Source organism: Bos indicus x Bos taurus, chromosome 18 (genome assembly GCF_003369695.1).
Source record: "Bos indicus x Bos taurus breed Angus x Brahman F1 hybrid chromosome 18, Bos_hybrid_MaternalHap_v2.0, whole genome shotgun sequence".
NCBI lineage: Eukaryota > Metazoa > Chordata > Mammalia > Artiodactyla > Bovidae > Bos > Bos indicus x Bos taurus.
The window spans coordinates 35,589,810-35,733,988 of record NC_040093.1 but is presented as its reverse complement, the minus strand read 5'-3'; positions in this window follow the sequence as shown (position 1 = coordinate 35,733,988).

The window sequence follows — 144,179 nt, the reverse complement described above, 5'->3', positions numbered from 1 at the left end:
GGGACTATTATTTAAGTCCCCAAACAGATGCCTCCCTTAAAATATGAGACTCTTAATCTAGATATGTATTCCTGAAGAGGGCAGAACCAGTGAATAAAGATAGGGATAAGTACCCCACATATCTTCATGTGTGTATATATGTGCATGTGTGCTCAGTAGCTAAGTCGTGACTGATTCTTTTGCTACCCATGTTAGGTAACCCACCAGGCTCCTCTGTCCATAGGATTTCCCATGCAAGAATAGTGGAGTGGGTAGTCATTCCCTTCTTCAGGGGATCTTCCTGACCCAGGGATTGAACTCACGTCTCCTGCATTGGCAGGTGGATTCTTTACCACTGAGTCACCTGGGAAGCCCTGTGTGTGTTGAAAAGTATAAAATGTACATATAGAGCACACAAAAATTCATACACATCAGTGCACACAGCCTGGATAATAAGCTTTTCTGGGAGATTTAATTTTACTTTATTATAACTTCATAAATATGCATGTCAAAAACATCCAAGAATGAACATGAACTACTTTATTACTCATTTCCCATTTTATAAACACGTGCTGAGTGCAAAGTGCTAAAGGACAGAGTCTACTTCTACCAGGAACAAAATGAGATTACAGAGTTGAAATCTATACTTGAGTCAAAAATATGTTCAAAAGTTCTCCCCCAGCATCCGTGCAAGTCTTAGCATAAATGCTGACTGCATCTCCAAGTGCTGTCGATTTTTACCTTAAAAATAGATTTGAATTCATTTACCACAGGGCACAGAGGAAAGGAGAATGAATCAAGAGGATCTCAAACTGAAGATGCTTAGACACAAGAGACAGGAGACATGCAGGAGGTGAAATGCAATTTTGAAGGAAAAAATCATAAGATAAGATTGGATTTTTTGGTATAATTTTTCTGAAAATGCAATTTGTAACAAGTTATATTGTCTGTAAAAGAATCCCTACTGCACTTCTAATGTGCTTTTTTAGTATCTGAAACATAAAAGCGCATCAGAATACATCATGTGCAAACCATGGCATTAAACAGATTAGAAAAACTAAATGTCATACAGGAACATGGTCGGTTCTTGTGCAGTTAATTTAGTAGAAAGGCAGAGACACGCTGCAGGGAGCACTTTCTCTAGTTATGCACCCTGCAGCTAAAATACCTTGTATACCTTTTTTTGAAGGAACAATAACTTTGCTGAAGTGATAAATTTAAAGCTTATGTGGTTTTAGGATGGCACCTCAGCTAAATTATTCCTGAATTGGATTGTGCATTGAGAGACACAGATGTTAGACTGGTTAAGCAAGGTCCCCATCCACCTCTGTCTTCCCAAGTCCTCCAGCCCTAAGACCATCTTTGTTACGCTCACTGTGTGTTATCTATTCAAGAAATGAATATCTTGAATATAACTCCCTTTTTGTCATTGACTTACCGCTCTGCTTAGTGTATCTTTTTACGGTTCTTCGTTTTTACACAGCTTTATGGTTAATGCAACACACACAAATACACACAAAGGGATATTTTTCTACCCTTACTTAAAAAAAAAATGCATTGAGACTTGACATTATCTGGCTACTAGGTCAGGGAATTTAAATTGACCATCATGTGTTCTCCAGTGGTCTCAAAGCAAAGTCCATCACTCCTGTTAATTAGAGCTTTTCAGGTGGGTTCTGACTGAAATCGCTGTGGTTGCTTTCTCCAGCTCTCACCTGATTCTAATTAGTCCCCTTGGACTATTAACCCAGCTCCCTCCTCCCATCACTATCTCCACTTCATGATTCATTTCATTAGAAAAACTGATAAGTGGGCTCCTAATATCTGCAAGGTAAGATGTACAATTGTGAGCTCACCACTAAGCAGTCTGCTAATGATAAAGGATGGCCTTCCTTATGGCAGGCATTACAGAGTATCATTGCCTAATGCCCTTTCTACTGGGTAATTAAGCACATCAATGGTAGAGATCATTTTTTCACAGTGGGGGTTAAGAGGAAACTGGAACAAAAAATATACCTTGCCCAGGCATAGTGGACATCTCTATAAAGCACTTAAACAGACTTAATGAAGCTGCTTTACCCATGGGTGACCAAGCGCTAAGTACTCCCCTTGTTTCCTGAGTTCAGAACAAAATTCACTTCCAAACATTTTTAAACTTGAGCAATAATAGTTGGGGTATCAGAATAATGGCTCCCTTCCAAAGATGCCCACTCTCTAATCTCTGGAACACGTGAATGTTATTACTTTAAGTGGCCAAAGTGATTTTGCAGATATGATTAAGGTTTTTGATCTTGAGATTGGGGAGATTATCTCTGCATGAGCCAAACAAGATCTGTAAAGGAGATGTGATAATAAAAGGATGGTCAGAAAGATGAAAAGTTGCTGGCTTTGGAGATGGAGAAAAGAGAACATGAGGTGAGAAATGAAGGGATCTCTAGAGAAGGTGGAAAAGACAAAGAATCAGAACCTCTCCTAGAACCTTCAGAAGAAATGTAGCCTGGTTAACTCTTAATTCTAGCTCAGTGAGACCCCATGCTGGGCTTCTGATATCCAGAACTATACTATTAAAAAATCTGTGTGGTTTTAAGCCATCATGTTTGTGACAATTTGTTGCAGCACCAATAGAAAACTAATACAGAGAGGGATTGAGGAGAAAAATTCCCTCAGTAGAAGAACCATGAGAAGCTTGTTCAAGGTTGTACTCATGGAACCTATCAGTGTCTGGTGCAAAATAAAAGCTAAACAATGATTTTTGAATCAATAAACATGTATTTATATCTACTAGGTATTAGTTAATTTATGTATCTACTATGGTAAGAGCATTGCTTTTTGGTAAGAAAACCAAAGCTCATTTAGATAGATGACTAGTTTAGGCCACAAAGCTACATGAAAGAAACTTAAAATTCAAATCAGAGCTTGTTTGACATGCTGAGGTCTCTGGCCATGCAACATTCCTAATTTCTGTAACTATCACTTAGCCCCCTAAATAAATCTTTCAAAACCTTTGTTCTAGTTACTTGTGCATCCTCAAAATTCTTGAAAGTGGTAGGTGAACCTCTTTTCTCTCTTAGAAGTAGGAAAGAAAATCAGCAATGGTATAAAAGGGATACCTGGAGTTCTTTAAAGGGTATGCTAGATAAAAAGAAGAGGTTGGGTAGAATAATGAGAGCTAACATCTACTCAACACTTCCTATTTGCTAGCTGTGGTTAAAACGGCTTCACTGCTTTAACACATTCATTCTTCAAATAACCCTGAGAATACTACTGGTCACCTCACCAGGATAAGGAGTGTGAGGTTTTGTTTAAAAAAAAAAAAAAAGACAGGGAGGTGGTCCTAAGATGGCAGAGGAATAGGACGGGGAGACCACTTTCTCCCCCACAAATTCATCAAAAGATCATTTGAATGCTGAGCAACTTCCACAAAATAATTTATGAATGATAGCAGAAGACACCAGGCACCCAGAAAGGCAGCCCATTCTCTTAGATAGGAGGTAGGACAAAATATAAAAGACAAAAAGAGAGACAAAAGAGTTAGGGATGGAGACCGGACCTGGGGAGGGAGTCATGAAGGAGGAGAAGTTTCCAAACAGTAGGAAACCCTCTCACAACTGGGTCTGTGGGGAGTTTGGGGATCTCAGAGGCAACATAACTGGCAGGAAAAGCAAAACAAAACAAAACACAGAATAGGTGCCTAACTGCAACTGCCATTGGAGAAGTAACCCAGATGCTCGCATCCGCCACCAGCGAGAGGGGGCTGGACTGGGAGGCACAGGTGGCATCATAGGTCCTTAGGGTAAGGACTGGGTCTGAATGCCCTGAGGACAATCTGAGGGAGCTAAAATGAGATAGCAACCCAAACTGTGGGATTGCCAGAGAGGGGGAAAAAAAGAGAGAGGGAGAACTTTCCTGTGAAAGGCTCTAACTCATAGCCTGGCATGCTCACAGAACAAAGGATTGAGTGAAAACCAAAAGAGAGCTAGCCGGCTGTGTACAGGCTCCTCCCCCTGCCAGAGGCAGAGAGGCAGGTACGTGCCAGCCAGAGCCGGAAGGCAAGGGGCAATCTCCGCCCCAGAGACTGGCATCCTCCACCACACTGTGAGCAGGCTCCCAGTTGCTAACAATGTCTTCCTGGGATCCTGGACGGTTGATATCTGCCAGGTGGGTCACAACCTGAGATCAGCTCCCCAGAGGAGACACACGGCACACCTGAGACAGTGCTCTTGTGGCGCACCAGTAAACTGAACAGCCAGGACCAGCAGACGCACAGCCAATCTGGGACTGTGCAGTTGCCAAGCACCTGGTCACCTGACCTGCTCGGACCTGGGAAAGGCATAAAACATGACCAACCAAGTCTGTGCCCTTGCAGAGTACCTAAGAACCTGAACCTGAGTGGCTTAGACCTGGGAAGTTCACAAAATCCAGGGCCCACTTTGGACAGTGCCCCTGTAGAGCTTCCTGGAGCCTAAGCAGCATAGACCCAGAAAGCACATACTGCTGTGAGTGGGGGCAAAACCAGTGTGGTCCATACACTGCGAGTACTCCCTACACACTCCAGCGATATTTGTCTGCAGTGTTCTCTCCCCACAGTACAACTGAACAAGTAAGCCTAAATAAGTGACCACCTTCACCCTCTTGTGTCAGGGCGGAAAGTAGACACCAAAGAGACTTGCAAATAGAGGAAGCCAAAATAAACAAAGAAGAGGGAACTGCTCTGGAAGTGACAGGAGCAATAGATAAAAACCCTGTCGTTAACATTGACTAAGCACTGGAGGGGGCCTATTAGACCTTGAGAACAAATACAAGTTGGAACAAGGAACTATCTGAAACTGAACTGACCCCACACTGCCTACAACAGCTCCAGAGACATTCGCAGATATATTTCTACTATTATCACTTTTTAATCTTTTCTTAAGTTCTTTAATACTCCTTTAATTTTCATTTTTATAACCTACTATTACCTTGCAAAAAAAAATAGAAAAGGACCCTATTTTTAAAGCAAATTTCATATATATATTTTATAATTTTTGTGATTGATTTTGTATTGTATTTTTAAATATTGTATTTTTGAGAGTCTAACCTCTACTCTAGATTTTTGATCTTTGCTTTTTGGTATTTATTATCAATTCTGTACCTTTAAGAATCTAATCTTCAGTATACATTTCACTTAGGGGTGTGATTACTGGCTTGATTGCTCTCTCCCCTTTTGACTCTCCCTTTTCTCCCCCATGTCACCTCTATCTCCTTCCCTCTTCTCTTCTCTACTTAACTCTGTGAATCTCTCTGGGTGTTCTGGGCTGTGGAGAACACTTAGAGAACTGATTACTGGCTAGATTGGTCTCTCCCCTTTTGACTCCCCCTCTTTTCCTCCTGGTCACCTCTATCTCCCTCCTCCCTCTTCTCTTCTCTATGTAACTCCGTGAACCTCTCTGGGAGTTCCAGGCTGTGGAGAGCTCATACAGAATTGATTACTGGCTAGATTGCTCTTTTTCCTTTTGACTCTCCCTTTTCTCCTCCTGGTAACCTCCATTTCCCTCCTCCCTCTTTTCTTCTCCATGTAACTCTGTGAACCCCTCAGGGTGTCCCTTGCTATGGAGCATTGTTTCACCATTAACCTAGATGTTTTATCATCTGTGCTGTATGGATGGAAAAGTCTTGAGGCTACTGTAAGAAGAAGACTGAAAGCCAGAGGCAGGAGGCTTAACTCCAAAACTTGAGGACATTGAAGAACTCCTGATTCCAAGGAACATTAACAGACAAGAGCTCATCCAAAAGCCTCCATATCTACACTGAAACCAAGCTCCACCCAAGAGCCAACAAGTTCCAGAGCAAGACATGCCATGCTAATTGTCCAGCAAAGCAGGAACACAGCCCTAAGCATTAAAAGACAGGCTGTTTAAAGCCACACCAAACCCATAGACACGCCAAAACTCACTAATGGACACTTCATTGTACTCCAGAGAGAAGAAATCCAGCTCCACCCACCAGAACACAGATCAAGCTTCCCTAACCAGGAAACCTTGACAAGTGACTAATCCAACCCCACCCACAGGAAGCAGGCTCCACAACTAAAGAGGAGCCACAAACTTCCAGCTTACAGAAAGGGCACCCAAAACACAGCAATCTAGACAAAATAAAAAGGCAGAGAAATATTCAGCAGGTAATGGAACACAATAAATTCCCACCAAACCAAACAAAAGGGGAGGAGATAGGGAGTCTATATGAAAAATAATTCAGAATAATGATAGTAAAGATGATCCAAAATCTTGGAAATGAAATGGAGTTACAGATAAATAGATTAGAGGCAAGGATTGAGAAGATGCAAGAAATGTTTAACAAGGACCTAGAAGAAAAAACTCTTGCCTGGAAAATCCCATGGGCGAAGGAGCCTGGTAGCCTGCAGTCCATGGGGTCGCTGAGGGTCGGACACGACTGAGCGACTTCACTTTCACTTTTCACTTTCATGCATTGGAGAAGGAAATGGCAACCCACTCCAGTGTTCTTGCCTGGAGAATCTCAGGGACGGGGCAGCCTGGTGGGCTGCCGTCTATGGGGTCACACAGAGTCGGACATGACTGAAGCCACTTAGCAGCAGCAGCAGAAGAAGAAAAAAAGAAGAGTCAATCAATAATGAATAATGCAATAACTGAGATCAAAATCACTCTGCAGGGAACCAACAGTAGAATAACTGAGGCAGAAGATAGGATAAATGAGGTGGAAGATAGAATGGTGGAAATAAATGAAGCAGAGAGGAAAAGAGAAAAAAAGAATTAAAAGAAATGAGGACAACCTCAGAGACCTCTGGGACAATGTCAAATGTCCCAACATTCGAATCATAGGAGTCCCAGAAGATGAAGACAAAAAGAAAGGCTATGAGAAAATACTTGAGAAGATAATAGTTGAAAACTTCCCTAAAATGGGGAAGGAAGTAGCCACCCAAGTCCAAGAAACCCCAAGAGTCCCAAACAGGACAAACCCAAGGTAAAACATCCCAAGATACATATTAAACTAACAAAGATCAAACACAAAGAGCAAATATTAAAACCAGCAAGGGAGAAGCAATAAACAACACACAAAGGGATCCCCATAAGGATAATGGCTGATCTTTCAATAGAAACTCTTCAAGCAAGAAGGGAATGGCAGGACATACTTAAAGTGATGAAAGAGAACAACCTACAACTCAGCTTACTATACCCAGCAAGGATCTCATTCAAATATCAAGGAGAAATCAAAAGCTTTACAGACAAGAAAAGCTGAGAGAGAATTCAGTACCACCAAACCATCAACAAATGCTAAAGGATCTTCTCTAGACAGGAAACACAGAAAAGATTTATAAACTCAAACCCTAAACAACAAAGTAAATAGCAACAGGATCATACTTATCAATAATTACCTTAAATGTAAATGGGTTGAATGCTCCAACCAAAAGATAAAGACTGGCTGAATGGATATAAAAACAAGATCCCTATATATGCTGTCTACAAGAGACCCACCTCAAAACAAGGGACACATACAGACTGAAACTGAAGGGCTGGAAAAATACATGCAAATGGACACCAAAAGGAAGCAGGAGTAGAAATACTCATATCAGATAAAATAGACGTTGAAATAAAGGCCATGAAAAGAGACAAAGGACAGTACATAATGATCAAAGGATCAATCCAAGAAGATATAACAATTATAAATATATATGCACCCAACATAGGAGCACTGCAATATGTAAGGCAAATGCTAACAAGTATGAAAGGTGAAAGTAACAGTAACACAATAATAGTGGGAGACTTTAATACCCCACTCACACCTATGGATAGATCAACCAAACAGAAAATTAGCAAGGAAACACTAACTTTAAATGATAAATGGATCAGTTAGACCTAATTGATATCTACAGGACATTTCACCCCAAAACAATGAATTTCACCTTTTTCTCAAGTGCACAGGGAACATTCTCCAGGATAGATCACGTCCTGGGCCATAAATTTAGCCTTAGTAAGTTGAAAAAAACTGAAATCACTTCAAGCCTCTTTTCTGATCACAATGTGGTAAAATTAGATGTCAACTACAGGTAAAAAAAACTTTTAAAAATACAAACATATGGAGGCTGAATAACCAACAAAGCATGAAATAAATAAAAAAGGAAATCAAAATATGCACAGAAACAAATGAAAATGAAAACATGACAAACCGAAACCTATGGGATGCAGTAAAAGCAGGGATAAGGGGAAGATTCATAGCATTACAAGCTTACCTCAAGAAACAAGAAAAAAATCAAATAAATAACCTAACTTTACACCTAAAGCAACTAGAAAATAGAACATAGAAAAAGAAGAAAGGAAGAACCTCAGGGTTAGTAGAAGGAAAGAAATCATAAAAATTAGGGCAGAAATAAAAAGTAACAAAGGAGACTATAGCAAAAATCAACAAAACTAAAAGTTGGTTCTTTGAGAAGATAAATAAAATAGACAAATCATTAGCCAGACTCATCAAGAAAAAAAGGGAGAAGATTCAAATAAACAAAATTAGAAATGAAAATGGAGAAATCACAACAGACAACACAGAAATACAAAGGGTCATAAGAGACTACTATCAGCATCTATATGCCAATAAAATGGACAACTTGGAAGAAATGGATGAATTCTTAGAAAAGTATAACCATCCAAAACTGAACCAGGAAGAAATAGAAAATCTTAACAGACCATCACAAGCACAGAAATAGAAACTGTAACCAAAATCTTCCAAAAAACAAAAGCCCAGGACCAGATGGCTTCACAGGTGAATTCTTCCAAAAATCTAGAAAATATCTAACACCTATCCTACTCAAACTCTTCCAGAAAATTGCAGAGGAAGGTAAATTCCCAAATGCATTCTATGAGGCCACCATCACCCTAATACCAAAACCAAAGATGCCACACAAAAAGAAAACTACAGGCTAATATCACTGATGAACATAGATGCAAAACTATTTAACAAAATTCTAGCAAACAGAATCCAACAACATATTCAAAAGATCGTACATCATGAACCAGAGGGCTTTATCACAGGGATGCACGGATTCTTCAATATTCACAAATCAATCAATGTGATACACCACATTAACAAATTGAAGGATAAAAACCACATGATTATCTCAACAGATGCAGAGGAAGCCTTTGACAAAATTCAACACCCATTTATGATTAAAAAAACCCTCCAGAAAGCAAGCATAGAAGAACATACCTCAACATAATAAAAGCCGTATATGATAAACTACAGCAAACATCCTCAATGGTGAAAAATTGAAAGCATTTCCTCTATAGCCTGGAACAAAACATGGGTGCCCACTCTCATCACTACTATTCAACATAGTTTTGGAAGCTTTAGCCACAGCAATCAGAGAAGAAGAAGAAATAAAAGGAATCCATATTGGAAAAGAAGTAAAACTCTCACTGTTTGCAGATGACATGATGCTCTACATAGAAAACCCTAAAGACACCACCAGAAAATTAATAGAGCTAACAAATGAATATCAGGATATAAAATTAATACACAGAAATCCCTTTCATTCCTATACACTAACAATGAGAAAACAGAAAGAGAAATTAAGGAAACAATCCCATTCACCATTGCAACGAAAAGAATAAAATACTTAGAAATAAATCTACCTAAAGAAACAAAAGACCTACATATAGAAAACTATAGGACACTGATGAAAGAAATCAAAGATGACACAAATAGATGGAGAAATATGCCATGTTCATGGATCAGAAGAATCAATATAGTGAAAATGAGTATACTTCCCAAAGCAATCTATAGATTCAGTGCAATTCCTATCAAACTACCAGTGGCATTTTTCACAGAAATAGACCAAATAATTTCAAAATTTGTAAGGAAATACAAAAAAACCATAGCCAAAGCAATAGCCAAAGCAGTCTTGAGAAAGAAGAATGGAACTGGAGGAATCAACCTGCTTGATTTCAGACTATACTACAAAGGTACACTCATCAAGACAGTTTGGTACTGGCACAAAGACAGAAATATAGATCAATGAAACAAAATAAAAAGCCCAGAGATAAATCCATGCACCTATGGACATTTTATCTTTGACAAAGGAGGCAAAAATATATAATGGAGAAAAGAGAATCTCTTTAACAAGTGGTTCTGGGAAAACTGGTCAACTACCTGTAAAAGAATGAAACTAGAACACTTTGTAACATGATACACAAAAATAAACTCAAAATGGTTAAAGCTCTAGATCTAAGACCAAAAACTATAAAACTCCTAGAAGAACACATAGGCAAAACACTCTCTGACATAAATCACAGCAGGATCCTCTATGACCCACCTCCCAGAGTAACGGAAATAAAAGCAAAAATAAAGAAATGGAATCTAATTAAACTTAAAAGCTTTTGCATAACAAAGGAAACTATAAGCAAGGTGAAAAGACAGCTTTCAAGGTGGGAGAAAATAATACCAAATGAAGCAACTGACAAAGAATTAATCTCACAAATAAACAAGCAGCTCATGCAGCTCAATACCAGAAAAATAAACAACCAAATAAAAAAAGGGCCAAAGAACTAAACAGACGTTTCTCCGAAGGCAAACAGATGGCTGACAAACACATGAAAACATGCTCAACATCACTCATTATCAGAGAAATGCAAATCAAAACCACAATGAGGTAGCATCTCATGCAGGTCAAAAACTGCTATCAAAAAGTCTACAAAAAATAAAAGCTGGAGAAGGTGTGGAGAAAAAGGGAACCCTCTTATACTGTTGGTGGGAATGCAAACTAGTACAGCCATTATGGAGAACAGTGTGGAGATTCCTTAAAACACTGGAAATAGAACTGCCATACAACCCAGAAATCCCACTGCTGGGCATAACACACCAAGGAAATCAGAATTGAAAGAGACACGTGTACCCCAATGTTCATCGCAGCACTGTTTACAATAGCTAGGACATGCAAGCAACCTAGATGTCCATCAGATGAATGGATAAGAAAGCTATGGTACATAAACCAATGGAATATTACTCAGCTATTAAAAAGAACACATTTGAATCAGTTCTAAAGAGTGGAAGAAACTGGAACCCATTAAACAGAGTGAAGTAAGTGAAAGAAAAACACCAATACAGTATAATAACGCATATGTACAGAATTTAGAAAGACAGTAACAATGACATATATCCTCTTGCCAGTATCCTGAGGTTTCTTTGTAAAATATCTCTTTGTGAATATGATAAAAGGTATGGATTAACTTCTGAAACATATGCAGTGTACATTTTTATAGAGTGTATTTTAGGAATCAAAGACGTAAGATTAGGTGTGACCACACTGGAAGCATACATGGTAGAAAATAAATTGGGAATCTTAAATGCAGAATCATAATCAAATTTACTTTCCTTGAATTTTTATTTGATATAGAGAGATGGATGACTTATCATATAGTCAGTTAAATGTCTTATCTTCTTCTTTCATTCATTTCTTTACCTTTGGTATAAAGTTACAAATGGTTTTCCTCTCCATTTAAATCTCAAACATTAAAGAGATTCTGTGTGTCTCAAAATGTTATTGGCAAAGCAACACCAATGAAAGGTCATAAAATGCATACTACTCTGAGAACATTTGTAGGTGGGGTTCAATTCAGGAGTATATACTAGAAAGGGCTGATTATGCTATTGTCATGTTAAAGAATTTTGAAACATTATGAGTTTCTGAGAAAAAGTGATTCATCAGACAGGGTCTGCACATATTTGGATAAAATGACACGGTATTACAAAGCCATAGGTTTAAGCAGCATTACACCTACATTATAATAATGTATTTGAATACTGATTTCATAATACAGTTGCTGGCAGGGGTCTTATCATTCTTGTACATTGTTTATCCAACAACTAACTATACAAGCCTTATTTGCTTCTATGAGTGGATGAGTACTTTGTTTCCAGATGGATCCTAGGTTATAAAAAATGAAAATACAGATTTGCATGGCAAGTGATTTCAAATATAACATTGTACATGAAACGATGAACTGATCATTTATCTGTGTCTGCTTCTCCCTTTCCATATGCCCTCTCACTTCACTTACATAATAATACAGTATATAAATGTAACTCTTTAACTCTGGTTTCTAATATTGATGAAAGAGAAATCTTAGCAAAGAGTGCTACTCCTCTGAAGAAAGAAATCACTAATTCACAAGCATCAACAGCAGAGAAAGCATTAATTGCCTATCTTAATAAGGAACTGAAAAAAGAGATAACCACAGATATGTACTAGCAGAGGTATTTATAAATCTAAAAAGAAAGAAAATGTGTGATTTCAGTTTAGTTCAGTTACTCAGTCGTGTCCAACTCTTTGCGACCCCATGAACTGCAGCCTGCCAGGCCTCCCTGTCCATCACCAACTCCTGGAGTCCACCCAAACCCATGTCCATTGAGTCGGTGATGCCATTCAACCATCTCACTCTCTGTTGTCCCCTTCTCCTCCTACCCTCACTCTTTCCCAGCATTAGGGTCTTTTCAAATGAGTCAGCTCTTTGCATCAGGTGGCCAAAGTATTGGAGTTTCAGCTTCAGCATCAGTCCTTCCAATGAACACCCAGGACTGATCTCCTTTAGGATGGACTGGTTGGATCTCCTTGCAGTCCAAGGGACTCTCAAGAGTCTTCTCCAATACCACACTTCAAAAGCATCAATTCCTCGGCACTCAGCTTTCTTTATAGTCCAACTCTCACATCCATACATAACCACTGGAAAAACCATAGCCTTGACTAGACGGACCTTTGTTGACAAAGTAATGTCTCTGCTTTTTAATATGCTAAGGAGATCAGCCCTGGGATTTCTTTGGAAGGAATGATGCTAAAGCTGAAACTCCAGTACTTTGGCCACCTTATGTGAAGAGTTGACTCACTGGAAAAGGCTCTGATGCTGGGAGGGATTGGGGGCAGGAGGAGAAGGGGACGACAGAGGATGAGATGGCTGGATGGCATCACTGACTCGATGGACGTGAGTCTGAGTGAACTCCAGGAGTTGGTGATGTTCAGGGAGGTCTGGCGTGCTGCGATTCATGGGGTCACAAAGAGTCGGACATGACTAAGCGACTGAACTGACTGAACTGAACTGAGGTTGGTCATAACTTTCCTTCCAAGGAGTAAGCGTCTTTTAATTTCATGGCTGCAGTCACCATCTGCAGTGATTCTGGAGCCCAGAAAAATAAAGTCAGCCACTGTTTCCCCATCTATTTCCCATGAAGTGATGGGACCAGATGCCATAATCTTAGTTTTCTGAATGTTGAGCTTTAAGCCAACTTTTTCACTCCCCTCTTTCACTTTCATCAAGAGGTTCTTTAGTTCCTCTTCACTTTCTGCCATAAGGGTGGTGTCATCTGCATATCTGTGGTTATCGATATTTCTCCCAGCAATCTTGATTCCAGCTTGTGCTTCCTCCAGCCCAGAGTTTCTCATGATGCACTCTGCATAAAAGTTAAATAAGCAGGGTGACAATATACATCCTTGACGTACTCCTTTTCCTATTTGAAACCAGTCTGTTGTTCCATATCCAGTTCTAACTGTTGCTTCCTGACCTGCATACGGGTTTCTCAAGAGGCAGGTCAGGTGGTCTGGTATTCCCATCTCTTTCAGAATTTTCCATAGTTTATTGTGATCCACACAGCTTTGGCATAGTGAATAATACGTGTGGTTTAAGAATGCTAAATAAATGCATTTAAAATTCCTAAAGAGAGTTTTTGTCTATCAATATATGAACAAACTGTGTTCACAGTGAGCGCTCAGCTATCAGTGTTTATCCATGGTCACTGCAGGCTGCACTCAGGAGTGAAGTAAAAAACATATTTTTGGTCAGGATATTTATTATTGAAGAAATTGCATTAGCACAAAGGCTAGGTTACTGACTATGAATATTCTACTTGTTATTTAAAAAAGAAAAAAAATAGAAACTCTTCATAATTCTTCATAGGACATCATAGCAGGAACTGCACTTATCCAAGAAACTGTATCATAAACACACAAATCGAGAATTCCGTTATGAGAACAATTTTACTACAAAGTCCAAAAATACAATGAAAAAAAAATTAGGTGTATTATCCACAAGGGAAACTACGAGGAGTTTCTGGAGGCCGTGGCAAACTCACCATTTCTCAGTGCCCCTCTTTGTTTATTTATGAATGGGCATAGTTTAGACATCCAGAAGGGAAATCTGGTTTTACTGTGCTCTTAGGATTTGTGGAGAAAAACTATATAGAAGCAGATTTTTTTTCTCATGCAGGGAGTTGACATATATCCCTGGCTTTGGCTTAAAATAATTTTCTTTTCTGAAAAACCCATATGCAACAGTCATAGACATTTTGAGGGGTCCAGGATGGAGATGGGCATGGGGCAGGTAACTCTCTACATAGATTTCAAATACGTGCATAAGTGAGAGAGGGAAAGTCAACTGGAGAGAGCTGATCACTGGTATTCACGGCTGTGAGCACTGAACAAGAGCTGTCATGCTCCTGACCTAATCTGCAAAATAAAATACAAAGGTATACACACACACACACGTATACAGATGAGGAAGAGATGAGAATGGAGTTGAATGTAGGACCAGCTTCATCTCTTCCTTTTTGCTTTTTAACAAATTAACTTTGGCCAGCTTACTTGTTGCTTGTGCTGTTACGTGTTTTCCTGCCCTTAGAATGGTATACTGAGTTTGGGGGAGATTCTTGCATCCCCCATCTCCCTTGGGGGATGATGTGCTTAGACATCTGTTTATGGGGCTGTCTGATAGGGCCTTTGAGAGTTCTTGTTGAAATACACTGGGAGGAAGTAAAAGCTAATCTAAGTTTATCCTGGGAGACTATAAGAAATTCAGAAGCACAAAGTTCCTTCTAGCTCAAATGTAACTGATCATCTTTATGCAAGTAAGGACTTGATTTTATATTGCATGTGTACATACAGAAGCATGGTAGCTGATGGCAAAAACTTTGTGAGTAGTCAGCTGAGTTTAATTAAACTGAAGAGGAGAGTGTCTTGGAAGTGGATAGCCTGATGCTTTCTTTATAATATGGTAATATGCCTTTGAATCATTTAAATCCAGCTTCCCATCATGTTTAGGACAAAACAAGGCTTTGTTTCAGAAGGATGGCTAGGATCCACCTCCTAGAGAATGACTTTGCTTTTAAGTTCCATATTCTCATGCCCTAATTCTTAAGAATTCTAAGTCTATAACTGGACTTCTAAATTTTATTCTTACATTCTACCCTATCTTGACACTCCTCATTTCAGCCAAACAAGCCTTATTCCACTGTTTGGCCCACTAAGAACAGCTTCCCCCTGGGTTTTCAAACCATGCAGGCTCTATTATTGTCTGGGTACCACTTCCATCATAGAGGAAAACCTTACCAACTTCTAGATACAACACAGAGTAAAGAAAAGGAGTTGGAACATTTCCTCCACAATGGATAAAAGTTGATCATGTTAGAATGATGAATGGATGGCAATTATATGTGGGAGTGGGGCAATCTAATCTCTATTACATAAGAATGATGATTTTTCATAGTAGTGTTGCCTATAGTCAAGACTGTGGGGATTTGACTCATTACCTGTGTGGCTTTTAAAAAAGCACTAATTTTCTGTGGCCTTCTTTTTCTTTAATCTGTGTAATGAAGATAATAGTATCTAACTCATATCACTATTATAAGAATTAAATCAGATGATTCATATAAATGTTTTAGCCCTGTGCACAATAAATTCTATTTATTATTTTGGTTGTCTATTGCTCATAATAAGTAATCTAATATTTAGTGGCTTTGTACAACAATTTTTTACTTCTAACAGTCCTGAGAAATGCTTTCTCAACTGGGAATGCTTTTGGAATCTCTCTTGGAAGTTCAGTTACATGGCAGCTCTGGATAGAACCATCTCAAGGCTTGACTGGGCTGAGCATCCAAGAGACTTTTTCCCTTGGGTGCTAGGTAGCTTATGATGACAGTACGCTGGGAAGTCAGCTCATATTGTCAACCAAAGTGCCCCTGCCTAGTCTCTCAATGTGGCTTAGATTTCTCCCTGCATGACAGCTAGTTTCTAAGAGGCAATATGCAAAATTTGAAACAGGCAAAAGGCACACATTATTTTAAAGACCTAGCCTCAGAATTTCCAAAACAACATGTCTGTAGTATTTTATTTGATAAGTAAGCTATTAAAGCCAGTCCGTATTCAAAGAGAGGAAAATTAGACTCTGTATCTTAAAATGAAAAGCAAATATACATCTGGGGAAGGAAGGTATTGACAGCCACCATTTTGTTGGATAGTATCTATAAAATCAATAATATGTTAATAATAATAAAAAATTGTTCCTGTTAATAAAAATACTGGTAATAGTTATTAACTTCGGAACCTCAATTTTTTAATTTGTAAAATGAAATTTTCATGAGATCATATATGTAAAGTTCTTGGGACATTTCCAAGAGTTTAATATAAAAGTGTTCCATAAACGATATTTGTTACTTTAAGAAGTATTCTTACTTGGATATTAATAATCACAAGTATCTAAGAAATGAGGATTTTAGGAATTTTTTTCTGTTTTTAATGGAACTTATTTCCTTGTAGCATATTTATTACTGGACTTAGAAAATAAATTGATTTAATACATCAATCTTAACTTGTTGAATGTGACAAACCACAACAAGATAAATTTTAGATATTAAAACAAGCTGACTTCTATATTTCATCAGAAAAATGCTTTCTAAAAATTTTTAAAGTAATATTTCACATAATTAAATATTTTTAAATCTCATTTTTAAATACAGTGATAATATACCACATTCCAGTATAGAATTAAAAAAATAAACACAAAATATGGAAAATATCAGAGAAGGCAATGGCACCCCACTCCAGTACTCTTGCCTGGAAAATCCCATGGATGGAGGAGCCTGGTAGGCTGCGGTCCATGGGGTCGCTAAGAGAGCGACTTCACTTTCAGTTTTCATTTTCAAGCATTGGAGAAGGAAATGGCAACCCACTCCAGTGTTCTTGCCTGGAGAATCTCAGGGGTGGGGGAGTCTGGTGGGCTGATGTCTATGGGATCACACAGAGTCAGACACGACTGAAGCGACTTAGCAGCAGCAGCAGCACCATGGAAAATATGCATTATGATGTTTTACAATAATTTGCCTAGTCATTACATTAGACATTTTCAAGAATCAATATTTTATTTCTTTGTATTTTAAAATACTGTTTAAAATGAGCCATGAGTTTTCCAGGCACAGTATTTTTGAATTTTGAGGATGCAATTATTATTTTGTTCATCTCTTAGGTTTTGTTTGATCAAAAACCCTTCCCTTCAACTATCCTCTTACATAGAATCTTGTTATTACTACATATAGATGTAATGTCACTGTGAACACCCACTACTACCCCAAGGAAGGGAATGGAAAAGATGTTGCCTAAGCTGACAGAGGTTTCCTAGACCCTCTTTGAGGAACTGCCTGGAGGACATCAATAAACAGAAGAAGAGGCAGCCCTATTACCTCTGGCCATTCAGTGCAGAGTCAACCTTTAACCAGACTAGCAGGCTTTTAGTTGATTAATATTTTAATTCTGCAGCACAGAAATTACAAATTGAAAATATCTGTTAGGTCATCTGGCTTGGCACTTCCGTAATTACAATATGCATTATGACATGTAATTATCATCAGTGAGAGGAGAGGTAAAATATCTGACCTCTGCCACCTACCATGACATGTTCTAATTTTCCTTGGTCGGTAAAACCATCACTGTATGTGTATACATATATACATATATGTGTGTGTGTGTGTGTGTGTATGTATGTGTGTATGTGTGTGTGTATATATATATATATATATATCTTACTTCTCTTTTCCCCTTATCCTATATTATTTCCCCACAATTCTTGGCTCATAAATTTAAGTAGGGAATAGGTCTCAAAATGTAAGAAACATTCATCTGAGATTGTCAGCCTTTTGTAACTCGGGTCCACCCACACATTAAGCAATCTAATTATGACTCCTTTCCATATCCTGGGTTTTACTTAGCCAGTTTTCCTGCTAAGATGGTTTACTTCTGTTAACCCAAACAATTTGTTCTAGTCCAGGTCCATATCCCACGTAAGAACGACTGCAATAGCACCTAACTGATCTTCCTTTTTAGTGATATCAGTTTAATTGAATCTAAAGGTGTCTAAAATATAAACACAAAAGCAGGTATGCTAAAGAATCACAATGAGTGTTATCTGTGACTCATTTTCCATTTCCTTTTGCACATATTCAGCTCCAAGCTCTCTAACTTCATTTGTCCTTTTTCGGGGAAGCATTTTGCTTTTGTGGCTGGCCCCTTGCCATCATTCTGATGTCCATAGCATCATTAAAATGCCACTTCCTTAAAGTGGACTTCCTTGGCCTTCCCTGGTTGACTCAGATGGTAAAGAATCTGCCTGCCAACGCAGGAGATCTGGGTTCGATCGCTGGGTTGGGAAGATCACCTGGAGAATGGCTATCCTCTCCAGTATTCTTGCCTGGAAAATCCCATGGACTGACGAGCCTGGTGAGCTACAGTCCATCGGGTTGCAAAGAGCTGAACAGGACCAAGTGACTAACTTTGTCACACTGTCCTTGGCCTATAGCAGTGTCCTTTACCTATAGCAATGTTCAGTCATTTTTATGACATGTAACTTATTCTTCATTATATCATTGAATCATTATATTTATTCATTTGATTACTGTTGACTCTCCAAATAGAATGTAGTATACTCCAAAGTGTTGGTACCTTTTCTTAGCTTTTTTTTTTTTTTTTTAACCACCAGTTCCTAGGTCTCTACCAGACATAATTCAATGTGTGTATAATGAACATATGAATCGATGGACAAAATAACATAGTTTGAGATTACACCTACAAGAGTTTCAAGATTCACCCACTTAGATAAAGTAGATACTGTGGTTCTCACATGGGCTATGGACCCTGAGGCCATGATAAGTAACCACATGCTGTGGATTTCTTGAGCCTCAGCAAATTTTACAGTGAGATATGCAGTCCATTGCCAAATAAAAGAGTAAAAACGTGCTTCCCAGATAAGTTTTTAAATGGCTAATAAAACTAAAAACGATTTTCTTATTAACTTGAATCAATAAAATAGAACCTTGAAATGGAAAAATGCATACTATATCATGGTGTTCTAAAGACACCACCATGCTGGAGCAGGGATAGGCTACCCACTCCAATATTCTTGGGCTTCCCTGGTGGTTCAGATGGTAAAGAACCCGGGGGACCTGGGTTTGATCCCTGGATTGGGGAGATCCCTGGAGGAGGGCATGGCAACCCACTCCAGTACTCTTGCCTGGAGAATCCCCAAGGATAGAGGAGCCTGGCAGGCTACAGCCCACAGGGTCGCAAAGAGTCGGACATGGCTGAGCAACTAAGCACAGCATAGCACATGCTGGGGAGAGTATGAGAAAAGGCCAAGAAGAGGATCAAGTTAGTGTTTGGATCCCAGTTTTTCCCTTTAAAGTGACTGACGTTGGGTTACTACTATCTATAGTTTACTATAGATATCTATCTATACTACTATCTATAGTTACTACTGTCTATACTTTCCCCACGTACATTCTCAAAGGATTTTTTGGTAAGGATTGTATGAAACAGGTTAAGCTGGTTCCAAGAAGGGACTAAAGTATCAATTCCTTTCTTTGTACCTTCCATACTCAGTGTTATGGGCTGAATTATGTCCCCCAAAGATGTGTTGATGCTGTCAGCCTCAGTACCTAAGAATGAGACCTTCTTTGGAACCAGAGTCATTGCAGATGTAATTAGCTATGATTAGGTCATGCGTCCATGCTCAGTGGCTCAGTTGGGTCTGACTCCTTGCAACCCTATGGACTGTAGATTCCAGGCTCCTCTGTCCGTGGTATTTCCTAGGCAAGAATACTGGAGTGGGTTGCCATTTCCTCCTTCAGGGTATCTTCCCGACCCAAGGATCAAAACTGCGTCTCTTGCACTTCCTGCATTGGCAGGTGGATTCTTTACCACTATACTACCTGGGAAGCAAAGGATGAGATCATGCTGGGCAACAGTAAGCCTTTTATCAATATGCCCAGTGTCCTTATAAAATGATATGAGGACACACACACACAGAATGCCATGTCAAGATAGATGCAAAGGTTGGCATTATGTAGCTGCAAGCTAAGAAATGCCAAATATTGCTGGTAACAAGAGAAGGTAAGTAAAAGACATGGATAGATTCTAGTCTAGAGTCTTTCCCTAGAGAATGTGGCCCTGCTGACACCTTGATTTTGGATTTCTAGATTCTATAAATGTGATAAAATAAATTTTGTTCTTTTAAGCTGCTCAGTTTGGTGTACTTGGTTATCACAGTCCTAGGAAAAAATACAACCAGGAAGACAGTTGCTGGACTATGTTTCCAGGTAGAAACATCTCTAATCTCTCAGTTTCATCTCATGACTCTTCATCACAACCTTTTTATCATCTCAAACATTTATTTCATTTTATAGTATTTATAACCCTCAGACATTAGACAGTTATGAGTCTTGGTTTTTTTCATAGCACATATTTAATTGCTGTAATATCACACCATAAATCAATCTCTCAAGTCCCTGAAACATTTCTAATGCCAATTGTGCAAAGTTTCTGTATGGCAGGGAAGTAGTAATGAATTGCCTCCAACAGAAAAATGTCACCAAGCTCTAGTCTCTGATATATTTAAACAGATAAGACTGCCTCCTTGCCATACATCATAAAGCATACCTGAAAAAGATATGTCACGTGTCTTCTTTTCTTTTTTTTTTTCTTACCAGTTTGAGGCTTTAGACATGTTTCTCATGGACTGGAATCCAGCTTATAGACAATGTGATTTGCAATGTATTTATCTTTATGGGGACACACGTTTTGCTTCCAATAGTACTACACATTGATTTGTTATTTTTAGTTCTCGAAGGCTGTTTGGAAAAGTAGTTGAGGATCATTTTTTAAAATAGTTTCTGGATAGTCTTTCACTTGATTTTATTTTGCTACCATTTGGTGTCAGAAATTTCCATAAGATGATGCTTTATTGCTCTTTCACTGAAAAAGTCAGACAGATTCATATTTTAGACTGATTTATCCTGGACTTCAAACCAGCAATGCCTGAAAGAGAATTATTCTTCCCTTCTGACAATGTGGCATGCCCACCAAATGGTTTCTAGGAACAGTCATCAGCAATAAATGATTCAAGTGCCAGGCACTGTGCTAGGAGCCAGCATCCTATCAGAAAACAAGCAGGAACCTTCCTTGACAGAGCTTCACTGTCTAACCAGAAACAGAGACAGGAAGTACCTAATCACTAGTGTGTGAAACTTCGAAGCAGGAATAATGATAGAGAAAATATAAATGTATTCACAAAATAGAAAACACTGGTCAAAGATTTGTTTGAATAAATGATGTTTAAGCTAAGGTTTCAAGGTAAATAAGTATTAATTGGGTAATAGATTTTCATAACTTATGTACTGGTGATTTTTACCATTATTTTCAAGTGAGAAAAAACATGTCATATAAATTTTCTAAGATAGTGGCAAAATTAGGGCTCCTAGGAGACCTTCACAGCACAAAATCTTGACCACTCCATCACCCTCATATGCTGTCTACTACTGGAAAGATTTTCTTAATTTTTACTAAAGGCTCATCTCAAGAGACACAGTTAGAAAAGCCTTCCAGATCATGACTGAACTCCCTTCTGCAAATCTCTTAGCTCTTTTTCATGGGTTGTATCCTTCATATGTATGTGTGTGTGCTCAGTAACTACATTGTGTCCTACTCTTTGTGACCTCATGGACTATAGATTACCAAGCTCCTCTGTCCATGGAATTCTCCAGGCAAGAATACTGGAGTGGGTTGCCATTTCCTCCTCCAGGGGATCTTCCTGACCCAGGGATGGAACCTGCATCTCCTGCATTGCAGGTGGATTCTTTACCACTGAGCCACCGGGAAGCCCATAAATATATATATATACACACACATATATACATATATCATATCATACATGTATATCACTCATATATATATATATATATATATATATATATATATATATATACGTATACACATACATACAGTAGAGGCAGTACTAGCACTGCATCATGTCTGAGAAGAGATTGAACTGAGATCCAGGATTATTCCAGGGTACACAGCCAAGACTGAGACCTGTCGATCTCTTCTGGAGGCAGGGGTGGGTATGTCTCCTGTAGTATCCTGGTCAGACTAGCATGCTGACTGTGGCTAGAGGGGTTGAAAACACCTGTAGGTTGTTCCAGGATTTTCTGAGATGGGCAGGGGAATCTCCTACTAGATCCCTGGTCCTACAGTACCCCTGTGGACTGTGCCTGGGAGGAGCTGGAATCAAGTGTGGGGCCCTTTCGAGGATCTCTGTGAGTGCAGATGGACTGTCTCTTGCAAAAATTCTCACTTACATTTTTTGGCTAGAATGTGCTCATTACTGAAAACAAAACACAACTTGTTTCTCTAAACTTAGTAACTTTTTTCAGTGAAATTTCACATAATCTTCATCTTGATTACTCTTCAATGCTATTAATTTGAGCTACAAAGATATCACCTTAAGAATTTTTCATTTCAAAGAGAGAAAGGAACCTGTTCAAAAAGTTAGTGCATACAGATGAGAAAAGAAAAAACAACAACAACAACAAACAGATATCTAGGGGCAGCAATAACTGGCTCTGTAAGGACAAAGTTAAAAAAAAAAAAGATAAGACAATGTTCCCCCAACCCAATAACACAACACTTGCTGGTAGCATCACTTTACTCTCGCATTTAATGAAAAATGTGCATTTACCATAGCAGCCCCTGCAAGACATGTTACATTTTGCACTTCAGAGACATGAAGAGATAAATGCAGACGAGGCCTCTTACAACAAACAATTTATTTTTATGAAGCATTTTCCCATATGGAAGACTAAAATTTGACATCTCTCAAGAGTACCTTTCCCAGCAATGTTGACACCATGTAGAAAAGGAACAAATGATTCCCTGGGGTGACTTTGCCAATATAAATGCTTTTCTGTTTTTATAAAGTGTTTTACTTTATAGTGTTGCATAAAGAAATTTGGCCAGAATATATCTTAGAACCACAAAGAACTACATCATCTATTTCCTTCTATCTCTTGGACCTTGTTGGGTGCTACCTTTCCTGCTGGTGTCCCCCCTTCCACATCTAGAAGAATATCAAACCTTGACCTTGTCATTTCCTTTGGGCTGGAAAACTCTTGGTCTGGCATGTGGCTCTTTATATTCTCTATTGTCAACCCTCTTTGTTTCATTCATAGCATTATACATATCTGAACTTTATTTGTTCCTTTAACAACAGCATCTTTCTACAAGGACAGGGTAATACCTTGCTTTTGTGCCATTATTTGGCACAATACTGAACACATTTTAAGCATTCATTATGTAGAGTATTTATTAAATTAAGACAATTCCTTAATTCATTTTTCTGTTGAATTATCAAATACATAACTCCCTAATACCTTTTCTGATCACTCTTTCTCTCTCTGTAGAATCATCTTTCAAAAATCACCAATTCCCACCTTATGTTCCAGGTGGACAATGCATCATTGCTACCAACATGACAAGTTCTCTTTTTCTTTCTACATTTCTACAAAAGCTGTTCCATCTCCTGGGAAGTCTCTTGACATTTCTTGAACAAGCTAACTGGTACTCATCCATCACGTGTTAACTCAATTGTTACTTTTTCTTCCTCACTGTTCCTTTAACTTCTCTGAGTTATGAGCCACATAACCATTTTCCCCTAGGAAAATCCAAGTCTATTTTGATAAGGTGTGGGTGGGTACATGCTAAGTCGTTTCAGTCTTGTCTAACTCTTTGTGATGGTATGGGCAGTAGCCTGCAAGGTACCTCTGTCCATGGGATTCTCCAGGCAAGAATACTGGAGTGGTTTGCCATTTCTTCCTCCAGAGTATCTTTCTTACCCTGGGATCAAATCCAGATATCCTGTATTACAGATGGATTCTTTACCATCTGAGCCATTAGGGAAGACTCCCTTTAATCAAACCTTTATAATAAATCTTCAGAGAGTGAGTGTAGGCATGCACAGTGATGGGAACATGCACGCCAGCCACGCAGAGGATGTTGGACTCCAGCTACTGTGGTGGGCCACAGATCCATGCTTGGGCTCCCTGCCTTAGAAGTTTGGAGTTGAATTCCAGGCAGTGGGAGCTGCAGGCTCACTCCATGTGGCCTATGCCCTGTTTTGGGTACAAGATGGTGGAGTAGAAGGATGTGTACTCACCTTCTCCTGTGAGAACTCCAAAACTGCAACCAACCACTGAACAACCATCGACAGGAGAATGTTGGATCCCACCAAAAAATGATACTGCACACCCAAGAGCAAAGGAGAAGCCCCAACAAGACAGTAGGAGGGACAAAATCCCATTTAGAACCAAACCCCACACCCAACAGAGACACTCAGAGGGCTCAAACAAACCTTATGCGTATCAGGACCCAGGGACCCCCACAAACGACTGAGCCAGAACTGCCTTTGACTGTTTGAATGTCTCCTGTGGAGGCACGGGTCAGCAGTGGCCTGCCATGGAGACAGGGGCTCTGGCTATAGCAGACCTGGGAGGGACAGCGTGTGAGCCCCACCATAGAGCCACCAAGCAGACAACCCACAAACTGGCAAACAATTATACCAAAGAAGTTCTCACACTCTTGCCAAAGTTTTAGGGTCGAGAACAGATTTCCCAACCTGGGAAGTGCTACACTCAATATGCCAGCAAATTTGGAAAACTCACCAATGACCACAGGACTGGAAAAGGTCAGTGTTCATTCCAATTCCAAAGAAAGGCAATGCCAATGAATGTTCAAACTACCACACAGTTGCCCTCACCTCACATGTTAGCAGAGTAATGCTCAAAATTCTCCAAGTAAGGCTTCAAGAGTACGAGAACCCAGAACTTAAAGATGTTCAAGCTGGATTTAGAAAAGGTAGAGGAACCAGAGATCAAATTGCCAATATCTGTTGAATCAGAGAAAAAGCAAGAGAATTCCAGAAAAACATCTGTTTCTGCTTCATTGACTATGTATGCTAAAGCCTTTGACCGTGTGGATGACAACAAACTGGGGAAAATTCTTCAAGAGATGAGAATACCAGACCACCAGATCTGCCTCCTGAGAAATCTATATGCAGCTCAAGAAGCAACCGTTAGTACTGGACACGGAACAACAGACTGGTTCCAAATTGGGAAAGGAGTACGTCAAGGCTGATTATTGTTACCCTGCTTATTTAACGTATATACAGAGTACATGATGCAAAATGCTGGGCTGTATAAAGCACAAGCTGGAATCAAGGTTGCAGACAGAAATATCAATAACCTCAGATATGCAGATGACACCACCCTTACGGCTGAAAGTGAAGAAGAACTAAAGAGCCTCTTGATGAAAGTCAAAGAGGAGACTGAAAAAAAAAAAAAAAAGGGCTTAAAACTCAACATTCAAACAATGAAGATTATGGCATTCAGTCCCATCACTTCATGGCAAATAGATGGGGAAACAATGGAAACAGTGATAAATTTATTTTCATGGGCTCCAAAATTACTGCAGATTGTGACTGCAGTCATGAAATTAAAAGACACTTGCTCCTTGGAATAAAAGCTATGACCAACCTAGACAGAATATTAAAAAGCAGAGACATTATTTTAGTGACAAATTTCCATACAGTCAAAACACTAGTTTTTTTAGTAGTCATGTGTGGATGTGAGAGTTGGACCATAAATCTGACCACTGAAGAACTGATGCTTTTGACCTGTGTTGTTGGAGACAACTGTTGAGAGTCCCTTGGACTGCGAGGAGATCAAACCAGTCAATCCTAAAGGAAATCAGTCCTAAATATTCATTGGAAGGACTGATGCTGAAGCTGAAACTCCAGTACTTTGGCTACCTGATGTGAAGAATTGACATTAAAAAAGACCCTAATCCTGAGAAAGATTGAAGGCAGGAGAAGGGGACAACAGAAAATGAGATGGTTGGATGACATCACCGACTCAATGGACATGAGTCTGAGCAAGATCTGGGAGATGGTGATGGACAGGGAAGCCTGGCATGCTGCAGTCCATGGGGTTGCAAAGAGTTGGACATGACTGAGGGACTGAATTGAATTGAAAAATAAAACTTCATTCCTTTAAAACATGCTTGCTGCTGCTGCTGCTGCTAAGTCACTTCAGTCGTGTCCGACTCTGTGCGACCCCATAGACCGAAGGCCACCAGGCTCCGCCATCCCTGGGATTCTCCAGGCAAGAACACTGGAGTGGGTTGCCATTTCCTTCTCCAATGCATGAAAGTGAAAAGTGAAAGTGAAGTCGCTCAATAGTGTCTGACTCTTAGTGACCCCATGGACTGTAGCCCACCAGGCTTCATCTATGGGATTTTCCAGGCAAGAGTACTGGAGTGGAGTGCATTGCCTTCTCCATAAAACATGTTTGCTGCTGCTGCTGCTAAGTCACTTCAGTCATGTCCGACTCTGTGTGACCCCATAGACAGCAGCCCATCAGGCTCCTCCATCCCTGAGATTCTCCAGGCAAGAGCACTGGAGTGGGTTGCCATTTCCTTCTCCAATGCATGAAAGTGAAAAGTGAAAGTGAAGTCGCTCAGTCATGTCCGACTCTTAGCGACCCCATGGACTGCAGCCTACCAGGTTCCTCCGTCCATGGGATTTTCCAGGCAAGAGTCCTGGAGTGGGGTGCCAATGCCTTCTCCAAAACATGCTTACACCTTGTCATATCACACTGCCTGCATTAAGATAATTGAACTACACATTCTGTGTCTGTCTTTTCCCTTTTCATATTTTTAAAACTTTGATCCTTAAAAACAACATAGAGGACTTATATAAGTACTCAGATTTCTAGATTCTAATGTGATAGAATAAATTATAGAATCTATTTTGATAATAAGAAAGATTTATCCTCAAAATTAACGAGTTGTATAAGATAATGATATTTAAAAGTTCTTCTGTGTATTATAGTATTACTTTATTTTCCTAAGAACCAAACTGTCATCTCCATCTTGCCATAGCAGCACAATACCATGTATTTAAGAATGGAGGTCTTAAGCATATGGCCTTCCCATGTGGCCCTAGTGGTAAAGAACCTGCCTGCCAACGCAGGAGATGTAAGAGACAGGGTTTAATCCCTGGGTTGGGAAGATCCCCTAGAGAAGGATGTGGCAACTGAATCCAGTATTCTTACCTGGAGAATCCCGTGGACAGAGGAACCTGGCGGGCTATGGTCTATAGGGTGGCAAGGAGTTGGACATGACTGAAGCTACTTAGCATGCACGTATGCACGTCTTCAGCTTATACTTAAAACTGGTAACAGGAATGATTTTTTTTTTTTTTTTACAACAGTTGAAAGAAATAGTCATTTTCTTAACCACTGAGCTAACGAGGTCATTAGCTAATCTGAATGAGTTAGCCAGGTCACACGTGGCTCCCTTTCCTCCTTCCCTGCTGCTGCTGCTGCTGCTAAGTCGCTTCAGTCGTGTCTGACTCTGTGCGACCCCATAGACGGCAGCCCACCAGGCTCTGCCATCCCTGGGATTCTCCAGGCAAGAACACTGGAGTGGATTGCCATTTCCTTCTCCAATGCATGAAAGTGAAAAGTGAAAGTGAAGTCGCTCAATCGTGTCCGACTCCTAGCGACGCCATGGACTGCAGCCTACCAGGCTCCTCTGTCCATGGGATTTTCCAGGCAAGAGTGCTGGAGTGGGGTGCCATTGCCTTCTCCGTCCTCCCTCCCTAACTCATCGTAAAAGAGGACTTGTGGCTTCTCTTTCTTACTCCTGTTACTACTACCACTGCCACTCACCAGAACCACTTTTTTCTTCTTTATCACTGGAGGTATAATTTATTTATTAAATCTTGTGCTTCCAAAATATCACATCTAGTTCCCATAGGAAAAGTTTTATTATTATTATCAGGAAATTTTTATTATCTAAAAAATGGTGCTTTGAAGTGAAATGTACTCAATTCATGTTATTTACAATAGTTACGTTTGAACCCTGAATTAGCAAACTAAACCACTGCTCCTAGGAGAATTACAGAATTAGCTTCCTCTGAGCCCCTGGCAACAATAATTCTGTACACCAATTAGTAAATAACCTTGTTTATGTGTATATGTTTAAAGACACCGTATTTAATATATATATTGCTCAGTCATGTCCAACTGTTTGTGACCCCAAGGACTATAGCCCTCCAGGCTCCTCTGTCTATGGAATTTTCCAGGCAAGAATACAGGAGTACGTTGCTGTTCCCTATTCCAGGGGTCTTCTCCACCCAGAAATCAAACCTGTGTCTCCTGCATTGGCAGGTGATGTACCATTTGAACATCTTTTCATGGTATATGTTGTAAGTGTATGAGCTATCATAGATGGTCATGTAGAAAAGAACGATTATAAATACATCTTAAAATGGTAATACTGTACATATTATTTTGTTTTTTGAAATTTTACTTGCAATGTGTCCTGATATTCCACATCAGCAACAGGAAACAGCTATATATATTATATATAAACACACACTCTTATTTTGATGCCTATATTTTATTCCACTTTACAAATGCATTTGATTAATTTTGTCCAGTCCCTATTTTTGAACTTTCAAAGATTTTCCTATTTATCCTATTAGAATGCACACTTTTACTAATTGATTAAAAAAAAATTTATACCTGATTTTTCCTTCAGTGGATCTGCTGGGTCCAAATATCTATACCATTTAGAATTATGACGTGCATTCTTGTACTGTCCCATTTAAGTACTTTAATAAATATATGCTCTTTATAGAATTATGAAAACATATATTTTACAGAACATGAAACAGATTCTACAGTAAGCTATATCAGATATACCATTTCAAGTTTTAGGCTTATCCAGTTACTACTGAAGGTGAACATTTTTTCATTTGACCATTTAATTATTCTTTTGCGAAATGCTTGTTTATGCCCTTTGACATGTGGCATGCTCTTTTTATCTAATATGCCAGATAATTTTAATTTTTTAACTGTTTTAAGTCAAGTTATTTACATAAGGACTGTCCTGGTTGCTCAGTGATAAAGAATCCACCTGTAATTCAGAAGATGCATGCAGGAGATGTGGGCTCAATTTCCAGTTTGGGAAGATCCCCTGGAGAAGGAAATGGCAACCCACTCCAGTATTCTTGTCTGGAGAATCCCATGGATGGAGGAGCCTGGTGGGCTGTAGACCACAGGGCCAGAAAGAGTCAGACATGACTGGGTGACTAAACAACAACAATTTGAATTATAATTTATACTCAGTAAAATTCACTCTATTTAAAGTTGTATGAGTTTTGACAGACTTATATAGTTCTATAAACATTACCACAGTCAAGGTATAGAACAGTCCATCATTTTGAAAAACCCCTTCTGCTAAGTCGCTTCAGTCGTGTCTGACTCTGTGTGACCCCATAGATGGCAGCCCACTAGGCTCCTCTGTCCCTGGGATTCTCCAGGCAAGAATACTAGAGTGGGTTGCCATTTCCTTCTCCAATGCATGAAAGTGAAAAGTGAAAGTGAAGTTGCTCAGTCATGTCTGATCTTAGCGACCCCATGGGCTGCAGCCCACCGGGCTCCTCTGACCATGGGATTTTCCAGGCAAGAGTACTGGAGTGGGTTGCCATTGCCTTCTCTGGAAAAATCCCTTATGTCCAGTTTTAATCAACCTCTCCTCCCATCGCTAACGTCTGCAAACAGGAATTTGTTATCCATATAGTTTTGTCCTAACAAGAAGGTCATATGAAGAGAGTCACAGAATCCGTTTTTAGAATCCACCTTCTTTTCCTTAACATAATTCATCTGAAATTCATCCACGTTATTCTGTACATCAGTAATTCTGTCCTTATTGATTGACTGATCACTTAGTGGTTTTCCACTGAATGCTATTCTATGGATTTCATTTTTATACTTTTATCAGTTGGAAGACACTTGAGTTTTATCCAGTTTCTGATAATTATGATAAAGCTCTAGAAACATTTACATGCAGGTTTCTATGTGAACATATGTTTTCATTTCACTTGGTTAAATAATTAGGAATGGAATTGCTCAGTAATATGTGTGTGCATCACTTAATATTTTGCTGCTATCAATTTTTAAGTAAAATATAGTTGACATCAATTCTACGTTAGTTTCAGGTATACTACATAGTAATTTTTTAATGCATTTCTACTTTACTGAAAATCAAGATTTGGGGTTTTGCAAAATCTGCAGCTTGAAGATAACAATTTTCCTTTTTTAAAAAATTAAAGCATAGTCGATTTACAATAATGTGTTAGCTTCTGGTGTACAGCAAAGTGGTTCGGTTTTACATATATATATATGCATAGTCTTTTTTCATATTCTTTTTCATTATAGTTTATTACAGTATAATGAATACAGTTCCATGTGCTATACAGTAGGACCTTGTTGTTTATTTTATATCTAGTAGTTTGTCTCTGCTAATCCCAAACTCTTAATTTTATCCTTCCAATTCCCTTTCCCCTTCAGTAACCATACGTTTGTTTTCTATATCTGTAAGTCTGCACTTCTGAAATATTAGAGAGAGGAGGTAACCTGTATTTAGTGTTTTGACAGGGATAAATGTGCTTAATAGTTCCCTACTTGTGGCTCAGATGGTATAGAATCTGCCTGAAAAGTGGGAGACCTGGGTTTAATTTCTGAGATAGGAAGATTCCCTTGAGTAGGAAATGGCAACCCATCCCAGTATTCTTGCCTGGAGAATCCCATGTGCAGAGGAGCCTGGCAGGCTACAGTCCATGGGATCACAAAGAGTCGGAAACAACTGCAAGACTAAGCACAAATGTGTTTTATGTTTACTTAATGCTTACCTAATAATTTTAAATAAAATTCTATTTAAATTTATGTAAAACAAAATTTTGTTTATCACTACCTGTTCTGGGCTGAGTTGTATTCCCTACAAAAATTCGGAGGTTGAAATCCTAAGCCCTAGGATGTCACAATGGGACCTATTGGGATGATTAAGATGGGTCCTAATTGAATGATTCTTGTACCTCATGCGAAGAGTTGACTCATTGGAAAAGACTCTGATGCTGGGAGGGATTGGGGGCGGGAGGAGAAGGGGACAACAGAGGATGAGATGGCTGGATGGCATCACCGACTTGATGGACATGAGTTTGGGTAAATTCTGGGAGTTGGTGATAGACAGGGAGGCCTGGAGTGCTGCGATTCATGGGGTCGCAAAGAGTCGGACACGACTGAGCAACTGAACTGAACTGGACTGTCCTTATAAGAAATGGAAATTTGGATGCAGACCTGTACAGAGGGAAGCAATGTGAAGACAAAGGGAGAGGCTATCTATAAGCCAAGGAGAAACAGAACATTCCCTCGTGACCCTCATTAGGAACCAATCCTGCTGACACCTTGATCCTGGATTCCAGCCTCCAGAACTGTGAGAATATAAATCTTCCCTGCTGTTTAAGCCACCACATCTATTGCGCTTTGTCACAATAGCCTTCACAAACAAAACCTCTACTCTAATTGCAAAAGCATTTTCACTTGCCATATAGAAAACAATTACTAAAAATAAATATAAACCTACTAAAATGTTGAGTAGTACCTTGAAGGAGTTAAAAAAAAAAAAATCCTTGTCTCTCAGACTTTGACAATTCACACTGGGTAAAAGGACTTTGGAACATCCTCTAAGAAAATAAGTGTTTACACCTAGTTGGAACACACACACCAGGGCACAATGCCTTTTCCCAAGCAGCTGCTTCTTCCTTTGACACTGCATTCATTCAACTCAGTACACTTGGAACTGTGTCAGGCTCTGCATTCATTGTGCGAGGGACTGAAATGCCAAGGCCTAGACAGCATTTACAACTGGCACAGAACGACTCTCTCCAAGGACCTTTCTGTCAGCCCCAAGGGCTGCTTCCATCCAAGCAGCACTGAGCTGAAGTAGGTTTGGAGTCCCTGCCCACGCCCCTCACTCTTGACTGCCTCCAGCTTGGGCCCCTGCCTAGACACTCCCAAGTGAGCTATTGGGCCCCTGGATCCAATTTGGGAAATTGGCTTGAAGCATTAAGTGTGGGACAGAAAGAAGAGACTATATGGTGGAAAATGATACGTAGAGGAACAAGGACAGCATGTGGTAACATGGGAGGCATTAAGAGCAGAGAAAACGGAATAGGTAAAGGACAGAGGATGAATAGAAAGGGGGTTGTGAAAATGGAATTTGAATGAGAATAGCCAGAGAAAAAACAGAAGCATATTCCTCACCTTTTAAATTTATTTTTCCCCCCTCTGATTCACATGCTGATCTTTCTTGCCCTCTGCATCTTTTAAAGTCCAAGGATGCTATTTCAGCCTTTGCTAACCAGGCACAACACATTCTTATCTTTTTACTTGCTCACCCCTTGCTTACTGTTCTCTCTGGTGTTACAATAAAAAGAAAAAAAAAAAAGGAGTGGATTCTGATGGCCTTATTTCAAATGCCATGAAGAATAACTACCATTTATGATACTCTCAATGGCTAAATATTTTAAAAGCATTGATTGGCTAAGGCCCATGTAGGGTTTCCACATGTGTAAACAATTGTGTAAAAAAGTGCTTCATTCAGAAAGAAGGTGGGTGAAGTTGACTTAATTTCATATAATGATGAGAGTGTATGCAGTGTCAACATCTTAATGCCTTTTGGTACTCTTTATTAAAATGTCCCATCATCTAACACTCAGTACTGTTTGCTATCTTTTCCTTCCAGTAATGGTTAACCTTCATGAAATACATCCCATCAAAGAATCTTAGTCTTATCAGTAAAAAAGTGTCATCATTTTAAGGAAGCAATGAAAACTTTTTTTATAAAACAAAGGTTTCTTATGTTGCCATCTTGACTACAAAACAATAAACCATTTCTTAAAATGAGCATGATCCACACTCAGAAAAGCTATTACAAACATATTCTCAATATGATTTAATTATCCAACATCTCCCCACTAAAGTACACTAAAAAGTTATTTGCATGTAAATTCTGTTGATAATGTATTATTCTTACTATAGAGAGTGCAAAAGGAAGGATACTTCTAATCACTTGCAGAAACATAAATAATATTTTTAAATGCATTTACTTAAGTATTGGTAGGAGATATATTTCTATAGCAATCATGGTAGATTCACTCTGTGCTGTGCTTAGTCTCTCAGTCATGTCTGACTTTTTGTGACCCCATGCACTGTAGCCCGCCAGGCTCCTCTGTCCGTGGGGATTCTCCAGGCAAGAATACTGGAGCGAGTTGCCATGCCCTCCTCCAGGGGATATTCCCAACCCAGGGATCAAATCCAGGTTTCCTACTTTGCAGGTGGATTCTTTACCAGCTGAGCTACCAGGGAAGTCATAGATTCATTCTATCCACAGTTATATATTTGTAAGCATGCAGTGGCACATCACAGGGGGTTAGCTTGGTTTTTCTTTTTTCATTTATTTCTTTCTAAAGAAATTGTCTCTGTCATAACTATATTTACTAATTAGTTAACATCAACTCTGGGTCAGTCAGTAAGGCATTCTCATACATTGTTTATCTGCATAATGAACCTGTGAGTGGGTATTATGTTGAAGAGTTATAAAATGTGGAGAATGAGGCAGAGAGGTGATGAAGTTGGTGCTAATGGTAAAAAGGAGATCTGGGATTCAAACTCATGTCTGTTAGCCTCAAATTATGCTTTCTCAGCAACAAACAAGCCTGTCTCTTCCTCTTCCTCTCTCATCCTCATTCCTTTTCAACATTTTTGTCATTGAGATAAAAAAGCACACACAATATAAAATTCACTATTTTAAAGGATACAATGCATTGTTTTTAGTGTATTCATTATGCTATACAATCTTCCCTATTGTCTAATTCCAGAATATTTCCATCAACCCAAAAAGAACCACAGTACCTATGAGCCATGAGTCCTGATTTCCTCCCCTCAACCGCGGCCTCACGTAATCTATTAAAAACCACTAATCTACTTCCCTGGGTCTTTCCAGGTGGCTCAGTGGTAAAGAATCCACCTGTCAATGCAGGAGACACAAGAGATGCAGGTTTGATCCCTGGGTTGCAAAGATCCCCTGGCAGAAATGGCAACCCACTCCAGTATTCTTGCCTGGGAAATTCCATGAACAAAGGAGCCTGCTGGGCTACAGTCCACAGGGTTGCAAAGAGTTGGACACAACTGAGCACACTAATCTACTTTCTGGCTCTATGGATTCCCTTATTCTGGGCATTTCATATAAATAGAATCATAAAAAATGTGTCTGTTTTCTTTTAATAACAAAGTTTTCAAGGTTCATTCATGTTATAGCATATAGCATTGCTTCATTATCTTATGGCTGAATAATATTTATTACCTGGGTACATCACATTTATTTAACTATTCACCAGTTGATGGATATTTAGGCTGTTTTCTCTAACTTACTTTTAAGAACATAATCATAATTATATTGAGGTGTCCCAAGACTAGTAAAAGGTCTGGAGATTTCATTTACTTATCAGCTAACAATTTTACCTATCGTACATTTATGGATGCTGGCAGAAGACATGAGACCCTTGGATCACAGACACAGGACTTCATTCCTTATGGTACAGCAATCAGCATGAATGACAAGTTTGCAGTTTTCCTTTCCCTCCAAGTCTCATGAAGGCAAAACAGAGGGTTCCAGGTGGAGCTATGCATGGAGTAGATTTGAATCATAGCTGAAGACTCTCAAGCTTAGGGAATGCAAATCTTTTATAATGAACTCCAAATAAGCCTACCCAAACTTTGCTCTGAAAGGGAAATGTTACCTTTGTTATAATGCATAGTAAACAAACCTGCCCTTTGCTTTGGAGGCAGACATTATCTATATCTCCAAAGACTATTTACTGTACAAAGTCCTTGAATGGATAGCCTAAAACAAAAGGGTAATTAATGACAATACACAAGAGATGTTGAAAAACACAGGAGACACATGGAAAACTGTCTCCCAATGTGTTCCATGTGCTTTTCTAATTTAATGGATAAAATATCTACCAACACATGGTCTTTGATACTTCACTGGATATGGCATTTTGCCTTTTCTATCAAGAAATATTTTCTTTGATAACTATAATACCATACAGTTGACTTTTGAGAAAAAACAGTGTTAAAAATATTATTGGTACATTGTGGTGAGAAATTATACTGAATCATTCAAATACATTGTTTTGTTTAACTCTTAGAATAACAAATGCAATTATTTGTACTTTTTTAATATCACAAATGAGAAAATTGTAGGTAGAGGTTAGGTGACTTGCAGAAGGAAATGGCAACCCACTCCAGTATTCTGGCCTGGAGAATCCCAGTGATGGAGGAGCCTGGTGGGCTGCCATCTATGGGGTCGCAGAGTTGGATACGACTGAAGTGACTTAGCAGCATCAACATAGCTAGCTATTCATAGCTAGTAAAGTGTGGAATCATGAGTCAACATCGGGACTAAGCTAATTCCAAAGAATTTTTCTTTCTCTAATATTCTAAAATCCAAGGCAGATTGTGGGTACACCAAAACAAAGCCTTATAAAAAAATCTACAGTAGTCAGACTTATTGAGGCAGAGAGTAGAAAGATGGTTACCTGGGGCAAGATGGAAGGGAGTGGAGCAATGTTGGTGAAAGGACAAAAAGTTTCAGTTATATAAAAGGAATAAGTCCTGAAGATGTAATGTACATTATGGTGATAATGATTGATAGTACTGTGCTATGTACTTGAAATATGCTCAGAGTGTAGATCTTAAGCATTATCACCACAGAACAAAAGAAGGAAAATTTACAATGAAAAGTGGTGTATACATTAACTAAATTGACTGTGATGCTCATTTCACAACAGATACACACACACACACACATGCACACACAAACACACACACACCAGGTGATACACCTTCAATAGATATCATTTCAGTCTGTTAATTAATAGTCAATAAAGGTTGGGGGGAAAGTTCATGTTGTCCTATCAAAAGATGTAGTTTCCTCTAGAGAAACAAAAACTTTCCGCTCAAAAGATTATAGCAACTGCTCAAAAAGTGTGTTGCTAGTCCAATAGATATTCAATGTGGGAAATATAATGGATAGCTTACAGGATGATGCTAAACAATCATAAATGACCATGATGAACCTAAGAGTAAATTCATTTTGTTCTCAAAATTTTTATAATAAGAAATTTTGTCAAAACATTGAACTTTACTACATAAAGCAAATTATTGCTCAAAACTACAGAGGTGACCAAAATCCCAAATTGCAAAGCCACTCTACTCTTACTTCACATTGGATCCTGAAGTAGTTTCCAGGAATGCTAAATCTCTGTACATTGAGGTTAGAAAGCCAATCTATACTTAGTCTCCAGGCTTCCCTGTCCATCACAAACTTCCAGAGCTTACTCAATAAAGGACAGAAATTGTATAGACCTAACAAAATCAGAAGATATTAATAAGAGGTGGGAAGAATACACAGAAGAGCTATACAAAAAAGATCTTCATGACCCAGATAACCACAGTGACATGATCACTCATCTAGAGCCAGACATCCTGGAATGCAAAGTCAAGTGGGCTTTAGGAAGTATCACTATGATCAAAGCTAGTGGAGGTGACAGAATTTCAGTTGAGCTATTTCAAATCCTGAAAGATGATGCTGTGAAAATGCTGCACTCAGTATTCCAGCAAAGTTGGAAAACTCAGCAGTGGCCATAGGACTGGAAAAGGTCCGTTTTCATTCTAATCCCAAAGAAAGGCAATGCCAAAGAATGCTCAAACTACTGCACAATTGCACTCATCTCACACACTAGTAAAGTAATGCTCAAAATTCTCCAAGCTAGGCTTCAACAGTACATGAACCATGAACTTCCAGATGTTCAAGCTGGATTTAGAAAAGGCAGAGGAACCAGAGATCAAATTGCCAACATCTGTTGGATCAGAGAGAAAGCAAGAGAATTCCAGAAAAACATCTACTTCTGCTTTATTGACTACACCAAAGCCTTTAGCTGTATAGATCACAACAGCCTGTGGAAAATCCTTCAAGAGATGGGAATACCAGACCACTTTACTTTCCTCCTGAGAAATCTGTATGCAGGTCAAGAAGCAGTATTTACAACTTGACATGGAACAACAGACTGGTTCCAAATTGGGAGAGAAGTATATCAAGGCTGTATATTGTCACCTTGCTTACTTAACTTTTATGCAGAGTAAATCATGCAAAATGCCAGGCTGGATGAAGCACAAGCTGGAGTCAAGATTGCTGGGAGAAATATCAGTAACCTCAGATATGCTGATGATACCACCCTTATGGCTGAAAGTGAAGAACTAAAGAGCCTCTTGATGAAAGTGAAAGAGGAAAATGAAAAAGATGGCTTAAAACTCAGCATTCAGAAAACTAAGATCATGGCATCTGGTCCCCTCACTTCATGGCAAATAGATGGGAAAACAATGGAAAGAGTGATGGACTTTATTTTTGGGGGCTCCAAAATCACTGCAGATGGTGACTGCAGCCATGAAGTTAAAAGACACTTACTCCTTGGAAGGTAAACTATGATCAACTTAGACAGCATATTAAAAAGCAGAGACATTACTTTGCCAACAAAGGCCTGTCTAATCAAAGCTATGGTTTTTCCAGTAGCCATATATGGATGTGAGAGTTGGACTATAAAGAAAGCTTGAACACCTAAGATTTGATGCTTTTGAACTATGGTGTTGGAGAAGACTCTTGAGAATCCCTTGAATAGCAAGAAGATCCAACCAGTTCATCCTAAAGGAAATCAGTCCTGAATATTCATTGGAAGGACTGATGCTGAAGCTGAAACTCCAATACTTTGGCTACTTGATGCAAAGAACTGACTCATTAGAAAAGACCCTGATGCTGGGAAAGATTGAAGGCAGGAGAAGGGGATGACAGAGGATGAGATAGTTGGATGGCATCACTGACTTGATGGACATGGAATTGGTCGTGGACAGGGAGGCCTGGTATACTGCAGTCCATCAGGTCACAAAGAGTCAGACATGACTGAGTAACTGAACTGAACTTAGTTGCTCAGTCTTGTCTGATTCTTTGTGACTGTAACCCACCAGGTTCCTCTGTCTATGGGGATTCTCCAAACAAGAATACAGGAGAAGGTTGCCATGTCCTCTTCCTGGTGATCTTCCCATTCCAGGGATCAAAGCCAGTTCTTCTGCATTGCAGGCAGATTATTTACCATCTGAGCCACAAGGGAAGCCCAAGAATACTGGAGTATTCCTTTTCCTTTTCCAGGGAATCTTCCCAAACCAGGAATCGAACTGGGGTCTCCTGCACTACAGGTGGATTCTTTACCAGCTGAGCTACCAGAGAAGTCCAGAAAGCTACTCACTTAACCCAAAAACCTATTTTGCTTGTGAAACAACTGAGGCTTGGAGAGCTGAAGCATTTTGCCAGCAAGTTGATGATAGAAATGGGAGTTACTCATATATGTTTGCTTACTACTCCAGAAAAATGGAGAATTGAGGAAATTTGGGGGTGAATAGTTTTAAATAAATGTCTATTAAAGACATTACTTTGCCAAGAAGAAAAAATAATGTAATATTTTATTTATACATGTCTATTTGTTTATTTCTTAGTTATATCCATGTGTGTAGGTGTTAGAACTGGAGATTTTTACTTTCTATTTTAATTTTAATTATTTTATTAGAATAGAATTATTAGATTATATTAATTAGAATTAAAATAGAACTTTTCATATTCTACTATAATTGATATAAATAATTTTATTAAATTAATAATATATAATTTTATTATGATTTAATAAATCAATGATAATTTTAACAGAATTTTAAATTATATTTTAATATAATTTTTAATTCTATTTTAATAACAATTTTAATTTTATTAATTAAAATAGAGCTATTTTAATTTTCTATTTTTTTCCCAGAGAATATCTGAGACACTCAATAAATGTTTTACATAAGTGAATGTATTTTGAAGTGAAAAAAATGCCCTGCTTCATATCCCACTGCTATCACTTGAATAATTTACTTAATCATTTTGATTATATTCACTTAGTCATTTACTTACTTTTCTTTCTGTAAAGTGAAGATGATAATAATAATACTTGGCTCATTGTAATTATCCAATGATGTAACACATGGAGGGTGTCTATACCCTAGAATGTTAATCGGGAGATGTAGGTTCAAGTTATCCATTTGCCACTTACTGACTTTGCTACCTCTGACAAGCCACTAAACTGCTCTAGCCTAGCTGGCAAACCCAGAAGAGTCTGAGTCTCTGTTTCTTCCAGGGCACTATCAGCACATACAATTCTACGGCATTTTATGAACTTCTACCAAATAAGAACTGGCATCCAGTGTACGTTTAAAGATGTCCTCTGTACAAGTGTTTCAACAGAAACCATTCTTTTGATGATTAAAAATTTGGAGGAAATCCTTTTCACTCATAAAATCTATGAGACTTAAGATTATTAGCATATATTTTACATCTACCAACCACATTAGTAGCTTTACTATTTAGTACAAAAATACACTAAGCAGTCAAATCTATATTTATAAAGATATATAATGCAAAATCTGAAAGAGACTTTTGCTGACATCTTGTTGCCCCATTTCTGGATGGCAAAAATGAAGAATTTAATGAAGACAATTGGGGAAATTTGAGCTGAACACAAACCTATTTGAAGTGAACTCATTCAGTGCATGGCAACTGTTTCCTTTGGCTGAATCCGGTGACGGCGGGTAGAGGAAGAAGCAGGAGTGTCCTAGTCAGGTTTTGCAATTGATCACACCAGTCTTAGTGTCAAGGCCCTCCTCATTTATAGCAACAGTATCTGTAGATGCACAACTGGTACTCTGCCAGCACACACATGTTACTTTAAGCCAAAGCCAAAAAAGGTTACAGGCCAAAAACAAAAATCATAAGGAGATAATAGAAGTAATGATGATTGAATTAAAATCAGTCTATCAGTATTAACAGGGGCTTCCCTGGTGGCTCAGTAATAAAGAATCCAAGGAAGGAGGTACAGATGTGATCCCTTGGTCAGGAAGATCCCCCAGAGAAAGAAATGGTAACCCACTCCAGTATTCTTGCCTGGGAAATCCCATGGACAGAGGAGCCTGGTGGGCTATGGTCCAGGGGGTTGCAGAGTCAGACACAACTTAGCAACTAAATAGCAGCAGTATCAGTACTAACATACATGGACTTTGCTCCAATCATTTATTTGTTACCCCATCCTGTTTTTTTCTCTAACATTGCTTTTTGCTTATGAGGCCTTAAAAATCTTCAATGTAGGTATCATATAACTGATTCATATCTACCAAAAAATAATTCAAGCTTTGTGGCTTCATATTTTACATTCTTCCTCTGAAAGACTTCACATTTACATTGAGAAGTATGCAGAAACTCAGAAAAGCCTTTGGAGTAAGTACCAGCAGTATGAAATCTGCAATAAATTCATCTTCCACGGATGCCATCTTGTGTTGCTAAAGATCATCTGGGACTATTCTCCGCAGGAAGGCTAAACACTGCCAAAGACAGTTCTTAAAAAAGGACAGTAGTGCTCATGTCCATCACTAGTGTATGCTGGCACATGTCTTTATTGACTTAAAATCTATAAAGTGAGAATCTATTCAATTTACGTCAGAGTATATTGAAAATTAATAATTGAAATAATGCATACAAAGGCAACAAAAAACAAAAATAAAAAAGTGGGACTATGTCAAACTAACAAAAAATCTGTACAGCAAAGAAAACCATCAACAAATTGAAAATGAAACTTTCGGAATGAGAGAAAATAATCACAAATCATAATTCTGATAAGAGGTGAATAATATCCAAAATATGTAAAGAATTCATACAACTCAGCAAAAAAGAAGTCTAATTAAAAAATGGTAGAGGCTCTGAATTGACATTTGTCCAGAGATATACAGATGGCCAAAACACACAGGCAAAGACGTTCTAATTGTTAGGGAAATGCAAATCATGATGAGATAGAACATCTCTTAGAAAGGTTGAAAAGACAAGAAACAGGTATTGGTGATGTTATGGAGAAAAAGAAACCCTCTGGACTGTTGGTGGGTAAACTGGGGTGGCCACTAAGGAAAACTATATGGAGATTCCTCAAAAAACTCAAAATAAAATTACCATATGATCCAGCAATTCCATTTTGGGGCATTTATTGGAAGAAAATAAAAACACTAACTTGCAGTGATATATGTACCCCTGTGTTCATCTCAGCATGATTTACAATAGCCAAGATATGGAAAAAACCTGAGTCCATCAACTGATGACTGGATAAATGTAGTGCACAGGTATACCGTGGAATACTATTCAGCAATAAAAAAGAAGAAATTATTGCCTTTCCAACTACATGGATGGAGTTTTAAGGCATTATGTTAAGTGAAATAAGTCAGAAAGTGAAAGACATATACTGTATGATTTCCCTTACAGGTAGATAATCTAAAAAAAATAAATAACAAGTTCATAGACTCGTGGCTGCCAGACGTAGGGGGTTGACAGTGGGCCAAATGAGTAAGGCAACTCACAAGGTACAAAATTCCAATTATGTGATAGTAAGTCATGGGGATGTAACGTACAGCATCGTAACTGTAATTAACATTATACTGCATATTTGAAAGTTGCTAAGAAAGTAGATCCTGGAAGTTCCCATCACAAGGAAAGTAACTCTGTAACTATGTATGGTGATATTAGATATTAATTAGACTTACTTCACAATATATACAAATATAGAATCATTATGTTGTATACCTGAAATGAATGTTGTTATGTCAGTTACCCCTCAGTAAAAAATACAGGACAGGGAAGCCTAGTGTGCTGCAGTCCATGGGGTTGCAGAGTCAGATGTGACTAAGCAACTGAACAACAGAAAAAGACATTTGTTCATATACACATATTTTTGATTGAGAACAAATATATGGATACTAAGGAGGAAGGTGGAGGTGGGAGGAACCGAGATTTGGGGATTGACACCTATACAGTACTGATGCCAATGTAAAAAAGAGAAAACTAATGAGAACATACTATATAGCTCAGGGAACTCTACCAAAGGCACAGTAGTGGTCTGAATGGGAAGAAAATCCAAGAGGGAGGGGATATATGTATATCTACGGCTGATTCATTTTGCTGTACAGTAGAAACTAATACAACATTGTTAAGCAGCTATATTCTAATAAAATTAATTTAAAAAACAAAAAATACAAACAAAATATTATAAAAAGGGAAATACATGGATTTACAAAATAGCTTTGTCATAATAACTATTATTTTTCAAATTTACCATATTTAATATTACACCTTCTTTAACAATAGCATCTAGAGGTGATCATCTGCTGCCTTATGCTGATAAGCATTTCTGAAAAGCCACTAATACACTTTCTCTTAGCTGGAATTCCACTGTTACTTCTCCAGAAATGACTGTCTCTGCTTAGTACTCTGGGTACCAAAGGCTTGCCCCTAGATTTATATTTTTGCTCAAATACCACTGTTATATCCTGAAATTCATGAGTGGACATCTTTGTTTCTTTAAATTCCCAAGCTTCTACTTCCTATCTTAGCTAATCTTTTAGACTAAGTTTTACTGTTGTTGTTGCTTGGTTTTAACAAAGAAGCAAACCCAAACACAGAGAGACATTTATAAACATCAGAGAATGTTCATAAACTATGCCTGGGCTTATTTACTCCCTGACAGCTCACTGATTGCCTTGCCAATGGATAATAATAATAATCTTTATCTTCAAAATAAATTTTTCTCTTTGGCCATCAGATACCCACAGGTTCTGTTTTGTACAAGTTAATTCTCTGGCTTGTCCTCCATGCCCCCATCACCTGACTTTCCCTGTTCTGATTTCTGTCTTATGGTGGATTGGTTGTCTTTCCTCCTGGGAATAATTCTGCTGCCAGCTCTTAACACATTTGGCTTGTAGCACCCAAAAGCAGCTTTATTTGTGGTTAACTGGCTTTGCTCCAAAGAAAGCTGACTGGAACTAAAATCCATTCCTCCTATTCCATTTCACCCTGCCATACAACCAACTTTGAAGCCCCTGCATAAAACTTCCCCTAAGTCTTTCAACAATCACCATCAGTGTCCAAACCTATCCATCATTTTCTCCTTCATCTTAATCATACAATTAGAAGCAGAGGTTTGAAGCCACCCACAATAAGTGGCACACCTGGTTTGGATTTGGGGGTAAACTAATTTCAATCCCCATGCCTTTGATTCTGAAGAAAAGTGGTCATATAGCCTAATTAATGATGTATGTAAATATATGTAAATCAGCAGCATCGAACAACCTTCAACAAATGGTAACTGGCTATCATCATCATCATTCTCATTTTTTCATCCTTTCCAAACTTATATTTCTTACTCAACTTGAATACCACATAATTCCAATTCAGGACCAGATCTGTAAGATTCCACTTGGCTGCAGTTAGAAAGAAGAGTGTGTAAGGCCCAAAGCTGTAGAGCAGTACTTCCCAAGGACTGCTTCCCATTTGAATCATCTGCGGACATTTTAAAAGTTCTTTAGCCCAGATGAGACAAATTAAATCAACCCCTGGCAGTGGAGCCCAAACACCACTATTAAAGTTCCCAAGGTGATTCCTCTCGGCAGCCAAGGTTGAGGACCACTGTTCTCAAAGAGCCAGTGAGACTTCTAGGTCTAACTAGAAGCAAGTTGAGAGCTCTCTTAGACAAGCTAAAAACAGTGATTTGCTTCACGGCAGCAGTTTTCCTCAGTAGACCATCTGAGAGAACGAAGCAGCTGGTAGACTGCCTGGGACAGAAGGTTGATTAGGTATATAGAGAGTGCCTGAGTTTGACTCTTCACTGAGGAATTTAATAATTTCTATGTACCTTTGGCCAAGTTAATGTCTATAAGCTTTCTGGCTCAGATGGCAAAGAATCCGCCTGCAGTGCAAGAGACCGGGTTTATCCCCGGGTTGGGAAGAGCCCCTGGAGAAGGGACGGGCTACCCACTCCAGTATTCTTGCCTGGAGAATCCTATGGACAGAAGAGGCTGGTGGGCTACAGTCCATGGGGCCACAAAGAGTCAGACATGACTGAGAAATTAAGCAGACAGACACATACACACAGGTTTTTGTAAAGTGAGGATAAAAACAGCAATGATGTCACGGATATTGTGAGGATTAAATGAAATACCACAGATATCAGTTAACACGGGCCACATACTATGTACTCCATAAAATGTAGAATTGCCATTATTCTTGTTATTAAGAAAATGGGGGACTAGTCTTACTTCTGAGTTCTCATGAAAACTATGCAAAACTGTAAAGTAGCATTTTTAACTTAACTTGATTCGAATCACAAGCCAGCAAGTTGGAAAAAAGTAAATTGAAATCATGACTCAGGAATGAAGGAATATACTCTTTCAGAAGTATATTATCCCAGGGCCCATGCAACAATCAAGTTTCTGTCAAAATGTCTTCCTATCATGCTTCTCAAGTCATATCCCTTTAGAAATAGAAGATGTTTATAAAACATTCATTGCTTTTCAGGGGGGAACATCTTTCATCAGATTAGGGGGTCTATGTGCCTGCAGCTACGTGTCTGGCATTGTACTAGTTTTCCCAGATTTCCAGAGCATGTAATTCTCATCTTTCATGAGCTGAGAGATATTAAATAATATGGTCAAGGATGGACTCTAGTCAGGAACAGATAATGGCACCTGAGCCCAGGCGGGGAGGATCCAATGTCATGATCTTTCCAACAGAATGCAAAGACAGGGTCTGGAAAAAGGTCAGTTGGGCTACAGAAATGGAGAGAAGGTGAGGGGTGGCAGTACCATCCTCCCCCTGGCAGCTTTATACTTTTCTTATCGTGTCTCTTGCACCAAAGTGCCCTCCTGCTCTCTGTCCCAGCTATTCCTCTGGTATTGGCAGTGCCATTCAATCTCCCTGTCAATGTCTCTTTCTCTCTTCTGTAAGGGAAAAAGATAAGCACATTTTCAAAAAGAAGCACAAAGGGAGCTTATATATGTTAGTTGAATAATTATTAGAACTCCTAGGCTGTATTTAAAGATTTGGATAAGAGCCCTACACATGGGACTGAAGATAGAAGAGTGGCTTGAAACCCTGTCTTCTGCAATGCCACTATTTGCATAACCAACAGGACACTGTGTCAGTTTTGGATGAAAGATTTTTCACAGAGAAGGTTAAGATGAGAACAAGGGATTATGGTATATTCTAATGAAGTGCTGGACCCAGTAATTCTGCATCAATGTAGTTGAATAATTGCCTGCTTGTGGGGGTTTAGATGATTTGCTCAATTATATATGCTTTGGAAAAAACTAGAGAGTGTATCAGTGGCGACTGCTATAAAGCAGTGAGTGAGAAATCATTCATTAAAGCTGCACATTTTGATAGCTTCTGGCTCTCTGAAGTTTTCTGATTTGAAGCTCTAATCACTCCTGCTTATTCTCAACCATGAGTAAATTACTTGAGAAGCTTCAGACATGTTTTACTCATCATGAAAATGCTCATTTTCCTCCCAAATAAAAGGAAAATAAAATATTACTTTCAACTGGTGATAAAAAGCTTTAAAATAAAACAACTTGTGCCTGAAACTAGTTTGGAGCTCTGTACTAAATAGGAGAAACTTGACAAAATAAAAGGAAACAAAAACTATCGAAGTCTTATGTTTGTACTAGCTTATAAATAATTAAAATATAGACACCACATGTAGCCCACATCCAGGGATTCTAATGTTAATATTTTGTTGCTGTCATATAAACAGAGTCTGAATCAGCCAAGGTTAAATATCATGAATTAGAAAGTGTGTGTGTGATCATAAAGCATCGTCACGACCACTATAATTATCAATACAGTTTAGTGAGTTTCACTTATTCTTGTATCACCAGCGTTTCAGGTGCTGGTGGTACAAGAATAAATAAGAGAGTGCACAACTCTAAAGAATTCACTTTCTGATCCATTTGGGAATACTTTCAGAATTGTGTACTATTTTGGAGAACAGGTGCTCCAATATGATTCAGAAGTTAAGGTTTGGTTTAGAAAAAGATATCTCAACATTCATGGTTGAAGTGTGTAATATTTATAATTCTTTACACAATTAAAACAATTATAGCCTTAAAGAACTTTCAAATAATGGAAATAAAAATAATTTTATGAGTAAAATTTCATTTGAACTTGAAAACATTTCAGAAATCAGATCAGCTATTTTGTTGTTGTTTGCCTTTTACAAAACTGAAGGCCAAACATTTCAAGTGATTTTACAAACTTGAGCATCATCTGTTTATAAACCTGTTTATTCTATTTCTAAATGTTCATTCAAAAATTATTTATTTTGTGACTTCTAGATGCTCATCATCACCTATATTGAGGAAAGCAATAAAAAAAAAAAAAAAACTCCATCCCCTCTTGGGGTATGCATTGCAATTGCAACAAAGTGATATTAATATTAGTGAGCAGCCCTAAAGATGTGATATTAATAGGTTTATTTTCTGGAATTATATTTCCTATCATTTATGAATTTGATCCTCACATTCTGCACGTTTTGCGCTATGTCATGTGGCTATACTTGGATAAAGAATCAGTAATCCTGGGTTCTTGTTTTGAGAGGTTTGGAGCCTCTCGCTTTTACTGCGAACACCAGGATCCCTACAAATAACACATGAACAACGCCACTAGTCAGGAGCTATCTCAAATTCCTGTCGCGAGGATCCAGGGAACAGAGATTTCTCGAAGCACTTTTTGACCAGTAAAGCATTGCATTTATTTGCTGTGCATCCTCCTACTTCCTATGTTCTTAGCTCTTTAATCATAAGCTTCCTTTTTTTTTGACCCTCTCTTTTTTTTTCCTGCTTTTTCTTTCTTATCTAACCTAGTGTCAGACAAGAACACAGAGATGCAATGGAGACTGATTACATCTCTCCCATGTTAGATTTGGCTTTATGGACATATATCAAATATCTGAAGTGTTGTGGGAATCACCGTTTTGGTTCCACATACTCCAGATTGATAATCTAGCCATTTAGATTTGGTAACCATTATGCATTATGCATCAGAACACAACACATCCCATTTTAGCATCGCTTTATGACAGAAAAATGAAGGAGGTAGGGTGGAGAGGCATATCTATAGGAGGAAGGTGTGTTTTGAGAAAAAGCTTATATATATATATATATATATAGTTGTTGTTGTTAACTTCATATTACCTAGGTTATCCAACCAAAGGTGAAAAATTTTCACTAACCAGTGTTTGTTGGTTTTGATTCTTAGGATCAGGAGTATTTGGATATATAACTTCTCTAAAGGCTCTGTGATTCTTAGTTGTTCTTCTACTGTGTCTCATTGGCAAAGGTTCATAAATCCTATCTTTTTTTTACATTTGATATGTTATCAGTTTTTATCAGCATGTCGTAAGTTATGCTGGGGTTTTTGGAATTTCCATTTGGTAAAATATTTCAGGGGTAAAGCTCTTAACAGCCTGCAATTTGATCTAAATGGAGACTAATGGATCAGGCAGAATAAATTCTCCCTAGAGATGGAATAGGCAAGACATCCCACTGGTTCGGTTTACAGGAGTCTTCCTGTGTCTCCAATATCTGCCAGAATGACAGGGCAGAGTAATCTATTTGACTTTGCATAGCTCTTCTTACTAACACATTTACTTAAAGACAAACATCTAACTGATCTAAGCCTCAGTCTCTTTAGGAACATACATGAGAGAAGGGAACTATTTAATTCCCTGGCTGGAACCAATCAAAACGAGAAGGATAAATTGAATTAATACCCACAGTCTCCTGGACAGCATGAAGGCTTGACTGGCACTGTCCAAACTTAGCTCTTTTCACACAGTCTGGCTGCATAGTGCAGTTTCGCTCCTAGAGGAGAGACGGTCCTCTCCAAGCAGGGATCCTTCCACAGTACCTTCCCATGCTGATCAACCAGAACCCAAGGCATTCTCAGGGGCTGGATCATTTAAGGAGAACAAAGTATCAATTTGTACACAAAAGCAAGCCACTGAGATGAGGGCTGGCACTGGGGACTATTTCTGCAGCAAGAAGGCAGTTGACAGGGCTGTCTTCTCAGCAGGGAAACTGGAAAAGTGGCCACTAATTGCTCTGTTCGAATAGTATCCCACAGTTCTGCATCCTGAATCTCCTTGCCAAGGTTTTTCTTGATGTCCCTCAGTAATTTTCCAGAGACTTTATTTCCAACTGGGAGATGCTGATTTGAACATGTCCCCACATTCTAGATGACACTGGAGAAAATTAAATATCTTTACTTCTCATTTTTATTTTGAATAACCAGAATAGTACTACATTTTAAGACAAAAGTTTAATCTGCCCATGTTGGATTTTTTTTTTATTCTGAAGATTTTACGTATAACATTATATGGAGCTCGTGCTGAGAAATGGTCAAACTATCTGGGGAGAAACAGCAATGTGTTTCATTTCCTTCTACATCTTTTGAAAAATAAACTGATAAGAATGAGAGTTTTTCAGTTATTAGTCCTCCCAAAGTTTCTTTCCCTAACACTTTGTAAAATGCTGATAGAAAACAACTGTGTCCTTACACTATCCCCAGCAGCTACTGTTTTTAAAGTAAATTTTAAATAGAATGCTTCATAAGTTTGAATAGACCTCTTAAGAAAACAGTGAAAGGCACTGTCTCCACTTAACCAGTATATAGACTGAATTCTCAGGAAAGAATCCTTACCCGGGTCTGCTTGAGCCATGACAACAATTAGCAGTAAATCTAGAGAGTTCTAAGTTCAGTGCTAGGTGCAAGGGATAATGAGATGATAAAAGTGTGTCTCTGGCTCTTACGAAGCCAGAGCACAAGTGCAACAAGACAGGGTAAGGCATGATTAAGAGGTAGGCCAGGATGGACAGATGTCATCAGGAACAGTCATCTTTGTTCCTCATTCATCAAACATCTAAGTGATGTAGTCAAACAATTTAGGTTTGAGTACTAGCTAGGCAACTTACTTCTCCTTGCCCCTGGAAAAAGTACCTAATCTATGTATACTGCAATTTTCCACCTTTTAAACAGGGATAGCAATAATAGCTACTTCATTTGGTCTTTGTTAGAATTAAATTAATTAATACATATACATTACTTAGAAGAGTGGTTAGTACACAGTAAGTGTTGAGCAAGTGTCTGGCATACACAAATGTCACTACAACTGTGGATAGGTTTATAGTAAAAGGTACAACCTAGTTACTAGTAATACCTAGACACCTATATACAGTAGTAGTAGTGGCATAGAGCTTTTGCACTGCAGTGTTAAACTGTATGATCCGCTTGTGGGTGAAAATGGCAAGCAAAGTACATGTGTAGACCCTCTGATCCAACACTTAGCAATGATGGGTGACATGTCCAATGAGGAAGCCAATATAATGGAACTTCACTAAATGTAAGTAAAGTATGTTTTTACCAGACACTAAACAAACCAACAAAAACTGTAGTCTTTCTGATCGCTGTATCTGCAACCATGCAGGCCTGGAGAGTTTGGGTCCTACAGGGGAAAGGAGAAAGGAAATTGTTCAATTTGCTTCAAGTCATGGTCAGAGATGGGAGTTTTCTGACTTCAGAGATAAGGCTAAAATAAAGAAACCAATATGTTCATAGCATTTATCAACTCAGCTTCAGCATCAGGAGCTAGACCCATGAGAGAGTGCAAAATAAAGATATTTTCAGCCATTTACAAACAAAGTTTTTCTACCCATAGAAGTTCAAAAGGAGGGAAAAAAACCCATGAAGGATATATTTTAATATGAATAAAAGTAAACTCAATGGAAAGCATAAGAGCTGGAAATGGTGAGGAAAACTTAATTGACTTTTAATTATAATACATATGTAATTGTTTGTGATAAAAACAAACAAACAAAAAAAAAGCCCAGATGTCTTTAATGGAGAATTACATCAAACATTTAAGTAAAAAATAATATCAAGCCATAAAATTCTTGCAGAATATAGAAGTAGGAATACTTCCAGGCTCATTTTATGATAACTACATTACACTCACAAAACCAGGACAAGTCTTTAAAAGGAAAACAAATTATAAACTAACCATCCTCATGAGCATAGTTCCAAATTATTTTGATGAAAATTGTAAAATAAATCCAGCAATGTATAAAAGTTTAACACATCATGATCAAGTAGAATTTTTGCAGAAATGCAGGTTAGTTTAATGTTTTAAAAAACCAACTAAGGTAATTCACAATGTTATTTGAGTATTTGAAAGAAACGTATCATTTCAACATATGAAGGAAATGCATTTGGCAAACTAGGAATAGAATGAAATCTGAAATTCTCTTATTATAAAGGGCATCTACAATCAACATACCTCACTCAATGGCAAAAGAATAAGTATTTTCTTTTTAAGATTGAGACTATGCAAGAATATAGAGTCACACAAATTTTATCCATCATGTATTGGAGAGCTTATACAGTGCATGGATACTAGGAAATAGAAGTCACTGGGGCCTGTTTTAGTAACTGCCTACCACTGCAGCTAAAAGGCAAATACAATCACTTCAATGCATGTGTTCAGAAGTCTTCAGAACACTCTACTCACTTATGATTTACAAAGAACAAATGTTCTTACAGTCTGAAAATATAATGTGGGAGAGAAATGTCTTAAATCATCAAGGCATATATTAACCCAACTGCTACTAATGGCGAAAATTTAAAAGCACTCTCAATAATTCAAAAATATAGGAAGTTTGACTTTCCTTATTATTTCTGTTTAACATTTGCTAAACGGACAATAGAATAAGTAAAAGAAATCACAGCTATATAAGTTAGGGGAAAAAATTAAAAGCCCTTTCCGTTTTTAGAATGTATGATTATCTACATATGTTCAGACATTTACTTCATAATGAAAATGTAACATGGAGACAAAAACTTAGTGTGTGTAGATATCAGTATGAAGAAATTAGAAAATATATTCATAATATAACAGCATATAAGAATATATGTAAAACTTCTAAGAGAGAAGAAGAACTATTCATGAAGTAAAGAATTGACTGAATGGGCTGATACACCATGCTCTTGGATGGGAACACTGATGTTAAGATAACAGTTCTTTCTAAATTATTCTATTAATTGAATATGGTTTGAATCCAAACCACATTTAAATACAACTGAATCAATGTAGCACTAAATTTAAACAGAAGAGCAAAGGGTCACAAATAGCAAGACTATTGAAAAAGAACAATTGAAATCACTTGTTCTACCAGATATTATGTCTAATTTAAAACTAAAATAATTGAGAGAAATTAGTTCGGGTGAGAGAAAATAGAAGTTACAACACAGACTAACTGCACTAAATACAGAAACAATAAATTAAAGTAAAATATATTAAAAAATAGATTTGGCACATAAATAATACTATAAATCAGTGATTAAAAAACAGACTTTAATATATAGTGTTTTAATAGTTCATTATTTATATGCAGAAAAGTAAAATTGACTCTTTACTTCACATATAACTCTAGGTATACCGAAGATATAATGTCAAAAGTAAAATTCTAAAATGTTAGGAAAAAATCTGTAAATTAATGTTATTACCAGAGTATACAGAAAGGATTCTTAGATTAAGTACCAAAAAAAAAGCACAAAACATACAAGATTAAAAATTTGATGTTGTGAAAGATGAAATTTGTACAAAATAAAGAAAAGGGTAAAAGCAAGCCAGCATAGACTTCCATGAAATACTTGTAATGTATGAATGATAAATGGATTTTTATGATTTTTAATGCTGAAAATTCATAAAAACTCAAGTATCTATATGAAAGAATAAGCATTCTCTTATAAAAAAGGATAAAAAGGAGTAAATTTAAAGGACTAACAGGTATAAAAAAGCAATCAATCATCCTTTTGATCAAAAAATACAATATAAAACAAATACTAGTTACTATTTTTATCCCTTCCCTTTGACCAAAAATTATTATTTTAAAAAAGTGGGACAATACTAATGTTTTGGGGTATGTGAAACTATCCGCTCTTATTAGGATAATCAACTGTGCCAGTCTGCCAAGATGCCTCTGCTAACACTGAGGAAGTTCCAGGCAAATCAGAGCCAGATAGTCACGGCAATGGGGCAATATTGCATTACTTAGCATTTCGTGTGGTATTTTACTTGCAAAAGCAAAATCTAATAATAACATAAAACATTCATCCAAGAGAGAATAAATAAACTGTGGTGTATTTATGCAATGAAACACAATAGAATGCAAATAAAACAAACTAGAATACTGGTTCTCATACTTTGGCATGTATCAGAATCATCTCTTGGGCACCTATGATAAACAATTCAGAGACTCAGGCTTGTTGCAACAGAAACAGACTTAGACTTTTTGATTTTGATACGCATTAAAGTATGAGAACAACTGAATGAGAGATATATCTATTAGCAAAGATAAAGTTCCACACCTAATAGGCAGGAGAAGCAAGTTGCAGAGTGCCACATAAAGTACAATTTAATTTAAACTTTTCTCCAACACAAGACTATATTATGTTTAGGAATATGTAAATATATATTACATATTAAAATATGCATGAGAATGATAAACAGTAAATTCATGTTTAGGATTACCTTGGTAGAGGGTAATAGAATCAGAAGGTTTTTTTCTCCCAGGGGGCTTTAACTGTGTCTCAGTTATCACATATTTTCTAAAACAATGAAACTGTAGTAAACATAGCATAATGTTAAGATTCAATTTAGTGAGAAAGTGAATACTTGTATATTTCAGATATTTCACAAAATAATTTTAAGATTATAAGACTATGTATATGTTATGACTCTTATTTTGTGAAAACATATTCAATAATTTATATGGTTACAGAAGGAATGGCATGGCCATAGATTTTAATTATCTACAGCTACATTTATGTATATTAATTACTGAAAAATCTCCTTGGGCTGTGATTAGTCAGGGTGATATAATTAGAGGTGATTTTTATTACTTTCTGTTTTATACACACACACATGCACACATATATAAATATATATATATATATATATTAATCAGGGATACCATTAACACAATAAGTTAATAGCATATGATTAGCTAGAATTTGCAGGTACACTTTTCAAATTGGTTTAAGTGACTATGAATGACTTATTTGGCTATTTCTTGCTTTGTTGTATATAGTATGATAAATACTGATCATAGAATATACTAATTTTTGTATTTATGCTTCATAACTAGACCATCATTAAATGCACGCTATAAACGCACATTATCTTCACACATGAAAGATTGTGAAAATTCTGACTTTTAAATTATCATTTGTCTTTGATTAGTATTCTTCTAACCTGTAGGAAGGGGCAAATTGACCCATATATACTGACTTTCATCATCTGTTATACAGCACATTGGACAGTGTTCAACCAATGGGCTTATTTGTAAATTAAGTGAAACAGATTATGTCCGAAAACTACTTCATCTATTCTGGCTTTAGAAGAGTTTCCTAACAAATGTCACCACTTAGAGAAAAGCTGACAGAAATAGTTGCAAATTAGGCTTTGCACAGTCCATTGGAGTAATATGGCTACAGTGTGGTGTGCACACCTTAGAAAGTTGCAACAAAGACAAAAAGCCCTCATAAATTATTCAGAAAGGTCATTTTAGATGAATTTTTGTAGGGTGATATAAAAGAATGCTTTCTTTCAACTGTCAGTTTGATATGAATTGAAGTTTCAATAATAGGGAGCTGTATAATTTGCTGCAATTTACACTGTTTTTAATCCTTTAAAACTGTCAATAAGCATAAAAATTATATTATAGCAATTTGATGGTCAAAGCAGAAAAATTGTTAACAATATCAGAGAGAGAGAGGAAGTCTATGTCTGATTCATTTTTGGTTTAACTTGAGTTTGGGATGGTTTGCTTGATTGTTTTGCAGACATCAAGGTTTACCTATATAGGAATATTTATGACATCTCACCTAGCTTAGGTCCTGGGCTTTTGTAAAAGAGAAATTTTAGCCTAGTTACAAAGAAGCAGGGGTGGAAGAGCAAAACAAAATTTGGAAAAATGAAGAAATAAAAGCCCTTAGAAATAGTTTTGTGATCAAAATTTCTTATTTCACCTCTCACCCACTTTAATTCTTGAAGAGGACAGAGAGCAGAGAGGATTTCCAATTCATTCATAGAACAATGTTTCTAAGCAAATAACCTGAAAGGAATTCTGAAAGAAATTCGTAGGTAATGGTGCTACATAATGAAGAAGAGAGCAAAATTAGGTCTTTTAGAATTTACTAATGAATTGCTTAAGGTCTTGGATGAACTCCATGAAAAGGAACATTATGTTAAAGATACAGAAATACATGCTTGAATAATAATGCTTCTAAGATATCAGCACCAAAACTTTATCTAAGCTTTCATTTAATCTTAAAATTAAACAGAAAAATAAGACTACTTATTAAATTCAATGCAACACTGCCAATAGTTAATGCGATACTTTTTCCAAAGAACTTCCCAGAAAAGTAGGGTTACTGGATCCAAAGGATGGAATCTGAAGTTATGAAGTCTGCTTGTAGTTGGGAAAGTTATACGTAGGAAAAGAATTGGAATTTAAAAACCAGAGTGTCCTGGAGGCCACATGTGGATTCAGAATAGTCTGGAATTGAAGGGAGGTGTCCTGCTTGATTTTTGCAAACAATCTATTTATATTCATGTATAGTCCATTATTTGGGTAAATGTTTCCCGAATCTCTTCTACGTGCCAGATTATTCCAGCACTTCAGATATTTCTAGTAACATGGGGCATGCATGCTTACTCAATTGTATCTGACTCTTGCAAGCCCATGGGCCTATAGCCCACCAGGTTCCTCTGTCCATTGGATTTTTCAGGCAAGAATACTGAAATGTGATGCCACTTCCTTCTCCAGGGAATGTTCCTGATCTAAGGATTGAATCCACATCTCCTGTATCTCCTGCTTGGCAGGCAAGTTCCTTACCACTGAATTACCTGGGAAGCCCAAATTAAAGATAAGTCCAAGTTAATACCTATATTGCCTTCTTTAGTTTGGCAGAAGTGTCAGCTGGAAGGAATCACAAAAACCTCATAGGAAATCTGGATTTGGTAAGAGTATCAGGGCTGGAGTTATACTCAAATACCACATGGAAATCTTCTCAATGGCAACAAAGAAAGTGCACTTCTTCCTATACTCTCTGTCTTAACTGTGTAGTCTAATAAACCTACATGTGTGTCAAGAGTTAAAATTGCCTGTCATTTCCCTAGACTTATCTAGAAATAAATGTAAGTTGTTTCAGTTCAACAATTTAGGCTGAATTGCTTCACCTTTTAATGGGCTTGACTCACAGTTTCTTTTACTAGTGGTATTAGATTTACAGTCCTTTTCAAATGCATGTATATTTAAATGTTTTGACCTTAATTAGTAACACAAGGATGGAGATCTGAACTGAATGAAGAAGACTCTGATGTTAAATGGTTTTTCACTGGTGTTTAAACTATACCTAAGTTAAAATTAACTCCTTAGGGAGATGAGCTGCCCTAATAGATTCTTCAGTTCAGTTCAGTTCAGTCGCTCAGTCGTGTCCGACTCTTCGCGACCCCATGAATCGCAGCACGCCAGGCCTCCCTGTCCATCACCAACTCCCAGAGTTTACTCAGACTCACGTCCATCGAGTCAGTGATGCCATCCAGCCATCTCATCCTCTGTCGGCCCCTTCTCCTCCTGCCCCCAATCCCTCCCAGTATCAGACTCTTTTCCATTGAATCAAGTCTTCGCATGAAGTGGCCAAAGTACTGGAGTTTCAGCTTCAGCATCATTCCTTCCAAAGAAATCCCAGGGCTGATCTCCTTCAGGATGGACTGGTTGGATCTCCTTGCAGTCCAAGGGACTCTCAAGAGTCTTCTCCAACACCACAGTTCAAAAGCATCAATTCTTTGGCACTCAGCCCTCTTCACAGTCCAACTCTCACATCCATGCATGACCACAGGAAAAACCATAGCCTTAACTAGACAGACCTCTGTTGGCAAAGTAATGTCTCTGCTTTTGAATATGCTATCTAGGTTGGTCATAACTTTCCTTCCAAGTAGTAAGCATCTTTAATTTCATGGCTGCAGTCACCATCTGCAGTGGTTTTGGAGCCCAAAAAAATAAAGTCTGACACTGTTTCCCCATCTATTTCCCATGAAGTGATGGGACCAGATGCCATGATCTTCATTTTCTGAATGTTGAGCTTTAAGCCAACTTTTTCACTCTCCTCTTTCACTTTCATCAAGAGGCTTTTTAGTTCCTCTTCGCTTTCTGCCATAAGGGTGGTGTCATCTGCATGTCTGAGGTTATTGATATTTCTCCCAGCAATCTTGATTCCAGCTTGTGTTTCTTCAGTCCAGAGTTTCTCTTGATGTACTCTGCATATAAGTTAAATAAACAGGGTGATAAAATACAGCCTTGACATACTCCTTTTCCTATTAGGAACCAGTCTGTTGTTCCATGTCCAGTTCTAACTGTTGCTTCCTGATCTGTATATAGGTTTCTCAAGAGGCAGATCAGGTCGTCTGGTATTTCCATCTCTTTCAGAATTTTCCACAGTTTATTGTGATCCACACAGTCAAAGGCTTTGGCATAGTCAATAAAGCAGAAATAGATGTTTTTCTGGAACTCTCTTGCTTTTTCCATGATCCAGCAGATGTTGGCTCTTAGAGCTAATAGACTCTTAGAGCTAATCAATTAATCTGTAAGTAGCATGAGAACAATGGTTTTCAACAATGGCTGCACATTACAGTCACCATGCAAGTATTTTAACTTCTGACTTTGAGCTCCACTACAGAGCATTTAAATCAGGATGTCCGTAAGTGGACCCTATGCATCAGTGCATCTACAGGGATTCTGACACCCCACCCATATTAAGAATCACTGTTAAGGAACAGTATTTTTAAATATGTGTTCTTCATATCTTCTACATCAATATCATCTGGGATGCTGGTGCCAACTGAATATCTGAACCAAATTTGGGTGCTCAGGAATGATGTCACTAAGATGATGAAAATAAGAAGCCCTGGTTAGAGATTCCCTTATGGAAAAGAGACTTTTTTAAGGTGGACCAAAGTACCTTAGTGAGAACCCCCAAAACCAGTTAAGAAATTGTAGCATCCAAAGCAATACAAAATCAAGAATAACTACATCAAAGTGGGTAAGAAAGTTCATTGCTTGTATAGACCTTCCCCTAGCCGTTACTGTGGCATAATCATAAGAAAGTTCCCAAAACATGGCTACTCTCTTAGGAATAAAAGACAAGAGTGGAATGTTCATACACTATTTTGGCATTTTGAGGGACTGCCCAAGGATCTGTTTTCTATCTTGCTTGATTTGGAAAACTAAAGGAAACTTAGTTTGAAATGCTGAGCTGGATGAAGCACAAGCTGGAATCAAGATTGCAGGGTATCAATACCTCAGATACGAAGATGACACTACCCTTATGACAGAAAGTGAACAGAAATTAAAGAGCCTCTTAATGAACGTGAAAGAGGAGAGTGAAAAAGTTGGCTTAAAGCTCAGCATTCAGAAAATGAAGATCATGGCATCCAGTCCCATCACTTCATGGGAAATAGATGGGGAAACAATGGAAACAGTGACAGACTTTATTTTCTTGGGCTCCAAAATCACTGCAGATGGTGACTGCAGCCATGAAATTAAAAGACACTTGCCCCTTGGAAGAAAAGCTATGACAAACCTAGAAAACATTTTAGAAAGCAGCGACATTACTTTGCTGGCACAGGTCCATATAGTCAAAGCTGTGGTTTTTCCAGTATGGATGTGAGAGTTGGACTATAAAGAAGGCTGAATGCCCAATAATTGATGCTTTTGAACTGTGGTCCTGGAGAAGACTCTTGAGAGTCTCTTGGACTGAAAGGAGATCAAACCAGTCAATTCTAAAGGAAATCAATCCTGAATATTCATTGGAAGGACTGATGCTAAAGCAGAAGCTCCAATACTTTGGCCACCTGATGCAAAGATCTTACTCTTTTCACTCACTGGAAAAGACCCTGATGCTGGGAAAGATTGAAGGCAAGAGGACAAGGGGATTACAGAGGACATGATGGCTGGATGGCATCACTGATGAATGGACAAGAGTTTGAGCAAACTCCGGGACACGGTGAAGGACAGGGAAGCCTGATGTGCTGCAGTCCATGGGGCAGCAAACAGTCAGATACAATGAGCAACTGAACAACAACAACAAAGGAAACCTGCATAGTTTGAGTGCCCAGGGGGCTACTGAGAACAAAATTGAGCACAGTGGATTAATGAGGCAACAGAAGAGACTGTATAAGTGCAGAAAGATGCTGGGGAGAACAAAAGATCATGAACTCCTGAAAAATAAATGACAGAACAATTTAGCTGGGGAATTATACACATGAGCTCAGAGAAGACATATTCCTAAAAAAGGTTTAAAAGGCCCCCAGGATTTCTAGGTGGGATGATTGGTAAAAAGTCTCTCCTGGTACTAAATCAGTAAAGAATGGCTGCTGCTGCTGCTGCTAAGTCGCTTCAGTCATGTCTGACTCTGTGTGACCCCATAGACGGCAGCCCACCAGGCTCCCCGGTCCCTGGGATTCTCCAGGCAAGAACACTGGAGTGGGTTGCCATTTCCTTTTCCAATGCATGAAAGTGAAAAGTGAACGTGAAGTTGCTCAGTCGTGTCCGACTCTTCTCGACCCCATGGACTGCAGCCTACCAGGCTCCTTCATCCATGGGATTTTCAGGCAAGAGTACTGGAGTGGGGTGCCATCGCCTTCTCCGAAAGAATGGCAGAGGTATCTATTTTTCAACTATCCAACTTTCAACAAATGATAGCAAGGCATACAGAGAAACAGGAAAATATGGCCCAAACAAAGGAAGAAAATAAATCTCCAGAAACTAACACTGAAGATTCATATATCTATACATCTCCTAATACAGAATTCAACGTTACATTTTTATTTATTTTATTTTTAAACTTTACAATATTGTATTAGTTTTGCCAAATATCTAAATGAATCCGCCACAGACATTTTTAAAAGTTGCTCGGTGAACTAAGACAACACAAACAGACAACAAAATTAAAATAGGAAAACTATACAAGAATAAAATGAGAATATCAAAAAGAATATAGAAACTATATATATATATATATATATATATAATAACAAACCAAAGTTTAGAGCTAAAGAATATGATAACTGAATTGAAAAATCTGCTAAAAGTTCAAATCAGACTTGATCAAAGAAAAGAAAGAAGTAGCAAACTTGAAGAGACATTATTTAAAATTACTGAGGTAGATGAAAAAAAGAATTAAGAATGAAGAGAAGTGAACAGAGCCACAAGGGATTTATAAGATACCAAGAAGTAACCAATATACAGGAGTCTCAGGAAGAGAGAGAAAGAGAAAAGTGCAGAATGCCTATTTAAAGAAATAATTGCCAAAAATGACCCAAATTTGAGGAAGAATGTATGTATAAAATTTCAAATATCTCAATAAGTTCCAACTAGGAAAAACCTAAAGAAGCCCACACTGGGACATGTTATGATCAAATCATTATAATAAGAAGCCAAAGTCACAAAGAGAGACTCTTGAAAACAGCAGAAAAAAGTGATTAGTCACACGTAAGAGATAAGGATGAGATTATCAGTGCATTTCTCAACATAAACCTTGCAGGCTGCAAGGAAGAGAAATGATATATTCAAAGAAATAAAAAAGTAAAAATAAAATTGCCAACCAAAAATATTATATCTGGCAAAGCTGTCCTTCCAAAATAATGACAAACTTAAGAGTTCTTCACATAAACAAAAGCTGAGAGTTCATCACCAACATGAGTCCTGTAAGAAATGAAAAAGGGAGTCCTTCAAGTTGCAACAGTATTATGCTAAACACCAACAGAAAAAGAATAAGAAAATACGGACTCTGGTAAAGAAAATATAGAGACAAATATATAGAGAGGAAACTCAACTAAAATCAGAAATTAAGGAGACATTATAACTGCTACCACAGAAATAAAAATTATAAGCATACTTATGAACAATTATACAACAATAAATTGGATAAAAAATTTTAAATACTAGAAACATAAAATTTACTGAGACAGAATCATGAAAAAATTAGAAACCTATAAACAAATAAACCTATAAACAAATCTATAGCCTATATGGAGACTGAATTGGTAATCAAAAAACATTCCAGTAAAGAAAAGCCCAGGACCAATTCACTTTACTAGATAACTGTAACACACACTGAAAAAATTAACACAGTTTATTCTTATATTATTGCAAAAACCAGAAAAGGAGAAAACACCTTCAAACTTATTTTATGAGACCAGCATAACTCTGATACCAAAGATAGACAAAAGAAAAGTAGGGACCGATATCCCTGATGAACATGGATTCAAAAATCCTCAATAATACACTAGCAAGACAAATTTCACAGCACACTGAAGAATACACCCTGCCCAAATGGGGTTTATTCCTGGATTGCAAGGATGGTTAAACACACAAAATTCAATGTAATACACCACAGTAATACATCACGAAATGAAGAACAAACTACATGACCATCTCAAGTGTTGCAGGAAAAGCAACTGAAAAGATGCAACATGCTTTTTAACATAAAAACAAAAGTGAAGCCAAGACATAAAACAAAAGCAATAACAGTAACCCCTGAAAACTGTTAAGGCTACTCTTCAGTTTATAATGCATAAAGAAGAGATATCATTTACAGCCTGCCCACACACACACCATCCAAAAGTAGAGTATTCCTATGAAATCTTTCCTAAGTGTAAATTGAAGCAATTACTTTGGAGCACATTTTGCTAATAATGCACAAAATAAGTGAAGATAAAATACAGATGCTTACAGACACAGTTCAGAGATATAGCAGCTTGATGCTGAGATGCTGGGTTGGTAGTCTCTAAGCCTGGGGTGCCTGCTGCCACTATAATGGTTCACTACAAAACGAATGTCAAAACCTAACCTGTTTTAATTTTTTTCCCCTTTTTTCGCACAAAAAATTTTTTTCTTCAAATTTCTTTCAGTTAGCAAAAAGAGATACTACTGTATGTCCCTCAAAAAAGTCAAATTTTTGAAAAGTGAGAGTATCTATATGCCCCCAAGTTTCCATGTATCAAATGTGGGGAAGGATATCTGTCCTCTTTTGGATATCACCTTAAGACTGAGCATTGCATACAGGTAGATAAATTATCTTGATTTGCTCATGAAACATGATGGGTTAAAGAATCCACCTGCCAATGCAGAAGACACAAGAGTCCGGGTTTGATCCCTGGGTCTGGAAGATCCCCTGGAGGAGTATATGGCAACCCATTTCCTCATTCTTGTATATAAAGTATTCTTGCTTGGGAAATCTCATGGACAGAGAAGCCTGGCCTAAGGCTATAGTCCATGGGGTCCCAAAAGAGTCGGACACGACTGAACATGCATGATGGATTGAACTCTATTGCTGAAAGGGGAACATATTGCTATCTCCACTACAACCACCTTTAATGGAAAAGATGCTTCTACCAAAGCAATTTTATGGGTAAAGAAATATAACATGTCGTTCACTCCTGGCCTCTTTTGCTTTTGATGCTGGGATCTAGTCCGTTCTCCCATTACAAAGATCTACACAATGTGTGTTTATACTGAAGGAGTAAAGAAAGCACAGAAATAAAAGAGACTCTACCCATCACAAAGCAGAAGCAGTGAAAGATCATTTGAAAAACTAAGCTAGGGATAATATATCAAACCTGTGATTTGTCGAGCTTTGCCACTGTGGTTCAAACCACAATATGCTTGGCATGTGTAAAAATCACTCTCCGGTTACTCAGACATTTCTCTTCCTTTCCCTTGCCCCCAGTGACATGGGCCTGAAAAATCTTTATTTTTACTTTCTAATTGATCAGCTGTATTTTATTTTCTGAAGACCCCCATGTCAACATTCAAGAGAATGAAATGCCAGTGCCACTGCAAATGGAGGAATAAATGCATAACTTGGACATTTTTATAATGATCACATTAGACAAAAACCACATTCCAGGGAGTTTTTAATGGGTCTAATAGAGGCCCAGAGACTCCGGGGAACAGAAGGCTATAGGCCAAAGAATTTCAACCACCCAAGAAGAAAACTAATGGCCCATTAAAGCACACCCTGGAGTGCTTTATCATTGTCATTAGAATTAGAATATACATCTTTGTTTTAAAATAGAATGCTGCTTTGATGACATTTTAACATGTTGCCTGTCTTTTCCTCCATTGACTATCAGTACCTTAAAAAGTCAAGCATAAACTAAGACACAACAGAAGCAAATTAAACCTTTGATTTCACAAACTAGAGGCATTATAAAATTATTTTACAGGGCTATGAAATTATGCAATAATACAATTATTTAACAAAAGAATTTGGAGAGTCGGTGTTTGGGTTGTGGATGAGAGTTCAGTGATAATTCAATCCTAAAAATACTATGCCTGGAATAACTTTCTGTTGATTGACTTCAGATGTTTAAATTTATATATATTCCAGTATCTCTGAATTCCTTTTTATTAGGAATGCTTTAGAATTTAAAATGATCCACAGAACTTGTGTGTTGGTAACATATATGTGAAAATCACAAACTGGTAACAGGTTTTGAAGAAACTTTTCCTTGGAAACTTATTTTTAAAGAAAATTTTTGTTCAGTTTTCATGAACTTTTGTTGATGAAAAATCAGTCTTTGCCTTGAATGAATAACCTTTGAAAAACAATGGTCCATCCCATGCATCCTAACCATAGGATCCCTCTAAATCAAATAAGTTTCAATACTGCTGCTTCTGCTTATTAGTATAGACACAGATTTCATGAAAGTCTAGAGACAAGATCTCGTCATCAACTCATAGTTAATCATATTTCATTTTGATAAAAAGCTCAGAAGACCATAAAAAAAAAATGACTCCTGAAAAAGATACTTCAAAAATGAGGCTAAAGTAATACTGAAAACTGATAATCTTGGATGGTGGGTTCAAATGTCATTATATGATTTTATATTTAACTATAATGAAGTGATGAAAGTAAAAGAAGAGAGTGAAAAAGTTGGCTTAAAGCTCAACATTCAGAAAACGAAGATCATGGCATCTGGTCCCATCACTTCATGGGAAATAGATGGGGAAACAGTGGAAACAGTGTCAGACTTTATTTTTCTGGGCTCCAAAATCACTGCAGAGGGTGATTGCAGCCATGAAATTAAAAGACACTTACTCCTTGGAAGGAAAGTTATGACCAACCTAGATAGCATATTCAAAAGCAGAGACATTACTTTGCCAACAAAGGTCCGTCTAGTCAAGGCTATGGTTTTTCCTGTGGTCATGTATGAATACGAGAGTTGGACTGTGAAGAAAGCCTAGTGCCGAAGAATTGATGCTTTTGAACTGTGGTGTTGGAGAAGACTCTTGAGAGTCCCTTGGACTGAAAGGAGATCCAACCAGTCCATCCTAAAGGAGATCAGTTCTGGGTATTCATTGGAAGGACTGATGCTAAAGCTGAAACTCCAGTACTTTGGCCACCTCATGCGAAGAGTTGACTCACTGGAAAAGACTCTGATGCTGGGAGAGTTTGGGGGCAGGAGGAGAAGGGGATGACAGAGGATGAGATGGCTGGATGGCATCACCAACTCGATGGACATGAGTTTGAGTGAACTCCGGGAGTTGGTGATGGACAGGGAGGCCTGGTGTGTTACGATTCATGGGGTCACAAAGAATCGGATACAACTGAGAGACTGAACTGATCTGAACTGATAATGAAGTAAAAGTAAAAGTTGCTCAGTCGTGTCTGACTCTTTGCGACCCTATGGACTATACAGTCCATGAAATTCTCCAGGCTGGAATACAGGAGTGGGTAGCCTTTCCCTTCTTCAGGGGATCTTCCCAACCCAGGGATCAAACCCAGGTCTCCTGCATTGCAGGCAGATTCTTCACCAGCTGAGCCACAAGGGAAGCCTAAGAATACTGGAGTGGGTAGCCTATCCCTTCTCCAGGGGATCTTCTGGACTCAGGAATCGAACCAGGGTCTCCTGCATTGCAGACGGAGTCTTTACCAACTGAGCTATCAGGAAAGCCATTATATAATCTGTGACCAATTGCTAGACATATCATCCAGAAGAAATGCCTCAAAATGCAACAATAGAAAATGAGTGTGACTAAAAATTAAATTCTTAATAATGTGTATATTAATTAGCCAATCTTAATAGAAAGAATACTGACAATTAAATAGGTAACCTTGTGTATAATATAGGATAAACCTTACATTTGAGTATCAATGTTGAAACAGAGCAGGATCATATGTCCTTTGCCCCCCATATTCTCAGCCTGCCTTTTGTCTGCAGGAAAGCTTTGTTTTAGCCAAAGAATAAGTTTAATCAGAAAAGTTAGAAAATGCAGAAACAAAGAAAGACAGTCAGAGGAGACCAAATAATACTTGCTTAGTCATTAAGCAAAATCAAGGACCTTTAGTTCCTACTCAAGGGCTATAGATAATATTCTGAGCCATATCCTGTGAGCTGTCTTATATTTGATAGATACTGAAACTTCTACCAGGTGGAAGAAGTTAACTACACGCAGACCAAACTGTAGCCATGACTTAAGCTGCCACAATTTGGAGAACTGGCCTCAAAGAAATGAAAAGAAACTGAACTTGGAAGTGACTATTAGCTGTACTTAAAATAATCAAAATGATGCTGGTCAGACTACAGATGACCAATTTCAAGATGACTGTCTGAGCTGACTGTGCTGTTTCTGCATGTAGGCCCCTCCCTCAGCCTATAAAACCTCTTTTCCACAGGTTATTAGGTTGAGGAGGATGGTCAGGTCTTGGAGAGAGAGTTGCTCTCCCCCATTCCAGTTGTCAACATCCAAAATAAAGCCAACTTTCCTTTCCATCAACCTTGTCTCTTTATTGGCTTTTGAGTGGCAAGCAGCCAAACCTCACTTTCAGTTTCAGTGTATTTTCACTCTATTCATGGCCTCCACTGGTTCTTACTGGGCAATATATGTATATGTATGCATGAATGTATGTATGTGTGTGTTTAAATCATTAAAAACAAAATATATATATATCTCTGACCAATGGGAGGTCACCCTCACACACTTGCACATAGACCTGATAGCCAGAATCCGCATGCTTTAAGCTCAAACATACACACTCCTCAGGAAAATGTTGCTGTGAGCTATGTGTATGGATTGGTTATATATCCTCCGGGTATCAATCTTTCCAGCATATACATATCAAATGCATTTTCTCTTTCATACAATACTCAACAACTAGAACTCTCTAGCCATAAATATATACTTGGAAAAGGAAGAAAAATAAAGAAAGATCACCCAACTGCTTAGTAGAAACAGTTCAACATTCTCCTGCTATGTTCTTTTCAAAGCAACATGTCCTAAGTCAGACTGTGCTTCCACTTTACATATTTCCTGGAATATTTTGTTAAATCAAATTCTTAGTTTATTCATATATGGGTCCTCTGGATGACAAAGTAATTTCAGTTTGTGTTATAAATCCCAGATATGGATAGGGTAGCTTTGAAGAATATGAAAAGGTGAAATTGACAGAATAAGAAAGAAAAAAGAAACTTTGCAACGATAGCTAATATAAAAACATGGGTGATTGACAGCTCCAAGTAACCTTTCCTGATCTTTGAACAGCACCAAATACTGAGATTTTCCTTAGGCAAAAGTTGGTCCTCTTAAAACAATTGCACTTTTAAGTATAGATATAATACACACATTTAAATTATAAAAAAGTGATCCAATAGTCAAATAAAGATGAATGGCCATTAAAAATGAGAATTTTGGAGAAGTAGTGCATAATAACACTTTCAACCTATAAATTAATCTTATTCAGATTTCTAATTAGACATTGTTAACTGTGCCAAGAGCTATTTTTACTGAACAAAATTAGCTCTTGTTCAGTAAATTTGAGTTTTACTTTACCTCAACTCAGGAGAAGAAATGGAGGAAAAAAGACCTTTTTATTCATATTTTTTTAGATATTTGTATGTTTGATTAGTTTTTCTTTGGCAATAATCTGAAGTTTATGCAAATAAATTAGTAAGGAAAGGAAAAATTGGTAAGCTTATAATACAGATATATTACTAAAATAAATATGCTTCATGTAGCTCTCAGTTGATAATTAAACTTTTAGTAGGTATAAGTAATGGAATTTTTTTGGTATACAACTTGTAACTAAACCCATTTGTTATTTTTGTTTATGTCAAATGACTTATAAGAATGCAATTAAATGTGGGCTCTCAAATGCATTCCCTTATAATTGGTGATTTGACATTATTAATTGTCCTCATGCATAAGAAGAGACTGCTCTTTAACATCAATTTCATAAATTTTTAGAATATAAAGAAAAGCCTAACAAAATATTTCCCTGCTTAATAAATTTTGAAAATGTCCTTCTACTCTTCATGATATATGTGTGCAGAAAACAGACAATGGGGGAATAGCACAGTGATTAGAAGAATCTGTGCAAGCCTAAACTGATATTTCAAAGTCAATGGCACCCCACTCCGGTAATTTTGCCTAGAAAATCCCATGGACGGGGGAGCCTGGTGGGCTGCAGTCCATGGGGTCGCTGGAGTCGGACACGACTGAGTGACTTTACTTTCATTTTTCACTTTCATGCAATGGAGAAAGAAATGGCAACCCACTCCAGTGTTCTTGCCTGGAGAATCCCAGGGACGGGGGACCCTGGTGGGCTGCCGTCTATGGGGTCGCACAGAGTTGGACACGACTGAAGTGACGCAGCAACAATGTCATGGTCATCAGTGTAAGGAGTGAGAGTGGAACGAGCCCTAAGATCAGTTGCCATTAGGTATCTGGTGATTGGTGTCCACTTGGAAAATGACTAAAGAATTTTCAAGACTGATGAAATGCCAACAGTATTAAATTTGGAATGCAAGGACACTAATGCTATTTTCAAATCTATCATCCATACACCACATTATCTAAACTCTTCTCTGTGACATGGCAAGTTTGACTCTCCTCTCTGCAGTATTTTCTAAGTGTTCAGCATATAATAAGTTGCCTTTAGAGAGGGAGGGGATGTATGAATAATTATGGCTGATTTGTTCTGTTGTATGGCAGAAACCAACACAACATTGCAAAAATATTTTTTAGTATTTAAATAAAAATTATATTTAAATATATGGATTTGCATATCTCCAGAAAGTTGCTCTCAAATATAAGTCTAGATCTTCAAAAAGAGCATATGGGACTTTCCCTGGTGGTGCCGTGGATAAGAATCCACCAGCCAATGCACGGGACATAGGTTAAATCCCTATCCAGGAAGATTCCACACACAGCTGAGCAACTAAGTCCATGTGCCACAGCTACTGAAATGGAGCTCAGGAGCCCACAAACCTCAGCTGTATCACACCCGCGTGCAGCAGCTACTGTGTGCCACAACTATTGAGATCTGCATGCCTAGAGCCTGTGCTTTGCAACAAAACAAGTTGCTCACCACAGTGAGAAGCCCAAGCACTGCAACAGAGTAGCCCCCACTAGCCCCAACTAGAGAAAGACCAAGCAAAACAACATAGACGCAGCACAGCCCAAAAATAAAATAAAAAAATATATGTTTTTTAAAAAAGCATATGAATCAACTTTTAAAAAAGTAAAGATGGGAGGAGTGGTGGGAGAGAGAAGTTAGGAGTGTAGAAAACCCCTGCACTCACCTCCTCCTACAGACACCCCAACTCTATATCAATATATAGAGCAGTTTCTCCTAAAGACCTGAGGATTGACTGAACAGCTACTGCACATAGAAGGACCATGTACAAATGGGGTGGAGACACTGTATCCATGGGACTCCAACCCTGCCATGGTGACCTGAAGCAGGGAGAAATATAGCTTAGAGTCCTGAGTGAGGACTTATCTACCTTGGGATTGGGACACAGAAAAACAAAAACAAAACCAGCAGTTTAAAGGGCACTTAGACTTTACAGGGAAGAAACTCCATTTACTCACCTTAGAGCTTCTGCCAAACTAGCAGGGAACTGCTAGAGCCCCTCAGCGAATGGGAGACTTTCCTCCAGGTCTCCCTGCTCCAGCCACAGTAGTCCTGCCAAAGGAGCTTATGGTGCAGTGCTTCCCAAGGGCCAACCCACTCTTCACAACTGATCCAGCTTTAAGTCCACAGCCAAGGGGGTCCCCAGCATAGCACTCTTAGGGACCATCCCCAGTCCAGACCATTCAAGCTCCAGGCAGCCTACCAAAGCCACCAGGCATGTTTTATTTCTATTTTCTCAGTAGGTGATGATTTAAATCATAAACTGGGAGTGAGAATGAGAAGACTGGTATAGGAGTCTTGAGTAGAGATGAGGAGGTGTGGAAGATTAATTGTGGGGAGTGGGAAGACAAAAAAAAAAAAAAGGAATGTATAATTATATAGTCAGCAATACTGTATTCATTGGGATTTGGGTTTTTGTTGTTGTTGTTGAGAACATCCTCCATTTATTTTATTGAACCAATATAAACGTACCAAAAGTACAAAATGACACTGTGGAAAAATAATTGTAGGGAAATCCCTGGTGGCTCAGAGGTTAAAGAGTCTGCCTGGAATTCAGAAGACCTGGGTTCAATCCCTGGATCAGGAAGATCCCCTAGAGAAGGAAATGGCAACCCACTCCAGTCCTCTTGCTTGGAGAATCCCATGGAGGGAAGAGCCTGGTGGGCTACAGTCCCTGGGGTTGCAAAGAGTCAGCCACGACTGAGTGACTTTACTTTCACTTTCACCAGTAAGTTAAAACCAGTGATGTGAAAATAAAATATCAATAGGTATATTTAAATTCCAGGATTAAAAGGTTGAATTAGCATTTAAATATATGCTCACTAATGTCCAATTCTTTGTGGTCCCATAGCCTATAGTCTGGTAGGCTCCTCTACCCATGTAATTTTCCAGGCAAGAATACTGAAGTGAGTTGTCATTCCCTTCTCCAGGGGATCTTCCCGATTCAGGGATGGAACTGTCTTCTCTTGTGTTTTCTGCATTGGCAGGTGGATTCTTTACCACTAGTGCCATCTGGGAAGCCCTAAGAGTTGACTCATTGGAAAAGATTCTGATGCTGGGAGGGATTAGGGGCAGGAGGAAAAGGGGATGACAGAAGATGAGATGGCTGGATGGCATCACTGACTCGATGGAAGTGAGTTTGAGCGAACTCCAGGAGTTGGTGATGGACAGGGAGGCCTGGCGTGCTACAATTCATGGGGTCGCAAAGAGTCGGATATGACTGAGCGATTGAACTGAACTGAACATTTAAATATAAACTACTTAAATGCAGTGGGAAAATAAATTGATCACATTAGTAGGAAAGGGGTAAAAAATCATGTAATCTTTAAAAATGCAAAAATGATCCCATTCAAAACACGTTCATAATAAAAAATTATTCTTAGCAAAGCAGAAATACAAAAATGGTTTCTTAATATGATAAAATTAAAAGGAATCTTGCATCAGACATAGGTTTCCATAGGGTTAATTTTTAATTATATTTTTCTATTACCTTCTGAATAGAACCCTCATTGGGCATTTGAGACCACAATTTTAAGTGAGATTATTCAGCACAATTTTGCGTTTTTCTGCCACAAAGCTTACCTGCTTAGTGCAGTTGTGACATTTATTCTAGGTAGGAGTATTTACCAGAGAAGCAGAGCAGGGTCGAGGGAGAGAGAAGGTGTGAATACAAGGACAGGTCTTATTGAGCTACTCGCTATTCTATCAACACCTCATCTTTTCTGGGCTTGGTAGCTTTAAAATCGCTGTTTCTTCTCCTGCAATAATTGTTTGTTTCTTTGGAAAAGTCATGCCTGAAGGTTCCCGTTAAATGTCACAATCTCTTTGCTTCTTTTTCTATATTCCCAAGGAGACATGTCCCTCTAGCTCAACATTTTGTAAGAATAAAGCATTGCAATTATCACATATATATTTCTCATAATTAGTTCATATTAGTTTCATTGTGTTATTATCAAAACAAACCATTGTCATTCGGTATGTGAAAGGCACCTTGACTTTATCAGTTTATTGTATAATCTATTTAAAATCCTCTTCATTAGAGCCTAAGCTCCATTTGCACGAATACTTTTTCCTGCTCATCAAGACAGTTTTCACCTCACACATTAGCAGTCCTCACTCCAAAAAAAAAAAAAAAATTGTAATGGATTAATATATGAGAATGTGAAATAGTATCTGAAGGGTACAGGTGTCTATCTTACCGTTTGTGAACTCCTGAGATCCTTTCATTCCAAAGGAGTTTCATTTTGCCCGAAGCACAGATACCAAAATGTTGAGACACCAAGGTTTGCAGCAAAGAGGGGGTTCATTCACAAGCCAGCTTCAGCGACGAAGGAACCAGTCTCCAATTTGCCTCCTTCTGAAGGCAAGGGTTCAGGGTAGTTGGGGGATTAAAAAATAAAAAAGCACAGTGGCCTGAGGTGTGGGGACTCTGAGGAGCCGAGTGACTGGAAAACGGTGCAAAAATTGTCCTTCTGTGCTGGTATAACTAAACTCCTGGCTCCTACACGTTCCAAAGCGTGCAGGCGCTATCCACGAGTCCCCCCGCCCACCTCAAAAGTTCACCAATCAGACATTCCCGCTTGTGATTAGTGGGCAGTGGTCCAACCTGGTCTTAACCTGCTCAGTTCCAACTAGTCACAGCTGACTCTTGAGTGTCTTGACAACAACTCCCGCAATCATCTCATTGTATAGACCACGTGCAACTTGGACGACATGCAAGTCCTTGATTAGTGAAAAGTAGGTGAAATAGATTTGACTCATGATTACACATAGTTTCAGGAGCTCCCTCTCTGTTATTTTACAGATTCAAAATAAATGTTGGCTTAATAAGGACATGAATTTCTGAACCCTGTACTGTATTTTAAGCTTGATATTGAAGATACCTATCAATTTACTCAGTGAGCCTTTCCTGTGTGTCCCTACAATGACTTTCTTTGCTAGTAGTTTGTTCAATGTGATCCAATAGGTTTGACTCAATATAATAGACTGTTGCCTTTTTTGGAAAGAGCATTATGGAATTCTTGACAACTGTCTGTGTTCTCAAGTACAATACTTTGGGACATTCACAGGTTAAATATGAATCTCCATGTACTAAATGTAGTGTCTCTTTAGGAAGGCTTCTTCTTGGTTTGCTGAAAAACCACTGAAAGTGTGAAAGTGTTAGTCACTCAGTCATGTCCAACTCTTTGCAACTCCATGGACTGTAGCCTGTCAGACTCTTCGGAGCATGGAATTCTCCCTGCAAGAATACTGGAGTAGGTTGCCATTCCCTTCTCTAGGAGATCTTTCCAACCCAGGGAGCAAACCCAGATCTCCTGAGTTGCAGGCAGATTCTTTACCTTCTGAGCCTTTACCTTCTCCTCCTACTAGAGGAGGAGTTGCAGGCAGATTCTTTACTTTCTTTACATTCTTTACCTTCTCCTCCTACTAGAGGAGCCCTGAAAAACCCATAGTGAGGGCAATTACAACATTCCTTGATTTTCATGATAAAAGTATTAAATCCTCCTTTAGATTAACATAAGTACAGTCCAAATTCTAGTTGTCATCTTAGTCGTTTTCCTGAGCAGGTAGGCATGCCTTGGAGACTGTGTGCAGCGTAAGAATATAAGAATGGGAACTATCACAAAGAGACGAGCAGCACAGTCAGCTCTCTATACACATGAGTTCCACATCCATGGATTGAACTAACCACAAACGGAACACTTCTTTTTTTTTTTAAGTTCCAGAAAGTTCCTGAAAGCAAAACTCAAATTTGCCATGCATTGGCAAATATTCACATAGCATTTACATTGTATTTTCAAGTATTTGACAACATTGACATTGTATTAGGTATTATAAGTAATATAGAGACAATTTAAAGTATAAAGGAGGATGTTCACAGGTTATATGCAAATACCATGCCATTTTATATAAGGCACTTGAACATCCAAGGATTTGTATATCCTATCCCCCACAGATAACAAGAGTGATTGTAGTTACAAACCAGACCCCTTTATTGAATGACCAACTTTTATCATCTCTTGCAAGACTGGATCAAAAGAAGTTCAGATTTGGTATACAATTTTTCATCTGTTTTTTTTTCTTTCTTTCTTTTCTTGAGGAATAGAGGTGATACAGAATTGTATCTCACTAAGAATAACCTGCAGTGGGAATGACCTTCGCATTACCTTGAACTCGTCTCATGGATAATTGTCTTAATTCTGTCAGAAAGTACATTTCTACTGTTTGCCACAGCTACCCCTGTAGATGTGAAAGTGCCTTTATCGGTAATCTCCAGTATTGTGAGTACCTCACAGGCAGTGCAGAAAAGCTTTGAAAGCCTGATGAGACTTCTTGACAGTAAGCATTTAACAATGATGTGTGCTTAATAAGAAAGTAAGAACTCCCTGCAAATTGGATTCTGATTTCTGCAGTCAATCAGTGGAGACTACAACACTTGTACCTTGAGACCTGAGAGAAACATATTCTACAGACTGATCGACATTTTCAGTAGAGAGAGATAAAGAATTGATGTGAAGAAGATTTTGTGAAGTTTGTGATCAACTAAAGATTCAAGATTCTCGTTTGTACAAAAATTTAGAGATTCATCTGATACATCTTCATATTTCTCCCCTCATTCATTTCTTTTTTATTTCTCTATAATTTCTATTCCTCTCTTCCTCTCCCCAGTCTCTGTAGTAAATAGACCTGGGTTTGAACAGCTACTCCTTCATTACCAAGTATGTGACTTCGCACATGCATGCACATGCTCAGTTGCTTGAGTCGTCTCCGACACTTTGCGACCCCATGGGCTGTAGCCCACCAGTTTCCTCTATCCATGGGATTCTCGAGGCAAGAATACTGGTGAGTTGCCATTCCCTACTCCAGGAGATCTTCCCAATCTAGGGATCAAACCTACGTCTCCTGTGTCTCCTGCACTGTAGGCAAATTCTTTACCCACTGAGCCACCTGGGAAGCCCTTGTGACCTTAAGGAAGCTATTTAATCTTCTTGGAACTTAGTTTCCTTATTTCTAATGCCAGGATTTTCTATTGAATTTCATAATTTATCTAAACCAACTAGTGCCTGGGACCTATTAGCTTCTCTCCATCTCTTCCCAATTGCAACCCCGCTTTTGTCCTAGCATATTTGTTTGCCCAAACACATGTGTGTGTGTGTGTCTTCACAGGATAGCTTCTGTTTGTGAAAGGCTAGTAATGCTTCTGGCACCCTGTTACCATTTTCACAAGGATGATCTTACACAATTGTTATGAGAATTAAACAACTTTAAGCCTTCTTAAGCAACCAATGCAAAGAAATAGAGGAAAACAACAGAATGGGAAAGACTAGAGATCACTTCAAGAAAATTAAAGATACCAAGGGAACATTTCATGCAAAGATGGGCTCGATAAAGGACAGAAATGGTATGGACCTAACAGAAGCAGAAGATATTAAGAAGAGGTGGCAAGAATACACAGAAGATCTGTACAAAAAAGATCTTCAAGACAAGATAATCATGGTGGTGTGATCACTGACCTAGAGCCAGACATCCTGGAATGTGAAGTCCAGTGGGCCTTAGAAAGCATCACTATGAACAAAGCTAGTGGAGGTGATGGAATTCCAGTGGAGCTATTTCAAATCCTCAAAGATGATGCTGTGAAAGGGCTGCACTCAATATGCCAGCAAATTTGGAAACATCAGCAGTGGCCATAGGACTGGAAAAGGTCAGTTTTCATTCCAATCCCAAAGAAAGGCAATGCCAAAGAATGCTCAAACTACTGCAAAATTGCACTCATCTCACACACTAGTAAAGTAATGCTCAAAATTCTCCAAGCCAGGCTTCAGCAATACGTGAACCGTGAACTTCCAGATGTTCAAGCTAGTTTTAGAAAAGACAGAAGAACCAGAGATCAAATTGCCAACATCCACTGGATCATGGAAAAAGCAAGAGAGTTCCAGAAAAACATCTATTTCTGCTTTATTGACTATGCCAAAGCCTTTGACTGTGTGGATCACAAGAAACTGTGGAAAATTCTGAAAGAGATGGAAATACCAGACCATCTGATCTGCCTCTTGAGAAATTTGTATGCAGGTCAGGAAGCAACAGTTAGAACTGGACATGGAACAACAGACTGGTTCCAAATAGGAAAAGGAGTACATCAAGGCTGTATACTGTCACCCTGCTTATTTAACTTATATGCAGAGTACATCATGAGAAACGCTGGGCCGGAAGAAGCAGAAGCTGGAATCAAGATTGCCAGGAGAAATATCAATAACCTCAGATATACAGATGACACCACCCTTATGGCAGAAAGTAAAGAGGAACTAAAAAGCCTCTTGATGAAAGTGAAAGAGGACAGTGAAAAAGTTGACTTAAAGCTCAACATTCAGAAAACAAAGATCATGGCATCTGGTCCCATCACTTCATGGGAAATAGATGGGGAAACAGTGGAAACAGTGTCAGACTTTATTTTTTGGAGCTCTAAAATCACTGCAGATGGTGACTGCAGCCATGAAATTAGAAGATGCTTACTTCTTGGAAGAAAAGTTCTGACCAACCTAGACAGCATATTCAAAAGCAGAGACATTACTTTGCCAAAAAAAGTTTGTCTAGTCAAGGCTATGGTTTTTCCTGTGGTCATGTATGGATGTGAGAGTTGGACTGTGAAGAAGGCTGAGTGCCGAAGAATTGATGCTTTTGAACTGTGGTGTTGGAGAAGACTCTTGAGAGTCCCTTGGACTGCAAGGAGATCCAACCAGTCCATTCTGAAGGAGATCAGCCCTGGGATTTCTTTGGAAGGAATGATGCTGAAGCTGAAACTCCAGTACTTTGGCCACCTCATACAAAGAGTTGACTCATTGGAAAAGACTCTGACGCTGGGAGGGATTGGGGGCAGGAGGAGAAGGGGACGACAGAGGATGAGATGGCTGGATGGCATCACTGACTCAATGGACGTGAGTCTGGGTGAACTCTGGGAGTTGGTGATGGACAGGGAAGCCTGGCGTTCTGCGATTCATGGGGTCGCAAAGACTCGGACACAACTGAGCGACTGAACTGAACTGATGGCTGATTAATTTTACTTTTAGAGACTTCATAAAAGCTGCCTGAAACTGGGGATGAAATAAGTCTCAGAGTTTTAACTAGAAACTAGAGTTACCTGATACTGCAATACTCATGTTGTTAATCCCTGCTCTATGCCTAGGGCTTTCCCAAGTGTCACAAGTGGTAAAGAACCCGGCTGCCAGTGTAGGAGATCCTGGAGACAAGGGTTCAATCCCTGGGTGGGGAAGATCTTCTCCAGGAGGGCATGGGAACCCACTGCAGTTTTCTTGCTTGGAGAATCCCATGGATGAGAAGCCTGGCAGACTATTCTCATAGGATTGCAAAGAGTTGGACATGACTGAAGCGACTTTGCATGCACACACATACACACTGTACCTAACTTCCCATAATATTAGCTAGCCTAATGGAGAACTTAGGGAGCAAAATCCAATTGAATGCTGTACCTTTTACATAATTTATCTTGCTTTTATTTACACTATTAATCCATTTTAACAATGAAGAAACTACAGATTAACAAAGTTATTCATATTTCCAAATTCTCAAAACTTGTAAATATAGGGCTAGACACTGCACTCAGCTAGTGGATGTAAAAGGATGAAGAAGGTTTGGTGTTCCTAATGGGAGAAGTATAATTAAATAAGGTCAATTATTATGAGAATGAATGTTTTTATTGTGCTAAAAATATATTATCCAGGTTTTAATTCTACTAGCGTACAAGCTGTGAACTTCTTCTAAGCTTCATTTGGCATAGGAGGAGAATAATGCATACCTCAAAGAACCATCCGGAGAAGGCAACGGACGGCAGAGCCTGGTAGGCTGCAGTCCATGGGGTCGCTAAGAGTTGGACACGACTGAGCGACTGCACTTTCACTTTTCACTTTCATGCATTGGAGAAGGCAATGGCAACCCACTCCATGTTCTTGCCTGGAGAATCCCAGGGACGGGGGAGCCTGGTGGGCTGCCGTCTCTGGGGTCGCACAGAGTCGGACACGACTGAAGCGACTTAGCAGCAGCAGCAACATAGAGCCATCAAAAAAGTAAATAAGCAAACATATAAGAAAACATAAACTATTATAAAAAATTGGTGGATTTTTGAAATAGAGAAACTAATATATCTAAAAATTGTGTGGTGGCACGAAGAAGGTGTTGCAGTTTGAGTCCCTCCAGAGCCATTCCAAAACATGAAAATTGGTACTCAAAATAGTTACTAAAGCAATGTTTTGGGGATTTACATCTGTGGAATAGAAGAAACAAACACAGGATCAGACAGAATTCATGAAGCAATGCAGACTGAACCCATAAAGAACTCTGGATCCACAATGTTCCTTCAGTGTTGGGATGAAGGAGCCAGTTTTTTATACTCCCATATTCATCAGGCATGTAGACTGCCTCTGAAAGCAGGCATGAATTTGGGCGAGGAGAATTTTTTTTAATTAAGTCAATCCCCCAGTGAGTGCTGACAGCTGACAGACATCTTCATTTAGCACCTTTAGAAGCCGGGAAAAGAATTCTTAATTCCAAACAGCGAATCTGGAGTATGCATCATGGAAGAGAAGTTATATTAGTGCCCTGGTTAACAGAGAGAGGTTGTAAAAACCTATACTGAAGACAGGATATTTGGTTTTGGTCTTAGACATGATAACCCCTGAAATGTCCATTTATACACATACACACATGCACACACATATGGTCATTCCCGTAAATAGTAAACATTTTATATTTGATATAATATTGTTTAAAAAGGAGGAGGAGAGAGCTCAGTGATGAATGGTTGCATTTGAGTAGTTTTTCTTTCCTGTAGAGGTTATTTCACCCGATAGGATGATAGCCTTTTATGATATATTTGTATTGCTTCTTTGACATCATTTAGACTTTGCAAGTGTCAAGTGTATTCTGAAGGAAAGCTCTATTAGCTCATAGACATACCCAGAGGTCGTTGATAAATACTGAACATAACCATTTTTAGAAGAGTTGGCACAATAGTCTATGTTTTTATTCAAGGGCAATTGCAGAAATTTAGTTGATTTAACTACTCTTTGATGTCTTCTTTTTTCTTCCCAATGACCCTTAATAGATGATGTAAAAGTCCTGTCAAACTTGTGGTTTGCAGAAAATAAGCTTCTGAAAGCACCTTCTAATGCAAGCTCCCATCACAAACATCTTTCCAGACTATAGGACCACGTGAGCTTATGACCTCCTGCTTTATGTGAAACTAAATTCTCAGGAAGGCATCCATTCAACCTAACTTATTGATGGCATTCTATGTTCATTTAAGACCTCTCTGTTTTTCCCTGACATGCCTACATTATTAGCACATAGGTGATACTGTGGAACTACTTCATTAACTTGAGGTTAGCCAACAGCCATTTCACTTGGCACTTAATGCACAGGAGAAACAGTTCCACTTCATTAAGAAACCTACACTTAACTGCTGTTAGACCATAATTGGTCCTAACTGACACTGAGATGTCTTGTTTGAGTCACCGGAAATGTTCACTTGCATGAGAAGTACCAGGACGCAAACCTGATTCAATGCATTTAGGAAATGCAGAAAGGAAATGCATTTAAGATGTGCCATCTAAGAAGAACCCAAAGGATTAAGCCCCTCTTTTAAAAGAAAAGATTTATATAAAAGTAAGTTTCCCATAAATTGGAGTAAATAATATCAACTCAGTTGTATTCACAGATTGGTGTATCCTATGATCCTATCCAGGCTGGGGTAGGTAGAGTGGGACAAGGATTCTAACCTTTCTCTAGTTTATCCCAGTGCTATAAGACATACATATTGAAACTACCAACTATTATATTTGGAGACCTAGCACATAAAGCACACAGCACAGAGGCTGACAATTCATCCTCTCTGGTGCCCAATGCGTCTGAGCTGATAAGACTAAGACAGAGTAGTTTGGAAACTTTTCTACGTATCCAGTAAGTATGGTATGAGTTTTAAAGTCAAATACACATAAGTGTGGGCTTCTCAGATGGCAGTAGTGGTAAAGAATCTGCCTGCCAATGCAGGAAACATAAGAGATGAGGGTTTGATCCCTGGGTTGGAAAGATCCCCTGGAGGAGGGCATGGCAACCCACTCCAGTATTCTCGCTTGGCAAATCCCATAAACAGAAGAGCCTGGTGGGTTACAGCCCATGGATCACAAGAGTCAGATAAGACTTATCAACTAAACCACCACCACCACCACCACACATAAGTATGAGTCTCAGCTCTACAGTTTCTGTTTCTGCACACAGCCTGTTCCTTTTAGCTAACCTGTTTCTAATTGGTGTTCTGATTCCTTGCAATGACATTTTTGTCACTGTCAGTGCTAAACACAGAAGCTATGGCTCCGATGCAATTTGAAGGCACCACTGCAGCTGGGACTCATCAATGTTGTCACCACCACGGATGCCTGGGGTCATTGGGCACTGGTGTTAGTAAGAATGTCATCATTTAATTCCTGGAAGAAGTCATTGACTCTGTCCCACAGAGACAGTGTGTGCTTTTGCTGCTCAGAATGGTTAAAAATATGTTTTCTATTTGAGTTTCATCTTGTAAGAAACTAAGCATGTGGTCTCAAGAGAAGATATGGGAAGCAGAATGGTAGTTGTTATTTGCATGTAACTTCTCACCAAAACACCAAACTGGAATTAAGCTGAACCTGGAAGAAGAGAGAACTTAGATAAATCAAGGCAGTCTTGATTTGTCCTGAAAATTCTGTCTCCAACAACCTGTTCCAACCATCATCTCAACCTCAGACGAACCACATTAGGTTTTCAACAATGTAGTCTGTAGCAGTGGCCAGATATGAGGTGGATACACTCACAGGTATTCAGTCAACTGGACTAGATGATATTTTCTTATTTTTACAACCAAGGTTTAATCAGGACAAAGCTAAAGAATCTGTGAATTTATGGCTGAGGATCCAACACTATAGAAATTTGTCTCTAGGTCTATGAAGTATAAAATATAGAAGTTAGCTTAGTGATTCCTTACAGGTTTTATGCTTATTGGACCAACTATGTATTTATGACTCAACTGTCAAATAATAAATCTATTTTTCTAATAGTACTGTCTCCCCCTTGACTAAAGAGAAAAATGGTTCATCTATGATTATTGACCTTTTGAGTAATGCATTGTGGAGTGTGTGTGTGTGTGTGTGTGTGTGTGTGTGTTTGAGGAAGAGACAGGAAAGAAAGGTAAATTTTGAAAAGATTTCTTAAATATGGACTTTGAAGTTAGACCTGTTTTCACTCCATTATGAATATGGTAGGACATAAGTTTTAATATTTATAGAAAGAAGCCTAAAAACCTGCATTCTTGCCTAGGTATCTATCACCACCTAGCTCTATGATTTGGGGGAAATTATATTACATTTCCAAGCATCATCTGTAATACTGATATAATAATCATACCTAACTTATATGGTTATTATGAGATCAGAGGGTTAATCAAAATAAATCACTTAGCATCTAGCATTTACACATGCTCAGTAAATAGTTGCTATGGATGTCTCCACAGTTTCTTAAGAAAGACAGAAGAGCTGACTCTCTGCTGACTATCTGACCTTATTTTGTAATATCTATTTGGAGTTTCTTTTATGTTAAGCTGTACTGAACCAAACTTGAACATTATTATTTTTTTCCTTCTTGTCCAAACGCCGATGCTGAATTACCAAACCAGTACAATAAGTGCACATAAGATACCTGAAAGTAGATAAGAGAAGCATCCAGAGAGCTGACAGGAACTCATTAACCCATCATATCTTCTTCATGACTCTACTCATTAAACTGCAAGGCAACAACACCAGGGAAGCAGAGATCTCCCCAGAGAAAGTGTGGATCTCCATCCCAGGTCAGGAAAGAGATATAATCAGACGGAGAACCTGTTAGAGTATTTTTTTTTCCAAATTCTCTCTCTCACTTTCTTTCTTTCTTTCTTTTTTTTTTTTTTATTAGAGACACTCTAGCTCTGGTAAAATGACTATCCTAGGTGTGGCAGGATTAGAAAACTCATCATAGAGCTTCTCTGTGCCCTACTAGATACCTGCAGGGGAAAGGACATAGAGAAAAAATTACATATGGGGAGTATAGATAAGACTATTATGCTTTGACTTTGGGAAAATTAAAATCCAATCATAGCTAACAGATAATTATGGTACCATTAACGTAATGAGTTAATTATTATATTAATTGGCAGGTTAATAGAACTCCAATATGGATTTTAAAATCTGAATTTAAATAACAGGGAAATAATGTATTCTATTAAGTATTTCTTTCCAGAAAATATATCTTTACAAAAATGCAATTTTCTCCATGAATTCTTGATTGTATGTTTACTCCCCTTCAGCTAATACTTTTAAAAACACTTCCATGAGGAAGCGTAGCAGACACCAGTAATTTCTAATGATCACAGAACCTTTTTAAAGATTGACCATGATTTGAGACAGGATGCCAGGTTTGTTTTAACTTGATTTTTACTTATTAACAGAAATACTTTAAGCACAGATGTCCTATTTCTCTTACTTAACATTTGTGGCCTTTTGCATTGCTTGGTTGAATCACCCTCAGTTCTGCATGAAGTCAGTTACTTTAATACTCATTCATGCTTGTTCTCCTTTCAGCTGGCCTATGAGAAACTGTAACCTTGAATAAATAAATCCGGGGCTAACTCTGTGTTGGAAGACTGCATGATTATTAGAGAGATTCATGGGCTTGTTGTTTCAAAGCCTAAATTTTCATGTAGTCTTCAGTTGGAGAATTTTTTTTTAAATGAACAAATTATTTTTTATTTTTGGCTGCACTGGGTCTTTGTAGCTGTCCTCCAGCTTTCTATAGTTGCAGCGAGCAGGGGCTTAGTTGCCCTGAAGCATCTGGGATCTTCCTGGACCAGGAATTGAACTTGCGTCCCCTGAATTGGCAAGCAGACTCATAACTACTGGGCCACCAGGGAAGTCCAGAATGTTTGAAAAGTATTCTAACTTTCTCAAATTTGTCCCCTCATATATATATATAATAATCTCTGATGCTGATGCCAACAGAAACTTTACCATCGTTATGACCATTCAGGGTCATAGATTCCTAAGAAGAAAAGATTTGGTTTGCTAAGTGAACTGATAGATAGATAGATAAACAAAAATTTCCTTTCTGAATACAATTAGGAATAACAATAGACATATTCAAACTTGTTTTTTTAAAAGGGATTTTTTGAATAAGAAGGAAAAGAATTCTTACTGTAATATTCCTTTATCCTCTGTGATACAATAATATCTAGATAGCTAGCTAGTTGGAGAAGGAAATGGCAACCCACTCCAGTGTTCTTTCCTGGAGAATCCCAGGGAAGGGGGAGCCTGGTAGGCTGCTGTCTCTGGGGTCGCACAGAGTCGGACACGACTGAAGCGACTTAGCAGCAGCAGCAGCTAGCTAGTTGGTTTTTGTCCAGGGCCAGAATTACAAAATCTTTTGGGATTTCCTGTGTGATAGGATTGTTTTTGTTATTTTAACTTGGTGACTTCTGTCAGGGTCCCTGGAAAAGTTCAGGATGAGGGCTGGTTGACAAACAAACAAGCAAATTGAACTTTCAGTATGAGGTATTGAGACTTGAGTTCAATCATGCGTCCAGTGATTTAATCAAGGATGTCTATGTAACAAACCACTGAGCAATGATGCTCAGGGATCTTCCTGGTTGGAGAAGATACTGACGTATAGGCATGGTGATGGTTGTGCACCCGGACTCCATGGGGACAGAAACCCCTGCAACAGGACATTTCCACGCTCTGTCATTCTGTGTATTTCTTTCTCTGGCTATTCACTTGTATTCTTTGTAATAAAGTGGTAGTCTTAAGTATAGCAGTCTCCTGAGATCTGTGACTTATTGTAACTAACTATCAAATCTGAAAGATTTACAGGAATCCCTGAATTTGTAGCTAAGCTGGGCAAGAGTGTAGGTGGCTTGGGGGTCACAGAAGAGTTAAAGTGGGTCTGTGAAATGGACACCTCCTTGTGAGACGGAGTCCAGAACCTGTGAGGTCAGTGCTAACTATGTTTGGTTAGTGCCAGAATTGAATTATACTGTAGGACACCTAGTTGGTGTCAGAGCATTGGTGATGCAATCACACTTCTATCATTTTCAGTTCATTCTTACTGAAGGAGAAGGGGAAAATCCTACATCACAGATCTTGGAAACCTCACCCAGTTCCACTATCAATAAATGCATAGTTCACAGAAATAGTGACTGTATCTCAATAAAGGGAAGGGTGAACTATTTGAAAACACTGATAGTTACCAGTTAAAGACATGCTGAATGGGTGGCTGTAATATTAACTTCAGAGCCTCACTGATTCCACTTCTCATTCATTCAAGTTTGGAGTTGGAAACAGGCCCCTAAATTCTAACAAAGCCAACTTCAGTAATTCTGACTTGACACATGGAAAGTACAGCCAGTATCTGCCACATATTAGATTCTTAAATCAGAGAAGGCAATGGCAACCCACTCCAGTACTCTTGCCTGGAAAGTCCCATGGACAGAGGAGCCTGGTAGGCTGCAGTCCATGGGGTTGCACAGAGTCGAACACGACTGAAGTGACTTAGCAGCAGCCCCAGATTCTTAAATGGTTTCTCTCTCTCTCTCTCTTTTTTTTTTTTTTTGTCTAGTTGTAATATTTGAATTTCTGTTGTCTTGATGTTTTCCAGTGTTTTAAGAATACTATGTTTCAGGCAACTATATTCAGTGTCCTGCAACAATACATAATGGAAAAGAATATCAAAAAGAATGTGTGTGTGTGTGTGTTTATAATTGAGTCACTTTGCTGAACAGCAGAAATAAACAGAAGGTTATAAATCAACTATACTTCAATTTAAAAAAAAGAAAATTGTGTTTGATATCACCAGGCGATCAATTCATATTCTCAGCACTGAGAGGCACTATTCTTTGCCAACATTCTAATCCAGTCTTCAAAAGAGTGGAAGCCACTGAAAAAGCATTTATCACATCTTTTTCTCATAGACCTTCATGTCCAACATCTGCTGAGCAATAGAGTTGCTGAGATATGGAACATTTCATTAGGTGACAAAAACTGAAATCTTTGTGATGACAGAAGAATGCTTTCTTTCTTCAGAAGCTCATCAATTACAAATGTGCCTACCAAAGAAATACAAGCTTGAGTTGGAAGATATGCAAATATCACATAACAGACTCTTACTAGATGGGAGCAAAGCAGTTTTCTCAAAGTTCACTGACTCCTACCCAAAGTGTCCAGAGGAATTTCTGCAAAGGAAACTCATTGTCACAAAGAAGCAGAAGTCCGTCCAAGATCTTATAGGAGTTTCTTGGTGCAGCTTGTTCAGAAGAAATACTTTAAATATGAATCTTGAAGCTATCACTAAACTGGGTGCTTTGTGACAATTGGTTTTTGTGTTGTTAGTAGTTTTATGTGATGATATTATTTCAGAACTCAACAGTTAGTTTTTAAAAATCATGCTAACTCAAGATCAAACACAATAGATAGATTTAAAGCATTTTAAAATATTTTTATCATAATGTTTTAGAAATACTAGTGATTTCTCATTGTATGCCTAAATTGGTGACTTAACTTTTCAGTTTTACAAGGTAAAATTAGAGGAAAATAAGTGGTTACTCTGATGTTCACACCTGTATATACATAGCTGCAGGAAGAATTGAGAAAAGAGAGTGATGTGGGTGACATGTACAATGCAGAGATATAGAACAAAGGCCGGCATCTCGTGGCCTGAAACTTTGTACATGACTCTTCCTGAAAAATAGCATCATTGCAAGATCAGACATATCTGTCTACTATCTCTTATTTGCACCCAAGAGATACTGTCATCTGGTATATGACAAGAGGTTGACAGTAAGAAGGGAAATGTCATTCTGGAGCAGAGAGGTGTCCAGTACATCAGATCATGAACATTAAAATCCACAAGAAGGCATACAGGCATAAAATGTTCTTGCAATAGTTGGTCAACCCAGGCATAACTGGAATACCACCCTGCAGTGTCAATTTTTTGTAAAGTTTTGTTTTTTTAATCTCTATTGCCATAGTGAATTCCTCTCCAGAACTTTCTTCTAGTTCCAGTTTTTATCAGAGGATAAGGAAATGTGAACTGCTTGGAGGTTACTTGAGAAATGTTTTATATAAATGTTGAACATTGTGAATTTTGTATCACTTTCAAGATCACCGCCCCTCCACTTTCTCTGACATCTTTCTGAGTAGTATCACCAATTTCCTCAGAATTTAGGATGCTCTGTGACTTCTCACACTGAATAAGCTACCGAAAATGGGCACCAAGAGGTTTGACAACCTTCCTGGAAGTCAGACCCACGGAAATAAATTGGAAGGCAGGCAATTCTTCTTTAAACTATTCCGCAAGCAGCAGCAGCAGTCAATTCTTTTTTTCTTCTTCTTCTTATTTTGCAGCATCTCCAAGAAACTTAAGAAAGAGAGGTGGCCTAAAGAACCCTCACTGCCACAGGCACTGAGAAAGAGACACAAAGATAATAGTTTCTGTCACAGAACAGAACAGTCTGTGATGGCTTTTCTGCAGGAGTTCTAAGACTGAGGCTAACACTCTGTGTGAGCTCTCTCCTTCCTCTGCCTCTGAGATGCAGAGAGGCTCATGAATACTTACTTCCAGCCACTGCCACAGCTGCCAGACTCCCCAGGGAGGAGGTGCCACATGTGTCTTCAGTGTACCCAGAGGGAACAGCAAAACAGGAGAGATGTCCTTGCCCCCGCTGGCCTTGGGACTCCAGGTGGCCCTCCGAGGCACACATGGTCAGCATCAGTGAGAGCAAGTGGATTCACCCACTCCTGGCTTCTGCTCTTGTTTCTATCATTGATTGTTTTTTTTAGTTGATTTTAATTTCTTCTTTCTGTCTATATTATATTTTATTAATGTATTTAAATACACTTTTTAAAAAGCAGAGTTATTTCTAAGTAATTGTCTAAAAATAAAAGTAAACTCTAAAAATGCAAGTCCTGATGATCAACTTCTCTATACCCGCACTCCATACTCCACTTAACAGACCACTCACTGCTGCATTTACCACTTATTTCTGGCTTTTAACTTTTCATGAGATGTGGCAACTGATCTGCATCTAAATTTTAGACCCTTGACTTACCTCCTAGAATGCAGTTTTTTACTCAGAACTTGACCAGACAGAATGCAGGCAGGTATCACTAATTTGGGAGAGATGGTCATGATCACATAACAAAGAAAAACACATACAGAATGATCTTTAATTAGAAACTATATACATCATAGCAGGTAGAAATCATGGCCTCAATCCAACTAATGGATTTATTTTATTTAGAGGATTGTATGTTCCTGTATTGGGGTTTGAAATAAAAAGACAATAGGAAGGAAGGAAGGGGGAAGGCAGGGAGGAAGAAATGGAGGGAGGGAGAGAAGAAGGGGGGCGGGGGCGGAAAGGTAAGGAGAAAAGGAGGAGAAACAGAGGAGAGAGGAAGGAGCAAAGTCAAAAGATTAGGGACAGGATGAAGAATATGTGGACTAACAGCAATTTGATTTAATAAGACATGAGGTCCGATTGACTTCAAGGACAATCCTGTGAAGAAAGGTATAAGTTTTCTGATTCTTCCAACACAAGGAATAGCATCTTAAGACTGTTTGTTAGTAGAAAAATTAGGGTTGCTACTTTGATGTTCCTAATCACAATTTAAGGTCAATGGTTGAAAATTATAAGGATGCAATTTCCAGCACATTCTAAAAGAAGTTGTAATCTCATCCAAGAAAAAAAATTCAGCTGCTTGATATGATTAGGAGTGATCTGTCACTACAACTATTCAAAGAACAGTTAAAAACACTCATGGATATATTAGGGTGTACTTGGAAACAAGAATGTAGTGGGGGTGTTCCATTCCAATTTTAAGTAGAATTTCATTTTAAGACAAAATAATTCAGCATTTAAGAAATATGGAAAACAGTCATCTCAGTAAAATAATTTTAATTATTTTTTTAAAACCTGGGAGTCCATGCACTTGTACTTGTAAAACAAGAGTTAGAAATTGCCTGACACTGGTGAATAAGTTCACTTTTCTACGTGGTTCTTTTTCATTTGTACCCAGAGCATGCCAGTATAATCAGAAGAATCTGAAACATGGAAAACCTAAAGGGATCATTGTTCTGAGAGACAACTGCATTGATGAAGGTGGCAGAGGAAGACAGTGCCAAGAGAAATGAATTATGAAGAGAAAGATATTAAGAAGGGAGGAAAATGAGAGGGAGAGTAAATTAGAGCAAAGCTCTAAGTCCTGACCTTTCACCCTGATCATAGCCCAACTAGTAGCTGCATAATTAACTGGGTCACTTAGCACCAATGCAGACACAGCAGTACAAAGGAAATGGCCTTCGTCCCCTCCCATGCCCAAGTCGGAGAGTTGGTAACCCAAAGCGACAACGTAACAGCTATGAATTTGGATATCATATGAATAGTCTCTAATTATGACAAAATAATTAATGTGTGTCTCAAGCTCTTTCCATTTGCCATCATTGGTATTGTGAAAAACAGAAACCAGAAAATGCTCTCTCCATGAACTTAAGAAGGCCAATGAGGAAAGATGAGGGTAAGGGATAGTTTGGGAGTTTGAGATCGACATATACACACTGCTATATTTAAAATAGAAAATCAACATGGACCTACTGTATAATATAGGAAACTCTGCTTAACATTATGTTGCAGTCTGGAGGGGAGGGGAGTTCTGGGAAGAATGGATACATGTATATGTATGGGTGAGTCCATTCACTGTTCACCTGAAACAAGTACAACATTGTTAATCAGCTACATGCCAATAAAAAATTATAAGTAAAAAAGAAAGAAAGAAAAGTTTCTCTCCAAAGTTATCTTGAGAATCCAGATTTTCATAGGACTTTAGCAATGCAGTAGAAATAAAATGGATTTGGGATCCAAAGAGATATGATCAAAGCACAATTCTTCTAACCAAATCATTGTGTGACAAAAAGTTCTTTTACCCATTTTAGCCATGATCTATTCATCTTCAAAATGGGCTAACAGCTTCTATAAGAGGAAACAGGGATGCATCTAGTTAGAGTGGGGCTGACTAGAACCCTCCCCAAAGGGAGAATTTGTGGGATTTGCTGCTTTCCAGAGTCATCTGATCTGAAATATTTCTGGCTCAGAAACATTTCAGTAGTGTCTCAGAGCAGGGGGGTTTAGTGTTTCTCGCTAAAGAAGAAATTAATATGTAGAACTGAATCAATTCAGTTCAGTCGCTCATTCAAGTCCAACTCTTTGTGACTCCATGGACTGCCGTATGCCAGGCCTCCCTGTCCATCACCAACTCCCGGAGTTTACTCAAATTCATGTCCATTGAGTTGGTGACGCCATCCAACTATCTCATCCTCTGTCATCCCCTTCTCCTCCCACCTTCAATCTTTCCCAGCATCAGGGTCTTTTCCAATGAATCAGTTCTTCACATCAGGTGGCCAAAGTATTGGAGTTTCAGCTTCAGCATCAGTCCTTCCAGTGAATATTCAGGACTGATTTCCTTTAGGAAGGACTGAATGGATCTCTTTGCAGTCAAAGGGACTTTCAAGAGTCTTCTCCAACACTACAGTTTAAAAGCATCAATTCTTCAGCTCTTAGCTTTCTTTATAGTCCAATTCTCACATCCATACATGACTACTGGAAAAACCATAGCTTTGACTAGATGGACCTTTGTTGGCAAAATAATGTCTCTGCTTTTTAATATGCTGTCTAGGTTGGTCATAACTTTTCTTTCAAGGAGGAAGCATCTTTTAATTTCATGGCTGCAGTCACCATCAGCAGGATTTTGGAGCCCCCTAAAATAAATTCTGTCACTGTTTCCATTGTTTTTCCATCTGTTTGCAATGAAGTGATGGGACCAGATGCCATGATCTTAGGTTTCTGAATGTTTTCACTCTCCTCATTCACTTTCATCAAGAGGCTCTTTAGTTCTTCACTTTCTACCATAAGGGTGGTGTCATCTGCATATCTGAGGTTATTGATATTTCTCCTGGCAATCTTGATTCCAGCTTGTGCTTCATCTAGCCCAGTGTTTCTCATGATGTACTCTAAATATAAGTTAAAAAAGCAGAGTGATAATATACAGCCTTGACATACTCCTTTTCCTATTTGGAACCAGTCTGTTGTTCCATGTCCAGTTCTAACTATTGCTTCATGACCTGCATACAGATTTCTCAAGAGGCAGGTCAGGTTGTCTGGTATTCCCATCTCTTTAAGAATTTTCCACAGTTTGTTGTGATCCATTCAGTCAAAGGCTTTGGCATAGTCAATAAAGCAGAAGTAGATGTTTTTCTGGAACTCCCTTGCTTTTTTGATGATCCAATGTATGTTAGCAATTTGATCTCTGGTTCCTCTGCCTTTTCTAAGTCCAGCTTGAACATCTGGAAGTTCATGGTTCATGTACTGTTAAAGCCTGGCTTAGAAAAATTTGAGCATTACTTTGCTTGCATGTGAGATGAGAACAATTGTGTGGTAGTTTGAGCATTCTTTGGCATTGCCTTTCTTTGGGATTGGAATGAAAACTGACCTTTTCCCTTTCGGTGGCCACTGCTGAGTTTTCCAAATTTGTTGACATGTTGAGGGCAACACTTTCACAGCATCATCTTTCAGGATTTGAAATAGCTCAACAGGGATTCCATCACCTCTACTAGCTTTGTTCATTGTCATGCTTCCTAAGGCCCACTTGACTCACATTCCCAGGATGTCTGGCTCTAGGTGAGTGATCACTCCATCATGATTATCTGGGTTGTGAAAATGTATTTTGTATAGTTCTTCTGTGTATACTTTCAGTCTTATATAGGCTTTGACATAATTACCTAGAAAACTCAATTCAGCTCTACATTAGCAAGCTCTTTTAAAAGTAGAATTATGATCAGAATGGGGTTTGGTGGACAAGAAATTAAGGGCAGGGAAAGGTTGTGTTATGTGTTCCTATTCTCAAGTTTCAAGACATCTGGCTAAAAAACCCAGTTCAACTTCTTCTGCACAGAAATTGAAATGTGACTATTATATTTGCATTGCTTTGTCCCTGGCACTCCCTTCCCACTGTGGCCTTTGAATGAGTATCATCTTCTTTGATATCCATGACTCTTCTTTATTCTTTGTTCCTTTTCTTTAGCAATCCTTTTCTAACTGATGCAGTCTTTATTTAAAATAGGAAATATTTAATATATTCAGTTAATAAGTGAAATTTGAAATTAAGGTAGACATAATTTCACATCCCAGCTCTGCTAACTACAAGTTTGCAACTTTGAAAACATAATAACTCTTCATATCTGAGTTTTTTATATGTAAAATGTCCTTCACAACCAACCATATCTGCAATAACAACTATAGGTTGTTATTTGGAATAAATTCTTTGGAAGGATTGATGCTAAAGCTGAAACTCCAGTACTTTGGCCACCTCATGTGAAGAGTTGACTCATTGGAAAAGACTCTGATGCTGGGAGGGATTGGGGGCAGGAGGAGAAGGGGACGACAGAGGATGAGATGGCTGGATGGCATCACCAACTTGATGGACAAGAGTTCGGGTGAACTCCGGGAGTTGGACAGGGAGGCCTGCGGTGCTGCGATTCGTGGGGTCTCAAAGAGTAGGACACGACTGAGCGACTGAACTGAACTGAACTGAAATTTTTTTGCCCTCTATTTTGGTGCTGTTATTTCCCACTCTACAGATTAGCAAGCACAGGTTTATAGAGTTATATGACTTAAAAGTACAAAACCTAGCAGGTTAATGATCCAGCATTCAAACACAAGTACAGTAAGAGTGCCTTCATTAAGTCCAATTTGTTTGTAAGTCCAAGAAAATCAGCCTAGGTACCCAGTTAACACAATCAGCTAGATAGTACTGTTCTGTAACAGGTTTATAATATTTTTCACACAAATAATACATACAAAACAAACAAATGCAAAAATAAGGAACACATTTTTAATCTTATAGTACAGTACCTTGAAAAGTACAGTAGTACAATACAACAGCTGGCATACAGGGTCTGGCGCTGGAACAGACAAGAAGTGTTACTGACTGGAGGAAGGAGAGGAGGTGAGAGATGGTAGAGCTGAAGGATTGCCAGCAATAAGAAATGGAGGGCATGCTGCAATTTCGTTCATGCCTGACACTGAAGAAGGCATGTGTGCATCTTTAAAAGTTCACAACTTGAAGGTTTATGTATATAGTGACTCCAAAACCCATTGGCTTAACCACTTAAAGGAAGCTAACAGGCTACTATGTGAACCCTTCTAAAATAAAGAAAGGGCTTATTAACATAGGGGCTTCCCTGTTGACTCAGAAGGTAAACAATCTGCTGCAATGCAGGAGACCTGGGTTTTACCCCTGGGTTGGGAAGATCCCCTGGAGGAGGGCATGGCAACCAGTATTCTTGCCTGGAGAATCCCCATGGTCAGAGGAGCCTGGCGGGCTGCAGTTAGCATAAGCTCTTCTGCAGTCTGCCCATCATACATAATACGGGATATGGTGAAGATGTTGGTGTATTTGGCATTATCTTCAGTGTTAGATGCTTTCTCTTTCCTACTGAATTCTTGTGTTTTCATCCTAACCTCCTTTACTTTTACTACATTTGCTCTACTGACATTTTGCTTCCATAGTAGAAAGCTCACTCCTATTTGTAATGAGGCAAACCATCTATTCATAATGTCTGAGAGATTCCACTTTAATTTTAAATAAACTCCACTTTGAATTAACATTGACACAAGTGCCTTAAACCCTACAAAATTCCTTTCCACTGGCCTCTCTCCCAAGTCAATTCCGATTCTCTATACCTTCACCCTCAAGTTCATTTGATTGGTTCATTTGATGAGAAACCCTGATAGTATGCTGTGATAGATATCATAACTGCCACAAATTTGCTCATACAATTGTGATTTACATAAACCAATCAAACTTTAACCTGATCTGTCATGTCCTCTTTCCTCCCTAACCACAAGAATAATTTTGCCTCTGTTCTTGGTTTAACTCCCTTTTTGCCTTAGGCTCCACTCAGGGAGACACCCCTGCAATCCAGAAACCTCTGCTGGGTGAGTATTACTAAGATGCTTGCATCTTCTATCTTTGGAGTCTGGCATTTCATTAATTCTCCAACCCTAACCAATAAGTTCCTTAACAAATTACTACCAAAACCCTTGGTCCATTTAAACTACTGTTTAAATACCATCTTTCTATTCTTGCACATAGTTTCCCTTTCAAAAAAATGTATAAAAAACCCCAATCTGAAAATAAATTAAAAGGAATGAGCATCTCCCTGAAAATATCACAAAATTCAATACCTCATTGACTTTCTCCTCTTCACAGAAGTTCTTCTTTTCCTAATTGTGTTGAAGCTGTAAAGCTCTTCCTTGTTATGCAAAGTATGCCCCCCCTTTTTAATTTATCAAAATTTGATCAACTATGCAGGGGGGTCAGAGAGACAAAGATTAAAGTGTTACTTAGTTACTAAAGATTCCATTTCCTTTACCATCTTGGAATCCAATTATATAGAAGACATCAATTCTTTCTGTAAAGTATTTTCTGATTAACATTCATCTCAGTGTTTTAATGACTATTACTACCAAAGTTCAGGGCTTTAGTTCTACCCTTCTTTAATATTCCGGTAGCCTCTACTTTGATTCACTACTACAAATGAACCTCTGACCTTCATCACTGCAGCATCTCATATTATATCCACATTTTTTTTTTTTTTGGGTCCTTTATAACTCCCAATTGTTGTTTTTGTTCCGTTGTTAAGTCATGTCTGACTCTTTGTGACCGCATGGACACAGACCGCATGGACACAAATGCAGCATGCCAGACTCTTCTGTCCTCCACTATCTCCTGGAGTTTGTTCGCACTCATGTCCATTGAGTCAGTGATGCTATATGCTATCAACCACCTCATCCTCTGCCGCACCCTTCTCCCTTTGCCCTCAATGTTTCCCAGAATCAGGGTCTTTTCCAACAGTTATCATCAATTACAAAATTAATTTGAAATACTCTTATAATTTCAGACTGATATTTTCACACACTGCACACCTCGAGATTTATATTTTTCTACTTTGTAGATTCCTATCTTATCACTCTTTTTAGTCTTAGGCTTTCTTAAACAAAGAATGCCCTTTCCTACTCCAAATTTATGTATTCAAGTTCTTTCTTTTTTATCAAATTTTTTATTTTAAAACATTCCAAATTTACACTGAAGTTGATAGAAAAAATGTCAAGGATTTTACTACAATGGCTTTAACTCTTTGCCTTCATTCTGTTCCTCCTGCACAGATCCATTTAATATTGAGTGATAGGTACTTCGACACTTTACCCTTAAATACATTCAGTATGCATTTCATGAAAACAGGGCATTATCTTACATTATCACAACATTATAATTATACCTTTTAACACAGTTTTTTTTTTTTTAATTTGTCACTATTATGATAGATACTTGTTGTTTACATCGAAAGTTTGCCATTTTTTGCCCCTTGCCATATACTTTAGTACTTTTCTCCTTCAAAAACTCACATTAGCAAATGCACTTGGAAATTGTAGGTGACATATACTCACAGGAAGCTACACTCAACCAATTGAGGTCTTGAAAGTGAAAGTGAAAGTGAAGTCGCTCAGTCCTGCAGTCCTGTCTTGACTCTTTGCAACCCCATGGATGGTAGCCTACCAGGCTCCTCCCTCCATGGTCTTGAAGCAGTGGGTAAATATCCTAGCCCCTTGCCTTTCACTTATATTTCTGGAGTGTGGGCTACACAGCACATCAGAGAATGCCTAGAGGAATAGTAACCCAGATGCTTCCAGTAAACAGCTGCATGAAAGCTGCCCCATTTCCTCTCCCACTTCCTCTACTCCACTTCTCTTCCTGAAATCACACAAACTATTCACACACAAGGTGCCTCATGCTCTCATCTGGAAGAATCAGAACCAAAACTGTAGCAGACAAGTTAAACATTGATTTAATGTTCTAATTTAATATTCAGTTTATATTCAAATATCTTCACTAGTGCAAAAATGTTTTTTTCCCCTTAATTCAGGATCCAATCAATGATCACACAAACTAAACAACCTCATCTCCATCATTTTTGTTTGTTTGTTTTCCTCATGGAATTGACCATTTTAAGTATCTTGGACCAGTTTTCTTGTAGCATGTCTTACAGTTTGGATTTGAGTATTTTTTTCCATGATTATATCAGGTTATACACACACACTGTTTAAGTGGTATTGTGCAGTTCCCACTGAATCATGTCAGGAAAAAATCCTGCCAGTTTTTGAAGACTCAGTTCTAACTGATCTCAGCATTGTAAACCATTTTGTTTTACTTAATCTACCAGTGACCACACCCTGGATCAATTGTGAAATCCTATAGCTATGCTTTGTTTCACAGAAAAGGCTTTGAATGCATATCTGAGCATTCCACTAAGATGATTAGCCTGGGGAAATTCATTATTTTATCATGATCAACTTTTTAGTTCCTCACGTGGTATTTAAAATGTTGATGGGTTTCAACTGAGTGAATGAAAATATAAATAACCCCAATATAAGTTTTTAGATGTTATAATAACTCCAGGTTCACATATACTAATTAGCATGGTGATGTTTTTTTCTCCTTCAGTTAATAATCTATAAAAGAAAATTAACAAACTCAGCATAGTTGAGGTCATCTAACCCTGGAAAACTAAGTATTATCTATACACATGTACATAAACACCTATGTACACACAAATATATATCTGCATACATATTTCTATGAGTTTTTAATGCTTCTTGGGAATGAAGTAGGTTTTTTTAATTATGAAATATGGTCTGTTATTTCAGTAATTGAGTATTAAAATTTTTGACATTTTCATCTTTAGAAATACAGCCCATTCACAACCAGTCATTTTTTAAAATTTGGAAACTATTCATTTTCTTGGTAAGTTTCTCCCCTTCAGAGTGTATATACAATGCAAGTGAGTGCACCAGAATATTTTTAACACATCCTACAGAGAAATGAACTTGAAATCCATGTGGTGAGGAAAATAAATTTACCCTAGATCCTAGTTTTTGCAATGACAGGGTATCTTATTGATCTCCCACTCTTTGCTAGCCTGCATGGCCATTTTGTGCTAACCAAACATTATTGTGAATTGGCACTAGTTTCTTTCTTTCTTTCTTTCTTTCTTTTTTTAAGGTCTACAATAGCACCACAAAACCTGCCACTCAAAATGTCTCCACAAGGGGTTATCTATTTCAAGTTGTAAAGACTGTGTAGAGGAGAAAAAAGGAAACTTCTCTTAAGAGAAGTGTTACTTTCTACTGTAATATTGCCCTGTCAAGCATTTTACCCTGTGGCTACTTGAACTTTAAAAGGAATACCATACTTCAGTTCTCTGCAAAACACTAATCATTCTAATCTTTCAAAGACTAATCTAGCTAAATAGATTTTTGTGGTTGTTGTTAATCTATTACATCAGCCTTTCTGCTGATTATCTTTGTCAGTCCAGCCCCACAGAACCCCATTTACCAGTCTGACAGCCTAGCCATAACCAGTCACTAAATTCTGTACTGCTCTTCAGTGTCCATCCTTAATTGTTTTGACCTGGTTCCATTTCAGCTAGCTTTTCACCTGATTTCTGGCTTCTGCTCCTATATACCATTTATCATACGGGCTCTTGTCTATTTTTTTAAGTATCAGCATCTGGTTCACCCAGGTCTTCATTCTTGATTTCTCATCAAAGACTCAGGAATTTAGCCTCTCTGTTTATCACCAATTGAACTTCCATGCTAGAGAATCCTTTGGCTCTATTAGGGTTTTTTTTTTTTTTTTTTGGTTTGTTCATTTGTCTGGTTTTATTTCCTTAGAGCCTAGCTCCCATATCTGCACATAGTAGAAGAAATTCAGAGATATTCAGGTTTTGTCTTTGTTTTCAATTTGCTTTGAAATGAACACCACACCTTATATGCATATCAATCATTTGGCATTATCCCTGTTTAACATATTTTGTATTCTGACTATCCATTTAGGTACTGTGCCATATTCCCAGGATATAGGAATACCAAGCATGAATTCATCAAGATCAGATGATGTGTTAATCTCCAGTTGTTCTAAATAATAACCCTATAATAGAAAATGCCTACTTTGAAGATACAGTGATGCAGCCACCTGAGCCTGGGTGAGGCTAGAAAGGGGTTCTCCTCTCGAGCCTCCAGAGGGACTGTGGTCTTGCCCACACTTTGATTTGTGGCCCAGTGATATTAACTTCAGACATCTAGCCTCCAGAATCATCAGAGAATGAATGTATGTTGCTTGAAGTCATAGGTTTATAGTTATTTGTTACAGCAGTCTCAGGAAAATAAGATAGTTGTTAGTGGTGGTGGTCAGTTGCTAAGTCATGTCTGACTCTTTGTGACCCCATGGACTACAGTGCACCAGGCTTCCCTGTCCTTCACTATCTCCCAGAGCTTGCTCAGACTCATGTCCATTGAGTCAGTGATGCCATCCAACCATCTCATCCTCTGTGGTCCCCTTCTCCTCCTGCCCTCCATCTTTCCCAGCATCAGGATCTTTTCCAGTGAGTCAGCTCTTTGCATCAGATGGTCAAAGTATTGGAGCCTCAGCTTAAGCATCAACCATTCCAATGAATATTCAGGGTTGATTTCCTTCAGGAATAACTGGTTTGATCTCCTGGCAGTCCAAGAGGCTCTCAAGAGTCTTTTCCAGTACCACAATTTGAAAGCATCAATTTTGTGGTATTCAGCCTTTTCTATGGTCCAGCTCACACATCCTGACTACTCGAAAGACCATAGCTTTGACCATACAAGACAGAATTACAACCTAACCTATGGCAGCTAAGTATTTCTTAATAAGAACGCAGAACAAATACACTGAGTACATAGGTAAATAGCTATTGATTGTGTGGCCTTGAAAGCTGATAAATTCTCTGAGCAGCATTTTCTGTAACTCTAAAGTCATAGTAAAAGTATTATCTTTTCCCTCTTCCAATGATGATGGAGTAATAACCAGATTTACCCTCCCACTTTAAAAACTAGAAAATGAAAAAATACATATTTATAGTGTGTTAATAGAAAATTAAAGGGATAGTAAGTAGATAATTGCCATTGGAAAGGTAGTTTTTTCCTTTCCATTCCCAGGAGGAATAGGGTGGGAGGGGCACAAGAAAGCTACAGGGTCAGGTGACAAAGGGAAAGGAAAGCTGTGGGCAAGAGCTTTTATCTTTCATTATAGTTTCTGCAGAAGGAACATGTGAAGTGTTGCCCACTGTTGCCATTAAATTAAATTAAAAGACAGAGATGATCAGACCTGACTTTTAAAAAGCAAGACCAAGCCATACAATGTCTATAAAACATCTACTGTAAACCACTTTAAAATACAAATAAATTAGAAATATGAAAGGATATACCATACAAATATAAACAAGAGAAAAAATGGGAGTGTCTGTATTAATATTAGACAAAGTATATTTCAAATAAGAGACATTACTACAGATAAAGAATGATATTTCATAATGATAGAAAAAACTTTATCAAGAGAACAGGACAGAGCTAAATATGCATGCATCTAATAATAGAATTTCAGGACCTCCCAACAGTTCAGTGTTTAAGACACAGCTTTCCAGTTCGGAGGGTGCAGGTTCAGTCATTGTTCACAGAACTAAGATTCCACATGCTGCAGAATTTGGCCAAAAATTAAAATAAATAAGTACATACATGCATAAGTAAGTTATAACAGAGTTTCAAAACACAGGAAGCAAAATGTGAAAGAACGGAAGAGAGTCAGACAAATCCTAAATTTTAAGTGGAGATCTCAACGCTTCTCTCTCAATAGTTGGTAAAAGAAATAGCTAGAAAATCTGTAAGAATCTCAGAGTCAATCAACCCAATCAGTCAAACTGACTTAACTGATGTTTAAAAATGTACAGTCTCCAAAGGGAAAAATACATACTCTTTCCAATTGCACATAGAACATTCACCAAGAGGGGCCATATTTTGAACCACAATGCGATAAAAGAGGGAAGACACAAATTACCAGTATCAGGGATAAAAGCAAATACATGACCATAGGTCCCACAGGCATTAAAAGGATAACAAAGGAATACTATGAATAAGACCATGCTAATAAATTTAACAATTTAGATGAGATGGAAAATTTTTTAAAAGACACAAACTACCAAAACTAACTCAAGAGGAAATAACCAAATAACCCAGTATCTTTTAAGTAAATTAATTTCCTATTCACAACTTTCCCACAAATAAAACGTGCAGCCCAGGTGGCTTCATTGGCAAATCCTACTACATATATGAGAAATATTAGTAACAATTCTATACAAACTCTCTCAGAATATAGAAGAAGAAGGTTTGTTTCTCAACCATTTTATAGCATCAGTGTCACTCTGATGCTAAAATTAGCCAGTGATTTCAAGAAAATTTCAGACCAACACTGTTATAAGAGAAAAATTCCTTAGCAAAATATGAGCAAACCAAATTCAGTAATATATAAAAAAATAAATTATGAACCAGTGAGTTTTATCCTAGAAGGGATAAGTTGATTAGTATTCAAAATCAATGAAATTCACTATATTTATATGCTAAAAAACGACTATCACAATAGATTCAAAAATTCTTTTGACATATTTCAAAAAGAGAATAAAAGAGAAATTCTTCAACTTGATTAAGGTGATTGATGAAAAATCTACAGTAAGATCATCTTATGGTGGAAGACTTTACTCTTTCCACCCATGATCAGGAATACAGAGGGTACCCCTTGTCATCACTTCTCTTCAACCTTGTACTGACTGTCCCAACAAGCACAAAAAAAGAAAAAGAAATAGAAAATATGAATTTCTGAAATCAAATATTAAAATGTCATAATTCACAAATGATATGTTTGCTATATAGAAAATCCTAAGGAATCTACTAAGGAATCCTAAAATCCTAAGGAATCCTAAAAATTCTACTAGACTTTATGAGTGAGTTTAGTAAGGTTGCATGAAGATTACAAAAAATCAATTATAGTATTTCAATATATTAATACTGCTGCTGCTAAGTTGCTTCAGTCATGTCCGACTCTGTGTGACCCCAGAGACGGCAGCCCACCAGGCTCCCCCGTCCCTGGGATTCTCCAGGCAAGAACACTGGAGTAGGTTGCCATTTCCTTCTCCAATGCATGAAAGTGAAAAGTGAAAGTGAAGTCGCTCAGTCGTGTCTGACTCTTCACCACCCCGTGGTCTGCAGCCTACCAGGCTCCTCTGTCCATGGGATTTTCCAGGCAAGAGTACTGGAGTGGTTCCATATTAATACTACTGGTGAGCAAATGAAAATTAAAATAAAACCATTTGCAATGGCTTAAAACTAATAAAATCTTAAAGTAAACTTTAGGAAAAAATATAGAAGACTTGTACCCTGAAAATTACAAAATATCCATGAAAGAAATTAAAGCTACACCTAAATTACTCAGACGATTCATGACTGGAAGTTTTAATATTTTAAGATTTCTTTTTCTCCAAAATTCAGCTATAGTTTACTGCACCATAATCAATTCTCCCCCCAAATTTTTATATAGTAATAAACAGGCTGATTTTTAATATTTCAGGACTTTACCTGATTTCATGACATACTACAAAGTTAAGGCAGTTAATGTTATAGTATGTTATTAGCATTAGTAGTTTACAGCATGGCATTAGCAACAGGATAGACAAATAGATGATATAACAGAATAGAGTTCAAAAATAGACCCACACCTTTATAGCTAATTAACATTCAACAAAGGTACAAAGACAATTCAGTGGGAAGCATCACTGTTTCAACAATGATGCTATAACATTTAGATATCAATACGTAAAAATTGAACTTCAACCCTTTCCTCTTCTATGTGACAAATATCTGAGTGAATCTTAAACCTAATTGTTAGTATGAAAACAATAAAATCTAAAAATGAAACATATAGGATAAAATGTAAGTGATCTTGGATTAGAAAAGAAACTTAAAAAATAAATCTTGAAGAATAAAAAAGTAATAGGTTAACCTTGAACAAATTTGAAAGTTAAGCTCTTCAAAAGATACTGCAAAGAGCTGACTCATTGGAAAAGACCTGATGCAGGGAAAGATTGAGGATGGGAGGAGAAGGGGAGACAGAGGATTAGATGGCTGGATGACATCACTGACTCAATGAACATGAGTCTGGGCAAACTCTGGGAGGTGGTGAAGGACTTGGAAGCCTGGCATGCTACAGTCCATGGGGTCTCAAAGAGTTGGATACGACTTAACGACTGAGCAATGAACAACAGGAAAATGAAAATACAAAACATAAATAGAGAAAATATATCTGATGCAGAACATATATCTGATAAAGAATTTGTATCCAGAATCACAAAAAACTCTTATAATTTAATAAGTCTAATATCTAATTTTGTTTAAAAAAAAAAATAAGCTAAAAAGTTCTGAAAAGACATTTCATTGAAATACATACCAAAGGGCTAATGAACCCATTAAAAGTGGAAAAGTATCATTAGTCACTCTTGAAATCCAAATAAATATTACAATTAGATAGTACTATATACCTATTGGAGGACTTAAAATATCAAGTTTTGGCAAGACTGTAAGGCAACCAAGCCTCTCATACACTGCTGGTAGGAAGAAACACCAGTACAGCAAATTTGGAATGTAGCTTGAGTGCTCATTACAAATTTAAATATTCATTCATCGTAGAACACAGTAATTTCACACCTAGGTAGTTACCCTAGACATTATATAAACTTATGAAGACTTATATTCAAATATTCACAGTAGCTTTCTTCATAACAGCTAAAACTGGTATACAACTCACAATTTTGTAACCTGCTTAAGGAATAAAAATATCGTAGTACATCCATGCAAAGGAATACTATTCAACAATAAATGCAAAGAAAGTATTGAGAACTGCAATTACATGGATGAATCTCAAAGGTATTCATACTAAGTGGGTGAAAAAAAGCAGAAACAAATACTGCATGCTGCATGGTTCCATTTATATGAAATTTTAAAGAGGGTAAAGAAGGTCAGTATTTGTCAGACTCCAGTGGATGGTGGGAAAGATGAGGACATTTCACAAAAGGTGCAGTATGAGACATTTTGGGGGATAGAAGTAATCTCTATACTTATAGTTGTTGTAGTGATGATACCACTCTATGCATTTGTCAAAACTCATTAAATTGTACATAAAAATTGGTGAATACCTATACATAATCATACACACACAAAGCAACACATGAAGTATATTAAAAAACAAAAAAGAATGTCTGCTGTAATAAATTCAAAGAGATGTTTTTGGAGAAAAATAGGTTATACATGTGAAATGTAAAATGTCCTTTTAACCTAGGGTTGCATTATTAGCAAAGGCATAGCTGAAATCCAAAGAGGTCCTGTTCCCTGATGCCTGTTTCAAAGTACTTCCTCCTTCTTATGTGGAAAGGAATATGAGTCAGGTAAGTGTTCTGCACTGTACAAAATTTTTTTCAGGAAAGAGAAATCAATGTTCAGTGCAGGCAACGCAAGTGCTTCAGACATTTGTTGATTTGAGGTTACTTGGTCAAATATTAATCTTCATTTTCATTAAAGGTTTGATGCTTGGCATTGGCATTGCCAATAAATCTAATGGATTAAATTATGTGGAAGAAATCACAAAATATTGATCGTCATTCCAAGGCTGAGATGGAAATTACTTATATTGAGATCTGAAAGTCTGTACCAAAGTCATTGACTTTACAGGGAGTTGCAGGAGCATAAGGGAAATAGTCCTATTAAAATTGCAAACAATTTATCTTAGAGAATTAGAAGACTGCAGTCAAAACTTCTATTTTCAATGGAGTGCATGAGATTTAACCAGGACTTTTCCTCCCAAAATAAAGTGAAGCAAACTAAATAAGATGTGATAAAATATATCAGGATATCACACAAAACCCCTTAAAACTTCACACATTTATATCTTATTTCAGATCCCTCATCTCCTAATAAAATTTTATTAGAAATTCCAGAATATAAACCAGTTAACTTCTTATTGATTAAAAAAAAAGGAAAGAAGTCAAAATTTCTCATTTTGTTATTGATGAGTATAATCTACATTCCAGGCAGCCTCTCTGAGTAAGCACCGGTTTATCTACTGCAATTCAAAGAGGGTATATTGGAAAATGATTTCTCCTCATTTGCACTTCTTTCAAAGGTGACTCCATCATCATTGTCTGAAAGACAGTTGCCCCTCAGTAACAAATGATTATAGCTAAATGAATCCCAGAGAATGTAGAACAAAGGGGTAGGAATGTGAACAGCGATGCAAGATCTATTTTTCATCACTGCATAATGTTTTGCTTCACTGATCTATCACTAAACAACAGCTGCTGGGCTTGAGGCAGAGTGCACCCCAGGAGTGACAAACACCTCTGTTAGTGACTGGGGATCTGGGCTTGCCCGGGGCTTTGAACAAAAGCACCGACTGACAAAGAACTGGTGGGTTAACTTTACTTTGAATCTTCTCAAAAAGTCTTGACTAATGCTCCACCTATCAGCATAACTATCTGCAGCAGATCAAAATCCTCCTGAATGTGCATTATCATCGCTACAGAGGTAGCTCATTTCTCTTGGAGGGAAGAGTCGCTTGGGAAGACAGCATTTTTAAAATCATCCTCTGCTTTGTCCACAGTCGTGGTCTGAAGATCTCCTTTTTTGAAAACCATTCAGATTTAGAATCTCTTTCCCCCTTTTGTTTCATGCTCTTAATACCCTGTTTTATATTTTTCCTCTCACCCCTCCCCTGAACCCACAACGCCATTAAATACCTGCTTACAGAATAGGTTTTGCTTCATCTATAAGTTATCCTAATTAACAAGAATTTCTGTTTCCATTTCCAGATGTTGGAGAATGACCTTCGCATCAGTTTTCTGTGTGTAATTATTGCAAACAGCTAGAACTTTTTTTAAAAAAAAGGTTTTTCATAGCAAATTAATTAAGAATCATAGGGAAAATGAGCACCGTCTTTTTTTCCCCGAAGAGGCAATAAAACAATTTTTTATTGAGAGAAATAAATGCAGAGAAAAAAAAAAAGTAAGCCTTGATTACAGTGTCTATTACCATTATTTGAAATGAACATTCCTCTCATTTCAGAACTAATTACATTTTAGGACAGATTACCAGTTACAAGAAAAGAGTCCTATGTGATTTAACTCTTCCTAGGACAGTTCAGTTCAGTTAAGTCACTCAATCGTGTCCAACTCTTTGCGACCCCATGGACTGCAGCATGCCAGGATTCCCTGTCCATCACCAACTTGCAGAGCTTGCTCAAACTCATGTTCATCGAGTTTGTGATGCCATCCAACCATCTTATCCTCTGTTGTCGCCTTCTCGTCCTGCCTTCAATCTTTCCCAGAAGTCAGGGTCTTTTAAAATCAGTCCATTCTTCGCATCAGGGGGCCAAAGTATTGGAGTTTCAGCTTCAGCATCAGTCCTTCCAGTGAATATTCAGGACTGATCTCCTTCAGAATGGACTGGTTGGATCTCCTTGCAGTCCAAGGGACTCTCAAGAGTCTTCTCCAACACCACAGTTCAAAAGCATCAAGTCTTTGGTGCTCAGCTTTCTTTATAGTCCAACTCTCATATCCATACATAAATACTGGAAAAACCAAAGCTTTGACTAGACGGACCTTTGTTGGCAAAGTAATATCTCTGCTTTCTAATATGTTGTCTAGACACTGTTTTAAAAATACTTTTAGTGAGGAGATATGCTATTAATTCAGTTTTAGGAAAAAAAAAAAATCACTAACAGTTTAAAATGATTTAAAATTAAAATGCCCAATAGCTTACTTTTCCAGGTTGATAGAATTATCCAGCATTAAATTTTTTTATAAGAGACTGTTATGACACAGAAAATACTTTTCTTTTTGTATTTTCTTCTCTCTCTCTCACTGTTGAAAACTATGATTTTTACAATGTGATCAAATTTTGAAATCTTATAACTACACCTGGTGGCTCAGACGGTAAAGAATCTGCCTGCAATTTGGGAGACCTGTGTTTGATCCCTGACTTGGGAAGATCCCCTGGAGAAGGAAATGGCTACCCACTGCAGTATTCTGGCCTGGAGAATTCCATGGACAGAGGAGCCTGGCAGGCTACAGTCCATGGGGCCACAGAGAGCTGGACATGAGTGAGCGACTTTCACTTACTTAAATCACAGGTCCTTCTATTCTTGCTAGCAAGTGCAGTAATTTCACATTCTACGAAACTCTTATTAGAAAGACTTGCTTGCTTTATACATTTAAAGTCATGATCCGTCTGTCAATCCATCTATTCTTCATTTGTTTAGACAGCAAAGAAAATCATGAAGCAAACATAATGTGGCAAGGACAGCAGCAGACACTGGGGATGCAAAGATAAGAAGTCAGTGTTCATGATCCAGAATTAAACTTTAGTGGTAAGGCAGACTTGCATATATTAAAGCCACTGTGCACCAGGTAATTGGTTAGAAAAGACTTATTGCACAAGAGGGGCATAGAGGAAGAACCTCAGGCTTTTGGAAGGCATCAGGTAGATCCAAAGCGAAAGTAGCATTTGAACTGAGTTTTGAAGGATAAGTGGGGGATAATTGGATCAGAAGGAAAAAATATTTTTAGGCATAGGGAGTACTACTGAAAGGTGCAGAGTTAGGAAGTAGAGCTAATATGTTCAGTTATGTAGAATTGAATTCAGCACTGCTAGATACAAATGTTTGAGATGAGATTTGGAAGATAGAATAGGATCAGGAGATAAAATTTAGGGAGGAGAGTATGAAGGATTTTGTAGGCCTGATTTTGAATTTTAAATACTATCATCTTTCACTTGAGAATTATTGAAGAATTTGAGTAAAAAAAAATGAACATTATCTCTCTTCAAAATAAAGAAAACCTAACATGGCCATGAAATTAAAAGACACTTGTTCCTTGGAAGGAAAGCTATGACAAGCCTAGAGAACATATTAAGAAGTAGAGACATCACTTTGCTGACAGAGATCCGTATAGTCGAAGCTATGGTTTTTCCAGTAGTCATGTACAGATGTGAGAATTGGACCATAAAGACAGCTGAGATCCAAGAAGAACTGATGCTTTCAAGCTGTGGTGTTGGAGAAGACTCTTGAGAGTTCTTTGAACTGCAAGGGACCAATCAATCCTAAAGGAAGTCAACTTTGAATATCCATTGGAAGGACTGATGTTAAAGCTGAAGCTCCAATACTTTGGCCACCTGATGCAAAGAGCTGACTCATTGAAAAAGATCTTGGTGCTGGAAAAGATTGAGGGCAGGAGGAAAAGGGGATGACAGAGGATGAGATGGTTGGATGGCATCACTGACTCAATGGACATGAGTTTGAACAAACAGGGAGATAGTGAAGGACAGGGAAGTCTGTCACACTTCAGTCCATGGAGTTGCAAAGAGTTGGACACAGCTTAGTGACTGAACAACAACAAGAGCACAACATTGTAAAACAATTATACTCCTTTAAAATTTAATTTTAAAAAACTGCTATTAAAATGTTCCTATGATAAACTTTAAAAATCGTTTGAATGTGCTGTGATTAGTTGCTCAGTTGTGTCTGACTCTTTGCAATCTCATGGACTGTATGTAGCCTGTCAAGTTCCTCTGTCCATGGGGATTCTCCAGGCAAGAATACTGGTGTGGGTTGCCATGATCTCCTCCAGGGGATCTTCCCAACCCAGGGATCAAACCCAGGTCTCCAGCATTGCAGGTGGATTCTTTACTGTCTGAGCCACCAGGAAAGCCCCATCTGTTATCTACTTGTCCATCTACGTAGCAAATCAGGATTTACACTGATATTCATATGGAATATATTATTTCTTTAGATAATTTTGATACTCTTTCCTTGGTGATTTAGATGAGAACTAATGAAGAGTAAACTGTCTTGAATTCTTCATATGAATTAAGCATTTTATGCTGATAAGTGCATCAGTCTCGTTTGCTAACTACATTTGGAAATGAATTAAGTGAGAAGAAAAATAGCTCCTACTGCCAAAAACACTCACCTCTATGCCCCTTTCTATTTGCAAGTTTTCTGACTCTTCTATCCCAGACACTTTCACTTCATATCCTTCTGTCATTTCAACTCCCATTTGGCACTCTCCATCCTTCCAAAGTAGTACTTCCTGGTCTTCAGAGGGGATTTTGAGTGGTACAGCCGTATGTAAAACAAATGGATAAGGACCTGACAACAAGATTTTTCTACAATTAGGGAATTCTTGAATACAAAAGTGTTTTGTGGTTTCCAGATAAATGAGACAATACAAGCAAAAACACCTAGCGTAATGCTTTGTATAGTCTCTTGAAAATGAGTTAATGTATGCAAAAGCAGTTCCCACTTTTCTCAGGCAGCTAGCACATGGTGATGGTGATTCACACCTCTGTGTCTAGGAAAGTTAAATGCCAGTGTGAGGACAAAGAATGAAAAGAAAGCACCATATTGGAAAGTGTGTCCCATCTGGTATTGCATATATATGTGCTGTTGTGAATTTATTTTTCATTATCTTGAACAGTAAGATTTTAAAAGGACCCAGTATTGCAAATTGTGATCCAAGGAAAGGAAACAGGATGATTTCAAGATTAGCTGACACATTTATTCTCATGGATATATAATATGCAAATTATAAGGTGGTAACCTACTAAAGGCAGCTATACAATTGGCAGCTTTGCAAAGTTTATATATATATATATCTCATTGAGCATGCTACATTATCACCAAGTATCATCTGAAACTGCCAACAAGAACTTCCATGATATAAGTTTTAAATTCTTTTACAGTAGGACTCCAAGAATGACCGAACATGGGGGAATCTGATTCAATCTCTGGTTTCTTCACCCACACAAACACACACAAATGACTATACACTCGTCCCCCAACAAACACATATTGCAGTCTTATTGAACTCTAATAGGAGCTACCAGAATCCCAGCCATCAAAGTCTTAGATAAGAGAACTTTGGTTTAGGGTATGGTCCCAGGATCAAAAACATACAGAGTATAATAACATGTGAAACAGGGCAAGAAAACAAAGAGATACTGTGACTTGTGGGTTATACAAGCAGTAGGACTCACCCCAGATGGTGTCCCCCAGTTCTGTCAATGAACACATGGCGTAGAGGTCTTAATCTCCAGTTCTTCCAGATGGTAAAGGAAAGGCTATTGCTGAATATTCTGTTGTAATCAGATTTGACACAAGAATTGGTTTCCATGTGTAAGTCTATATGAGAATATATATTCACTAGCAGATCCAATTATGAATCTATGATGGCAAAAGAGATGGAAACAAGATAAGGACTGAAAAGAAATATTGCACACACACAAAAAAATGTAAAGGCAATTTCAGGCATAGTTAGCATTTTTCTTTGGAATTACTTACTCAAATTCATATTACCTAGTTGTTTCCTACATTTAAATGATTTAATCATCTACTTAAGTAAACAACTTGAAACATTTGATTGAACCAAGAATTGAATCCAATTAAATCAAGAAGGTAAAATCTGTGTAGATGAAACCAGCACCATAAAAACATATTCGCAGTCATATATCCTCCATTTTATTTCACAAAACACTGGCCTTGCAGTTCTACTATCATTTTTCAATGTGGACATGTGGTGAGAATTCAAGGCTGAAATCCTAATAGACAATTCATTTCTGGATTATCTTGAGTTAACTTATTTCCTCAGAATGAATTTTGTACAACTGCTAGTTAATTAACGAGTCTAAAGACAAGGGTGTGAGCAGTAGGCCTTAGAGCAGTCCCCGTTAATAGAAAATACATTTAGAACATTCAATGTGCTTGATTAGTCTCCCCAGTTAGAAAATCCTGTTGCAGACCACATGCAGTGAAGTTTAAATAATTTTTTCCTGCCCTTGGGGGTTTGATATTCTCAATGACTAATTGTTTTCTGAAAAAGAAAAGAAAATGCAGTGTTTTCCAGTAGGAAGTATAGTTTAGGTGACAATTGAAAATCTAATTTGAAAATCTAAAGAAAAAGAATTTCCCCTTAAATTCATTTGGATAATAATATGATCAGGGCTTACTACGCATATAATGCTGTAGAAAACTATAAAAATGCGCCTCCCATGGTCTTTTGCCCTCAAACATTCTGCCATTTTATTAGGGAGATATGGCCAAGGAACATTTTTTTATGCACATTGCAAAATAGTGTATAAAAAGCTCTTATTAAATACAGGTATATTTTGGTGAGGAGGTAGGTTAGAGCCATGACTGGGGAGGTCCTTGAAAAACTCATTAGACAAAGGCCATGATTCTTTTATGAGGGCAAACAGTCATAAAAGATATAAGTAAACATCCCTCTATTCTATTCATGGAGGCAGGATTTCACTTGTTGAAAAATAAATCTAGATAATTATTCCAAGATTAAGCCATAGTCTTTAAGTTCTCAAAAATGGAGTACAAAAGGGGACAGTTTTATTAAACTAAAATAGAACACTGTTTCCAAGAGAGTGAGAAGAAATATTCAGTATGTAGGCACTTAGATGTCTACTGAAACTTTTCATACTTAGCAATCCCTGTTTATCACAGTAGTAGTTTGGTTTAGTGTGACATTCAAACAACTCAACTTCTCTCTTCTGAGTTGTTCCTTTAGCAAATTGTTTTTGAAGATGTCCAGGGAACTTGGCGGAGGAGCCTGGTAGGCTGGAGTCCATGGGGTCGCTGAGGGTCGGACATGACTGAACGACTTCACTTTCACCTTTCACTTTCATGCATTGGAGAAGGAAATGGCAACCCACTCCAGTGTTCTTGCCTGGAGAATCCCAGGGACGGGGGAGCCTGGTGGGCTGCCATCTATGGGGTCGCACAGAGTCAGACACGACTGAAGTGACTTAGCAGCAGCAGCAGGGAACTTGGGAACACCTATTTTACTGGCTCAAACCCTTTATAATAAAACCCATCTGTGTAGGCTGAGATCTAAGTAGATTCATAAAATCTCAACCAAAGAAATGTGAAAGAAAATGTATAGAGCTCTCCAGAAGCCTGTAGTGCCAAACAGAAGTCCAAATTTAGACTCCAGTTCAAAGAAGCTGAGGATGGGCCAGAATAAAGCAAGTTCGGTCAGGAGGTGTTATGTTAGATTTAATCAAAGTGCTGTTGGGGAATAAATGGGAAAGTAATCATTGGAAGCAAGCAGGTATTCAAGGATATGTCTTTTCACACCAGAAACGGCATCACAGTGGCATGGTTTAAATGAGTCGAATCTGCTGACATGCAGCCTTCCCCGTCTGTGTTGCAATTGAAAAGGATGAATTGTAGATGACAATTAGAATTTCAGCTTGGAGATGTTGAGAAATAAAGGTCTTTAGCATCATATCTTAAATACTAGAGAATTATAAGACCTCACAGTTATATCACACGGAGAAAGTGGCAATTACGTAAGTGGTCCAGGAACGTGAAAGTCAAGGATATTGTCCTAGGAATTTTATTAATTGGAATATATGATCTGTGAGCTACATATAAGACAATCGTTACCTAGAAGGATCTGTCCTCCTCATTTATATTACATGGACTAACTCGCGTTAGTTAATACAAATGAACCAAGAAAAACAATAGCCAGAAAAATAAAAAGTAAAAGCTTTGAGGGTAATACAATTTTAATCACCCAAATACCTTTAATCAACAACAAATAACTTACAATGATAAGGTATTCCTTATCAATGATGCATCTTACAGAGCATTAAAAATTAAGTTGAAAAAATCTAATATGAAAAGAAATAAATAGCTCCTTAATTCACAAACACTGTTTAAATGATTGTGTGTATTGCAATGATGGCAGGTTAAAAAATGACTCCTAATGAAGACAAGAATCAATATCTCATTGCTTAAATTCCAAATAATTATAAGTACTATAAACTTCACACTCACCCATGACATTAATCGTTCCTAATGAAGACTGGACAACCATTAGGTTAGATCCATGTCTTAATTATGAGGCGTAATGTTTCTAGTTGAAAGGAGTGTTTGCAAAATAAGCTGCTACTATCCTGGATCATCTCTCCTTTCTCTGTGTCGTTGTATTTGCCTTGGTTTACTCATCACAATTCAGGCAACTTTATCTGTCCCTCTGCCTTCCAAGTTCTGACCGAAATACAAGCCTCTTTACAAGGATCTCAAATTGTTGTTTAATTTTTACTAGCTAACAAAAAATGGTCTTTTTTGAAAACAAAAAAAGTCTTGGAACCCTTTTGCTGCCAAAGACCTAAATTAGACTACTGACCCTACTCAGATTTTCCATGGTTCTCCCGACTGAACAAGCATTTAGATAGAGGCATAAAGAGAGAGAAATCTAATAATGCCATATTAAAGATTGTGAATTGGATTGCTTGCATATTCCACAAACTTGAGAAGTCAGAACTGTAGCCTGGATAGTTCTCTCAGCCCAGCCTACTCATCCCTTCTCTCTGACACATGTGTTACTGCTGGGCTTCTGAGCAGAGCTTGCATGAGTCACTAAGGAGACAAAATTCAGAAACACTGAGTTACAAATCTCTAGTAATTTAGAGAGAAATAGATTTTTTTTCCCCCTCAAACAAGACAGAGACCTGTAATGTGAGGTTTCAGTCTTGAAGTAAAAGGAGAGTGATTTCAAGATTCAGTTTCAACAAGGTAGGTATCATCTTGATAAAGTAATTTGTTGGTCATAATTCTGCTACTTAAAGGACATAAAACCAGATAAGCAACAGGATTTTTAAAAGATTTCTTTGACAAATCAGTTTGGTATCACATTTGTTTTCATTGTTTTGGACACACTTCAAATTACAGTGATACTTGGAGTTCACCAATAGTCTCTGGAGATGATATTTCTTGTATCAATTCATTCTCTAGTGACTATAAGCATACAAATAACTCTGCCTCAGTTTCCCTGACAAAATCATGCTGATAGAAAGCTGTCTGAACAATCATTCATGATTTAAGAAGACCTAAATGGAAGCTTTACAGATAAGGTATAACATTTCTTTACCTCATTTGCCTATCTGAAAGAGTAACTGAATATGTAAAATATAAAAAACTTTTCACAGGTCTTTTCTACTGGAAACTCTCCAAGGTCACAGACAGAAAGAAATATGACAGATTATATTAATTTAATTTAGGAGATGGGGGAAATGAGGCATGGGAAAATTTAGTTATTTCCTCTCATTTTTCTACTTTACATACTTTTATGAGATGCAAAAACCAAATATTGCACTTTGCAGTCAAGCACTTAAAAGATTATGCTCTTTGGAACCCCAGTTTGAGGGGATATTAAAAGGACCAAAATAAGTTTGGAAAATCCTAGTTTACATATAATTAAACTCTAATGTGGAGGTCCTAAGAAAAGATACAGTAAACTGTGTTTTTTTTTTTTTTAAACCTTTCTTAGCTAGAAGAGTTGTCAAGACTTCACAGATGAGTAAGGGCAGAAAATAACCTTGAAATAGACTTCCTGTTTTTGCAAATAAAAAGTTGAATGCTTTTCTTAGATATTTCAATATAAATTTAGTCAGCTTCACCTAAGACTAAAGTGTCAAAAACAATTTTAAGTGATAAACAAAGAACACAATAAAAGGATGGTTCTAACCTTGTAGAAGCTGGTCATCAGGGAGCAAGAAATGTGTGGCAGTGAGGAGGGGGCCTTTAGGGTCTGTGAGGTAGTTGATTCAGGAATGAGGAGTGAAGTGGTTCTCTCTGAGCTGGCTGGAACTCTGAGAAGTGACTTTACATATGAACTCCGGGTGCAGAGTGTGAAGAGCTAGAATGTCTACAGTTCAGCCTTTTGTGCATGAAGCCCTTTTGGGTGAGGGTAACATTTCTCTTCTGTGACCCTGGAAAGGTATTCACTATGGCAAGCAAAGACGCACTCCCCTCTATCACACCTCCAGCCTGTTCTTTAGGAATAGCCTCATAGATACGCTCAGATCCTCAGACCTTTGTAGACCCTAATTTCCACTAGAGACTCTTACCCTCACCACTTGACCAGGCGGCCCTATTTGTTCCACCAGAGATACTCAAGTGCCACTGGCGCTCTGAGCCGCTGGTTCCATGGTGAGCGTTTCAGTCCTCGGCAGCAGTAGTTCAATGTAACAAGAATCCCTAGAAGTGTAATTGCGAGGACAGAGGACATAAAGCCTGATCGATTCTCTTGATGTCAAGGAAGCTAATAAACTTTTAGAAATAGAGAACTTCCCTGGTGGCTCAGATGGTAAAGAATCTGCTTGCATTTCAGCAGACCTGAGTTTGATCCTTGGGTCAGAAAGATCCCCTGGACAAGGAAATGGCAACCCAACCCAGCATTCTTGACTGGAGAATTTCATGGATAGAGGAGCCTGAAGGGCTACAGTCCTTAGGGTGGCAAGAAGTCGGAGATGACTGAGCAACTAACAAAGCAACAACAACCCATATTTATAACCATAACTAACAGTAGAGAGAGTCGGGATCCCCTGGAGGAGAGCGAGGCAATCACTCCAGTGTTCTTGCCTGCAGAATATTATTGACAGAACAGCCTGGGGGGCTACCATCCCCCCAGGTCACAAAGAGTTGGACACTTCTGAGCAGCTAAGCATAGCATGGCACAGCAAAGAAAACTGCCAGCCTTTGTAACAGTATCTGCATACTTTTAGCAAATATTATGGCTGCTGTGGAAGCCTGGGATGTACCCGTTGTTTTGCCTTCAAGCTCAACTTTCCAAGAAGCCTCCCTTCAGCATCCATGCTCCTGCTTTTTATACCAAGACTAAAATGAGTCTGGTTGAATTCTTACTGTTGGGAATTGGTAAACGCTCAGAAATTTTGGGTGCATAAGGAATAAGGTTATCTACTGTCACTACCATTCTGATTGATGGTAATCCATGACTTTTATCTCAGACTATAAAGTAACCCTAAATCCTCCAATTACAACTTATTTTTTATAGTATTTAAAAAATAATTTTATGTACTAATTTATCTTTTTGGCTGTGCTGGGTCTTTGTTTCTGCATAGGCTTTCTCTAGTTGCAGTGAGTAGGGGCTATGTTGCAATGAGTGGGCTTTTCACTGTGGTGGCTTTGCTTCTTGCTCTAGGGTGCATGGGCTTCAGAAGTTGCAGCATGTGGGCTTAGTAATTGCATGGCTCCAGAGCTCTAGAAAGACCCTGAGGCTGGGAAAATTTGAAAACAGGAGGAGAAGGGGATGACAGAAGATGAGATGGTTGGATGACATCACGGACTCGGTAGACTTGAGTTTGAGCAAGCTCCGGGAGCTGGTGATGGACAGGGAAGCCTGGCGTGCTGCATTCCATGGGGTCACAAAGAGTTGGACATGATTGAGTGACTGGACTTAACTGAAATGAGTGCTCTAGAGCACAGTTTCAATAGTTGTGGCATATGGGCTTAGTTGCTTTGAGGCACATGGGATCTTCTAGGATCAGGGATCGAACCGTGTCTCCTGCATTGTCAGGTGAATTTCCATGAGGAAAGCACCACAACTTATTTTTAATACAGAGTTTTTTTTTTTTCAAAGCCTCAAATATGCTAACATGCATTTTAATATGCATTAGAAAATCTACAAATAAATATGAGTCTATACTCACAAGCATTTCATCATGGAGTCCTATTTTTAAAAAGCATCTCATGAGACACACTTCAGGAAATGTTGGGAAGTGTTCAGAATTCTTTCTGAGCTCTTGATAAGCCATCAGTGAGGCTATGAAGTGCTTTTAACACACAGCAATTGTCTGGATCACTGCTGTGGTTTAAATTTGAAGCCAGGCAATGAATGGCTTTCTCACTGATATCAGACTACTCAGATTCCTTCATTCTAACCTTTCCACTTAGAAGTAGATATAAGAAATTTCATTTGCTAAACAAACACCCTACCAAATACCTCACTAACAATAGCTCATAAGACAATTGTTTTAATTTTAACCTAATGTGAAAGGACTGAGGTTGAAGCTGAAACTCCAATACTTTGGTCACCTGATGTGAAGAGCTGACTCATTTGAAAAGACCCTGATGCTGGGGAAGATTGAGGGCAGGAGGAGAAGGGGATGGCAGAGGATGAGATGGTTGAATGACATTGCCGACTCAATGGACATGAGTTTGGGTAAACTCCAGGAGTTGGTGATGGACAGGGAGGTCTGGCATGCTGCAGTTCATGGGGTCGCAAAGAGTTGGACATGACTGAGCGACTGAACTGAACTGAACCGAATGTGTTATCACTCAGCTATGTCTGAGTCTTTGCAACCCCATGGACTGTAGCCCTCCAGGCTATTTTGTCCATAGAATTCTCTAGACAAGAACACTGGAGTGGGTAGACATTCCTCTCCCCAGAGGATTTTCCTGACCCAGAGATCAAACAGAGGTCTCCCATTTTGCAGGCAGAGTTTTTACTGTCTGACCCACCAGGGAAGTCCAATTTTAACATAGGAAACAGCTAAGTTTTAGACTGTAAATATGTATTTTAGGGATCCATACAACTTCTGTGTCCCTTGTGTTGTTTTATTGGAAGAAAACATAACCCTTTTCCTTCTTCTTCTAATACTATCACTCTTCATGTAAAATGTTTTTACTAAATAAAATGTACCTTATTGGATTAGTTGCTTCTTTTATTTCTGAATCCAAATGCAAATATAATCAAGGAATATTATGAATTCATTCTAGACCAAATATCTCTCTTTATTACACACACACAATTTTATTTTTCCTTCTTCTTAGACACACCTTCCATATATGGGTTCTTCCATTTCTGAAACATTTTTTGCAATTACCTCTGTGTTCTTTAATATTACATGTGTTTACTTAAAGAGGTGGCTTTTAAGGAAATAATTGAACTGGTATCTATTAATCAGTCATCTTATCACTTACTCTGTGAGAGACATATTATATTTTAATTTTTGCTACAATCTAAGCAGACAAGTGTTATTACCGTCTGGTTTAATGATGAAGAAAATGAAGTACACAGAGATTATTTTATTTGCTGAAAATCCTGAGCCATATGGAGGTGATTTCTGAGTATAAACACAGGTTTAGAGATCTCCTTGCACATATTCTTTGTTCAAAACCCTCTGCTTGCCTTGAGCTCTCTGACAAATTGTCTTATTCTAATTGTTTTGACTTTTTGGACCTCTGTATTCAAATTGCCTGTGCCTCTTAGACAAATACTAATCAAAATTCTCTTTGGTCAAAGTCAGAAAACATCATCTGGGGGCCTCACAATAATAAAAAAAAAAGACAAGCAGGGAAAATCTAAGGGAGAATTAGAAACAAGGTCAAGGGTGTTACATTAAAAAGAACAAAACAATGCCATCTGCAGCTACATGGATGAATCTAGAGACTGAGTGAAGTAAGTCAGAGAAAGATAGAGAAATATCATATGATATTGCTTATATGTAGAATATAAAAAAGGGTGCAAATGAGCTGCGATACATGGGGTTGCAAAGAGTTGGACACGACTGAGCAACTGAACTGAACTGTCTGAACTTGTCTACAAAACAGAAACAGAGTTACAGATGGAAAAAGCAAACATGTTTACCAGGGTGTAAAGGGATGGAAAGGATCAACTGGGAGAATGATTGATATATAACACTACTATATATTTAATAGATAACTAACAAGGACCTACTATATAGCATAGAGATACCCTCGTCCAAGGTAAGGAGCAGTGGCTGTGCTTTGCTGGAGCAGCCCTGAAGAGACACCCCACGCCCAAGGTAAGAGAAACCCAAGTAAGATGGTAGGTGTTGCAAGAGGGCATTAGAGGGCAGACACACTGAAACCATACTCACAGAAAACTAGTCAATCTAATCACACTAGGACCACAGCCTTGTCTAACTCAATGAAACTAAGCCATGCCCGTGGGGCAACCCAAGATGGGCGGGTCATGGTGGAGAGATCTGACAGAATGTGGTCCACTGGAGAAGGGAATGGCAAACCGCTTCAGTATTCTTGCCTTGAGAACCCCATGAAGAGTATGAAAAGGAAAAATGATAGGATACTGAAAGAGGAACTCCCCAGGTCAGTAGGTGCCCAATATGCTACTGGAGATCAGTGGAGAAATAACTCCAGAAAGAATGAAGGGATGGAGCCAATGCAAAAAGAATACCCAGCTGTGGATGTGACTGGTGATAGAAGCAAGATCTGATGCTTAAAGAGCAATATTGCATAGGAACCTGGAATGTCAGGTCCCTGAATCAAGGCAAATTGGAAGTGGTCAAACAACAGATGGCAAGAGTGAACGTCGACATTCTAGGAATCAGCGAACTAAAATGGACTGGAATGGGTGAATTTAACTCAGATGACCATTTTATCTACTACTTCGGGCAGGAATCCCTCAGAAGAAATGGAGTAGCCATCATCATCAACAAAAGAGTCCAAAATGCAGTACTTGGATGCAATCTCAAAAACGACAGAATGATCTCTGTTCATTTCCAAGGCAAACCATTCAATATCACAGTAATCCAGGTCTATGCCCCAACCAGTAACGCTGAAGAAGCTGAAGTTGAACGGTTCTATGAAGACCTACAAGACCTTTTAGAACTAACACCCCAAAAGGATGTCCTTTTCACTATAGGGGACTGGAATGCAAAAGTAGGAAGTCAGGAAACACCTTGAGTAACAGGCAAATTTGGCCTTGGAATACGGAATGAAGCAGGGCAAAGACTAATAGAGTTTTGCCAAGAAAATGAACTGGTCATAACACACACCCTCTTCCAACAACACAAAAGAAGACTCTATACATGGACATCACCAGATGGTCAACACTGAAATCAGATTGATTATATTCTTTGCAGCCAAAGATGGAGAAGCTCTATACAGTCAGCAAAAACAAGACCAGGAGCTGACTGTGGCTCAGATCATGAACTCCTTATTGCCAAATTCAGACTGAAATTGAAGAAAGTAGGGAAAACCACTAGACCATTCAGGTATGACCTAAATCAAATCCCTTATGATTATACAGTGGAAGTGAGAAATAGACTTAAGGGCCTAGATCTGATAGATAGAGTGCATGATGAACTATGGAATGAGGTTCCTGACATTGTACAGGAGACAGGGATCAAGACCATGCCCATGGAAAAGAAATACAAAAAAGCAAAATGGCTGTCTGGGGAGGCCTTACAAATAGCTGTGAAAAGAAGAGAAGGGAAAAGCAAAGGAGAAAAGGAAAGATATAAGCATCTGAATGCAGAGTTCCAAAGAAGAGCAAGGAGAGATAAGAAAGCCTTCCTCAGTGATCAGTGCAAAGAAATAGAGGAAAACAACAGAATGGGAAAGACTAGAGATCTCTTCAAGCAAATCAGAGATACCAAGGGAACATTTCATGCAAAGATGGGCTCAATAAAGGACAGAAATGGTATGGACCTAACAGAAGCAGAAGATATTAAGAAGAGATGGCAAGAATACACAGAAGAACTGTACAAAAAAGATCTTCATGACCCAGATAATCACGATGGTGTGATCACTGACCTAGAGCCAGACATCCTGGAATGTGAAGTCTAGTGGGCCTTAGAAAGCATCACTATAAACAAAGCTAGTGGAGGTGATGGAATTCCAGTGGAGCTATTTCAAATCCTCAAAGATGAGGCTGTGAAAGGGCTGCACTCAATATGCCAGCAAATTTGGAAACCTCAGCATGGCCACAGGACTGGAAAAGGTCAGTTTTCATTCCAATCCCAAAGAAAGGCAATGCCAAAGAATGCTCAAACTACCACACAATTACACTCATCTCACACACTAGTAAAGTAATGCTCAAAATTCTCCAAGCCAGGCTTCAGCAATACGTGAACCGTGAACTTCCAGATGTTCAAGCTGGACTTAGAAAAGGCAGAGGAACCAGAGATTAAATTGCCAACATCTGCTGGATCATGGAAAAAGCAAGAGAGCTCCAGAAAAACATCTATTTCTGCTTTATTGACTATGCCAAAGCCTTTGACTGTGTGGATCACAAGAAACTGTGGAAAATTCTGAAAGAGATGGTAATACCAGACCACCTGATCTGCCTATTGAGAAATGTGTATGCAGGTCAGGAAGCAACAGTTAGAACTGGACATGGAACAACAGACTGGTTCCAAATAGGACAAGGAGTACGTCAAGGCTATATATTATCACCCTGCTTATTTAACTTATATGCAGAGTACATCATGAGAAACGCTGGACTGGAAGAAACACAAGCTGGAATCAAGATTGCTGGGAGAAATATCAATAACCTCATATATGCAGATGACACCACCCTTATGGCAGAAAGTGAAGAGGAACTAAAAGCCTCTTGATGAAAGTGAAAGAGGAGAGTGAAAAAGTTGGCTTAAAGCTCAACATTCAGAAAATGAAGATCATGGCATCCGGTCCCATCACTTCATAGGTAATAGATGGGGAAACGGTGGAAACAGTGTCAGAGTTTATCTTTTTGGGCTCCAAAATCACTGAAGATGGTGACTGCAGCCATGAAATTAAAAGACGCTTACTCCTTGGAAGGAAAGTTATGACCAACCTAGATAGCATATTCAAAAGCAGAGACTTTACTTTGCCAACAAAGTTTCGTGTAGTCAAGGCTCTGGTTTTTCCTGTGGTCATGTATGGATGTGAGAGTTGGACTGTGAAGAGGGCTGAGCGCCGAAGAATTGATGACTTTGAGCTGTGGTGTTGGAGAAGACTCTTGAGAGTCCCTTGGACTGCAAGGAGATCGAACCAGTCCATTCTGAAGGAGATGAGCCCTGGGATTTCTTTGGAAGGAATGATGCTAAAGCTGAAACTCCAGTACTTTGGCCATCTCATGCAAAGAGTTGACTCATTGGAAAAGACTCTGATGCTGGGAGGGATTTGGGGCAGGAGAAAGGGATGACAGAGGATGAGATGGCTGGATGGCATCACTGACTCGATGGACGTGAGTCTGGGTGAGCTCCGGGAGTTGGTGATGGACAGGGAGGCCTGGCGTGCTGCGATTCATGGGGTGGCAAAGTGTTGGACCCGACTGAGCGACTCAACTGAACTGATATAGCATAGAGAACTCTACTCAATATTCTAGAATGGCCTATATGGGAAAGTAAGCTATGAAAAGAATGAATATATGTATATATATAATGGATTTACTTTGTTGTACACCAGAAACTAACACAACATTGTAAATCTACTGTACTACAATAAATTTTTTAAAAAGATCAAGGGCATTTTACATCAAACCTTTAAAAAATATGAATTAATATTCCCTCAGGTTTTATTAAATGAAGGGTCAAGAAATAGCTACCTGAGTAAAATGGTACTCTCAGCTTTGCAAAATGATTTGCTCCTATTTTGTAAAATATATTTTGCCTTCTTGTAAGAGATTTCTTTGGCAAATGATTTATTGAAGGAATATTCACAGGAGAATCCTGTGGAGAAATTAAGGGAAATAGTATTGGACAAGGGAAAGAAGGTAGGTAAACATGTAGTTTCACAAAAGGTTAGCCTTAGTTGTTCTCAAAAGGCACTGTGGAGAGTGAAGTGTTCTACAAGATTGCCTACTAAGAGGCTGTTAGATATTATATCAGTTCATTCTTTTTCACAAATGACATCAGGAAGAAGTTGGCATAACACCTCCCAGGCCTCTCTGGACTTTGTGGTTCCTTCATCAGTCAGTGGAAATCCTCCAGAGAAAGATGCAGCTGTAAGGAGTTCTGTGATGGACATGCCAAACTAATGAAGAGGATCTGGGTGGGATGTCAACATCAACTGCTATAAGCCTCATAAGAATGTATGTCATAAAAACTCTTAGAGCTCAGAACATGGAAAGATCTTTCTCTCTCTCTCTCTCTTTCTCTATTTGAATACAAGATAGAAATGCAACACTCATCATATTTCTCTTTTTGCCTTGGCTGATGTAAATTTTGTGCTTGCTAATTTCTTGGCTGTAAATAGAAAGGGTTTCTGTAGGGAGTTTGGGATTGACATGTACACACTGCTGTATTTAAAATGGTAACCAACAAGGTCTTACTATATGGCGCAGGGAACTCTGCTTAATGTTATGTCGTAGCCTGAATGGGAGGGAACTGGAGGAGAAAGGATACATGTATATGCATGGCTGAGTTGGTTTGCTGTCCACCTGAAACTATCACAACTTGGTTAATTGGCTGTATTTCAATAGAAAAATAGAAAATAGGAAAACAAAAGGTTTCTGGTATAATTATTGCCCTATTTCCTGAGTCATCAACTGAACATTTTTACTCTTCTATCATTATCTCAAAGGCCTGATTTTACTTTTTCTTTTAAATTGTGACTCACTTCAAATCTTTTCTATAATAATAGATTGAATGACTAATAAAAAAAATTAATAAGGAAACACATTACTCCAAATGACACGAAACACATAAGGATAAATATAATACCTTTGAAATTAGAGTGTTTATGCAATCGTGACCACATTTTTTTTTTCAACAGAAGACTCCATTAAAAATGACATTTATAAGATAATTTATAAGAACACAGCATTCATTTTGCATAAGAATACACATTTTAATTTCATCCTTAACAGTTATTAAAATAATAATTCCTTAAAATATTTTTCACAAAACAATTATGGAAATATTATTGAGTTTGAATATATTCTGAAAACCTTTTAATTTAAGAAAAGCACCCACTGGCCTTAGCAATGATTATTCTATCTAACCAGGCACTTAAAAATGACAGGGTCAAAGTCTTGGATGTGACATTTAAACCCTTTGAATGACCTAAAACAAATTATTCATTATTCGCAAATCCAAAATAAAATAGCAAGGTTAGCAAAGAGCATCCCCCTCATTTGCAACCTGAACAAATTATTAAGCTTCTATAATTATCTTTGCCTTATCAAAAAGGATCCAACCCCCTACCTAGCCCCACTGTAGGTTTCTAGGTCATTATGTCCCTTTGCCATTTCTCAGAAAATCAAATAATCAAGAGCTATTGCCCCATTTAAAGACTGGGGAGAAAAGAAAATGCAAATAGTCAAACATTATTGAGAAAAAGAACAGGATGAGCAAACTCTGGGCAAAATTATGAAGTCAATCCTTGATTGCTCCAAACTTCCTTTTTTCTTTCCCACTATTGAAGTCCGTGATCTGGAAAGAATCTTTGCTTTTTTATTCATGTTAGGCAGAGTCTCAGCTGTATTGACTGTAGACTTCTAATATGTTTGTGCATGGACAGCTTTTTAACCCAGATGCCTATTGAATGGACAGCCTGTTCAATAGCTCTCTGAATATTTCAGCTCTCTGGAATCCTCATTGGCTTTAACATTCAATTAAAATGGTTCATAACTACGTGCCATTTACTATTGTAAGTCTACCTGATAATTAAGATTTCTAAGACTCTCTTAATATGGACAGCGTATTTTCTGTCTGATATGTCTGTCAAGTATCTTCTGATATTACCAAAATCATTGGCTCACCTCCTAGTGGCTACTATCAATTTTCTGCCTGCCTCTCCCACAAAAGAAAACAGACTATCTTCTTCTATGTTGCAAGGCAGCATTAATGCAAATTATTGTAAGTAGCAAACCTTTACTAAAGGTTTGATATAATATTGAGACAACAGAAGAAAATAAAACCATTGACCTTGAATATTACCTATGAATGTTATCAGCCATCTCCTCTTTCACTAATAAATTTTATTAAATTTTTTTCTCTTACTAATAATATATTTTGATTAAATGTTAAAAATTAAGAAGAACAATAATTAAGAGTAGCTTCAAAAACTGCCTTAGTATTCCTCAAATGAATACAGACTTAATATTATCATTATCATTTGCATGTTATGGATAAATAATAAACTGAGGTTTATGGAGGTTAAGTAACTTGTTCAAGGTCCAACTAGTAGTAAGTCATCAGGTCAGAATCTGAACTTAGGTTTCTCTGATGTTGATGTATCCTTTAAAAAACAATGGGACTGTCCATGGAATATTAGCCACAAAAAAGAATGAAATATTGCTATTTGCAGAACATGGCAATGGCACCCCACTCCAGTACTCTTGCCTGGAAAATCCCATGGCTGGAGGAGCCTTGTAGGCTGCAGTCCATGGGGTCGCTGAGGGTCGGACACGACTGAACGACTTCACTTTCACTTTTCACTTTCATGCATTGGAGAAGGAAATGGCAACCCACTCCAGTGTTCTTGCCTGGAGAATCCCAGGGATGGGGGAGCCTGGTGGGCTACCGTCTCTGGGATTGCACAGAGTCGGACACGACCGAAGCGACTTAGCAGCAGCAGCAGAACATGAATGGACCTAGAGAATAATATACTTAGTGAAGTAAGTCAGACAAAGACAAATACTACATGATATCAATTACATGTGGAATCTAAAAAACAACACAAATGAATCTATACATAAAACAGACATAGAAAAAAAACTTAAAGTTATCAAAGGTGGGGGAGGGACAAATCAGGAGTGTGAGATTCACAAATTAAAACTCCTCTATCCATGGAATTCTCCAGGCAAGAATACTGGAGTAGGGGAAAAGAAGAAAATACTGAAGTGGGTAGCCATTTCCTTGTACAGAGGGTCTTCCTGATCCTGGGATCAAATGCAGGTCTCCTGCAATGCAGGCAGATTCTTTACCATCTAAACCACCAAGGAAGCCCCAATACAAACTACTACACATAAAATAGATAAGTAGCAAGGGCTTACTGTATAGTACAGAGAGTTACATTCAATAATTTGTAAAAACCAATAAAGGAATATAATAAAAGAAAAAATCTGAACCACTGATATGCTGTTCATCTGAATCTAACATGATATTATAAATCAGCTACAATTTTTACAAAGGGAGGGAGGATTGTAGGTTAAATAGCAGTGTTCACCTTTACCATTTGACAAATTTGTTGGACTATGGAAGTAGTTATCTCAGAATTTGCAGGAGTTTGCAGAAGGCCTGAAGGCATGTTGGTGACTTGGGTGGCTCTCAATCTCACTCATTCTTTCTTGTACAAGGTTATTTATTAGATCAGAAAAACACGTTGAGTTTTCCCTGATGGTAGAGGCCAACACCAAATCAATTCATTCCAGCAGGAAAACCCTAAACTAAATCTAATAATAAGGCCGTGATACACAGCATGGTGTTTTGAATAGGTCAGAAATAATCTCACTTGCTGCCATCACCATTTACTGGCAGTAATATGATAGAAAATTTAATCTTTCAAAGCTAAAAAGCTATAAAATCGGAATATCCATACAAAGTGTTACTGATAATATTTAATGTGCTCATGTTATGAAAGCACATTGCCTAACACGTAGTAAATGCTCACTAAATTCAAAAACTATTATTCGTGGTGAGAATACTATTATTTTTACAGTAGAGTACTATTTTTACAGTACAGTGCTATTATTTTTACAGTATAGTACTAAAAGCAATCTATTGAAAGTCTTGAGAAAAAAGATGCTATGCCTATATTCAGTTTCAAAAATACGGAGGAAGAGTTATCAATCTGAATATCAATTTGCCCTATAATATTTAATCTGACTATACCTTTATCTCTGAATCTTCCATTTTTTTCTTCCAAATTCCCTTTACTATCATTTCAGACAAGTAGACAATGACTCAGTTTTAATCTGGAAATCACATTTTTCCTTTAGAGATGTGTGATTCATTATGCAATTCAAAGAACCAGATAACTTGGATAAAGTCTTTTATACTATTTTTATTTTTTTAACAGCAGACTCACCATTATACCTAAACAAAATGGTTAAGTCTTTTTTGGCTTGCTAAAACCATAATTAGGCAAATTTTCAAGGAATATTGTTTCTAACAAAACCTTATCCCCCACCCCCTGCAAAACTCATGCATATTCAAAGGATTATGTTTCAGAAAGTGTCCGAGTTTAATACCGCCTCATCTACTTTCTGTGTGTGCAACATTCTAGAAGTCCAGTGTTGGCTGGGTTCATTAACATTTTCATTTTTTCCTCTCTAAAATTCACCAGTTGGTAAATTAGAAAAAAATTGAAGACAATACACTGAAGACACTACACAAGGTCCACACTCTCAACTCTTTCATCTAATAGGCTTTTAGGAAGGTTGGCTAATTGTATTTTCTCTATTTAAGTGTCCAAGCATGTTGGAGTTTAGTTAAGTGATTCTGATTTTATTACAAGCACAATAGGAGGAGCACTCCAGGGTGGTTGGCTACATGGGTTGGACTGCCTGCTTAATTACTTTGATGGCAGCACATTCTCTAAAGCAACAACAGTCTAGGTCATGCTAGTCTTCTGTTAGAAGACTTCAGCAAATGGCATGTTTTTTTATGCTCTGTGAAATTGTTAACTATTGGTGCAGCTGGGTCTGAGACTGTGTGTGGTATGGTTATAGGCATACGGTTTGAAATTTGGCTCATCCACTTATACGCTGCACAAGGCACTAAAATTCTCTGATTCGCTCTGTTTTTTTATTCTGGCAAATATGACCACATTGACCAATTTACAAGTAAATTAGAACCCACTGAATACCAGCTAACTACAAAAGGACAATTATAATCGGCCAGGCAATGGAACTCCTCTGTTTTGATATTATCACATGACAAAATTGATTCTAAAAATGACATGTTTTCAACAGCCTTATGGCTTATCTTCTCCATCAGCACTGCATTTTTTTAAATGCATCTTTCTGGTCTGGAAGCAATTTAGGGGTAGGAACTGTGTTTTGATTCTGTTTGTGTTCCTCCAGGTTGTACAATGAATACTTAATTGTTTACACTAGAATATAAGACAATCTGATGATTTTCTAACTGTTGTAGGTTTTAAAGCTTATTCCTCTTTTAGTTCAGATTGAGTCATGGTGAGTAAGTGTGTGTCTGTGTGTGTGTATGTGTGTGTGTGTGCATGTGGTGTCTATGGTGTGGTGGCAAGGAAGAAAATGGGACATTTACAGTAGTGACATCTCTATAATCCCTTATTAATCGTGTTAAAAAGCTCATTCAGTTTATTTCAGGTCCAAAACATATAATTAGCACTGTTTCTGTGTCCAGCATCTTTTCCTTCTTGCAGGAAGTGCCAAGTCCTTGATAAGACACAGTAAATAATTAGTTAAGACTTAACTTGGAATCAGAGTATCTTAGTAACAGAATGAGTAGAAATAATCTTGTTACCCTCTTCTCAGTCTATAGATATGGACACATGGCTCAGAGATGTTAAGATACTACTAAACCCACAGGACTGTTGATGGCATAATTAATCAACTCTAGGATTCAGGTCTACAGATCTGGCATCCTAGTCCTTTCCTGCAATATCATCATGATTCTAGAAACACAGATAATGTCTTTTGTGTGGTATATCTACTTCAAAGAGCACAGTAATTACAAACATAGCTTCTGAGTAACAGGCTGTGGATTATGGAATCCCATTATTTCCAAAATGATTCTTTGATCTCTAGAGTTACGTCTTAGACCCCAGTTTCTGTTTAGTGTATCTGCTTCTGAATTGATATGTAGGCAACAAGCCCCTCAGACACAAAAGGCAGCTGCAATTCTCAGCTGGATGCCCTGCTTCTTACTCAGGCTGCAGGTGGTGAAGGTTCTCACCTGGAGCACACTCAGGTGAACATCTGCCATGGCATGTCAGAACTAAGGGGGACACATCTCCTGCTGTTCTCATCTCAACATGATAGCATGAGATGAAGCAGCCTATTTTACACCTAAATGAGGTGGATACTTGCAATCTTGAGCCACCAGAGTATTACTTTGTTTTTTCCTTTTTCCATTTTACCTGATGAGATTTTATAAATATAGTTAGTCTTCATTAGTGGGTTGGTGGTGGTATCTTATATTAACCATACAGCATACTGTACTTTTAGTGAGGCTTTCACTCAGAGAAAAATACCATGGGTTCAAGTTCTAGTAGGTTGTTGTTGTTGTTTAGTTGTGACTGACTCTTTTGTGACCCCATGGGCTGCAGCCCATTAGGCTCCTCTGTCCATGGGATTTTCCAAGTAAGAACACTGGAGTGGGTTGCAATTCTCTTCTCCAGGGGACCTTCCAGACCCAGAGATCGAACCAGCGTCTACTGCACTGGCAGGCAGATTCTTTACCACTGAGCCACCAAAGAATTGCATGCTGGAAACAGAGGCAACTTGTTAAAATTGATTTCCTTACTAACAGAAGAAGACTCAAGTTTCTACCAGTCTCAAAGAGTTATTTTGTGCAACTGATGAGATCTCCTCATTCATTCACTTAATAGTTACTTGCTGAGAATGTCTGTCAGGAAATTCACTAGGTTGAGGTAAAAATACTGGGTTGGCCAAAAATGTTGTTCAGGTTTTTTATACGATGTTCTGGAAAAACCTCAATGAACTTTTTGACCAACCTAAATTTATTTTCTTGGGCTCCAAAATCACTGCAGCCATGAAATTAAAAGGCATTTGTTCCTTGGAAGAAAAGCTATGACCAACCTAGACAGCATATTAAAAAACAGAGACATTATTTGCTGAAAAAGGTCCATCTACTCAAAGCTATGATTTCCAGTAGTCATATACGGATGTGAGAGTTGGACTATCAAGAAAGCTGAGTGCCAAAGAACTGTGGTGTTGGAGAAGATTCTTGAGAGTCCCTTGGATCGCAAGGAGGTCCAACCAGTCAGTCCTAAAGGAAATCAGTCCTGAATATTCATTGGAAGGACTGATGCTGAAGCTGAAGCTCTAATACTTTGGCTACCTGATCCAAAGAACTGACTCATTGGCAAACACCCTGATTCTGGGAAAGACTGAAGTCAAAAGGAGAAGAGGATGACAGAGGATGAGATGGTTGGATGGCATCACCGACTTGATGGACATGAGTTTGAGCAAGCTCTGGGAGTTGGTGATGGACAGGGAAGCCTCTCATGCTTCAGTCCATGGCGTTGCAGAGTCAAATATGACTGAGCGACTGAACTGAACTGAGCTGAATTATAACTAATACCTCTGTAGTACTGTGTACTGCTTTTGCCCAAAAGATGATATATTTAAAAAAAAAAATAAGTTGGTCCTGGCCAAATCAAGAATATACAGGCATTTGGATGTTTTCTTTCCAGATAAGCAAATGCCCTGCTGCTGCTGCTGCTAAGTCGCTTCAGTCGTGTCCGACTCTGTGCGACCCATAGATGGCAGCCCACCAGGCTTCCCGTCCCTGGGATTCTCCAGGCAAGAACACTGGAGTGGGTTGCCACATCCTTCTCCAATGCATGAAAGTGAAAAGTCAAAGTGAAGTCGCTCAGTCCTGTCCGACTCTAGCGACCCCATGGACTGCAGCCCACCAGGCTCCTCGGTCCATGGGATTTTCCAGGCAAGAGTACTGGAGTGGGATGCCATCGCCATTGCCTTACAAATACAATTACTAATCAAAATTATTGCCCTAAAGCAATTGAATATCTTGACATGACTTTTGCATGAAAGTTGTTTTAGTGCTGTTAACTCTTTCATCTCCTTTAGTTCCTGCATTTCATCAGCTTCCCAGTTCTGGAGATGAATGATGGCAAGAAAAGTTTCTCATGTGGAAGAAAAGAAAGAAATAAAAAGAAAAAAAAGGAGAGAAGAAGGGAGGGATGGAATTGGGAAGGAAGGAGGAAGAAGGGAAGAAAAAAAAGATCAAGCATCAACTTTTAATATTTGCAGACTTACCAACATCAAGGCTGGGAAACTGTTTACATCTTAGAATGTCAAAGAATTTCAGTTAGTTAATTATGCTGCAGGTGGGCAGATGTATCCAGGAGCAGATATTTGCAGATGCAAATTGTGAATTTTGCATGGGTAAAGGTAAATAGCTAAAATGATTATTAAAGCACAGTGGAAAATAAAATGATATATAAAATGCAAATGTGCAGTGACAAACACACGGAGGCATTTTCTTGTGAACTATGACTTCCAGTAGTGGAATGTTTCTGTACTTCCTTCATTGCTCTGTTATTTTCCATAATGAGACAGAGTTTCAGAGTGTAGCCTCTATGCCCTGCAGATGACATTCACTTACCCAGGTCTCAAGCTTAACATTTTATAAATTACCACTTCAAAGCAAGAGTCACCATCTATATGCAATGGGACAGAGGTGAGTGTCATGTGACATCAACCCTATCATTTTCTTATTGTCCCATTTCAGATTTTATTAACAAGTCTGATTTTCTTTGCAGGGTCAAGGGCTTTATTCAATCAGAAAAGCAAAGTCATCCAAAAATAATGTTTTACTATTTCTTTTATCTGCTCAAGAATTTTCTTTGACTGTCTAGAACCTAGTACGTTAATTCTGAATGCAACTTCATTGCATCCAATACTCATACCAGCTTGTCACCCACTGCATTTCAACTTTGCGCACTATTTTAATCATGTCTTCACACATTTCTGTACAAAAGATCATCCTGTCCCCATGCTTCCCTGTTGCACTCTCCATCTCTTATCCTCAAGTGTCTTTCAATCAATGTCATTCATTCATTCATTCATCCATTTATTCATTCATTAAAACCTTATAATTTCATTCATACTTTTTCCCAAGCTATACATGAATCATAGAAATAAATAAAATATTAATCATGGAAAAAATAAATATAGAAAGAAGAATAAATAAATAAAGTAAAATCATGGGAATAAATTATGACTCATTCTCAAGTTCACTGGGAGGCAGGCCTCTACTTCAATAAAAAAACATCAACACTGGTTTTTAGAGTTTGAATAGGAATATGCCTAATAAGTAACTGAGAGTGTAAATTTTAGTAGAGAGAGGGACAAAATAGGTTTCATGACTCTTAAAAAACATGGCAATTTCAGAGAACTCTAAATGCTCATTGTGACACCAGCACAGGGTGCAAAGGAGGGCAGAGATAGGGATGAAGAGGCGGTCAGGGCCCAGATCACAGCATCTTTACTAAGGAAAATGCTTCATGTTTTAGGGTCCATTTGAATATATGAAACTGTCAGCCTAATCCTAACTTCTATGCACAAATTATGTAAACGGTATATTAAAATATGATATTGTGATCAAACTGTAGTTCTATTTTGTTTTGTTTGTGGGCAATGTGTTTTATTTCCTCAGCTATTTGCAGTTGATGCCATACTATCTGATTGTAATAAATCAGGGTTTGATTAGATCAATGAACTAAACAAGGGAAATGCCTATCACCTTTCAATTCTACAAATAGAGGTACAGGATGATCTCTTCCTTCATTCTGCTGAGTGGAAATATTTCAGTTTTAAAAACCTCCAATACCAAATCCAGTAATTAAAAGGCTGGATTTGAATTTGGAATAGACACAGACACAACCCCACAGGTTGAAGGGGATTCAAGGCTAGACCTGTTCAAGTTGTTGACTGTAAATGATTGATATGTGAGGAGTGAACATCAGAGTGAAATTAGAAACTATAGGCTCCAAAGGAAAAAATATCTATCAGCAGAAGCTCTCATTGTGTTTTAAAATGCAATTTGGAATGATGCATTCCTGAAGGCATAATGTGGGTATGCAGAGAGGAGTCTGGGTCTCTTTAAGAGCAGTTAGAACTCAAACATCATACAAGGCTCTTCGTGATTGTCCTTACTCCGTGCTACAGGCACAATAAATGTCCTTCCACACAGCCAATCTGTTACTCTCAGTTGTCTTGAATTCCATTCAAAACCAATTTTCTGAAGAGACATACTGCCAGAATGCAAGCTGTTGAGGTACACAATTCCATGCATTCTTGAAACTGCCCATTTCTAGACCAAAAGCATTTCTATTCTCTACATGATGAAACGTTAACAGATTTGCCACTCTTCTCAAATATATTCTTCTTAAGGATGGAAAAAGTGCCTTATCTTTTAAGTCAAATGTTTCCATGGCAAAAGTAAAAAGAGCAGTGATGTTTATCCTTCACAACTTATTGCAAATTAAATAGGAAGAACTTTAAAACTTTTTCAGATCAGTAATTGGAAGACCTACACTTGAATTCACAACTCTCATGACAGAGTTGACACATAACTAAGGTATTACGAGATTGACCATTAGTTTTCAGGCTAGAATATTTTTTTTTAATATTTATTTTTATGCATTCATTTATTTGGCTGTACCAGGTCTTAGTTGCAGGCTACAAACTCTTAGCTGCTGGATGTGGGATCTAGTTCCCCAACCAGGGATCACCATGACCCCTGGAATTGGGAGCAAGGAGTCTTAGCCCTGGACCACCAGGGAAGTCCCTCAGGCTAGAATATTAAAGTCTGTAAAGTAGAATAACGTGCTTGAGGTCATGTTACTTATATATTAGTTATTATGTGAACTCCTTCTTAGTTTTGTCATTTTGTCTAGTTATTTGCATGTATGTATATGTCTGTTTGTCTATCACATATAAATATATCCTTTTACCAATTCATACAAATTTCTAGAAAAGTAATCTCTTGAAACAATCTAATTTTTTAAAGACTAAAACATTCTCTAGTAGCTGCGCAATTTCCATTGAAATAGGCCATAGTTTGACCCCAAATTATAGGATGACTTAGTAAGCCAGTTGGTATGGTTATAGGGATTATCTCAATCTTTGCTCTGAATAACTCTGTCAAGCAGGAAGTATGTATTAACTTCATTTTTTTTTTTCTGATAAGGAAACTGTAAATTAAAGAGTTTAAATCATTTTTCCAAGCTATATGTCTGGTAAATGGTAAAGACATTTTAAACCCCCTGACTTGTGTTCCTACCCACAAAATTAGTTAGAAATCAGTGAAAGTAACAGAACGTAAAAAGTGTTCTAATAGAGGAAGTAATGGGATTCTATAGAACAAGAATAGGTCCAGCATGGGCTTCAGGGAGGCTTACTGAAGTAAAGGATGCCTAGGAAGTCAAGGGAAGGTGCACTGCAAATGGGAGAGTAAGTCCTCCTTGTGGGGTCTTTAAGAAACACTCCAACAAGACCACAGACATTACACTTAGAGGAGCAGAAGAAATTAAAGGATTTATCACAATCTTCAGATCTTAGAAGAAGAAAGAGACATGGCATATCATGCAGAGAGCCATAATGGGTGAGCACTAAGGGAGTAGGACCAATCAAGCAAATGGGTAGCCACGGGCAGGGGCCTTTATTGGAGACCAGGAAAGAGTACACAAGCCAAAGGCAGGAGCAAATTCACTGGTGTGCTTGAATGTCACGGAGAGGGCAAGAGGGGAACTTGCGTTAGGGACTAGCCTTATCAAACTGGTGCACCTGGTCTCCTGGCCATGATGCTCACAGATTGTTTGTGGGGAGGTTGAGGCATCAAAAAAAAAAATCTGACATTTGACTAAATTTACAATACAGAAGGATTTTTGCAGCTGAGAGATTTGTACAAGGAAAGAGAGGTGCAAGAGAAAGAGTAAACTTTAGAAATTAAAAAGTGTTCCTTAGGGTAAGAGCACAACTCATGGATAATTCCAGGACGCATACCAAGAAATGAGATGAAAAGTAGTGTGTGCATGCCCAGTCGCCTCAGTAGCATCTGACTCTTTGTGACTCTGTGACTGTAGCTCGTCAGGCTCCTCTTGTCCATGGGATTCTCCAGGTAAGAACTGGCGTGGGTTGCTGTGTCCTCTTCCAGGGGATCTTCCTGACCCAGGAATTGAACCTGCATCTCTTGTGTCTCCTGCATTGCAGGTGGATTCTTTACCCACTGAGCCACCTGGGAAGCCGATGAAAGGTAGGCAGGGACCAAATTATGAAGAAGTAAGGAACTGTGTTTTTTTCCCAAACTCTTGGAAGGTTGTATTAATAGAATAGCTTTAAACAGATACATTGTACTTGTCCATGTTTTGGAAGATCATTCTGACAACACTGTAGAAAGTGGGAAAAGGGGGTTAGGATAAATGAAGTCATTATAAAAAATCACCATCCAACAGGGCTTGTCTGCTCTGCTTGTGGGTGGGGGGAGGGTGCTGAACAACTGATGTCCAGATCGTCCTGTGGAGTTCCTGAGCCACACTGCATCCTGATATTCTGATAGCTGTGGCAATCATATTGGCAAGATCTGTGGTGCCACAGTCCATTTATTTTGCATTTTTATACATTCCCAGGAGACTGGCTTAACGCTAAGGAAATCTGACTCAATACAAAACAGTCTGTCAAATTTATTTTTCACATGGGTTTACAAGAAATTGAGTTAGTAAGCAAGATGCCATGTATTGCAATTTAAATTTGAACAGATTTTTTAATGTGACTTATCCCTGCAATAGTATATATCAAATTTCAAATAACAAATAATATTATTTTGTTGGAATTTTTCTCCTTGGCAATGTGTGGTCTCTTTATTTTTCATCACTATAATTAGTCTTTCATTTTAAACAGGGTGATAATTTATAGTATGATATTCAGTCAGAAGTTTTGTTGTTGTTGATAAGTCGAAGCTAATCATAAGGAAAAAAAAAAAAGGGAAAAGAGTCTAATTTGCCAGAAGAGAACAGAATATAAAAATAACATTATCCATTCAGTTGGACTGAAATCTTGGCAGCTGCTCTTCAAAAATGTTGCTGACATGGTTTATATTATATTAAAATTCAGAATTACTGCATTTTCATCAGTTTCTCTGTCCGCAGCTGGCATATCATGTTGTCAGCATCTTAGGATTTACAAGTCCATGTACATGGTAAGAATGTTCCTTGAAATGGACATTTTCATAAGCATGTTTGCTAATTGATATGCTATGGTTTTTTAAAGTATAAACATGTGTTACAGCCGTCATAATGCTTTAAAGTGTAAGTACGATGCATGAGTTGGTTTTCTTATCTTGATTTTCATTGCTTAAAAACATAAGAGTTTTTCTAGGATGATTTTTCATATGTATTTTAATTTTAAAAGGCATTGATTATTTCAATGAGGAAAGTTGTTAAAAATATAAATTTAGAATGATGGATGCATCCAAACAAATTAAATTATTTTAAAATAGACGTAGAGAATTTGTGATACTCAGAAAAAATGCTAATATAAAACACTTATCAACTTCAGTAGTATAATAATACACAACATGTCATTTTACTAGAAGTATTAGTGTCACATTAACTACATTAACATTACTAATAACTCAGTGAATACAGTTTGGAGAATGTTGGAGTCTGGCAGATTGTATTTTTTTTCTTTCTGTAATTCAGAGTTCTTTGGAAACTAATCAATTCGAAGAACTCAACAATTTCAGAAGTCTTTTGATAATGTTAAAATATGTATGCTTACATGCAGATCCTGCAGATATTTATAAGCACTTATGTGATTATGATGATAAAACTAAATTAACATATTCATATCGACTTTAGAGGATCCTTTAAAAATTGGATTTGAGGCTAAATAAGGCTGAATGTTTTTGTAGACCGAAAATGCTTAAAGGAACTTTGTATCTGAAGATATAAGACAGCTGATGAAGTTTAGATTTGAAAACAGTAGTTTTGACTCTTCAGAATTTCCACTTAGAATGCCCATGTGGAAGACCTAGAAACACTGGAGAAATGCACACCATCTCCCATGCAAGGGCTGCCAGAGGAAGGAGGCAGAAGGCGCTCAACTATGATGCTCACAGGAGGCTAAGGGTTGTTTGTACTGTCATGTCAAAACTGGCTGCCTCTTATCTTAAAATCACAGACACACACGCACACTCACACACATATACACATTACTGACTCATTTTTTGGACAATTGCCTAAGGACATGATATAAAATTAGCCTCTTTATTTATTATTTAAACCAGCAACTGCCTAATCTCTCATTATGACTTCAGGAAGAACCCATTAATATTCCTACCACTGGTGAGCAAAGCTAGTGAGATGAACTAAAAAAATCAGGTGAACCATTCCAATAATGCAAAGTCAATTTTTGCCATGTGCAAATGGATTTGTGGAATCAAGATGTTGATTGAGAGCTTTGCTAAAGCAAAGATTTTTTTTTCTTTCAGTGAAACAGTTGTAATTGCATTTCAATAGCATTGATATCATTAACTTATAATTATTACTTTCTTTAGTTGTAAAATATGAATGTGAAAGTTTTAGGCTGGCATGCAATCTCAGGAGGGAAATTAGAACTCTTGGCAATCAATAATGGCGGGGCATTCTGAATTTCTCCCTGGTTTTCATTAGCTGGAAGGAGAGCACATTTAAAGGAATGCTAACAAGTATCGATGTTTAAATTTGATTTATCAATGCTATTTAAATGTATATCTGCACTGTGCCAAGTTTATTTTTCTGCGTTAATGATTATTCAGTGATATCTCCTGGGTTAAGACAACTTCTAAACAAGATAAAGCACCCTGTGAATTAATTTATTTCAGAGAAACAAGAAAACGTAATTTGTGTCTTCTTTTCATTAAATTATCCTTTAGTATATTGATTTAACTGAACCAAAAACTTATTTAGCTAAGGAAAACAAAACATAGATACGCACTCTGTCACTTTGGTACGCCTTTTGTATTGAGGAATGAAGAATATAGGGGTGTGTGGGCATGCGTGTGTGTGTCTGCATGTTTGTGGTGTAACAAGTGCTACTTTATAAGAGGAAAGCATTGTACACTTCCCTTCAGAAACAGACAAAAGAAGCACAATCAGTTAATGTTTGCTACCCGGCATTTTATATTTTTACTGTACTCTATATAAACAATAAAATTATTGTGATTATGTCATCAACTCAAATAATACAGACTGAGTAACCATTTGCAAGTCAAAGGTGTGCAGACACCCAAAGAGACCACCTGTGTAACCAAATAATACCAATCTTTCCAAACCTTTACATCAAAGACTAAGTACAATATGAGGGAATTTTAAAATTTAGACTAACCTTACATATATTGTAAGATGAACTGTTTCTCTTGTGTGGGTGCCTGTATTTAGAGATTTTATTAATCTATTCCTTTTATCTGTACCCAAAAGATGTAAATTATTATTTACCCAGGAAATGTTTAGTCTTATGAACCTGAATAGGTGAATGGTTATTAAATTTTGTCTCTTAAGAACACTTAAATTCTGATGCTATCACAGAGACTGAGCCTGTATAAGCTATCATTACATGTTGAAAAACTAACCTCTGTAATTAACTTGCAATATTATACATAGGGCTCCAGTTACAGTAAAATCCAATTTTCCATGGTATACACACCAGGCAGCTTTGCTGAATATTAGATTTTAATGAGATTTATGACCTTATTCATAATTTATTCTTTAAGTTGAGAAAGTTTTGGTTAAAGTTCAAAGCAGAATCTTGAAGCATGAAAATAAAATCTATCTCAAGCTTTTCTTGGAGACATTTTCAAATGAATTCTGAAACCAAAAAGGGCTTAGGGCTTATCCGTTTCTCAGAGCAACTTGTGGAAACCATTCTAACTTTAACAAGGGAGAATTCACTGTTGGCAATAAGGAAATTTTCCATGCTTGTCCTTGGTTTAAGGATGGTTGTTTTTCTACTTTTCCCTTCTCACTGGTTACTTAGCAGCTTTAATTCTTGGCAAAATTTAGTCCAGCAGTTCTGACATGTCAATGTGCTTAGAAATCACACCCTCTAGTTGCAGCATGTGGGATCTAGTTCCCTGACCAGGGATCGAACCTGGGCCCCTTGCATTGGGAGCACGGAGTTTTAGCCACTGCACCACCAGGAAGTTTCCTGAGGAGTTTTTAAACTGGGTCCCACTCCAGGCTAATTAAATCAGAAACCCTGGGGCATCTGTTCTTTCGCAAGTTCTCCTCTGCAGGCAGTGAGGGTTAAGGATCACTGCTTGGGCAGTACAGCCAATTAGCAGAAGGACTGAGTCTAATGGTAGGCTGGCTGATTGGCAGGCTGATTGATTGATTCAATGATTGATTTCTGCTTCCACTCAGCATTTATTCATTGAGCTATGCCCCAGATGCTATTGAGTCTCTTTAACATACACATTCTCTCATTATTTAGCCTCAGAATAAATGTTATCAACTCGCAAAGGTCTTCCTGGATCACGGTATCTAAAGGGCTGTTCCTGTCTTATCAGGGCATCACATATTGCTCTTCTTTTTTCCTCCAAATTTATTATCACTAACTATATAAAACTGTATTATTTTGTTTCTTTCTCGTTGAATGCAACTTTCATGAAAGCAGAGACTTTGCTTGTCCTGTTAACCTCCATATTTAACCTTTAGTAAGCCTGGATTAAATGTTTGTTAAATAAATCAAACTTTGAGGGAAACAATACAGCTTAGCAGCTGCAAGTATAAGCTTTGAATACAAGTAGACTGGCTATGTTTCCTTGGACACATTACTGATATCCTGCTAAGTCCAATGTCCTCATTTACAAATGGTAGTAGCATCTACTTCATACAGTTTTTGTAACATTAAACGAGATTATTCATGCACAGAGTTTAACCCAGTGCCTGACATATAGGAAACATTCAGTAAACAGCACTATTAGACTGTTATTTAATGACCAAAAATTTTCTGGGAATTAGATGTGACCCTCATTTAACAAGTGGAGAAATAGACCCATTAAAAAGAGATCATTTACCTAACATCCAAATATAATTTGGGGGAAGGTTGGACCAGAATCTAAATGTCCATATGTACAAATCTTTGTGCAAGACCCGTCCTCACATGTTGCCAGTTATGTTTTCACTTAAGACTATAGGGACTTCCCTGGTGGTCCAGTGGCTAAGACTCCACACTCCTAATGCAGGGGCCCTGGGTTCAATCCCTGGTCAGGGAACTAGATCCCATGTGCAACAACTGAGAGTTCGCATGGCACAGCTAAAAGATCCTGCATGCTGCAACTAAGACCCAGCATAGCCAAATAAGCAAATATTTTCTTAGGGTCAACCAGAATATATGTATATATAAAGATATGGCCTTTGACTCCTAATCCAATGCTCTTTCGACTATCCCACTGTACCACGTAATTAGTAATTGGTGGTAAATGATGTAGCTCTTTTCCAGATACACTGAGTAGATTTATCAGCAGAGGTCCAATTCCAAAACTTATTGGTGAAACCAAATGCTGACTATTCCCTCATAGCCAAACCAGTTGGCTATAACATATTCAACACCTGCCATGTATCGAGCACCCACTGCTGCTGCTGCTGCTGCTGCTGCTAAGTCGCGTCAGTCGTGTCTGACTCTGTGTGACCCCATAGACGGCAGCCCACCAGGCTCCCCCGTCCTTGGGATTCTCCAGGAAAGAACACTGGAGTGGGTTGTCATTTCTTTCTCCAATGCATGAAAGTGAAAATCCTCACTAAATCTTTGTGACACAAAGTGGAATTATTCTGACTTTATAGATGGAGATATTAGATGTCAGAGCAATGACTTAAAGTAGGCAGGCTATCACAGTTTACAAAACCACAGCTAGGGTTGGAACTCACCACTCTGAAAAAATAAAGTATGGAATAATAAAGTATGGAGTCAGAGTGAAATTATTACATTTCACGGATGGCAAATGCTCTGCTCTTTCTGAGATGGAAAACATACTGTAAACTTCTTTTTCTTTGCTTTGGAGTCTTCCCATTTCCTATCAAGGAGCTTACCACACAATAAAAACCTTATAAAATGTGGTTGTCTCATGAAAAGAAAAACAGGAGGGTCTGGGAAAGGAGTTGAAATTCATGTATCAGCATGTATCTGTGTGTATGTGTATTTGTGTATACTTTTGTTGTATGTGTTTGTGCCCAGTCACTCAGCCATGTCTGACTCTTTGTGACCTCATGGACTGTAGCCCTCCAGGCTCCTCTGTCTATGTGATTTCCCAGGCAAGAATACTGGTGTGGGTTGCCATTGCCTCCTCCAGGGGATCTTCCTGACCCAGGGATCAAACCCATGTCTGTTGAGTCTCCAGCATTGGCAGGTGGATTCTCTACCCCTAGCACCACCTAAGAAGCCCATACGTTTGTTCAGTTCACACTAATTGTCAACCCCAGAAGACAGAATGTAAGAGACTCAATCCTTGGGGGCAGGAAATTAAGATTAATCAGTGCAACTTTATTGAAATATATCTTTTGTAAAGATGAAAACATATGCACTGCAGCAGAGGTAGGAACAACATGAAGTGAAGACGTCCAATGCCTTGAAGCCATTTGGGAAGGTCTGACAGAGGAGGTAACACTTTATCTGCCTTTTAAAGTAGGCAGAACTTGTTATAAGGGTATCTCTGTTAGAAAAAAAAAAGTCTGCAAATGCATGCAATGTGAAAAAGTCTGGCATCTTTGGGGAATGGTAAGAAATAATCTATGTCTCGAGGAGAAGGTACATGTTGGCGGTGGGGGGGTGGGGGATGGTGTGTATAAAAAATGAAACAAAACTTAGCATTTTGTCAATACTATACTTTTTAAATTAAAAATAATTCCCTCTGCAAATCTGTAAGAGAGGTACCTTTTTCCCTTTCTTCCTGCCATTGGACAGCAGGGAAGCACCACAGGAAATACGCTTTCAGTTCTGCGTGCAGAGGTTAATGCTGCTTCACCGTTTTAAGAGCTGTTAATATGGCAACATTTTAGAAAGTCTTAAAAGATTTTTTTTTCAATTTATTTTTCATATGTAAGGGATTGACATTTTCCCCATTTCTTTGCTTTCTGCCTGCTACTCTATCAGTATTTACCCAGCTCGCTTACAGCTTTGAAGAATCAGTTTACATATGCCCAAGGAAGAACACAAAGATTTGAGACATTCCTAAAAGAGAATAGAAATCCCACCTTCTACCAGAAGTGGAGAGATGCAGCAGCTGCTAGAGGGTTGAGATCTCTACTGTACTGGAAAAGACTACATCACTCAGTACCCCTGCCCCAGGCACAGTCCCTGACTCATCCCTGTCCTAAAATAAGCCGACTGTGTAATCAGACATTCATTCTCACCTATGACTGGGTTCTGCAGTGATTCACACTGCTTTATGGTAGGAATGTGAGGGTCCCAGGAAGAGCCACGTTTTCCTCTTTGACCTAAAGTAACTCGCTTTGGCATCAGACATAATAAGCTTTTAATCATAGCCTTATCATGATTTTTTACAGGGTGACTTCAAGAAGCCTAATTAAGCACTCTGGACTGTGATTTCAGTATCTACCCTACATCAGGACATTACTATCTCTGGTGGCTCAGAAGGTAAAGAATTCACCTGCAGTGTGGGAGACCTGGGTTTAGTCCCTAGGTTGGGAAGATCCCCCTGGAGAAGGGAATGGCTACCCACTCCAGTATTCTTGCCTGGAGAAATCTATGGACAGAGGAGCCTGGCACGCTACAGTCCATGGGGTCGCAAAGTGTCAAACACGATAGTGACTTTCACTTTCACTAGTATATTATATATCGGAGAAGGCAATGGCAACCCGCTCCAGTACTGTTGCCTGGAAAATCCCATGGACGGAGGAGCCTGGTAGGCTGCAGTCCATGAGGTCACGAAGAGTCAGACACAACTGAGCGATTTCACTTTCACTTTTCACTTTCATGCATTGGAAGGAAATGGCAACCCACTCCAGTGTTCTTGCCTGGAGAATCCCAGCCTGGTGGGCTGCTGTCTATGGAGTCTCACAGAGTCCGACACGACTGACATGTCTTAGCAGCAGCAGCAGCAGCAGTATACTATATATACTTTATGTATATATGTATATATAACCTGATGCTGGAAAATACTCTGATGCTGGGAAAGATTGAAGGTAGGAGAAGATGACAAGGATGACAGAGGATGAGATGGTTCGATGGCATCACAGACTCAAAGGATCTAAGTTTGAGCAAACTCCAGGAGATGGTGAAGGACAGGGAACCCTGGTAGGCTGCAGTCCATGGGGTCACAAAGAGCTGGACACAACTTAGTGACTGAAAAATATATATATATATGTTCTAATGCAGTACAAGTCACATATGAAGGGACTCAACTAAAAGTAATTATAGTGAAAATATCTTGATGATGAGGAGAGGGAGGGAGTATGAAGGAAAAGTGAAGAAGGATATGAAAGAAAAAAGTATTTACTAACATAATACTAGGAGATGTACTTATACTCTGAAAAATAATTCTATAAACTGGACTTCTGCCTTGGTTTCAGATTATCAGTAGCCCCCAGGGGTCTTGTCCTGAAAATGAGAATATGATATTCTTCCTCTTTTCCTCTCCCTGCCAGCAATCTATTTTCTTCTTTTCAAAAGTCAGACTCTAATCTCTGGATCCAGAAATAGTAGTTGGACCATATATCTCCCCTTCCCAAAATCATAACGCATTTAGCAAATCACTTTCTTAGTTATGTATTATTTTAGGCCTATTATATAAATGAATCATCTAGTTGATACAATAAATTTGTGATCTACCTGACATGGGCAAAACAAAGGGCATTCTTGATGGACAAATCTATGATACCAGGGAAATTACTTTCATTTTATAACTTCTGCTTTAGTTTCTTTGGTTGTTAATTCACCATTTTTACATTGTTTCTCTGGTAGTGAAACCATTACATATATATCAATTATGTGTGTGTGTGGGTATATATATATATGTATATACACATATGCACTTATATATGATAACGTAACTCTTTGCTATAGGAATTGCAAAAAGGTTTGCAAAAGGTTTCCCATTTTACATGATAAATTTGAAGTGAATGAGATTAAGAAGTTTTCTAAAAAATCACAAGGCTGATAAGTAGGGTAGAAAGATGAATCTACAAAGTGAAGTTCAAGACAATGGATAATGCATAGATGCACAGAGTCTAAGGACCCTTGGCAGCCACTGGCCAGACTGATATTAATGTACCCTATGCTTCCATACACTATTTTTTCGAACATTGGGAAGGTGAGTCACATCTCTCGTTAATAAATAAACTTAAAATGCCTACACTAGTGTGAGAACTACCTCTGTTAATGACTGAAAATCAGTTAAGTAGACCAGCATTCTTTTTGGGTGTATTAGTTTTGGGTGTGGGGGATGAGGAGCAATGACAACTTTACTCAAATATCAATCAAGATATTTTAATGAAGTTTTATCTTACATAATTTTACTTTTCATTTTATTTTCTCTTGATTATTGGATTATTGGGCTTTATTGTAAATTTTTTTTTTTTTCAGAGTCCATAAGCCTGTTCTATACATCAGTGTCTCTTTTGCTGTCTCGTATACAGGGTTATCGTTACCATCTTTCTAAATTCCGTATATATGCGTTAGTATACTGTATTGGTGTTTGTCCTTCTGGTTTACTTCACTCTGTATAATAGGCTCCAATTTCATCCACCTCATTAGAACTGATTCAAATGTATTCTTTTTAATGGCTGAGTAATACTCCATTGTGTATATGTACCACTGCTTTCTTATCCATTCATCTGCTGATGGACATCTAGGTTGCTTCCATGTCCTGGCTATTATAAGCAGTGCTGCGATGAACATTGGGGTACACGTGTCTCTTTCCCTTCTGGTTTCCTCAGTGTGTATGCCCAGCAGTGGGATTGCTGGATCATAAGGCAGTTCTATTTCCAGTTTTTTAAGGAATCTCCACACTGTTCTCCATAGTGGCTGTACTAGTTTGCATTCCCACCAACAGTGTAAGAGGGTTCCCTTTTCTCCACACCCTCTCCAGCATTTATTATTTGTAGACTTTTGGATCGCAGCCATTCTGACTGGTGTGAAATGGTACCTCATAGTGGTTTTGATTTGCATTTCTCTGATAATGAGTGATGTTGAGCATCTTTTCATGTGTTTGTTAGCCATCTGTATGTCTTCTTTGGAGAAATGTCTATTTAGATCTTTGGCCCATTTTTTGATTGGGTCATTTATTTTTCTGGAGTTGAGCTGGAGGAGTTGCTTGTATATTTTTGAGATTAGTTGTTTGTCGGTTGCTTCATTTGCTATTATTTTCTCCCATTCTGAAGGCTGTCTTTTCACCTTGCTAATAGTTTCCTTTGATGTGCAGAAGCTTTTAAGTTTAATTAGGTCCCATTTGTTTATTTTTGCTTTTATTTCCAATATTCTGGGAAGTGGGTCATAGAGGATCCTGCTGTGATGTATGTCAGAGAGTGTTTTGCCTATGTTCTCCTCTAGGAGTTTTATAGTTTCTGGTCTTACATTGAGATCTTTAATACATTTTGAGTTTATTTTTGTATATGGTGTTAGAAAGTGTTCTAGTTTCATTCTTTTACAAGTGGTTGACCAGATTTCCCAGCACCACTTGTTAAAGAGATTGTCTTTAATCCATTGTATATTCTTGCCTCCTTTGTCAAAGATAAGGTGTCCATATGTGCGTGGATTTATCTCTGGGCTTTCTATTTTGTTCCATTGATCTATATTTCTGTCTTTGTGCCAGTACCATACTGTCTTGATAACTGTGGCTTTGTAGTAGAGCCTGAAGTCAGGTAGGTTGATTCCTCCAGTTCCATTCTTCTTTCTCAAGATCGCTTTGGCTATTCGAGGTTTTTTGTATTTCCATACAAATTGTGAAATTATTTGTTCTAGCTCTGTGAAGAATACTGTTGGTAGCTTGATAGGGATTGCACTGAATCTATAAATTGCTTTGGGTAGTATACTCATTTTCACTATATTGATTCTTCCAATCCATGAACATGGTATATTTCTCCATCTATTAGTGTCCTCTTTGATTTCTTTCACCAGTGTTTTATAGTTTTCTATATATAGGTCTTTAGTTTCTTTAGGTAGATATATTCCTAAGTATTTTATTCTTTTTGTTGCAATGGTGAATGGAATTGTTTCCTTAATTTCTCTTTCTGTTTTCTCATTATTAGTGTATAGGAATGCAAGGGATTTCTGTGTGTTGATTTTATATCCTGCAACTTTACTATATTCATTGATTAATTCTAGTAATTTTCTGGTGGAGTCTTTAGGGTTTTCTATGTAGAGATCATGTCATCTGCAAATAGTGAGAGTTTTACTTCTTCTTTTCCAATTTGGATTCCTTTTATTTCTTTTTCTGCTCTGATTGCTGTGGCCAAAACTTCCAAAACTATGTTGAATAGTAATGGTGAAAGTGGGCACCCTTGTCTTGTTCCTGACTTTAGAGGAAATGCTTTCAATTTTTCACCATTGAGGATAATGTTTGCTGTGGGTTTGTCATATATAGCTTTTATTATGTTGAGGTATGTTCCTTCTATTCCTGCTTTCTGGAGAGTTTTTATCATAAATGGATGTTGAATTTTGTCAAAGGCTTTCTCTGCATCTATTGAGATAATCATATGGTTTTTGTTTTTCAATTTGTTAATATGGTGTATTACATTGATTTGTGGATATTGAAGAATCCTTGCATCCCTGGGATAAAGCCCACTTGGTCATGGTGTATGATCTTTTTAATGTGTTGTTGGATTCTGATTGCTAGAATTTTGTTTAGGATTTTTGCATCTATGTTCATCAGTGATATTGGCCTGTAGTTTTCTTTTTTTGTGGGATCTTTGTCAGGTTTTGGTATTAGGGTGATGGTGGCCTCATAGAATGAGTTTGGAAGTTTACCTTCCTCTGCAATTTTCTGGAAGAGTTTGAGCAGGATAGGTGTTAGCTCTTCTCTAAATTTTTGGTAGAATTCAGCTGTGAAGCCGTCTGGACCTGGGCTTTTGTTTGCTGGAAGATTTTTGATTACAGTTTCAATTTCCGTGCTTGTGATGGGTCTGTTAAGGTTTTCTATTTCTTCCTGGTCGAGTTTTGGAAAGTTGTACTTTTCTAAGAATTTGTCCATTTCTTCCTCGTTGTCCATTTTATTGGCATATAATTGTTGATAATAGTCTCTTATGATCCTTTGTATTTCTGTGTTGTTTGTTGTGATCTCTCCATTTTCATTTCTAATTTTATTGATTTGATTTTTCTCCCTTGGTCTCTTGATGAGTCTGGCTAATGGTTTATCAATTTTATTTATCCTTTCAAAGAACCAGCTTTTGGCTTTGTTGATTTTTGCTATGGTCTCTTTTGTTTCTTTTGCATTTATTTCTGCTCTAATTTTTAAGATTTCTTTCCTTCTACTAACCCTGGGGTTCTTCATTTCTTCCTTTTCTTGTTGCTTTAGGTGTAGAGTTAGGTTATTTATTTGACTTTTTTCTTGTTTCTTGAGGTATGCCTGTATTGCTATGAACTTTCCCCTTAGGACTGCTTTTACTGTGTCCCACAGATTTTGGGTTGTTGTGTTTTCATTTTCATTCGTTTCTATGCAAATTTTGATTTCTTTTTTCATTTCTTCTGTGATTTGTTGGTTATTCAGCAGGGTGTTGTTCAGCCTCCATATGTTGGAATTTTTAATAGTTTTTCTCCTGTAATTGAGATCTAATCTTACTGCGTTGTGGTCAGAAAAGATGCTTGGAATGATTTCTATTTTTTTGAATTTACCAAGGCTAGCTTTATGGCCCAGGATGTGATCTATCCTGGAGAAGGTTCCATGTGCGCTTGAGAAAAAGGTGAAATTCATTGTTTTGGGATGAAATGTCCTATAGATATCAATTAGGTCTAACTGGTCTATTGTATCGTTTAAAGTTTGTGTTTCCTTGTTAATTTTCTGTTTAGTTGATCTATCCATAGGTGTGAGTGGGGTATTAAAGTCTCCCACTATTATTGTGTTATTGTTAATTTCTCCTTTCATACTTGTTAGCATTTGTCTTACATACTGCGGTGCTCCCGTGTTGGGTGCATATATATGTATAATTGTTATATCTTCTTCTTGGATTGATCCTTTGATCATTATGTAGTGACCTTCTTTGTCTCTTTTCACAGCCTTTGTTTTAAAGTCTAATTTTATCTGATATGAGTATTGCTACTCCTGCTTTCTTTTGGTCCCTATTTGCATGGAAAATCTTTTTCCAGCCCTTCACTTTCAGTCTGTATGTGTCCCCTGTTTTGAGGTGGGTCTCCTGTAGACAACATATGTAGGGGTCTTGTTTTTGTATCCATTCAGCCAGTCTTTGTCTTTTGGTTGGGGCATTCAACCCATTTACGTTTAAGGTAATTACTGATAAGTATGATCCCGTTGCCATTTACTTTATTGTTTGGGGTTCGAATTTATACACCATTTTTGTGTTTCCTGTCTAGAGAATATCCTTTAGTATTTGTTGGAGAGCTGGTTTGGTGGTGCAGAATTCTCTCAGCTTTTGCTTGTCTGAGAAGCTTTTGATTTCTCCTTCATACTTGAATGAAATCCTTGCTGGGTACAATAATCTGGGCTATAGGTTATTTTCTTTCATCATTTTAAGTATGTCTTGCCATTCCCTCC